This window comes from Palaemon carinicauda, chromosome 35 (genome assembly GCF_036898095.1).
Source record: "Palaemon carinicauda isolate YSFRI2023 chromosome 35, ASM3689809v2, whole genome shotgun sequence".
NCBI lineage: Eukaryota > Metazoa > Arthropoda > Malacostraca > Decapoda > Palaemonidae > Palaemon > Palaemon carinicauda.
In genome coordinates, this window is record NC_090759.1 from 38,483,689 (window position 1) to 38,608,624 (window position 124,936).

Sequence of the window (124,936 nt, forward strand, 5' to 3'; positions counted from 1 at the left end):
ACTCATAGATGTTACAGTACCATGGGACTCTAGAGTGAATGATAAGGAGAGAGGAAAGTACCAAGACATACGAACTGAATCGAGAAGGCTATGAAATATGCAAGTAGAAGAGGTGTCAATAATCATAGGAGCACTTAAAAAGGAATCTTGAGAAGATATGAGCCAATACAGCCCGGGATTGTACAAAAGAGCTTGCTATTTGGAACAGCACATGCAGCGAGGAGAGTGATGGATTCTCAAGGAAGCTGGATGTAACTTGGAACTATAAACCACCAGTCTTTGTAGACTGTGATTTTAAGAAAGGACAGTAATCAATACCACCATTAACTTGTTACTATGAATGCAAAAACTATATGTTAGCAACTGTAGTCTACGCATTTAGTTTTATCATGTGGCTAAGTTGATGTTTGTAACAGTTTTTTTTTATTTAATTTCTTGGATGAGAAAGATGAAATAATATATCAACGTTAAAAGAAGAGAGAGAGAGAGAGAGAGAGAGAGAGAGAGAGAGAGAGATTGATAGATGGATTGTGAGTTATCTGGCATCCTGGAAAAAGAGAGAGAGAGAGAGAGAGAGAGAGAGAGAGAGAGAGAGAGAGAATATATTAGTTACCCTTAAAATATGTTAGTTTTCTTTGAGATTGGGCTTAAGAAAATAAAGACATGCTATTGGGTGACTAAAGTAAGTTTCGATGCCCTCCATTTCTTCTTTGGTATTAGGTAAATTTGTGATGAATTATTCTTTTCGGTGCTAAATTATAAAATTTCTTCTGTAATCTTCGTCAAATGTCTATAAAACTATACTAAGGAACGTATATATTTTCCTGTTGTTTGTTCAGGATTCAAAACGTATTATTTTAAAAACCTCTTCATTCGTCTATTTTTTTTCTTTATATTGTGTTTACTTGCATATATTTCATTACTAAAATGTAGACTAGCCTATTTTTTTAATAAATCCATCTTTTCTTATTTCTAAGTAATTCACTGTATCATTTGCAGTATGATTTTAGTACGAGCGTTGGATTATCGGTTTCATTGTAGTTTATTCCATCTCAATGTAACCTAGGATTCCAAAACATCTAGATGATTATTGGTTGATTAGAAAGTTGATATACGAGTTTTTTTTATCTATAGTTGGGAAAGCATGGTTTGATAATATTAGTAGTTTTTAATGGACTTATATAGTGAAATCAACTGGTTAAAAATGTTATGATAAAGAAGGAGTTTATCTCTTTAGTAATTAATTAACAATACAACTGAATTTAATGTTTAAAAAGAGGTCCATCTTTTAATTATTTAAATATGCAATTGAGGTATTTTTGATGTTCAGATATATATAAAAAGTAAGAATAGAAAATTTTCTTGAAATTCATACTTTTATTTTTTTTAAGTGGTTTATTTGTAAGTCAAGGAAACAATTTATACAAAATGTAGCTAAAGTTCTCCTTAAAAAACTATATTTTGAACAAATATAGCTGAAATACTTATTTAATTCTCAGTGTTTGTGCAAAAGGCCTTACATACATTGGTAGCTTCTTCATTTGACAGAGGAAGATTGAAAAATTGTCCAAATAATAAAGGAATGCTCAGCTTTGCACAATAGATTTGTAAGAGCTGTCATTATTACTTAATCTATAAGTTTACCCTGTTACTGACTCTATTTTCAAAACTATGTTAAAAAACAGGTCTGATCAATTCTATCAGTATAAAGATAAGTGAAATAAAATAATTTTCAGTGATATTTCAAGTAATTTTATATAGTCGTCTCTAAGATACAAATATGTGAGTTATAGAAAATATAACTTGGCCATTCATGGGTCTTTTTAAATCTAATTGCGTTTGAGGACTATCAGTTTGAAGAAGCAAAATGTAAAATGACTCTGTTTTCAAAGCCATGTTGTAAAACAGTGTTGATTAAATCTATCAGTATGAAGAAGAATGAAGTACAATAATTTTCACTGATGTACCAGGTAATTTTATATAGTCGCCTCTAAGATACAAACATCTCAGTTATAGAAAATATAACTTAGCCATTCCTGAGTCTTTTGAAATCGAATTGCGTTTGATGCCTATCAATTTGAAGAAACAAAATGTAAAATTAGTGAATCTTCTCAACTCTCAAGAGGAAAAGAAAGAAGAAGACTAAGACACGCCCCAAGGCTCTTGACACGTTGTCTGCTCTGCATGACGGTTCTGTGTGAAAGCTCGTCTCACGTCTATTTTCTTTAAAAGTAAGTCCTTTTCAGTTGTTTTTATTATATTTAAGGAGAGTTTTAAGTAATTGTGAACAGTAAAAATTGTTTGATTAACCAGGTTTAATGGAAAACTGAATATACGATAGAATCTTAAAATGTCAAAATCATATGGCCTATGGTGTGTCACCAAGGCTAATATTTTCTTTAAAGACACTACCATTGATGTATGAAAATACCTCTTTTGTTAGTTTTCTTGGTATTATGTTTTGTCCTGATGATGTTTACTTCCTTAAAACATTTTTTTTTTTTCATTTTACCATCACCCTACATAACCCCAATAGTAATGGGGTTCCCCAGGTAGGATTGAAGAAACAGGAAATGGAGTTGAAAGGAAAAATATTGATGTCTAAAATATCGGATTCCAACATAATAAGAAAACTAACAAAAAAATGTTAATTTATGTTAAATTAATTTTGTAAAATGAGTGGTGTAGCTAGGAGGGACAAGGGTTGCATTTTTACTGAATGCCCCCCCCCTGCCCCCCTACAAAGTTGGGTAAGAAAATAAAAACAAGTATATATTTTAAACAATAACTCCACAAACTCATTGCCCCATCCCCCAAATCTCTAGCTACGTCCCTATGTGAAACGACACCTGTGGAGTGACTGCGGCAGAGGTAACTTGCTCGATCAGTATTCTCCCGAGCAACATTTCTGCATAATTAACATGCTCCGATCTCAAGCGTCATGATATGTTAGTTCGTTCATTCGTCCACATTACCCGGAATATATATCCAAGAGGGGCTCTTGATGAGGCTCCCAAACATGTGTCTACATTTTAGTAATTTTTTCTCCGCCGTGGCTCGCTTTGCCCGTAAAAAGCATATCACTAATGATTTGCTGTTGCAAGCTATGTCGATGCGCAGTGCATGCCAGCTGCTTGAGTTACTATTTAAGGTATCATGATTACCAAAAATGTTCTAATAAGCTGACCTAGGATGCTACGGTGTCTTGTACCTTTATTAGTCGTAGTCTGTGTTTCTGGTTGACGGGTTGCAGTAGCACTGGAATGACCAGCAGTTAGAGAAGGCACTGTGGAAGTGTTTAGGGTTTAGTCTTACGAACTTGATGGATTAATGCATTTGACACTTTCTCTTGGAAGAACACAGAGATTGCATAAAAAATGGGTTTCTGAATTGTGTGAATTAAGGCTTATTGTGTAGAAACTATCTAATTTAATGTTATGATCTTAAAATATTTTATTTTGATCGTTATTACTTCTCTTGTAATTGATTTAAATGTTTCCTTTCCTCACTGGGCTACCTTGCTTTCACTTATAGCATCATGCTTTTCTAACTATGGTTGTAGCTTGGCTAGTAATGATGATAATTTACAATCCTTACAAGTGTCACTCATGAGACTTATGACTGAAATTATTTATTTGAAATGAGTTGCCAAAGGACACTTCTTTTTATAAATTTCATCACTCCCAAAAAGCTGTTGATGAATATATATCTAGAATCTGTTTGGGTAATATGAAATGTCTCAGTCAAATCGTCAGAGATAGAGATGGTTAAAGTGTTATGATAGTGTAACCAGGTCTTGATACTAAAACACGTACTTTGAAAACTGCCAAAACCACTAGCCAATAGTAATGCATTTATAAGAGGTGCTACGTTCTCATTGGTGCACAGTACTCAGTGGGTGCGAGCTACTGCGTATGTAGGTGAAAACTGTCACGGTGCGCAATGGGGAAGAGTCGTGGTAAGTGGAAACAAATGTGCGAATGTAACGAGTTTCTCATCTGAACAAGGGGAACATTTTGGAAAATATCAAACTTATCATAATCAATTTTATTTTTTTTCCGCACTTATTATGCATTTGCACAGATAATGTTTCATTTTCTTGTGGTTTACCCAAGAAAAATATAAACTAGAACGTTGTAGGTGGGTGAAGATCAATGAAATTTACAGTAATGAAGAAAAGTGTTCACGCTTGTGTACAGTACTTATAGGTACTGTACTCAGAACTGATTTGGGGGGTCTAGTGTATGTAGTTGCTTGGGACAGGCATAAACAATCCTATTACTTGTCAAATCTATTTTCTCTAAGGGAAAAATGTTCACCATTGGGTGAAATTTGATATTTTAAAGCTAGTTTTACGGTTGAAAATATTGTAAATTAGTGTTACCTTGCCATGAGTGAAGTCGGTAAATGTCTAGGAGAAGGCCGCACCCGTTTTTCAATTATTAACGACGAAAAATGGCAAAAAACAACCAGATTATTGTTGCACAGTGCATAGAAACATGAGGAAATGAATAAAAAAGAAACTAAGACTTACCTCTTACACACAAAATGTAAGCATAAACCTACTACTACAATTATGGGGGACCCCAGTGGGAAGCGGGGTTTTTGGGTGGGGGGAGGATGAGAAAAGTGATTTTTCGGGGCACTACCGAACCTAATACAACCAACCAACCTACCCTGGGGGCCTGTACCCCTACCTAGACCTACCGGGGGGTGGGGGGGGGGCTCTGCCCCCCCCTGCGACCCCCCCTTAAGGCCACAGTGATTTTCAGGGCACCACCGAACCTAATACACCCACCTAACCTAGCCTAATAGCCCTGTACCCCTACGGGGGGGGGGGGGTTGCTCTGCCCCCCTGCGACCCCCCCTTAAGGACACTACCTAACACATCCATCAAACCAAATCCAAAGTGATGGTACTGCTGTATACATTGTTATACTATCACCATTATAATATACTCCATAAATTAATGAAGCTTACCTTAACCTGTTGGTTGATAAAGATGTGCTGCTGCTTTGAGGGAAACGTGAAGCCGTTGCAAGGTTCCCTGACATGCAGGACAATTTTTAATTTGTAAAATTAAATTGTCTCTCTGGCACAAATCCACAAGTTTTTTGATTTTCCCCGAATAGGCTAAAACAAATTCACCGTAACTTAAGAAACAGTCGGCACAAGAAACGGGAATTTCAATTTCTTGTGCAATATCAGATGACGTGCTTGCTACGGCCTCCATGTCTAGGAACGAAATAAAATGGCTGGGTAAGAAAATGTATTGTCGCACTGTGATGGGTAAGAAAATGTATTGTCGCACTGTGATTTGCCAAACGTGAAGACGTCATTGGGAAAGAAAATGTATTGTCGCACTGTGATTGGCCAAACGTGAAGACGTCATTGGGAAAGAAAGTGTATTGTCGCACTGTGATTGGCCAAACGTGAAGACGTCATAGTGGACTAGTTTGTCTGCGGATTATAGTGGTTACAGGGCTCATTTGAGCAAAAATAAGACGCAGTCAACAATAACAACAGACTTGGAAAAATCTGGGAGGAAGACAAGAGTAGCGTGAGTTTGATCGTCGATATTTCGACTATTATTGATTTTCACTAAATTATCTCACTGGTATACCATTATATACATACATTCCTACATATTCTAGTAAAAATTAATTGAATATCAGTGATATCTTCATGCGGCCCTCTCCTAGACATTAACCGTGAAGTCTGTTAGGGAGCAACATAAACATAAGGCTGAGACTTAGTCTTAGGGTAACCTAAGGATGTGATGGCCCAAGGGCTCGGGTGCAGGGGTAGGTAGGTAGGAGGCTGAGGATAAAGTTCCTAGGTTAGGTTAGGTGATCGTCTTGTATTTGTGTCATGTTAACCAAGAGGAAAGTAGCCACTAAACAATTAGAGTGCAGTAGTTAACCCTTTGAGCAAAGTAGAATTGTTTGGTAATCTAAGTTTTGTAAGGCATATGTGGAAAGAGGAGAATATGTAAAGAATAGGGCAAACTATGCAGTGCTTGTGTATTCAGAGAAAAAAGTATTAAGATTTGCTTTTGAGTAGGAAATCACAAATTTTTAAAAAAGTAATTTGTATTTTTCCTTACTATGCAAACGAGTTCTTTTGTTTTAAGTTTCTTAGTTTCAGATTTAAGGTCAATGTGAGAGCTTGGTTGTAACAGCCATATCCAGCTTTGCTGAAAGTCCTATTAAAGAAATCAGGTTAGGAAAAATACATAAGTGTATTTAAATTTTTATTCAATGCATGAAGGTACACCATTCTGGCACCTTCGCTCATTAGACAGGAGAAACCCTTTCACATAGAGTAATTATTAGAAGACTAATACATTTCCCTCAAAGGGTGTAAACATAAGGATGAAAAAAGACAGAATCCAGAGGAGTTTAAGCAATAAGAATATGTAGGTTTACAAAATCATGTCAGGCAATTTTCTAATGTTTAAAGTTATCATACAGTACTTACAAGAAGATAGGTGGTAACGTGTATCAATCATCTTACAATGCTGTGTTGTATTTATCATTAACATTTTCTTGTAAACTACTTCATTCCAGTCAGACTGCACATGTAGGCGGGGTTCAGTTCACAAGAGAGCACCAAACCTTTGCTCCCTGGATGCGTATGGAAAAAGACACCCAAGAAGGGAGGACGCAAGAGGAGACGTATTTGATGGATGGACGGAAGAAGCAGGAGAAGATGTCTTGGAGGAATAGATGGTATGTAGATGGGGAATTGGTGTAAAGGTAAAATAAAGGGGACATCTCATAAATGACAGTACTGTAGTTAGGGTCTTGATTTGATGTCCTGAAGAGCTTAGAGATGATGATGTGCTACTGTATTTACTGATGTTGAGGTTTGTATCAGAAGGCTGAGCAGTCTCTGGTAAGCTGTGGTATAGGGATTTCATCTGTATTGTGTGGGAAATTAGATTGTATATTTATCTAAAAAATTGTCTTCAACCATATGTGAAAGTAAGAGGCTGCTATTTTGAGACTCACTCGTTAGAATTAATGGCAAACTTTTCTTTTTAAAAACATACAGCACCTCCCCAAAATTATATTTTTAAACATAAGACTTACCCGGTAGTTATATATATAGCTTACGTCCCCGACGTCAACGGCAGAAAATTCGAAACTCGCGCCAATCACCGATTGGACAGCCAGGTGTACCACCCCTGCGCCCTAGCGAGGTACCTAGGAACCATTCCAGGAACCCTCTTATATTCCCTGCCGTGCTAGCGGCAAGATGTTGGATTTTTCACTCGCTGTAACCTGTATTTGTTCCGTGACCGAAATACAAACCACGCTATTTACAAAGGGTATTACTTTTAGCGCAGCTGAAATGACGAGCCAATAGTTTTTAACGAGGGTTAATTACCCCCGCGCTAGTTAGCGGGGGGTGGGGAAGGGTAGCTTGCTACCCCTCCCCCCTCCACACACCGGTGACTTGCTTCACTTCACTTTTGGCTCGGCGGTGATCAGACGTGTCTGTTCATCGCCTTCGTGACAGCCTTTAATTTTCTTCTTTTTCTTTTCAGCTTGTGTGATTGGTTGGAAGTTGACCTTCAGTTATTTTCTTTTATTTAATATGCGTACATGCCCTGGAGTTGCCGGCCGTCCTTGTGGGACTTTCATGTCGGACGTGATTACGGATCCTCACACACTCTGCCCTCAATGTCGGGGCCGACGGTGCGACCAGGATAACATGTGCCGTGAGTGCAGGGAGTGGTCTGCCTCCCAGTGGGAGAGGTTTGGCCGTCGGCGTAAGAAGAAGTCCAAGAGAGACCGTTCTCCTCCAGGGTTAGCCTTGAAGGAGGAAGGTTCTCGGGACTCTTCTTCCGCCGCCAAAACCTCCTCCGAAGCTCCCCCTCGTCCGCCTCCTAAGGAGAGTCGTCCGAGTGGGAGCGCAGGCCCTTGTTCTGTTTCCCTACCTTCGGTGGGGGGAGAGGGCGTCGCCTCCCATAGCGAGGCGGTTCCCCCTCCTCCTCCGGGGGAGGTTATTGATAATAATGCCTTATCCAGTGATGATCTTTTACAGATTTGGTCGTCCCTGGGGCTTAAGGGCTTGCCCTCCAGGGTCGCTCTTATTGACCTTGTCTCGTTGGGGGCCGCTGTTAAACAGTCGCCGGTGGTAGCGGAGGTAGACCCTCTGTCTATTGTCGACGTCGTGGTGACAGAGGCCTCCGACGTGGCTGGGCCTTCCGACGCAGGTGCTGTTGCTGGTGATGGTGCTCTAGGCTCTCCTCCTCCTTCCGTGCATCCTTCGAAGGGGGAAGTAAGTCCTTCGGTCTCGACTGCTGCCCAGCTTCCTTCTGAGGGAAGTGTTTTGACGGAGACTCCCCTTCGGAGGACCGATGGTCCCGACGATCTCCCCCGAGGCCGCCTCCGCCGTAAGGCTCACCGCCCTCTACGCCACAAGGGCCTCCCTTCCCCTTACAGGGGGACTAAGAGGCGCCTTTTTGGGTCTTCGTCCTCCGGGGGGGACTCTCCTCGTCAGCCTCAACCGACTGCTCCGCCCTCCTTGAACCTCTCTGCAGACCGCTCACCATCTCCTGCCGGATCTTCGCCTTCTGGAGAACTCGTCACCCGATGGGCAACGGTCCCTTCGGGGCTAAGGGATTCTTCCCTTACGCGAGCAGGGCTAGCGCACAAGCGCTCTCCTGCTCGCCAGCGATCTCCTGCTCGCCGGCGATCTCCTGCTCGTCGACGATCTCCTGCTCGCCAAGACTCTCCTGCTCGCCGACGCTTACCTGCTCGTCGGCTCTCTCCTGATGTTCGCCCCCCTCGCCAGCGCTCTCCTGCTCGTCGGCTCTCTTTCGAGCGTCAGCGCTCATTTGAGGACCATCGCCCTGCGGTCTCTGACCACCCTTTAGTTCCTGCTGAACTCCCTGCTCACCATCCACCTGGTCCTGTGGCTACGCAACATCGTGCTGCGCGTGTGTCAGAAACACATGTTCGCCAACGCGCCAGCGATCTTCCCGTTCCTGCTCGTGAACGCGCCGCACCACCTGTCCTCTCACAGGACACGCGTCGACCTTCTGCTCGCCAGCGATCACCTACACATGCTGCTCGCCATCACACGACCCTGCATGATCGCCCGCTTACGCATGCTGCTCCTCATCGCACTACCCTGAACGATCGCCCTCCTGCGGATGCTGATCACCATCGCACCCTTTCACGCGATCATTCACCTGCGCATGCTGCTCGCCATCGCACAACCCTGCACGATCGCCCGCTTACGCATGCTGCTCCTCATCGCACAACCCTGAACGATCGCCCTCCTGCGGATGCTGATCACCATCGCACCCTTTCACGCGATCATTCACCTGCGCATGCTGCTCGCCATCGCACAACCCTGCACGATCGCCCGCTTACGCATGCTGCTCCTCATCGCTCAACCCTGAACGATCGCCCTCCTGCGGATGCTGATCACCATCGCACCCTTTCACGCGATCATTCACCTGCGCATGCTGCTCGCCATCGCACAACCCTGCACGATCGCCCGCTTACGCATGCTGCTCCTCATCGCACAACCCTGAACGACCGCCCTCTTGCGGATGCTGATCACCATCGCACCCTATCACGCGATCATTCACCTACACATGCTGCTCGCCATCGCTTACCATCACGCGGTCATTATCGCCAGCGATCTTCTTCACCTACGCGGCAGCACGATCCCTCGCCGTCGCGCCATCGCTTGCGTTCGTCGCCTCGGACACGTGTTCATTTACCTGCCCACCCTCACGCCCACTCGCCTGCGCGCCCGCGCGATCGCTCGCCTGCGCTCCCGCGCGACCGCTCGCATGCGCTCCCGCGCGACCGCTCGCCTGTGCGCCCGCGCGACCATTCGCCTTTGCGCGACCGTTCGCCCTCGCGCGACCATAGTTCGCTGCGAATTCCACAGCCGGTGGTAGCAGCAGGGACGCGTGCTCCTAGACGGCACTCGGGATCACCTCCATCCAAGCACAGGTTGGTATTGCAGGACGAAGACAGGTCAGTACAGCATTATTCCCCACCTTCTTTTCAGGCAGGTACCGTCGTGTCCACTCCAAAGGATCGCCCGATCCCTTTCACCTTAGCGAGGATTTCGGACTCTGTGTCCTTTGAGCAGCAGACTTGGTTTGGTCCGCTGGCACGGGCGTTAGTGAGGGTTATGAAACCAGCACTCGCCGGCCAGGGTAACAAACCAGCGGCTGTCTCTCCTACGCTGAAGAGAAAGAGAGGAGTGGACTTCGTGGTGACTTCCCCCAGGGCGAAGTTGGTTCCCAAGAGATCGGTCTCGAGGGTCCCCTCTCCTGCACGAGTACTCTCTCCTTCTCCCGTGGACGAGGCCTTTCCGTCCTCAGGTGAGTCCAGTGGGGCGGTAGTCTTCCCCTCGGCACCAGGGGTGGAGACTTCGCTTCAGGCAGGAGAATCGTCTCGTGAGGAAGGGGCCCCTCGAACCTCGTTGTTGGGATCCTGTATCCCTCCCAGGAGGGAACCCAAGGATTCCAAGACCATCCCTAAATCCTCTGCAAGGATTCGTCAGGAACCCACGACTACCCAGGGGAATGTCCACGTATCACCCCAGGAAGAGATTCCTGTGGCAGGAGACTTAGCTGCCAGCCCGCAGGGAGGAGAACAGCAAGAGTCCGAACATGCCTTCTGGCAGGTCCTAAGCCTGATAAGGCAACTTAACAGTCTTACGGATCCAGTCATCCCCCCCCGTGAAGGCAAAGACACGATTCTGGATGAAGTGTTTGACGTTCGGAAGGCCCCTAAGACCAGTGCAGCTCTGCCCTGGTCTCGGGGCTGAAGAGTGCCAGAGCTAGGGCCAATGCTCAGCTCGCACTTCTTGCCTCCTCCAGTCGTTCCACTGCCGGGAACAAACTCATCCCTCCTCCTCGCCTTCAGCAGAGGAGGTATTTCGAGATCCTGGGTGAGCACAACCTCGCTCTTCCTCTCCATCACTCTGTGGAGGAGCTGGCGAAGGGAGTTCCCCTGGAGAAACTCTCTGCCCGGCAGGTGTCGTTCTCGGCGGCAGAGATCCTTAACCACGAGAAGGTCGCTAAGTGTGCCATGCAGGCCACTTCGTGGCTGGACTTCTGGTTAGGATCTCTGGGCATCCTATTGCGATCGGAGGACTTGTCCAAGGAGACCAATAGGAAGGCCCTTGAGACCTTCTTGCTCTCGGGCACCCGCTCCATCGAGTTTTTGGCGCACCAGGTTACCACCCTGTGGGCCAACTCGGTGTTGAAGCGTCGCGATGCTGTGTCCGAGAGATTCCATCCGAAGGTCCCCGCCGTAGATGTGTGTAGGCTCCGACATGCCTCCCTCCTGGGGTAGAGCCTGTTTGAGCCTCAAGACTTGGAGCGAACGGCTGAGAGGTGGAGGAAATCCAGCACGGACTCCCTCCTCCACAGGGCCTTTACAACTCGGCCCTATAAGCCTCCAGCCCCGCCACAACAGCAGCAACAGCCTTGTAAGGCTCCCAAACAGGCACGGGCAGCTAAGAAAGTGGTGTCTAAGCCCCAGCCCTTTCCAGCCAAGGTCAAGAGGGGCGGTAAGTCCTCCAGGGGAGGCAAGACTTCTAGGGGTGGCGGCCGCGGCCGCAAGCCCTAGGGGTGGCAGTCCCCCTGTGTGTCCACCTGTGGGGGGATGCCTTCAGCGTTGCGTCCGCAGGTGGCAACATCACGGGGCCGATGCTTGGACGGTCTCAGTGATCGGCCAAGGTTATCGCGTCCCGTTCACGTCATCTCAACCTCCCCTGACAGCGAATCCAGTGTCGTTGAGCTCCTATGCCATGGGATCGACAAAGGGGCTGGCCCTTCAGGCCGAAGTCGAGACCATGTTCGAGAAGGGTGCTCTCCAGGAGGTCGTGGACGGCTCTCCAGGCTTCTTCAGTCGACTCTTTCTTGTAAAGAAGGCTATTGGAGGCTGGAGACTCGTCATCGATCTCTCGGCTCTGAACAGGTTTGTCAAACAAACCCGGTTCAGCATGGAGACAGCAGACACGGTCAGACTTGCGGTGAGACCACAAGACTTCATGTGTACACTGGATCTAAAGGATGCGTACTTCCAGATCCCAATCCATCCGTCTTCCAGGAAGTACCTGAGATTCTGCCTAGACAACAAGATCTACCAGTTCAAGGTGCTGTGTTTCGGTCTCTCCACAGCTCCTCAGGTGTTCACCAGTGTTCACCCTGATTTCGACTTGGGCGCACAGGAACGGCATTCGTCTCCTTCGTTACCTAGACGATTGGCTGATCCTAGCAGACTCGGAGTCGACCCTTCTTCGACACCGAGACAGGCTTCTAGATCTTTGCCAGGATCTGGGGATCGTGGTAAACCTCGAGAAGTCCTCTCTGCATCCGTCCCAACGACTGGTTTATCTAGGCATGCTAATAGACACCAATCTCCACAAAGCCTTTCCATCAGACGACCGGATAGCAAGGCTGAGGAGGGTGGCGGAACCTTTCCTCAGGCGAAAAGAACTCCCCGCCCAATCGTGGTTGCGTCTCTTAGGCCACCTATCCTCCCTGGCCCGTCTGGTTCCAAACAGCCGCCTCAGGATGAGATCCCTTCAATGGCGGCTCAAGTCCCGGTGGAATCAAGGATCCGATTCCCCGGACATTCTGATCCCAATGGGGTCTCTGGAACAGACGGACTTGCGGTGGTGGCTGGCCGACGAGAACCTGCGAAAGGGAGTGAGTCTTCTCGTCCTCCCCCCGGAATTGACTCTGTTTTCGGACGCGTCAAAAGAAGGGTGGGGGGCGCACGTTCTGAACCAGAGGGCCTCAGGCCTTTGGTCAGAATCAGAAAAGTGCCTACACATCAACCTGCTAGAATTGAAGGCCGTCTTTCTGGCCCTTCAACAGTTCCAACGGTTCCTGGCGGGTCACTCCGTGGTGGTGATGAGCGACAACACCACGGTAGTGGCTTATATCAACAAGCAGGGAGGCACTTTTTCGCAACAGCTATCCCATCTTGCAGTAGAGACTCTGAGGTGGACCGAAACCCACTCGATAACACTATCAGCTCGCTTCATTCCTGGCAAGAGGAATGTGCTCGCCGACAGTCTGAGCAGGGCTTCGCAGATAGTGAGTACCGAGTGGTCTTTGGATCCTCAGATAGCCAACAAAGTCCTGACTTTGTGGGGTTCCGCGACGGTGGACTTGTTTGCGACAGCCTTGAACTTCAAGCTGCCCCTGTACTGCTCACCAGTCCCGGACCCCAAGGCACTCTGGCAAGATGCTTTCCAGCAACGGTGGGACAACATCGACGTGTACGCCTTCCCACCATTCTGTCTGATGAGAAGGGTGCTCAACAGGACCAGACTATCGGTCAACTGTTCCATGACTCTAGTAGCTCCGCTATGGCATCACGCGGAATGGTTTCCGGACCTTCTGCAACTCCTGACGGAACTCCCAAGGGAGCTTCCTCCACGACACGAGCTTCTCAGACAACCCCACTCCGGTGTCCCTCACAGGGCCGTAGCCTCGCTTCGGCTTCACGCCTGGAGACTATCCAGCGTCTCCTCGCGGAGAGAGGCTTTTCGCAACAGGTTGCGGAGAGAATGTCTCGGCACCTGCGAAGGTCCTCTGAGGGAGTCTACCAAGCGAAGTGGAGAGTCTTTTGTGGTTGGTGTCGTGGAAGGGGTATCTCTCCACTCGATGCCACTATTCCAGCAATAGCGGACTTCCTTGTGTATCTGCGAGAAGAAATGCGCCTTTCTGTCTCGGCAGTGAAAGGCTATCGCTCAGCCTTAAGCTTGGCCTTCAGATTGAAGGGCGTGGATATTTCTTCATCGCTAGAACTCTCTTTACTCATACGTAGCTATGAGCTTACCTGCCCCCAGTCGGAAGTGAGACCCCCTCCTTGGAACGTGGTTCGAGTCCTCAGGTCTCTCAAGAGACCTCCCTTCGAGCCATTACGCCAGGCCTCCGATCGCCACCTGTCTTGGAAGACGGCTTTCCTACTCGCCTTGGCCTCGGCCAAGCGAGTTAGTGAACTTCATGGTCTCTCGTACGACATCGCCCATTCAAGGGGATGGGGGGAGGTAACGTTCAGGTTCGTTCCTGAGTTTGTGGCCAAGACTCAGAATCCTGGAGTGCCGGATCCTCGGTTCGACTCTTTCAGGATCGCGAGTCTCCGTTCTGTAACAAACGACCCAGACCAGCTGCTACTATGCCCAGTGAGGTGTCTGAGGTACTACTTGAAGAGAACGGCTGCAATCCGTCCTCATGTGCGAGCTTTGTTTGTGAGCACAGGCAGGACAAAGAGGAGGGTCACCAGGAACACCATCTCTGCTTGGATTCGAAGGGTTATCCATCATGCCCTGAATCCTGACCCTCCTCCGTCACGTCGCCCTCGGGCCCACGATGTCAGGGGTATTGCTACATCCCTGGCCTTCAAGAGAAACTTCTCTGTGACGCAGGTACTTCAAGCTGGGGTCTGGAAGCGTCAAACGACCTTCACAGCCCACTACCTGCAAGACGTGACCCACCAGGAGCCTTGATACGTTCTCTATCGGCCCTGTGGTGGCTGCACAACAGCTGGTCTAACCTCAGGCTCCTTTTGGACAAGTAGCAGTAGGTTGAGGGCGTTGTTACCCGGTCTTAGTCTGTGTGAATGAAAGAGTATGTCTGACCCTTGCTTCTTTCTTCATTCTCCCCTCTCTTGGGGAAGCAGCATCCTGGTCCTCGCATAGCTGACCTCGACCTCTGCAGGTAACCCATGCTTCTTTGTGCTCCTAGTATTAAGCTTAATACTGTTGCGTCTCCCATACCCTGACGAGGTGGTATGGGGAACGTCCTATCCTAGAATTCCTATCTGAAGGTCTCAAGGTCAACTTCATAGGACGAGTCACACTCTCCTCCTCACACTACTTATGTAGGCCACTCGTTCCTAGCGATGCTAGGAACCTGTGAGGTACAGGGGCTCCCTCTCTCTAGTGCTGCTCACTGAGGGATCGAGCCCCCGGGCAAGCCGAAGTCAGTAAGGCTGGGGACTTTCCACCCTTCCTAAGGGGTAAGTCGCCCTTTGTAAATAGCGTGGTTTGTATTTCGGTTACGGAACAAATGACAAATTCGAAGATAATTTGTATTTTTCCTAACCATACAAACCTTAGCTATTTACACATATGTGCCCGCCATCCCTGACCCCCAAGTCAAGTCCTACCTCTAAGTGAAGTGAAGCAAGTCACCGGTGTGTGGAGGGGGGAGGGGTAGCAAGCTACCCTTCCCCACCCCCCGCTAACTAGCGCGGGGGTAATTAACCCTCGTTAAAAACTATTGGCTCGTCATTTCAGCTGCGCTAAAAGTAATACCCTTTGTAAATAGCTAAGGTTTGTATGGTTAGGAAAAATACAAATTATCTTCGAATTTGTCATATTACAGTTATTTTGGTGATGTACAATTTATTTTTAACCTTCGCTGATTGGATTTTGTTTTTACTGAGTGTTAGTGCTTTAACTAAGTTTGTATCTTAACAGAGGTAGGAATGGGAGTTTTTTCCCCCTACTGTAAAACTAACGAACCTACTCTTTAAACATGATGGCGGAGATCGTTCCACCATCTCTATGACGTCACAATCGTGTGATGTAAGCAACATAGTACTACGTTATATGTTGCGTAATCATTTTCTTTGCTTTTTCTTGTAAATAATGAAAAGGAAGTCTAACTTATAATAAGTATTTAACTTTTAATATAAAAGATTATATTAATTTTTAAGAAAATATTTGTCTTTTTAGTATTCGTTATTTAAATCATCGATACTATTTTCAAAGATTAAATAGAACTAGCGTATTGTTAATTTTCGCTGCGTAGTCCTCATGAAAATACGATGCAGTTCCAACAATTCTTGATATCGTTGTTTATTTTCTTTCGATGTTGGGATTCTAGTATTATTCGTATATAGTATTCACATATATGTTCCAATTGTAAAGTGTAGCAATCCACTATTTTGGAAACCCTTAAGATTTAAGGGTTGTTTACATAGATATATATACGTTATTGCGATATCTGTTCATTTTAATAATAACAAATCACTATTTTTGGGAACCTTTAAGAATTAAGGGTTGTTTACATTTATTTATATATGTTATTCCTATATCTGTTCATTTGAATCGTATAACATGTAACTTTCCCGGTAGTTGTATATAACTACCGGGTGAGTATGTATAACATTTATCTTTACCGGTAGTTATATGTAACTACCGGGTAAGTGTGTTCAAACATTTATTTACAATGTAAATATCACGGTAATATTTTATAAAAAATATTTTGTTACAATTTTATATAGCAAGAACTAGAAATGATTTTGCATTCTCATTCAAGCCCTTGGCAGTAGAGAAAGATCTATCACAACGGGCAGGACTAGTTTTGGTCTTTAGTGTAAGAGTTTAAAAGTGCAAGTTTCAGCGCTAAATTAGTGCAGTGAATTTATTCGGCACAGTGGACGTTTTTTCCTAGCCTTAGACCTCTTCCAAGCTCCCCAACCCCTGGGAGAAGGAATGTCGATCGGCCAAAGGAAACGAGAGGCGTTAGCTCACGAGCAGACGTCCTCTCGAGCGTTCCCGTTGACATTTCCAAGAATGCTTGCCCTTGCCATGGGAAAGCAAAGAGCGTTGGATGTTAAGCTACTAATATTGCTGTTAGAGTCTTGCATTGCATCACATTTGCTGATGATAGCAATACTATAATGCTTACGAACCAACATAGACACGGTTTTTATTCCTGAGCGCCAGTCGGCCATGAGAACCCTCTGATGAACCGAACGCGCCGAGTGACGTAATGAAGATCATTTTACGCTCGGCGCTAAGTCTTTCAGGACGCTCGGCGCCACGTCTTTCAGGACAATCGGCGCCTCGTCTTTCAGGACGCTTGGCGCCACGTCTTTCAGGACAATCGGCGCCTCGTCGTTCAGTACGCTCGGCGCCACGTCTTTCAGGACGTTTGGCGCCACGTCTTTCAGGACGATCGTAGTCTATCAGGATGCTCGGCACCTCGTCTTTCAGGACGTTCGGCGCCACGTCTTACAAGATCTTTGTCAGTAGAAGACATTGGTGATCACTTTTCTCCTGTTGAATTTGAGATTCTCAGGAGGAGAAGATCCTTATTCCTTTCGTCCTTCAGTTGATTTAGAAACTCATGAAAGTTTTTATGATTAGTTTCCAAATTATTTTATGCCTGTTGAATCACGTTCGCCACCCTCTGAATTTACACGTGGTCATAAATGAAGCTTTAAGGATGATGGGAGACTGTATATAGAGTCTCGGAAGGACCAAGGAGAGACAGCTTTCTTTTTTCCTCTGAATAGCCTGGCCTCTAGATCTTGTATCTGGGGTACGAGATTATTTTTATTATTATCTCTAGCCAAGCTACAACCCTAGTTGGAAAAGTGAGATGCTTTAAGCCCAAGGGCTCCAATAAGTAAAAATAGCCCAGTGAGGAAAGGAAATAAGGAGTTAAATAAAGGATGAGGATAATTTAACAATAAATCATTCTAAAAAACAGTAACAACGTCTAAAACATATGTCATATAGGGTGGAGGTCTAGCCACGTCAAGGTCGAGGACCTTGTGGCAGCCCCACAGAGACTGTTACAGCCCCCTGGGTGGATTGCTGAGTCTCTCAAGGAATTCAGGTAAATGAGGCATATAAGCCCATGAAGCCAGATTCCTTATCAGGTATTCCGGGATAGCAAAGGTGGAGGTCTAACCATGTTAAGGTCGAGGACCTTGTGGCAGCCCCACAGAGATTTTTTTCAGCCCCCTGGGTGGATCACTGAGTCTCTTAAGGATTCCAGACAATGGGGCAGGATAACATTGAGGTCCGTGCTATTCCTAAAGGATGGATGCGAAATCTTTTTCCTAGTGAAACCTCCTTTGTTAGTATCTCTGATAAGACCTCTCTGCAAAGCAATCTTTGCAACATCAAATGTCTCTCTTTTGGGAGAGGGAGGCTTTTATCCGGTCCTGGATGTAACTGCTCTCAATGCCTTCGTTCAGAAGTCAAAGTTCTCCATGGAGACATTGAAATCATGAACTATTTAAAGTCTCATGTCAGCCTGGTCACAAGGCAAAGCAGAGTATGACTGTTTTCGCCTTCAGACAGTAGAGCCAGACTACATAACTTCTGGCAATCTTGGGAGAAGAGGGGAGCAGACCTTTGGTCAGTACATCTTCTGAAGGAGGATTACAATTTCATTTCATAGGGAAACCTCCTTTAATTTTAGCTCCATTAGATCTCTCTCCCAGTTCTAGAGAGGAGTTTAAGAGGCAGGCTTTGCAATTAAACATTTGCTAATGTAGCAGAATACTGCACTCAAGAGACATCAGAGCCTCCCTGTATCTGGATGATTGACTTATCAGAGCTCTTTCTTACGATCTTCATGAAGGATTTTCAGATAACTTTGAACCTCATTCAGAAGAATTGCGTATTCCTGTCAACAAGACGAGTCTCTTCTGACACCAGGACGCTTAGCACCACGTCTTATAGGACGTTCGGTGTCTTGCTCTGTTAACCTCTCGACGCCACGTCTTACAGGAAGCTTGGCGCCACACCTTCCAGGATGTTCGGTGCCATGTCTCACAGGACGCTCAGCTTCACGTCTTACAGGAAGCTCGGCTTCACGTCTTACAGGATGCTCGGAGCCTCGTCTTACAGGAAGCTCGGCGCCACGTCTTACAGGACGCTTGGCGCCTCGTCTTTCAGGACGCTCTGCACCACGTCTTTCAGGACACTCGGCACCACGTCTTTCAGGACGCTCGGCTCCACGTTTTACAGGAAGCTCGGCGCCACGTCTTACAGGACGCTCGGTGCCCTGTCTTTCAGGACACTCGACGTCGGAGATCTAGAAGGAGGCATGACATTAAACATGAGAATCTCGGACTTCGTGGTGACACATGTCGAATCGAATGTCGAGATCAAGGACGTCTTAGTTCCGATCTCTTGATCACAAAAGTTTTTTGTCGAGCGTCTAGCCTTAGTACAACGCGGCGACATAGGCGGTGATCTGGGTTTCCTTGACGCCAGGAGTCAGGACCTTAATAGATGTATCCTGATAAACACGTCACTAGTTCCGTTAGATCTTCTGACACCATCACAGAAAATACTTTATCTAAGGATGGTGATTCAGAGTCAAGTTTATTCTCTCCATTTCAACCTCAATCATTTTGGGACAAGGAGAAGGTCTTGAGTCGATATGTATCTCTTTTAGGATGCCATAAGAAGTTGCCTTCAGTGGTGGTTCGATCCAGTCAAACTTCCAGAAGGTCACCCCTTTTGAACAGAGGATCTTAGACCTTGTGTAGTGTCTCGTCACCTCGGATTCGGGGTGGGACCAACACTAGACAGTTGGAAGCTTTGGGACTTTGGACAGAGGATCAGAGGAGCTTCCTCATCACCCAAAAGAACTGTTGGCAGTCCAGTTGGCTCTCAAAAAGCTTTGAAGGATCAGTTTGGAACAAAGTGGTGCAGGTCTATGCCGATCACACCACAGACTTGGCTTTCATTGCCAAGCAAGACGGAACCCACTCGAGGTTCCTTTACGGGACTGAGAGGAGTCTTCTCATCTGGGCTTAGGAGAATATTTTCCTTCTAACAAGGTTCTTTCAAAAAGAGAAGAATGTATGGCAGAACACTCTCAGCTGGAGAATGGACACTCCATCGAGAAATCTGCCAGAATCTGTGGCGACTTTGGTGTCGTTCTTGTATAGTCCTTCGTGATTTAACAGACAAAGAGACTAGAAACTTACTGCTCTCCAGTGCCAGATCTCGAAGCAGTCCACATAGACGCTTCCCTGTTAGTCTGGTCCAATCTGGATGTGTACGATTTCCTCGGTCTATTTCCTTTACAAGGTGACACAAAACTTTGTGTCGCACGAAGGGACCAGGTGACCTTAGTGGCCGCCTTTTGGCCATCAAGAGGATGGTTCACAAAGATACTGGAATGGATGGTGGACTCTCCTAGAAGTCTTCCATTAAGAGTAGTTTTACTCAACCTCTCTTGGAAAGTTACCTTTCTAGTCTCCAAGCTCTTCTTCTAGCTACCTTCAACCTTTTGAAACCTCACAGGAATAGAGGTTTTTGAAAGAGGCAGCTAAGTCTTTTACAAGAGCAATAAGAACTTCTACCATCAGGATTTATCAATCCAAATGGGAGGCTTTAGAGAATGGTGCAGAGTCAACTCTGTTTTCTCTTCCAGTATCTCTACAACTCAGATTGCTGACTTCCTGTTTTACCTTAGAAGGAAGCTCATTTGTTCATCCTCTTCCATGAAGGGATACAGGTGTTTGTTAGCGACTGTTGTCAGACACAGTATCTTGGACCTTTCGATTGATGAAGTCCTACAGGAATTTCTCAACTTGTTTGTAACATCAAACAACCAGGATTCACCAGCTTGGATCCTGGACTCAATCCTGAAGTTCCTTATGAGTGACAAACTTGAGCACTTGCTTTCATCTTCATTTTAAGGACCTCTCGATGAAAACTATTTTTCTTGTTAGTCTTGTGACATCTAAAAGAATCTGTCAATTAATACGTTTTAGTAAAACGTTGGCTTTCGAGATAACGAAGCTATCTGCTCATTGCAGTTAGGCTTTCTCGCCAGGAAAGACCGCCTTTCTCAACCTTGACCTAAGGCTTTTGAGTTTCCAAATTTTTCGGATATGGTTGGCGAGGAGTTGGAGAGAGTCCTGTGTCCAGTAAGAACCCTGAAGTTCTACCCAGGCAGTATGAAAGGGTTACGAGGCAAGTCGAAAGCTCTTTGGTGCTAGATTAAGAAGCCCTCGTTTTTCAGATGTCAAGAATGTCCTTTCATTCTTCATCAGACTCTTATAAGAGAGGCTCATACACATTACAGTGAGACTGGCCTAGAGTTTCTAAGGTCAAGACGCATGAGGTTAGTACTATAACAACTTGAATGACCTTCAAGCAGAAGAGATTGTGGTGGAGCATTATGGACACAACCTTTTGGAGGAATAAATCTGTGTTCACTTCACACTATTTTAATCGTGTCCAGACTCTTTATGAGGACTGCTACATTCTGGGACCATTCGTGATAGCGAGTGTAGTAGTGGGTGAAGGATCCACCACTACGTTCCCATAATCCCAATAACCTTTTCTTCTCTTGGAACTTTTATTTGTTTTTATGGTTGTTTGTGGAGACTGTGTCAGTCTTCCAAAATCATTGATTTTAGTCAGGTGGTCAATTTTGTTCCTTGAAGAGCGCCCGGAACTGGTTATTGGAGGAGGTTATGTCATAATGAGGTATATACACCGGTTTGACAGTCCCTAGGGATCTTCAGCCCCCTGGGAGGATCGCTGGATCTCATAAGGCTAGCAGACATAATGAGACAGAATGATTGAAGTCAGCTTCCTTATCAGGTACGAACCCTTAAGTTTGTTTTAATAACTCTTGAGAAAAATTCCAGATACACTAGCTGTCTCTAACCCTCCACCAAAGGTGTTAATCAGCTATATATATATAACTACCGGGTAAGTCTTATGTTTAAAAATGGTATTTTCATTATAAAATAAATTTTTGAACATACTTACCCGGTAGTTATATATAATTAAAGCCCCACCCTCCTAAGAGACTAGAGGCATGGAATATATGAGGGTTCCTGTAATGGTTCCTAGGTACCTCGCTAGGGCGCAGGGGTGGTACACCTGGCTGTCCAATCGGTGATTGGCGCGAGTTTCGAATTTTCTGCCGTTGACGTCGGGGACGTAAGCTATATATATAACTACCGGGTAAGTATGTTCAAAAATTTATTTTATAATGAAAATACCATTTTTTTTCCATCACTAATTGCAAACCATTTCGCTCATCATACGGAATGTACTTTCGGCCAAGCTGGAAACTAGCCATAAGACATTTAGCGAGGCATAACCACCCACTGCTAGTTAGGGGGCTAGGGGTTAGTACTGGCTACCCCATATACACACACACACCCACACACATACACGTATTATATCGGCCCCTTTGCTTTGACTGTTTCGTTCTAGAATTTTGACTTTTCTCATTCTGGAGTTCGTGTGTGTTGGGGTTCCCGTCTTGTGGGCTTGCTCTCCCTTGAAGGTCGTAAATGCGGCAACTTTTTTCGGCTTCTGACATGGTTCCCCATTCCGTTTGTCCAGCATGCACTCTCTCTCTCTTTGTATTGTCTGGAGTGACCATCCTCCCAATGGGTGAGATTGGTAGGCAGCAAAGAGGAATTCTAAAGAGATTCTTCTCCCTTGGGTCCTTCCTCGAAGGTGAAGAAACCCTGACTTCCATCTCCATTGGCACGATCTCTCCACTCTTGACTGCTCTCTCGTTCTCCTCTGGAGGACGGTCGAGTAAGATTTATGGCCGCTCTAAAGCTAGTATCAATAGAGCTCTCACGCCCCGCGAACAACCCGCAGGTGCGGACATAGTCGCTTTCCTTAGCGAAGCGATGGTATCCACCACTGGGGGGGTCTCTCCCATGCAACTCCTTCCATCCTTTGGGCTTTCGGGTCTCCCCACTAAAGAATGGTTCGTCGAGAGTACTACAGTTAAGGGCTCGGCGGGAGTGCATATCTGCCTCCGTAAAGAATACCCACGGTTATCCTTTCTGAGAATCTAGAGGTAATGTATCAACAGTTTTCTCATGCCCTTGTCGGCAGCCCTCTTTGCCTTCGTTCCTCCTAATGCTGGAGTACGAGGGCAACGGTACTTTTCATAGTTAGCAGTCAGGGTTTTTCCCTTGCTCCCCCTAATGCTGGAGTATGAGTGTGACCCAGAAACTCCTTGAATGAAAGCAGTTTCAACTGGTACTTCTCGGAGTTACCAGTTAGGGTTTCTCCCTCGTTCCGTCTTAATACTGGAGTACAAGAGTAGCCTAGAAATTGCTTGAACGGAAGCAGTTTCAACCGGTGCTCCTTGGAGTTACCAGTCAGGGTTTTCTCCCTCGTTCCTCCTAATGCTAGAGTATGAGGGTGACCCCAAAACTGCTTGAACGAATGCAGTTTCAACTGGTGCTCCTCTTGAGTTAATAGTCAGGGTTTTTTTCCTCGTTCCACCTGAAACTGGAGTATGAGAGTAACCTAGGAACTGGCTGCGGCTATGTTTCACAGGCAACTCTTGATACTGATCTTCAACTTATGCACAATTCATAGATGGTAAGCAGTGACTGCTGGCTAGAGGTCTGCCTCCAGGTACTGGACAACTTCCCCTTCCAAGGGATGGTAACCTCCACCAGGTGTTGGGTAATTTTCTCTTCCGATGGAGAGTTATCCTCCACCAGCCACTATCTAGCAGTCTTCCTGCTTGTGGGGAGGAATGCGGACAGGGGCAACAGGGGTTGGTCTCTTTTCCCGCCAGCGGGAGAGACTGCCTTCCCTCCGTACCCTCAGGGTACAAAATAAGTCATTAGTAGCCTGCTGAACACTTGTGGTCGCCGTCTGTCCCGTCGACAAGTCTCGTAGGCTTAAGGGTTATTGCCGATATCGTGCCTTTGGGCTCAACAAAGCTCATGGAACTTCATGAGGCCAAGCCCTTCGGAACCTGTGCCTCAGGGTTTCAACTTTGTACGAGGGAAATATTGCTGTTCTTAATGTGGTGAAAGGGTTTATGTATCGCCACGATCAGCAAAGCTGTACTAGTAGGGTCTCCATACTAGGTTGGTTTGCTGTGAGTCATACTTAAGCTTCTTATTTAAGATAGTTTTTTAACTTTCTGAGTGAGGATACCTTAATGCGGTGAAAGGGTTTACGTATCGCCATGATCAGCAAAGCTGTACTAGTCAGGGCCTCCCATACTAGGTTAGTTTGCTGAGCCATCATACAAAAATCTCCCCCGTCACCAATCCGCAGTGGCCAGCGTGGTGAGGAAAACTGGCCAACGCCAGAGATAAATTGACATGTCTGAGGCCTTGGTCCTTCAATGGACTAGAAACAGCTGCAATTGTTGTTGTTTGCTATATTCTTTTTATCACTTTAAAGTATTGCAGTTGCTGTATCAAAGCAAAATGTTCATGTGAGCTGAAGCTTATAGGGGTTATCACATATCTTGGTGTGTAAGTTGACTTTTTAGCCTCCAAAATCATCCCTAAATCAAAGGTCAACTTCATCTTCATCTTCACTCTCATGGAGCAGATCATCCTCTGTGCTATCCATTGCAATGGAAATACCACTTTTTTTTTTTTCTTTTTTCAATGACTTACTATGCTTTGTTTTCACATTATCGTATGACTTTATCACAAACTCGCACAAAACACGCAATGAAGTAAGAACATACGTTTTGCCTTTTGTAAATGATTTTTAAACATGAAACTTACCTGCTGGTTATATAAGAATGGCTAGTCCCTGACACTCCGGCAGAACTATTCAAAACTCACGGCTATCGCAGATATGCTAGGTGTACACTAGCGCCCTGGTGGACTACAGGTAGAACTAATCCAACTCATTCAGATTTTCTCTGCCGGCCATACTGGCCAGAACGTTGAAAATTCACTCGCTATTTACATTCAATTGGACGGTTTATTTGGTGATGTATTGTCTTTTTGTTGTTGGCTTTCGCTTTAGTGATTTCCTTTTCAAATTTTCTTGAAATCTTTATTATTTTGGGGTTATTTAGTTATTTTGACCTTTGTTATTGTTTAATTTTCTCTTGTCACTTTTCAATATGGCCGACCCCTCCCCTGAATATAGGAAGTGTAGTAAGGGTTGTCAGACTCGCCTTCCTAAAGGTTCTGTTGATCCGCACACAATTTGTTTTAAATGTAGGGGAAAATCGTGTGCTTATGGGGATCAGTGTGAAGAATGTTCTTCGTTAACGGAAAGTCAGTGGGTAGCTTATGAGCGTTATACTCAGAAATTAGAGAGAGATAGGATTAGACGTAGTTCTTCCCGTTCTGTGGATTTATCTGTGTCTGATGTCATCAATCCTATTTCTTCCCCCGTAGTGGTAGATCAAGAGCCTAAAGAACCTACGATGAGGGAGATGTTGTCCGCAATTCAAGCTCTCGGTGTGAGGGTTGAATCTCTAGCGGCGGACAAAAAAAAAATTGTCAGAAATTAATTTACTTAAAGGTGGTCGTACTAGTGATCAATCAAGTGTTAAAAGTTTGACGAATGTGTTAAGTGTTGTGGAGGGCGCGCCTGCGCGATCCTGTCGTTCGCCTAGCCTAAGACCTCTGTCAAGCTCCCGGAAAGGGAGAAGTTATGTCGAAGGGCGAAAGGGAACGTGAGGCTTCATCAATTGCGTAGACGTTCCCTCGGGTGATCCTGCTGCCGTAGCTCAGGTCGCTCACCCTCACCATAGAAAAAGTGAGGTTAGTGCTTTGTCTCCTCCTTCAGATGAAGGGTCACGTGACGATATGTGGCGTAAAGCCTCTTGACCGATTAAGAGGAAAGTTCAGTCAGTGGAACAGCGGCACGTTTCCTCTCCGCAACAGCCAGGCTGTAGTCATTGGGAGACACCTGAACATTTTCAGTCCCTTGACGAGTGTTCGACTGCGAAGCGCTCAAATGTGGGTTCCGATGGAGATAGAGTAATTTATTCGGGTGCGGAGTTGATATCTGGTTCGGGTCTGACGGTTCATGCTCCTCCTCTCCCTTCAGACTGGTATTCTTCTCCCGAAAGGGGTGAACGATTGGAGAGCGATGAAGAGGGCGAATTCGCTGTAGAAAAGGCTGCGCGATTATCGCCTCAAGGTGATGCAAAGTGGTCTATGTTGTTGGACATGAAACAGCAGCTCTCGTCGATGATGCAGTCTTATCGACCGGTTGTTGGCAGTGCGGCTGGGCGTCAGTCTTCCGTGGTAGACCCGTTGTTGCACAGGCGGCCTGTAGTCTCTGGGGCTGACATGATACCGCACAGGCGGTCTCCCAGTTTCACTACTCAGCGGCAGGTTGAAGTAGATTTGTCTCGGCAGAGCCCTGTTTCACAACATCTATTAAAAGCGCATACAGCCGATCGTCAGTCCAAGCGTGATGACGTTCACCAAATAGCGGAGCGAACCGCGAAGAGGCAGGATGGGAGCAGGCGCGAGGCGGAGCGTCAGCGGCAGCAGCAAGCGGAACCTGAGCGGCAGCAGCAAGCGGAACCTGAGCGGCAGCGTGTCGAAGCTCAGAAGTTAATTGATGAAGGCACGGAGCATCAGCGACAGCGCCAGGCAGGCGCCAAGCGTCAGCGTGATGACGCACGCCAGTCGAGTCATGAATGGGCGGACTGTCAGGGCAAGTATCATGTTAGCGCGGCGCAGCAGGACGCGGGGGAGCAGCAGCGCCAGCTAGATTCTTCCTATAGTAAAACCAATCGTGACAGCAAACGCAAGGAGAGTGGCTGTCAATTGGATGTGGATATGGAACAACGCAAGCGCGCCCATGTTGCCACTGATGCGCCTCTACAGGAAGGTCAACGTTTTGATCAAAGCACAGCTCCAGTCACTGATTTGTTGGAGGAAGATCTGGATGAGGTTCTCTCTCAGGAGGAACAATTGGATATCATCTCTGAGGGAGAAGAGGAGAGACCACCTCAACATTCGGTGGACTTCAAAAAGCTAATGCTAGTCTTCTCAGAATTATTTCCAGACAGTTTTACACCAGTTGCTCCGCGATCTCCCCCTTCTGAATTTACCTTAGGTAAAGCAGCAAAGACATCCTTTTATACAAAAATAGTACTTTCCCGCTCTTCTAGGAGAGCATTGAAATTAATGGGAGCATGGATGGATTCAAGGAAAGTTCTGGGCAAGACTTGCTTTGCTTTTCCACCAGCCAAGTTAGCTTCTAAGTCGAACGTTTGGTATGAGACGGGGGAGGTCTTGGGTTTGAGAGTTCCGGCGTCTGTGCAGGGAGACTTCTCAAACCTGGTGGACTCTTCCCGTCGCCTGGCCATGAGGAAGACTAAAGTGTGGTGGTCAATGTCGGAGTTTGAACATCTCTTGAAAGGATTGTTCAGGGCTTTTGAGGTATTTAATTTGCTTGACTGGTCACTGGGAGCCTTAAGCAGAAAAGTAATCGAAATGAAGGACACACACACAAGTAATCTTATCCAGCTTATGTCTTATATGGACAGGGCAGTTAGGGATGGTTCTAACGAGCTGGCTGCCCTGTTTACTGCAGGGGTTATAAAGAGGAGAGCAACTTTGTGTTCCTTCCTCTCTGTGGGGGTCACTCCATGTCAGAGATCGGAGTTGCTTTTTGCGCCCATGTCTTTGGCTCTTTTTCCGCAGGACTTAGTGAAGGAAGTGGCTGCAAATTTGACTCGGAAGGCTACTCAGGATTTGGTTACTAAAACAGCCAGTAAGGTTTTGCTTATGTCCTTCTCTTCTCGTAGAACTAAGGAGGGGACATCATATTCTCATTCTGCTCAGCCCTTTCGAGGCAAACCTGCAGGGAGAAGTAATTTCAAACCGTAAGCAAGGAAGTCAAAGAAAAGAGGAGCCAAGCCCAGTCGAGGCAGGGTCTGACTGCTCTCCCCTTCAAGCAGCAGTGGGAGCCAGGCTAAACTACTTCTGGCAGGCCTGGGAGAAGAAGGGAGCGGACCCTTGGTCCGTACGTCTTCTAAAGGAAGGATACAAGATTCCTTTCTTATCAAAACCACCTTTAGCCGCAGATCCTGTGGATCTTTCGCCCAAGTACAAGAGAGAACCAAAGAGGCAAGCCATGCAGCTTTAGGTATCGCTTCTGCTGGAAAAGAGAGCGATAGAGAGGGTGCGGGACTTGGAGTCTCCAGGGTTTTACAACTGCTTGTTGCTAGTTCCCAAGAGTTCAGGGGAATGGAGACCAGTTCTGGATGTAAGCACCCTCAACTGCTACATCCAGAACTCGAAATTCACCATGGAGACTCAGAAGACTGTGCTGGCAGCAGTGAGGAAAGGCGACTGGATGATGGTATCATTGGACCTCCAGGACGCTTATTTCCATGTTCTGATACATCCAAGCTGCAGACGTTACCTGAAGTTCGTATACGGGAAGGACGTCTTCCAGTTTCGAGCCCTATGTTTCGGCCTCTGCACAGCTCCTCTGATTTTCACGAAACTAATGATGAATGTGGCGAGCATGCTGCACTCGAGAGGCATCAGTGCCTCCCTGTACTTGGACGATTGGCTGATAAGAGCTCCCTTGGTCGATCGTTGTTTGAAGGACCTTCAGTTGACTCTGGATTTGACAAAAGAATTGGGACTCCTAGTGAGCGCAAAGAAGTCACTGCGGACTCCATCCCAGAAGATCCTTTATTTGGGGATGGAGATTCGGAGTCAGGATTTTCAGGCTTTTCCATCGCCTGCAAGAGTTCAATCAGCACTTCTAAGGCTGGAGGCCTTTATGGAGAAGAAAGTCACTTCAGTAAGAGAATGGATGAGTCTTCTGGGAACCCTCTCGTCTCTAGAGAAGTTTGTATCTCTGGGGAGACTGCACCTACTCCCCCTTCAATTTCACCTCAATGCTCATTGGAAGAGGGGAGACAGTCTCGACAAGGAGAGTATTCCCGTTACGAGTACGATCAGAGCACATCTTCGATGGTGGAACTACGCTCATAGACTCAGCGAGGGCCTCTCGTTGGAGCAGAGGAACCCAGACCTCGTGTTGGTTTCAGACGCCTCAAATTCGGGGTGGGGAGCAACATTGGGAAAAAGGGAAATCTCAGGGCGTTGGTCAAAGGAACAGAGGGCTCTTCATATCAATCAAAGGGAGCTCTTAGCAGTGCACTTAGCCCTCAAAGGATTCAAGGATCTGGTCCTAGACAAGGTGGTTCAAGTTAATGCGGACAGCACCACGGCCCTAGCGTACATAGCGAAGCAGGGGGGACCCACTCGAAGTGTCTGTACGAGTTAGCGAGATCTCTTCTCCTTTGGGCAAAGGAAAGGAGGATTCTTTTATTGACTTGATTCATTCAAGGAGTCAAGAATGTGAGTGCGGACAGGCTCAGCAGGAGGGATCAAGTTCTGTCTGCATTTGGACGTTTGCAAGAAGCTGTGGCGATTATGGGGTCGTCCCCTCATAGATCTGTTTGCAACCTCTAGAACAAAGAGACTGGGAACGTATTGCTCTCCAGTTCCGTATCTCGAGGCAGCTCACATAGACGCGTTCCTGTTAGATTAGACACACATGGATGTGTACGCGTTTCCACCCTTCAAGATCCTATACAAAATGGTGCAAAAGTTCGTATCTCACAAGGGGACCAGGATGACCCTAATTGCTCCTTTCTGGCCGTCAAGGGTCTGGTTCACGGAGGTACTGGAGTGGGTAGTGGACGTGCCGAGAAGCCTTCTGTTAAGAGCAGATCTTCTCAGACAGCCCCATTTGGCAAGAAATCACCAAAACCTCCGAGCTCTACGTCTGACTGCCTTCAGACTATCGAAAAACTCGCAAGATCTAGAGGTTTTTCGAAGGAGGCAGCCAAGGCTATTGCAAGAGCAAGGAGAGCCTCTACCATCTGTGTGCATCAGTCCAAAATGGGAGGTATTCAGAGAATGGTATAGGGCTAACTCGGTTTCTTCATCCAATACATCTATAACACAGATTGCCGATTTCTTTTTAGATCTTAGAAATAAGCGTAACTTCTCTGTCCCGACGATTAAAGGATACAGAAGTATGCTGGCAACTGTTTTCAGACATAGGAATCTGGATCTCTCCAACAATAAAGATTTACAAGACCTACTTAGGTCTTTTGAAACATCTAAGAGATGTCATCAGGTATCACCTGCTTGGAATTTGGATGTGGTACTTAGATTCCTTATGAGTGACAGGTTCGAACCACTGCACTCGGCCACTTTTAAAGATATGACTTTGAAGACCCTTTTGTTAGTGAGCTTGGCGACGGCTAAAAGAGTTGTTGAGCTCCATGCTTTCAGCAAGAACATTGTATTCAGAAACAGAAAGCGATATGTTCCTTGCTGCAGGGTTTTCTGGCCAAGAATGAACTCCCTTTTGGTCCATGGCCCAAGTCTTGAAATTACTAATCTCTATGACATAGTGGGCGATGAGATAGAAAAAGTACTGTCCTGTTAGAGCTTTAAGGATATATTTGGACAGAACAAAGAGCTTGAGAGGCAGCTCGGAGGCGCTCTGGTGTGCAGTCAAGAAGCCTTCGCAGCCTATGTTGAAGAAGGCTCTATCTTTTTTATAAGGCTTTTAATTAGAGAAGCTCATTCACAGTGTGATGAGGCAGATCTTAGACTGCTCAAGGTGAAGGCACATGAAGTAATAGCAGTGGCTACTTCAGTAGCTTTTAAACAAACTCGTTCTCTGCAAAGCATAATGGATGCGACTTTTTGGAGAAGTCTGTACAGTATTTGCATCCCATTACTTAAAACATGTTCAGACTCTTTATGAGGACTGCTACACTTTGAGTCCATTCGTTGCTGCGAATGCAGTAGTAGGTGAAGGATCTACCACTACGTTCCCCTAATTCCTAGTACCCTTTTCTTTCTCTTGGAACTTTGTTGTTTTATGGTTGTATGTGGAGATTAGTCGACAGTCTTCCGCAATCTGTTGATTTGGTCAGGTGGTCATGTTGTTCCTTGAGAGCGCCCGGAACAAGGGTATTAGTTGAGGTCCTGTCATGTTATAGGTTATGGCACCGTTTGACAGCTCCTAGAGATTATCAGATCCCTGGGTGGACTGCTGGATCTTCTAAGGATACCAGACAGAATGAGGCAGAGAACCATTGCAGTCTGCTTCCTTATCAGGTACGAACCTCTTATATTAGTTATGTGTAACTATTAAGTGAATTTCCAATCAAATTGCTGTCTCTTACCCGCCGCCAAGGGTGTCAATCAGCCATTCTTATATAACCAGCTGGTAAGTTTTGTTTAAAAATTATATTTCCATAAAATAAATTTTTAACATACTTACCTGCTGGTTATATAAGTTATAATCCCACCCTCCCCTCCAGAGAACAAGGGGCAAGGAAAATCTGAATAAGTTGGATTAGTTCTACCTGTATTCCACCAGGGCGCTAGTGTACACCTGGCATATCTGCGATAGCCGCGAGTTTTGAATTGTTCTGCCGGAGCGTCAGGGACTTTAGCCATTCTTATATAACCAGCGGGTAAGTATGTTCAAAAATTTATTTTATTATGAAAATATAATTTTTCTCCATACAGCATCCATTCCTCTTTCATACTATCTTTAAAAGATTTACAATATCTAGACCCTTCTAATGGCTGCAGTAAAGAGATCAAACCACAATAATCCTCATTAATGGCTATACCCAAAGAAATATTGTCGAATCTTTTGGTATTGTCCGTACCCAAGGACTCAATTTAAACCTAAGAACTGGTCTGTTTTCCATTAACTCCATCGTTGTCACTATTAAGACGAAAGTACTAGCTCCAGTTGTGTCTTTTCACTCTTTCTTTAGTGGCTATACTACATATTTTTATGATCATCAAGTGTCCGTTTTTGTATTTTCTACCTACACACACACTAATACACAGGCTTCCAAATTTGTATAAAAGAGTGGGATTAGTGTTAGCAATGTTCTATGGCAGGATTTATAAGAACTAACATCCCCAATGTTATGAGTAATCTCAGTAATAATTATTTGTTGCTCTGAGATGATGGATATTCTATGCGATTTTGGGTTATGACCCCTTAGATAAATGCTCAATCATGAAAATGGGCGTTCTTATAACGAGACTTTTTGCAAAGAGCAAGTAATTGTTCAAAGGCTGTTAGTTACTATAATGAGCTCATCGGCTGTTTTAGTATGGGAGTTTATCCATACGCACACGCCATCGTTTGCGTTCACATTACAATCAACATTGTGCAGAAAAAGGAATCTATTTCGTCATTTTTATACAGATATATGTTAACACTACCATATACAGTGATACCTCGGTACTCGACCATAATCCGTTCGAGATCCGTGCTCGACCTCCGATTTGTTCGAGTACCGAATTTTTTTTCCCCATAAGAAATAATGGTATATATTCTATTCCGTTCCCAAGCACTCGAACAGGCCCAAAATATTAATAAAACGTGTACCTAAACAACAATAATTATCTAAATGTGTATGAAATTGGTCAGAAAATCCTATAAAACAATTTTAAACCATTTACTGTACTAAAATAAAACAATTTTAAACCATTTTCTGTACTGTAGTGAACATACCTTTGAGCAGCGGTTCGATGGCATACAGGGATGGATGTGGAGAGGATGGAAGGGGGAGGTTACTGCTTGGAAGGAGAGTCCCCTTCCATGATGTGGCGGGGTAGTTCTCCTTCAGGAGTTGTTTCTCTCTCCAATGAAAGGGTGGGCAGATCTATTTCAGGGGTTTCTTCTCTTCTTTGTCTCTTCTTTGGAGGAGAAACAGGCTTTGATGTAGCAGCTTTCTTTTCTTTTGTGAAAAACTGGTCTATTGTTAATTGTTTCTTCCTCCTCTGCAGTATTCTTCGAAAATGATACATGACACTATCATTAAACATATGCACTGCCCGGTTTGCTACTGCAATTTCTGGGTGGTATTTTTCAGCAAAAGCCTGCACATCTGCCCACTTGGAACAAATTTCATTGATGAGAGAACTTGGAACATCCTCCCTTACCTCATCCTCTTCTGAAGATTCCTGCTCCACAATCAGATCCTGCTGCTGTTGTTGTTGCAGGTGCAACAATTCCTCCACAGTCAACTCGGTAGAATGGCTTTCTACAAGCTCATCAATATCATCCTTGTCGACCTCAAGCCCCAAACTCCTGCCCATGACAACAATTTCCTCAACGACATCAGTGTCATCAGAAATTACAGGGGTAGCAGTGCTTGGACCCGCCTCTGGTTGGAAACCTTCAAACTCCCTCTCTGTGACACATGATGGCCACAGCTTACGCCAGGCAGAGTTCAATGTCCTATAGGTCACACCTCGCCAAGCTTGGTCAATCATGTTAACAGAGTTGAGGATGCTGAAGTGTTCCTTCCAGAATTCCTTTAGGGTCAACTTCGTGTCACTGGTCACTTCAAAACACTTTCTGAAAAGGGCCTTGGTATAGAGTTTTTTGAAGTTTGAAATGACCTGTTGGTCCATGGGCTGGAGTATGGGAGTAGTATTGGGGGGCAAGAATTTGATTTTGATAAAGCTGTATTCTTCTTTCAAGTCATCCTCGAGACCTGGAGGATGTGCAGGAGCATTGTCCATAACCAGAAGACATTTCATTGGCAAGCTCTTTTCAATGAGGTAAGCCTTAACCTGGGGGGCAAACACTTCGTTTATCCACTCAGTAAAGAATTGTCTTGTGACCCAAGATTTAGTGTTCGAGCGCCACATAACTGGTAGTGCACTTTTACAAATATTATTTCGTTTGAACACCCGGGGGTTGTCCGAGTGGTACACTAACAAGGGTTTGATCTTGCAATCGCCACTTGCATTTGCACACAGCAACAATGTTAGCCTATCTTTCATTGGCTTGTGACCTGGCATCTTCGTCTCGTCCTTGGTAATGTACGTATTGGCTGGCATTTTCTTCCAAAATAACCCAGTCTCATCACAATTAAAGACTTGTTGTGCGATCAAATTTTGTTCATTTATGTACCGATCGAATTCCCCCACGTATTTATCGGCTGCAATTTGATCCGAACTAGCTGCCTCCCCATGCCTAGTAACACGATGAATACCTGTTCTATTACGAAACTTTTCAAACCAACCCCTGCTCGCTTTAAATGTAAATGAATCACTTTCACTGGTACTCGGACTTTTCTTCACTAATTCTTCATAGATATGCAACGCTTTTTCACAAATGAACGCTTCACTAACACTTTCCCCGGCCAACTGTTTTTCTTTAATAAATATTAAAAGCAACTTTTCCATCTCCTCAATCACTTGTGGCCTTTGCTTAGTTACCGCCGTAACTCCCGTTGCAACATTCGCCTTCTTAATCATTTCTTTATGCTTTAAAAACGTAGAAATGGTCGACTTCGCCATTCCGTATTCTACCGCTAAATCGGACACTCGTACACCATTCTCATATTTCGCTATAATTTCCTTCTTCAACTCGATCGTTGTTCGCACTGTTTTCCTCTTCTCCTTCCCCTTAACACTCATTACTTTCTTGGGACTCATTATGAAAGCTAAAAAAGCAATTAAAAGCACTGAAAATCACTAAATCACAACGAATGCTGATCGCGCGTTGTCTGAGTGACGCTCTCGAGAGAACTGATGCTTCCCGAACAAGCGAGAGTGGCCGAGATGGCGCGATCATCACAAAGCCCATGCGGTCGTCACGTGTTCGGCTGGTCGAGTGCCGAATTTTTGGTCGAGCACCGCAGCAAAAATTTCTCGAAAATTTTGGTCGAACTCCGAATTGTTCGAGTATAGAGTCGTTCGACTACCGAGGTATCACTGTATATTATTTCATATGGTAAGTAGAACATTTGTAATAACATGCCGATAGTTTTTAGCCTATGTTCAGTATATTATATGGCAACTTTTACACTACTGCGTAGGCAAGTTTTGTATTTCAATTCTTATACTATTGCTAAAGCTAGCTGATAACTTGGGTGTGTTGCATGTTTTGAATATTAACTTGTACCTCAGATATTAGCTAAAATCATAAAAATTTACTCAGATTTTGGTGGTCGACTTATCTAGGGGTCGCCTCATACTGTATACCGAGATATATGGTGCATAGTTTATTTGCTATTCCCTTATTTTCTTTCCTCATTGGGCTATCTTTCTTGTTGGAGCCATTATCATCATCATCTCCTACGCATATTGACGCAAAGGGCGTCGGTTAGATTTCACTATCGACTTATACCTCGGATATTAGCTAAAATCATAAAAATTTACTCAGATTTTGGTGGTCGACTTATCTAGGGGTCGCCTCATACTGTATACCGAGATATATGGTGCATAGTTTATTTGCTTATTCCCTTATTTTCTTTCCTCATTGGGCTATCTTTCTTGTTGGAGCCATTATCATCATCATCTCCTACGCATATTGACGCAAAGGGCCTCGGTCAGATTTCACCAATTGTTTCATTGACTGGCTAAATCCATAGAGGATTCATTGGCTAGATTTATCAAAGGATAGCCACTTCCTTGTGGTTGTAGCATTCTGTTTTTCCAACCAGTGTTGTAGTTTGGCTTGTAAAATTAGCTTACGTGTAAAGTACAGCACTTCATTGTTATTGTGCGATAAAAACCAACTTAAGGTTGGAAGTGGAATTTGTATTTTGTATGTACTGTAATACTTAAGGAAAACTATGTAAAAGTTGAAACTTTTATTTTGAACTGATGTAAAGGGCTAATACTGTACAGTACTTCATTTATGATCCTGTAAGATGTTATTGCTCTAATCTTGCACGGTACCTTTCTTTTGTCTTCCTGTCAGCCCTCTTTTAACTTGTCAATTCTGTGTAGCCTCCCTAGTTGTAGTTTATGATACAGTGTGTACGTGTCATTTTTTCCAAGGATGTTTTTCAATGATGTCTGATCGTATTTGCCTCGCCTTTACACTGACAATGGTCTCTGAAACATATAGTCTGCCAAATTTTTCACTTATCCAAATCAATAGCAGTTTCTCAACTTCGTTGATGGTCTTCCTTGTTTGGGTAGAAATTATATTCCATTTGCCACATTAGTTTCTCTATTTTTAGAATTTAGGCAGACAGCCAATATTGGTATACCGTACTCCCAGAAAGTGTCAATCATGCTGAGAACCCTTTCTGCATTTTCAGTTATCTCCTTTCTTAATGCTGCAGTAGTTTTCAAAACAGTGCTACTACTAAACTTAGGAGTCACTGTTTATGCCTGAACTGGGCGAGAGAAGTGCATAATCTTAGTCACCTTTATTTTATACAGGTACACCCTTTCTCCATGAAGGGAAGACCAAAAAGATGCTAGAATTCCTGTAACCATTTTTCCTCGTTAGTAGGGTGCATTGGCAACAGATAGCGTTGATCAATTCGGTCTTGTGTTTACATCGGGAATCTAGAAACGAAAAAAAAGTGCTTAGTAGGAATTACGTTTGTCACTACTGAACTGTTGAGTAATGATAAAATACAAAAATGGTGAAAGGAAGTGCATATTTTGTAGAAAAGCAATACCTACAGTAGTGTGTTGAATTGAAAGAGAATTAGTTGATTGGTATATCTCTTCAGAGGATTTTAGTTAGGTGCATTGTCAATAGATGTCTGTCTCTTCATGGCTTAATGTGTTGATCCCTTCAGGTTCTTTCGAGTTGAGCCTCCAAGTATCTGTTAGATCTCTGGTACGAAAAGTATGAAAATTCTGTTTCTGGGGGGCCTGTGACGGCCGGTGAGAAAGGTCCTTCCTTATACCTTTCCTAATATAAATCTTCCAAATATACTAGAGAAAGATAAAAGCATGGAATGCAGAGGTTACAACCCTCGCGCGAACACCTTGTAGGTGTCGTGTATTAAACAAAGGCGTGTGTAAACCACTATTCACAGGTTGTCTTCCATTTAGATAATCCCTTCATCAATGGGGAGGGCCGTGACAGGCCCTAGATAACATGGTTGAACTCCCCAACGACACCTACCACGCGCGCCCTCTAGGACATCCTTCTTTAATTGGACTTCAAGCAAGCATAGTTTTTTTGGGCACAGTGTTTTTTCGAAGAATTTCTCGTTATTTCAACATGACTGACGTTGTTACTTCACCCTTACCAATGTTAAGTACCATAGTTTGTTTTGACAGCTTTTGGCAGTACCGGGCATTTGTTCTATTTCCATTATGGTGGTTTTTAGTTTTGGAAGCGATTGTCCTGCCGAGATATCGGCAGCCATTTTGGGTATGTTCGCTTCGGTAAATTTTCTAGTTAATTTTGCCCATCTGGTACTCTGTCAGATAGGTTATATCACTTACGTTTTATGGCCTTTTATGTTATCATTAATTATTATTAATTTTTACTATGGTATTTATTTGCTTGCAAGTCCAATTTGGACCTACGAAGAATAGCGATTTAAGATAGCGTTTTAAAGCATAGTAACGATTTAAAGCTTAGCGATTTAGTCTGTTAATTTGTACCCTCCTGGAGGGTTCGTTTTAGACTATATCCTTGTTTTTTTGTTACGTTGTCGTTATTCTTCGTTATTACTATTACTAAGAAAAGCAATCAATTTTATTAATTTTCTTATTTATTGTGTGATGTTAATTTTTAATATGTAACCTTGAGAGCGAAAGCATAGAGTGCTCGTTTCCTGTTCTACAGGTATGAGTTATCCTTTCTCTCGTTTTCTTTGAGTAAGAGAGGTGAATTTCCCGTTCTCCGTTTTTATACGATCACGGGTTATTCAGGCCTCTTCTCAGTATCAGAATTGATGATAGTACGTTTAATATTATAAACGATTTATTGATGTGGTTACTGTTAATATAGCTAACACTATTAATAGGTACGTTAGTGTATGAGTCATTAATTGGGGTCGTTTTATACCGACACCCTTAGCTCCGCCTTGAGTTATGCTTGGCTCCGCCTGAGTTATGCTCCGCTATAATGGATACTCATTGGGTGAGAACTAGTTATCGTTCCGGAGCAGATTTTTGGAGTGCAACGGTGAAATCCGGCACTCGGACTCCGGCTGAAGCCTTTTACACACGAACCTTTGTCATGTTTGATCACAATTACACAGTTAAGGCCCCCGTTTTCATCGTATCTCCGGCTTCACTGGAGATAACTCATTCATTGAGGATAATGTTATCGTACCGGAGACGGTCACGATATCACGATGACGGGCCTTTGCTACCGGACCTCCGGTAAAAACAGAGATCAAGCAGGAGTCCAGAACCGGAGTTAACAGTGTGATATCGATGAAGTTTAGAGATTCATGCTATGTGGTTACTGGTTTTCTATTATAATTTCTTATTTTATTAAGGTGTTAGCTACTACCATACTCACACATTAATTAAGATTTAAGTGTTTCTGATTCATAAGTCAATGACAAGAATCTCAAGGAACATCCAGACTTATGTCTTCTTTCTTTTTACAGAAAGTCCGCTGCACTGCCAGGGGCTGCTCCGCTGCCTTTACTGATCCCATGGGCCATGATCTATGCCGGGCCCATGCCCATTGCGCCATATCCTTCTCTCGGGAACCGGGACAAGCCCCCTATACGATATGGTTTCCGGAGGCATGCATGCTCTGCTATGGGCTGTCAGCCCTACTCCTGAGCGAGGAGGTAAGTTGGTTCTAGTGTCCCTGTTAATATTCTTTGCGAAGAATTAATTGCTCTTTGTATATTGACTTCAGTTTTGACTTCATCATTAATTCCCTCTCCTCTTTCAGGCTGATGATGAATCTCTCAGGGAGGCGAGAGCTACTCTCCGGCCTTGGGTGTCAGGGTTTGGGAGGAATGCGCCTGCTGGCGCACCCTATCTTCTTGATGGAGACATGGCTTCTCGCCTATTCCCAGGCTCTACTACTGCAGCAGTTCCACCGGAGACAGCGGCCCCATTAATTGAAGTGATTAGAGAAACCATTCTAACTGAGGAAGAGGTTTTAGTGACGGAGGCCGAGCCCTACCTAGGTCTGGACGAGGAACCCATGGATGAGCAGGTAGGTGGTGTTGAGTTGGTGGACCCCCTTTCACCCCACACTCCTTCCTCTTCTACTTCCTTTCACGGCTTTGATAAACCTACGGCTTCTCCTCTAGGTTCCTCCATTCCTATACGACCCAAGGTGAAGCCACTACGTACCTTTAAGCCTTCAGCTTTGCCATTATCAGTGTCACCGGTTCCGGGACCCTCAAAGGATCCTGATGTTCATATTGCTATACCTAAAACCGTGACTCCTAAGAAGTCAAAGTCTACTAAGTCCAGGGCTTCGTTAGAGGATCAAGCTCGGGAGCCCCCTTTATCCGCCGCCATGGTCAGGGATATTGTGAAAGAGCAGATACAACAATATCTTCAACAGTCTAGGGCAGACCGAGGAGCTATGACGGAGCTCAAAGATATGGTGGCAAGTCTCATCCGTTCTGGAACTCAGATGCCCCCTCCTTCAGCCCCGGACGCATCGAAGTTACCTCCCTTCGAGAAAAACAACCCTTGGAGGTTTGCCTTACATGCTCCATATATTGATGGTGCCATAACTCTAGAGGGCATAGGCACCCGTCCTCTAGAGGACTTAGAATTTTACCCTCCGGGACTAGAATTCCCATTCAACGGCTTCGTCCGATTGAAAGAACATGCCTTGGTTAGGTTAGACAAGGTACCGAAGGAAACGGTAATATTCCCTAAAGAGCAGGCCCAATCTTTCTGGGCCAGGACGTTGTCAGACTGGGGTTGCACTAATTCCAAGCTCACCCCACACAAAGGAGCCTACACCATATTTACAGCTTCTCCAGGTATTACCTTGCCTATTACAGATAAAGTGGCAGCTCTTACTTTTCAGGCTATCAAAGAAGGTTCTGCCATGCCAGCTCTTAAAGAGACCGATCCCACCTCCATGCTCATTCCGAGTACCGTTACTATCTGGGATGATGCCCCCGCTACTTTCACAGTAGGGAAGTTAGACCCAGACTGTGCCTCTAATCTGTTCTCCGAGAAGCTTCCTAAATTACCAGTTATTCTTCTCAAGACTGAGTTTGAGGCACGGAATAGGTTGGCTAGGTCTCTCCACTCCATTACCTCCGTGGAGTCCCTAACCTCACTTTACCCGACCGAGACCATGTTCCGGGTATTCACAAAGAACCTGTCTCTGTCCTTCCAAATCGACTTACACGAGTTTTGTTCGGCTCGGGTTAGTTGCAGGAAGCACGTTCTTTCTGAGGCCACGATCAGGCATGAACCGAATAGGCTGATAGCTTCCCCCTGCTGGGGTAAGAACCTTTTTCCTCAGGAGGAGGTGAACAAGGTACTACAAGACGCTGCGAGAGCAAATCAAAATTTGCAAGTGAGGTGGGGCCTCACTGCCAAAAAGAGGGTTGAAGGGCAAAAACAAAACTTCTTCAGGAAGAAACAGAGGTTTGCCCCTTACAAGACGAGCCGAGGTCACTACCAACAATCGTCGATTGCCCACTCGTCTTCACAGTCTCCCACTGCTTCGTCTCCTCTACAGCCGAAACACCCTCAACAGGTGGTCTACCTCACTGCTCCCCCAGGTACCCAACCCAACCCCGTTTGGATGCCCTCACCCGCATACATCCCTAGCTACGGACCCTCAGGTCCCTTTCGTGGACACCAGAGAGGTAGCTACAGGGCTAGAGGACAGTTCCGTCAACGAGGCGGACCTAGGACAAGGGGTTCTCGAGGAGGGAAAGAACCTAGATTCACTCCCTCGCAATGATATAGTTCCGGTAGGGGGGAGACTTTACCACTTTCGAGACCGTTGGACCTTCAGTCCGTGGGCTCACAGCATAGTCTCCAAAGGCTTGGGGTGGAAATGGTCACAAGGTTCCCCTCCTCCACCAGTGACCTTCTTCCAGAGACCCACATCCATTCTGAGAGAGTACACCACCGAGTTACTACAGAAAAAAGCAATCAAACGGGTTCGATCGCTGAAGTTCCAAGGCCGCCTGTTCACAGTTCCGAAGAAAGGCTCGTCGGCATTGAGAGTGGTCCTGGACTTGTCAAAGCTAAATTCTTACATCCTCTGCGACAAGTTCCGGATGTTGACCATCTCTCAGGTACGTACCCTGCTTCCCCGTGGGGCCGTCACCACCTCTATCGATCTTACCGACGCCTATTATCACGTACCAATAGCTCGAAACTTCTCTCCTTACCTAGGTTTCCGTCTAGGCAGGAAAGCCTTTGCATTCAAAGTCATGCCCTTCGGCCTCAACATTGCACCCAGGATATTCACGAAACTGGGAGAGACGGTGCTAGAACAACTCAGGAACCAAGGGATTCAGATCGTTGCTTATCTGGACGATTGGCTTATTTGGGCTCGGTCAGCCCTGGAGTGCAACAGAGCTACGAAGAAAGTACTTCGTTTTCTCGCCAACCTGGGATTTCGGGTCAATCTCCAAAAATCCCGCCTACTTCCATCAGACCGCTTCGAATGGTTAGGCATACAGTGGGACCTTGCACGGCACAAGCTGGTTCTACCTCCCAAAAAGGTAAGAGAAATAGCTTCCAAGGTCAAGAATTTTCTAAAACACAGGCAGGTGTCCAGAAGAGCCTTAGAAAGAATCCTCGGCCTACTGCAATTCGCCTCGGTAACAGATCGCCTATTGAAAGCCAAACTCAAAGACATCAATCGAGTTTGGAGAAAGAGAGCCACAGTACCTTTAAGAGACAAGGTCTCGAAAATCCCCTCTGTCTTGAAAATGAGATTACAGCCATGGTCCGAATCGAAGAACCTTTCCAAATCGGTTCCTCTTCAATTCCCACCCCCACAAGTGACAATTCATACAGACGCGTCTCTGAGTGGATGGGGGGGTTACTACGAACGTCAGATGTTTCAGGGCTCTTGGTCACCCGCCATGAAACACTTCCACATCAATGTTCTCGAAGCCATGGCAGTGTTCTTGACCCTGAAGAGGCTCTCTCCTCCGAGGTCGACCCACATCAGAGTAGTGTCAGACAGCACAGCCGTAGTACACAGCCGTAGTACACTGCATCAACAGAGGAGGATCCAAGTCGCCCAACCTGAATCAGATCCTGGTCACTATCTTCACCTTGGCAGCAGAAAAGAACTGGTTCCTGTCAGCAACCCACCTAGCGGGAGTCCAGAATGTGATAGCGGACTCACTATCCAGGATGAAACCACTGGAATCAGAATGGTCTCTGGACATAATTTCATTCCAGTGGATACTCAGGCTGGTTCCGGGCCTTCAGGTAGATCTATTCGCAACTCAGATGAATCACAAACTTCCTTGTTATGTGACACCAAACATGGACCCTCAGGCTTATGCCATAGATGCATTAACCCTGGATTGGAACCATTGGAGGAAGATTTACCTATTTCCACCAGTGAATCTTCTAATGAAAGTATTGCACAAACTACGCTCCTTCCGGGGGACAGTGGCCTTAGTAGCACCTCACTGGCCAAAGAGCAGTTGGTTTCCTCTCCTCCTCGAGCTGAAACTCCGACCCTTCCGGATTCCATTCCCCAAACTAACCCAAGTAATTCAAACACAGACTGTGTCAGATTCCTCAAGGATAGCCAAAACCCTAACTTTGTGGACTTCATGAAGTTTGCAGCTCATAAAGACGCAAACATTGACCCGGAAAACGTTCTCTTCATCGAAGCGGACAAAAGGGACTCGACAATTCGTCAATATGATTCGGCTGTTAAGAAATTAGCAGGTTTCTTAAAGAATTCAGACCACACTCGTATGACTCCGAATTTAGCCATCTCGTTCTTTAGGTTCTTATTTGACAAGGGCTTGGCAGCTAGCACTATAACTACCATCAAGTCAGCTTTGAAGAAGATATTCCTGGTTGGGTTTAACATTAATCTAGCTGATTCCTATTTCTCATCTATTCCAAAAGCATGTGCTAGGCTTCGGCCGTTGGATCGGCCACAAAAAGTCTCTTGGTCTCTGAACAATGTCCTCAAACTCGCGTCGGACACTGACAACGAGTCCTGCTCTTATATCACTCTGCTTAGGAAGACGTTATTTCTATCAGCTATGGCCTCAGGTGCTAGAATCTCAGAACTAGCAGCGCTCTCACGTAACCCGGAAAACATAGATTTCCTCCCTACAGGCGAAGTACTGCTTACACCAGACAGAGCTTTCCTAGCAAAAAATGAGGACCCGCAAAATAGGTGGTCCCCTTGGAAGATCATCTCTCTTCCCCAGGATCCTTCGCTGTGTCCAGTCACTACTCTCAGGACCTTTTTAGCTAGATCTGCCACCCGCTCGTCTGGCCCCTTATTTATCAGGGAACAAGGTGGTACTTTGACCATTCAAGGTATCAGACAACAAATCCTCTACTTCATTAAACATGCTAACCCGGAATCATTTCCCCATGCTCATGATATACGGTCAATAGCTACCTCTATCAATTACTTCCAGAACATGGACTTTGATGACCTTAAAAAAATACACGGGTTGGAAATCTCCTATGGTTTTCAAACGCCACTATCTAAAGAACTTACAGGCCCTTAAATACCCTACGGTTGCAGCGGGGAGTCTTATCTCCCCCCATTAATCTCTGATTATTTCTTTATTCCATCTCTTCTCTCCTCCCTCCTGACCACCTCTCACACCACGTCGCCACTCTCCTGGGTGGTTCGTTAGCCCTAAGTTATTTTGCCATGTTTAATTGCTATGATTTAACTGTTATTGTAATTACCATTCCTGTAAAGTTTAGATATGCTTAGACATGTAAGGTTGATCCCTTTCACGACGGGACACTCAGGTGATCCCTGGTCCTCATATTATTTTAGCATTACATCCCCTATGCCTATGGCTAGTTTATGATTTATGTTTACTTACAGTATTATATTATTGCCTTACATGGTGTTTGTTTTCTCCTTTTTATGTTATTAATTTATTGGGCTTGGAAGGCATTCTCTGGTACATTCTCACCGGCCGTCACAGGCCCCCCAGAAAAGGGATTTTGACGAAGGAAAAATCTATTTCTGGGAAGAGGCCTGTGACGCCCGGTGAAACCCTTCCCGGTTATTTGATACGGACCCCACCCCTCTTTTTCCTTGCCAAGCCATATGTTCTTGCAGAAGGATGTCCTAGAGGGCGCGCGTGGTAGGTGTCGTTGGGGAGTTCAACCATGTTATCTAGGGCCTGTCACGGCCCTCCCCATTGATGAAGGGATTATCTAAATGGAAGACAACCTGTGAATAGTGGTTTACACACGCCTTTGTTTAATACACGACACCTACAAGGTGTTCGCGCGAGGGTTGTAACCTCTGCATTCCATGCTTTTATCTTTCTCTAGTATATTTGGAAGATTTATATTAGGAAAGGTATAAGGAAGGACCTTTCTCACCGGGCGTCACAGGCCTCTTCCCAGAAATAGATTTTTCCTTCGTCAAAATCCCTTTTGTTCGCTGAACTGTTCGTTATGGATGATTTGATATCAGAGTTATTACTGTAGTGGTTGTGTGGATTACTGAGTGGCGCCTCAGTCCCAACACTACCATGTGTCTTGGATAATACAAACCAATCTAATCTTGCTACTTAGCATCAGATATTCTGTTAAGTCTATTCTTAAGAACTATGGAAATCATTTTGGTATCGGAACTTTGTATTCTTGTTTAGCTTTACTGCTTTTGCCTAGAGGTTTGGTCCTTAACCCAAATGATTTATGTTCATTATTAGCTGTCAAAAAACATCAATATTGACAATTAGGATACAGTATCAAGATAGATTAGATAATATGGTTGAGTGAAGTTACATGCCTTTTGAATTTCAAGGGAGAGAGAGAAAGGTTTGCTACAAGTTTTCATGCACAATACAAGCTCATCACAAATTTAACATTCAAACAGATTCACTTGAAATATGTGACGTACATATTTGTACTCTATTTTGAGAATAACTCTGGGGATGTATGGAAAAAGCTTTGAAAGATGCAAACTTTTTTTAAATCTTCAAAAGCATAGGCATAGTGGGCCAGATTCTATGAATTAACCTTTCTGGTTTACAGCAGTTATATAAGATGAAATTGCCAACCCCTCACCATATATTTGTATTCCTGATTTTCTCATATATCTTTCAGGTGGAAATAAAAACCAAAGCTCCGTTGATATTGCAGCTCATATGCCATCACCCACATGGTTGTTCGCCCATACCTCAAGGGCATCCAGTACAGAGCTAAGATTCAGGTACAGTAGATACGTTTTATTTTGTTGTCCCTCCTATCCTTAGTTATACCCCATTTTACAACGGTTGGATGTTCGTTGTCCTTCCTATCTTTAGCTGTACCCTATTTGCAATGGAAAGAATTTTCACTGGGGTCTATTGTGGGGAAAGTTGACAATCTTTTACAATTTAGTTTGGAGTCTTATCAAAAGAAGTTGATGATTGAAATATATTTGAGATTATGTATAAAACTATAGCAGTTTATTAGATAAGCTGTTCACGCTTTCAATTTATTAAGTGATATGCATTTGTGAATCAAGGAATACTATGAGATACATATAGTATCTCCTAGAATATCTAATTGTTTGTTGAGAAGGGTTCACTGTTGCTAATATTTAAAGAAAACTTTTAAAAGACAACTTTATAGGTTTGAATGATAAGTACGCCCCCATTCTAATAAGTCTTGTTGAAAGCTAAAATTAATGCCAAATTGTCAAACTAACTATATAACATGATTTTTCTGTCTTATCATATCTTCTTTTAGTAATTTGGATAAATTACCATTTGATATTTTGTAGTTATTTATTCAATCAAAGATCATTTCAAAACTTTGGGTGAAAACAATTTTATATGAAACGGTCTCGTTGGTCATACGTTGTTTGTACTCTTCAATCTGTGTAACTTATTGGACGATATCCAGTAATTGTACACGTTGGTATGACTTGAATTCTATGCTAATATGTTGATGGTTTTTTTAGGGAAGAGAGGGGAGCTAAACTTTGTGGTCTATTTACTAATTTAAATTGTTCTTTCCACTTTATCATTCTGCTAATGAATGCAGTTTTTCTATTTAATATGAAAAGTCAAAACTAAACTCTGATAGTTAGGGAATCAAAGGTACAGTAGTAACAGTTTTTATAACTTTTTTTTTTTTTTTATTGCAGGTAATCCTTTAGTATTTTGCAAGGCATAACCCTCAAACAAACGATCCATCGCCTGAAAGTAGACGATGAGCTAGCTTCAATCAAGATTTAACATCAAGCGAGTCTTCTCAAGATTACCTGCCTTATATTATAATTGTACCATTACGTTCTTTGTTTTTTTTGCTAGTTGACCAACTTTTAATTTTAGAAATCTTTTAGTTTCTCTGATGTTCGTTTCCTAATCCACAGAAAAGGTCATATTATTAGTTTGAATTTGCACATGTTCAGAAAGGTCTGTGATAAAGAATTATTACAAATTTTAGTCTAAATTTAACACAATTAGAACCAACTGACTGTTTGTCATTTTTCATTTGCCATTTAGTTTACTCATAATCATGTAATTATATGCAAAAAAAATTGACACTAGCTACTACCTTTGGTTTTATGCCAAATATGTTTTGTATAGGTCAACTTAGTTGAAGTTACATTTCTAAAATTTGTCCAAACTAATGATTTATTTCTATGACCCTCTCCTGATGTTCAAATTACTTCTCTCAGGAAGTGGATTTATCTACATTTACCTCTAAAACTTAAAAAAAAAATTCCCATATTCTTTCTTTTCAATAGACTTGACGCCACTAGTAAAGTAACGAGACAGTGTAGCGGTTGGTGTCAATAAGAGAAGTTTAGTGCTAGCCACATAGTCCTTGTCTTTCAGTCGCCTTTGGCTGGACAACCCGTAGCTCTAGATTTTTCAGCTGTAGGATTATGTGGTGTTCATAGATGTCTTCTCGGTTTGAGAACCACTAGCTCCTGATTTCTCAGGTTTAGGTTTTTAGTGTGTTTACAGATTTCTTTCTCGTTGTTTGTTGATAACTGCTCCATAGATTTTTCAAGGGAATTGTTTCTGGACAATCATGATTCGCATTCTCTTTCCCTCGTGTTAAGGACAGTATTGTGATATAAATAACTGTTTTGACAAGTGTGAAGGCCTTACTGTTTCTCTTATGAAAAACTATGCTTCTATAGTTTAGAACCAAATTAAAAGTTCACAGGGCAAAGGGAAACTTGCGATTTTGGGTTATGACCCCTTAGATAAATGCTCAATCATGAAAATGGGCGTTCTTATAACGAGACTTTTTGCAAAGAGCAAGTAATTGTTCAAAGGCTGTTAGTTACTATAATGAGCTCATCGGCTGTTTTAGTATGGGAGTTTATCCATACGCACACGCCATCGTTTGCGTTCACATTACAATCAACATTGTGCAGAAAAAGGAATCTATTTTGTCATTTTTATACAGATATATGTTAACACTACCATATATATTATTTCATATGGTAAGTAGAACATTTGTAATAACATGCCGATAGTTTTTAGCCTATGTTCAGTATATTATATGGCAACTTTTACACTACTGCGTAGGCAAGTTTTGTATTTCAATTCTTATACTATTGCTAAAGCTAGCTGATAACTTGGGTGTATTGCATGTTTTGAATATTAACTTGTACCTCAGATATTAGCTAAAATCATAAAAATTTACTCAGATTTTGGTGGTCGACTTATCTAGGGGTCGCCTCATACTGTATACCGAGATATATGGTGCATAGTTTATTTGCTATTCCCTTATTTTCAATATTAATCTTACCCGATGATCATGTAGCTGTCAACTCCGTTGCCCGACAGAAATCTACGGTCGGGATACGCCAGCGATCGCTATCCAGGTGGGGGTGTACTCAACAGCGCCATCTGTGAGCAGGTACTCAAGTACTTCTTGTCAACAAGAACTCAATTTTTCCTCTGTCGGCCGCCGGCAAGACCTACTTGGATACGCTGTTGATTTTGGAGTCTTTGTTCACGATTTGGTGATGTATTTGCTCTAAAGTTATAGCCTTCGCTATTCATGAAGCTTTATCCTTAGCTTAGCAAGCTTTTGGAATTAATTTGATTTATTGGTTAACGAACTTTGCTTAATTTTGGAATTCCCCCTTGACTACTTCTAAATTCAAGATGTCTGACCAGTCCCAAGTTCCTAAATACAGGCAGTGTAGTGTTAGGACTTGTACTAGGCGTCTTCCTAAGGCCTCTATAGATCCTAACACCGTATGTTCCAATTGTAGGGGTAAATCCTGTCAATTGGAAGATCGATGTGGGGAATGTGCTGGGCTTTCGGAATTCGATTTTAACGAATTCCTTAGATATGCACGTAGGTTAGAGAAGGAGAGAGATAGGAGGAGTTCTTCTCGCTCTGTGGATTTTTCCTCTCCCCATGCCCCTCAACCTTTTCCTTCCCCTGTGGTGGTGACTCCCGAACCTGCTACGAGTGCTCAGCCTGCAATGGCTGATATGTTGCGTGCCATTCAGGCTCTCGGTGATAAGGTGGAGTCGTTGGTTAGTGACCGCAATCAGCTCTTGGCAGATGTCAGAGAGCTGAAAGCGAAGAGTGCAGTGGGAAGTGTTAGTGCTAGTGATGTGCATAGTGTCAGTGTCAGTGTTTCGCATGAGGGTACATCTGTGCGTGCCAGTCGTCCTCCCAGTCCGGGACCTCTTGCAAGCTCCCAAGCCCAGGGGAGAAGCAATGTCGAAGGACCAAAGGGTTCGGCAGGCCTTGATCGGCGCACGGATGTATCCTCAGTGGTTGCGGACGTATCTGTTAAGGATCGTCCCATCCACATACAGACGAATGAGCCCTTACATTCCTCGTCTGTGGAAGAAGTTTCCAGGAGGAAACGGTGGACCAAGGTCTCACGACCGCTCAAACGTAAGGTCCCTTCCGAGCTAGTCCAACGGCCCAGGTGTAGCCACTGGGTCAGTTCGGACTCGCCGCAGTCATCTGATGACTGCACACCTCCCAAGAGAGGTAGAGTGGTCCCTCAACAGGCTACTGCTCCGTCTGTTGTTGCTCCAACCACAGTAGACCCTAAGTGGTCCATGCTGCAGACTATGCAGTCTCAGCTTGCGGCATTCATGCAGGAGTATCATGCCGAGAAAGTTAACACCTCTCCTGTTAACCTACAACCCGCAGAGGTTGTGCGCTCAGCAGATACTGCGGCTGCCTGCTCCCACACTCCACCTGTGAGAGCTCCTCCACCGATGCGCAGTCCTCCCTGCCAGACGCATGTTCTTGCTGCACCATCTGCTAACATGCGTGAGCTGCCGCATCAGGAGTTGCCGGGTTCCAGCACTATGCGGCATTCTCCTCAGCCCATGCAGCATGCTCTGCATACCTTACAACATGCTCCGCATACCATGCAGCATGAGCCGCATACCTTACAGCATGCTCTGCATACCATACCGCATGCTCCTCAGCCCACCGCAGCCCCTCCCACACACCAGCCCTCTGCTTTTGTTGTTGCCAGCTCGCAGACCGACCAGCAGAGGCATGATGTTGGATCCGCAGGTACGCTGCACCCGTTCTGCCGGATTCAGCCGTTCAGCTTGCTGCTCTGCCTTTGCCACTCACAACTCAACTGTCGGATGATGATGTATCGGATGATGAAGCTGCACATCTGGATGAACCTCACTCTGATATTGAAGGGCACAAGTCTTCGCCACCCTCCTTAGACTTTCGCAAAGTCCTTGCCTTGTTCAGGGACTTGTATCCTGAGCATTTTGTGTCTGCAACCCCTCGTTCTCCTCCCTCCGAGTTTGCTCTGGGCATGCAGTCTGCTGCGCCTGCCTTCACCAAGCTTGTTCTCGCCAGATCATCTAGGAGAGCTTTGAGGGTTATGGAGGACTGGTTGCATTCCAAGAAGCAACTGGGAAGGACCTCTTTTGTCTTTCCTCCTCCCAAGCTTGCTTCTAAGTCGAGCGTCTGGTATACCACGGGAGAGGAACCCGGCTTGGGGGTTCCTGCCTCTGCCCAGGCCGACTTCTCAAGTCTGGTTGACTCTCCCCGCAGGTTGGCTATGAGACGTTCGAAGATCTGCTGGTCCTTTTCCGATTTAGATCATCTGTTGAAAGGAGTCTTTCGTGCCTTCGAGATATTCAACTTCCTCGATTGGTGTTTGGGAGCCTTAAGCAGGAAGACTTCCCCTTCAGATAAGGACTCGGCCATGCTGATCATGTCTAGCATGGACAAGGCAATTCGGGATGGGTCTGGTGAACTTGCGGCTTCATATGTATCAGGAGTCCTTAAGAAGAGAGAACATCTTTGCTCCTTCTTATCTGCTGGTATCACTCCTTGCCAGAAGTCAGAGTTGTTGTTTGCTCCTCTCTCCAAGTGTCTGTTTCCGGAGGAGTTGATTAAGGGGATGGCTGCCTCACTTATCCAGAAGGATACTCATGATCTGATGGCTTCTTCTGCACGTAAGGCTAAAACCTTACCTTCCGTGCCTAGACCCTTCCGCCCTGCAGCAGTTGACACACCTGCTTCTAGGTTCATCCCGCCCTTTCGTGGCAGAACCTCCAGCAGAGGAGGTACCCGTGCAGACAGTCACCGTGGCAAGTCCAAGAAGGGTTCCAAGTCCGCAAAAGGCAAGTTTTGACTGCCTTCCTCTCCAGACAGCAGTAGGAGCCAGACTCAAGACCTTCTGGCAAGCTTGGGAGAGCAGAGGTGCAGACGCTCAGTCAGTGAAGTGGCTAAGGGAGGGATACAGAATTCCGTTCTGCCGCAATCCCCCTCTAGCTACATCTCCCATCAACCTCTCTCCCAACTACAAGGAGAAGGACAAGAGGCTAGCGTTGCAACAAGAGGTGTCGCTCTTGCTACAAAAGGAAGCGGTGGTCATAGTCCGGGATCATCAATCCCCGGGCTTTTACAACCGTCTCTTCCTGGTAGCCAAGAAGACAGGAGGTTGGAGACCGGTGCTGGACGTCAGTGCTCTCAATGCTTTTGTCACCAAGCAGACGTTCACGATGGAGACGACGAAGTCGGTCCTAGCAGCGGTCAGGCAGGAGGACTGGATGGTCTCGTTAGACCTGAAAGACGCATACTTTCACGTCCCCATCCATCCAGACTCCCAACCTTTCCTAAGATTCGTCTTTGGAAAGGTTGTGTACCAGTTCCAAGCCCTGTGCTTTGGCCTAAGCACGGCACCTCTTGTGTTTACCAGACTGATGAGGAATATTGCGAAATTCCTTCACTTGGCAGACATCAGAGCCTCCCTCTATTTAGACGACTGGCTTTTAAGAGCTCCCACAAGTCGTCGCTGTCTGGAGAATCTCAGATGGACTATGGATCTGACCAAGGAACTGGGCCTCCTGGTCAATTTAGAGAAGTCCCAGCTCGTCCCATCCCAGACCATTGTCTACCTGGGTATGGAGATTCAGAGTCGAGCTTTTCGGGCTTTTCCGTCGGCCCCAAGGATCAACCAAGCCTTAGAATGCATCCAGAGCATGCTGAGAAGGAACCGATGCTCAGTCAGGCAGTGGATGAGTCTAACAGGGACACTTTCATCGCTGGCCCTGTTCATCGAGTTAGGGAGACTCCACCTCCGCCCCCTTCAGTATCATCTAGCTGCTCACTGGATAAAGGACATGACGCTAGAGACGGTCTCAGTTCCTGTTTCCGAAGAGATGAGGTCTACTCTAACGTGGTGGAAGAACAGCATTCTTCTCAAGGAAGGTCTACCATTGGCTGTTCAGACCCCCGACCACCGTCTCTTCTCGGACGCATCAGACTCGGGCTGGGGTGCGACACTGGACGGACAGGAATGCTCGGGAACATGGAATCAGGAGCAAAGGACACTTCACATCAATTGCAAGGAGTTGTTGGCGGTTCATCTGGCCTTGATAAACTTCAAGTCCCTCCAGCTAAACAAGGTGGTGGAGGTGAACTCCGACAACACCACAGCCTTGGCTTACATCTCCAAGCAGGGAGGGACTCATTCGAGGAAGTTGTTCGAGATCGCAAGGGACCTCCTCATTTGGTCAAAAGATCGAAAGCTCACGCTGGTAACGAGGTTCATTCAGGGCGATATGAATGTCATGGCAGATCGCCTCAGCCGGAAGGGTCAGGTCATCCCCACAGAGTGGACCCTTCACAAGAATGTTTGCAGCAGACTTTGGGCCCTGTGGGGTCAGCCAACCATAGATCTGTTCGCTACCTCGATGACCAAGAGGCTCCCGTTGTATTGTTCTCCGATTCCAGACCCAGCAGCAGTTCACGTGGATGCCTTTCTGCTGGATTGGTCCCATCTCGACCTGTATGCATTCCCGCCGTTCAAGATTGTCAACAGGGTACTTCAGAAGTTTGCCTCTCACAAAGGGACACGGCTGACGTTGGTTGCTCCCCTCTGGCCCGCGAGAGAATGGTTCACAGAGGTACTGCAATGGCTGGTCGACGTTCCCAGGACTCTTCCTCTAAGAGTGGACCTTCTGCGTCAACCTCACGTAAAGAAGGTACACCCAAACCTCCACGCTCTTCGTCTGACTGCCTTCAGACTATCGAAAGACTCTCAAGAGCTAGAGGCTTTTCGAAGGAGGCAGCCAGAGCGATTGCCAGAGCAAGGAGGACATCCACTCTCAGAGTCTATCAGTCTAAATGGGAAGTCTTCCGAAGCTGGTGCAAGGCCAATGCAGTTTCCTCAACCAGTACCACTGTAACCCAGATTGCTGACTTCCTGTTACATCTAAGGAACGTAAGATCCCTGTCAGCTCCTACGATCAAGGGTTACAGAAGTATGTTGGCAGCGGTTTTCCGCCACAGAGGCTTGGATCTTTCCACCAACAAAGATCTACAGGACCTCCTTAGGTCTTTTGAGACCTCAAAGGAACGTCGGTTGTCCACTCCAGGCTGGAATCTAGACGTGGTCCTAAGGTTCCTTATGTCATCAAGATTTGAACCGCTCCAATCAGCCTCTTTTAAGGACCTCACATTAAAAACTCTTTTCCTCGTGTGCTTAGCAACAGCTAAAAGAGTAAGTGAGATCCACGCCTTCAGCAGGAACATAGGTTTCACATCTGAAACGGCTACATGTTCCTTGCAGCTCGGTTTTTTGGCTAAAAACGAGCTTCCTTCCCGTCCTTGGCCTAAGTCGTTCGAGATCCCAAGCCTGTCCAACTTGGTGGGGAACGAACTGGAGAGAGTACTTTGCCCAGTTAGAGCTCTTAGGTACTATCTAAGAAGGTCAAAACCATTACGAGGACAATCAGAAGCCTTATGGTGTGCTATCAAGAAGCCTTCTCTACCAATGTCTAAGAACGCAGTTTCTTACTACATCAGGCTTCTGATTAGAGAAGCACATTCTCATCTGAAGGAAGAAGACCTTGCTTTGCTGAAGGTAAGGACACATGAAGTGAGAGCTGTGGCTACTTCAGTGGCCTTCAAACAGAACCGTTCTCTGCAGAGTGTTATGGATGCAACCTATTGGAGAAGCAAGTCAGTGTTCACATCATTCTATCTCAAAGATGTCCAGTCTCTTTACGAGAACTGCTACACCCTGGGACCATTCGTAGCAGCGAGTGCAGTAGTAGGTGAGGGCTCAGCCACTACATTCCCATAATCCCATAACCTTTTTAACCTTTCTCTTGAATACTTTTTATTGTTGTTCTTTGGGTTGTACGGTCGGCTAAGAAGCCTTCCGCATCCTGGTTGATTTGGCGGGTGGTCAATTCTTTCTTGAGAAGCGCCTAGGTTAGAGGTTATGATGAGGTCCTTTAGTATGGGTTGCAGCCCTTTATACTTCAGCACCTAGGAGTCGTTCAGCATCCTAAGAGGACCGCTAGGCTCAGTAAGGAAGACGTACTTAATAAAGGCAGAGTAATGGTTCAAGTAGACTTCCTTACCAGGTACTTATTTATTTTATGTTTGTTATTTTGAATAACTGCTAAAATGAAATACGGGATACTTAGCTTCTTTGTTAACATGTATGCTGGTCTCCACCCACCACCCTGGGTGTGAATCAGCTACATGATCATCGGGTAAGATTAATATTGAAAAATGTTATTTTCATTAGTAAAATAAATTTTTGAATATACTTACCCGATGATCATGAATTAAAGAACCCGCCCTTCCTCCCCATAGAGAACCAGTGGACCGAGGAGAAAATTGAGTTCTTGTTGACAAGAAGTACTTGAGTACCTGCACACAGATGGCGCTGTTGAGTACACCCCCACCTGGATAGCGATCGCTGGCGTATCCCGACCGTAGATTTCTGTCGGGCAACGGAGTTGACAGCTACATGATCATCGGGTAAGTATATTCAAAAATTTATTTTACTAATGAAAATAACATTTTTCTTTCCTCATTGGGCTATCTTTCTTGTTGGAGCCATTATCATCATCATCTCCTACGCATATTGACGCAAAGGGCCTCGGTTAGATTTCACTATCGACTTATACCTCGGATATTAGCTAAAATCATAAAAATTTACTCAGATTTTGGTGGTCGACTTATCAAGGGGTCGCCTCATACTGTATACCGAGATATATGGTGCATAGTTTATTTGCTATTCCCTTATTTTCTTTCCTCATTGGGCTATCTTTCTTGTCGGAGCCATTATCATCATCATCTCCTACGCATATTGACGCAAAGGGCCTCGGTTAGATTTCACTATCGACTTATACCTCGGATATTAGCTAAAATCATAAAAATTTACTCAGATTTTGGTGGTCGACTTATCAAGGGGTCGCCTCATACTGTATACCGAGATATATGGTGCATAGTTTATTTGCTATTCCCTTATTTTCTTTCCTCATTGGGCTATCTTTCTTGTCGGAGCCATTATCATCATCATCTCCTACGCATATTGACGCAAAGGGCCTCGGTTAGATTTCACTATCGACTTATACCTCGGATATTAGCTAAAATCATAAAAATTTACTCAGATTTTGGTGGTCGACTTATCAAGGGGTCGCCTCATACTGTATACCGAGATATATGGTGCATAGTTTATTTGCTATTCCCTTATTTTCTTTCCTCATTGGGCTATCTTTCTTGTTGGAGCCATTATCATCATCATCTCCTACGCATATTGACGTAAAGGGCCTCTGTCAGATTTCACCAATTGTTTCATTGACTGGCTAAATCCATAGAGGATTCATTGGCTAGATTTATCAAAGGATAGCCACTTCCTTGTGGTTGTAGCATTCTGTTTTTCCAACCAGTGTTGTAGTTTGGCTTGTAAAATTAGCTTACGTGTAAAGTACAGCACTTCATTGTTATTGTGCGATAAAAACCAACTTAAGGTTGGAAGTGGAATTTGTATTTTGTATGTACTGTAATACTTAAGGAAAACTATGTAAAAGTTGAAACTTTTATTTTGAACTGATGTAAAGGGCTAATACTGTACTTCATTTATGATCCTGTAAGATGTTATTGCTCTAATCTTGCACGGTACCTTTCTTTTGTCTTCCTGTCAGCCCTCTTTTAACTTGTCAATTCTGTGTAGCCTCCCTAGTTGTAGTTTATGATACAGTGTGTACGTGTCATTTTTTCCAAGGATGTTTTTCAATGATGTCTGATCGTATTTGCCTCGCCTTTACACTGACAATGGTCTCTGAAACATATAGTCTGCCAAATTTTTCACTTATCCAAATCAATAGCAGTTTCTCAACTTCGTTGATGGTCTTCCTTGTTTGGGTAGAAATTATATTCCATTTGCCACATTAGTTTCTCTATTTTTAGAAATTAGGCAGACAGCCAATATTGGTATACCGTACTCCCAGAAAGTGTCAATCATGCTGAGAACCCTTTCTGCATTTTCAGTTATCTCCTTTCTTATTGCTGCAGTAGTTTTCAAAACTGTGCTACTACTAAACTTAGGCGTCATTGTTTATGTCTGAACTGGGCGAGAGATATGCATAAACTTAGTCACCTTTATTTTATACAGGTACACCCTTTCTTTATGAAGGGAAGACCAAAAAGATACTAGAATTCCTGTAACCATTTTTCCTCGTTAGTAGGATGCGTTGGCAACAGATAGCGTTGATCAATTCGGTCTTGTGTTTACATCGGGAATCTAGAAACGAAAAAAAAGTGCTTAGTAGGAATTACGTTTGTCACTACTGAACTGTTGAGTAATGATAAAATACAAAAATGGTGAAAGGAAGTGCATATTTTGTAGAAAAGCAATACCTACAGTAGTGTGTTGAATTGAAAGAGAATTAGTTGATTGGTATATCTCTTCAGAGGATTTTAGTTAGGTGCATTGTCAATAGATGTCTGTCTCTTCATGGCTTAATGTGTTGATCCCTTCAGGTTCTTTCGAGTTGAGCCTCCAAGTATCTGTTAGATCTCTGGTACGAAAAGTATGAAAATTCTGTTTGTTCGCTGAACTGTTCGTTATGGATGATTTGATATCAGAGTTATTACTGTAGTGGTTGTGTGGATTACTGAGTGGCGCCTCAGTCCCAACACTACCATGTGTCTTGGATAATACAAACCAATCTAATCTTGCTACTTAGCATCAGATATTCTGTTAAGTCTATTCTTAAGAACTATGGAAATCATTTAGGTATCGGAACTTTGTATTCTTGTTTAGCTTTACTGCTTTTGCCTAGAGGTTTGGTCCTTAACCCAAATGATTTATGTTCATTATTAGCTGTCAAAAAACATCAATATTGACAATTAGGATACAGTATCAAGATAGATTAGATAATATGGTTGAGTGAAGTTACATGCCTTTTGAATTTCAAGGGAGAGAGAGAAAGGTTTGCTACAAGTTTTCATGCACAATACAAGCTCATCACAAATTTAACATTCAAACAGATTCACTTGAAATATGTGACGTACATATTTGTACTCTATTTTGAGAATAACTCTGGGGATGTATGGAAAAAGCTTTGAAAGATGCAAACTTTTTTTAAATCTTCAAAAGCATAGGCATAGTGGGCCAGATTCTATGAATTAACCTTTCTGGTTTACAGCAGTTATATAAGATGAAATTGCCAACCCCTCACCATATATTTGTATTCCTGATTTTCTCATATATCTTTCAGGTGGAAATAAAAACCAAAGCTCCGTTGATATTGCAGCTCATATGCCATCACCCACATGGTTGTTCGCCCATACCTCAAGGGCATCCAGTACAGAGCTAAGATTCAGGTACAGTAGATACGTTTTATTTTGTTGTCCCTCCTATCCTTAGTTATACCCCATTTTACAACGGTTGGATGTTCGTTGTCCTTCCTATCTTTAGCTGTACCCTATTTGCAATGGAAAGAATTTTCACTGGGGTCTATTGTGGGGAAAGTTGACAATCTTTTACAATTTAGTTTGGAGTCTTATCAAAAGAAGTTGATGATTGAAATATATTTGAGATTATGTATAAAACTATAGCAGTTTATTAGATAAGCTGTTCACGCTTTCAATTTATTAAGTGATATGCATTTGTGAATCAAGGAATACTATGAGATACATATAGTATCTCCTAGAATATCTAATTGTTTGTTGAGAAGGGTTCACTGTTGCTAATATTTAAAGAAAACTTTTAAAAGACAACTTTATAGGTTTGAATGATAAGAACGCCCCCATTCTAATAAGTCTTGTTGAAAGCTAAAATTAATGCCAAATTGTCAAACTAACTATATAACATGATTTTTCTGTCTTATCATATCTTCTTTTAGTAATTTGGATAAATTACCATTTGATATTTTGTAGTTATTTATTCAATCAATGATCATTTCAAAACTTTGGGTGAAAACAATTTTATATGAAACGGTCTCGTTGGTCATACGTTGTTTGTACTCTTCAATCTGTGTAACTTATTGGACGATATCCAGTAATTGTACACGTTGGTATGACTTGAATTCTATGCTAATATGTTGATGGTTTTTTTAGGGAAGAGAGGGGAGCTAAACTTTGTGGTCTATTTACTAATTTAAATTGTTCTTTCCACTTTATCATGCTGCTAATGAATGCAGTTTTTCTATTTAATATGAAAAGTCAAAACTAAACTCTGCTAGTTGGGGAATCAAAGGTACAGTAGTAACAGTTTTTATAACTTTTTTTTTTTATTGCAGGTAATCCTTTAGTATTTTGCAAGGCATAACCCTCAAACAAACGATCCATCGCCTGAAAGTAGACGATGAGCTAGCTTCAATCAAGATTTAACATCAAGCGAGTCTTCTCAAGATTACCTGCCTTATATTATAATTGTACCATTACGTTCTTTGTTTTTTTTGCTAGTTGACCAACTTTTAATTTTAGAAATCTTTTAGTTTCTCTGATGTTCGTTTCCTAATCCACAGAAAAGGTCATATTATTAGTTTGAATTTGCACATGTTCAGAAAGGTCTGTGATAAAGAATTATTACAAATTTTAGTCTAAATTTAACACAATTAGAACCAACTGACTGTTTGTCATTTTTCATTTGCCATTTAGTTTACTCATAATCATGTAATTATATGCAAAAAAAATTGACACTAGCTACTACCTTTGGTTTTATGCCAAATATGTTTTGTATAGGTCAACTTAGTTGAAGTTACATTTCTAAAATTTGTCCAAACTAATGATTTATTTCTATGACCCTCTCCTGATGTTCAAATTACTTCTCTCAGGAAGTGGTTTTATCTACATTTACCTCTAAAACTTAAAAAAAAAATTCCCATATTCTTTCTTTTCAATAGACTTGACGCCACTAGTAAAGTAACGAGACAGTGTAGCGGTTGGTGTCAATAAGAGAAGTTTAGTGCTAGCCACATAGTCCTTGTCTTTCAGTCGCCTTTGGCTGGACAACCCGTAGCTCTAGATTTTTCAGCTGTAGGATTATGTGGTGTTCATAGATGTCTTCTCGGTTTGAGAACCACTAGCTCCTGATTTCTCAGGTTTAGGTTTTTAGTGTGTTTACAGATTTCTTTCTCGTTGTTTGTTGATAACTGCTCCATAGATTTTTCAAGGGAATTGTTTCTGGACAATCATGATTCGCATTCTCTTTCCCTCGTGTTAAGGACAGTATTGTGATATAAATAACTGTTTTGACAAGTGTGAAGGCCTTACTGTTTCTCTTATGAAAAACTATGCTTCTATAGTTTAGAACCAAATTAAAAGTTCACAGGGCAAAGGGAAACTTGCGATTTTGGGTTATGACCCCTTAGATAAATGCTCAATCATGAAAATGGGCGTTCTTATAACGAGACTTTTTGCAAAGAGCAAGTAATTGTTCAAAGGCTGTTAGTTACTATAATGAGCTCATCGGCTGTTTTAGTATGGGAGTTTATCCATACGCACACGCCATCGTTTGCGTTCACATTACAATCAACATTGTGCAGAAAAAGGAATCTATTTTGTCATTTTTATACAGATATATGTTAACACTACCATATATATTATTTCATATGGTAAGTAGAACATTTGTAATAACATGCCGATAGTTTTTAGCCTATGTTCAGTATATTATATGGCAACTTTTACACTACTGCGTAGGCAAGTTTTGTATTTCAATTCTTATACTATTGCTAAAGCTAGCTGATAACTTGGGTGTATTGCATGTTTTGAATATTAACTTGTACCTCAGATATTAGCTAAAATCATAAAAATTTACTCAGATTTTGGTGGTCGACTTATCTAGGGGTCGCCTCATACTGTATACCGAGATATATGGTGCATAGTTTATTTGCTATTCCCTTATTTTCAATATTAATCTTACCCGATGATCATGTAGCTGTCAACTCCGTTGCCCGACAGAAATCTACGGTCGGGATACGCCAGCGATCGCTATCCAGGTGGGGGTGTACTCAACAGCGCCATCTGTGAGCAGGTACTCAAGTACTTCTTGTCAACAAGAACTCAATTTTTCCTCTGTCGGCCGCCGGCAAGACCTACTTGGATACGCTGTTGATTTTGGAGTCTTTGTTCACGATTTGGTGATGTATTTGCTCTAAAGTTATAGCCTTCGCTATTCAGGAAGCTTTATCCTTAGCTTAGCAAGCTTTTGGAATTAATTTGATTTATTGGTTAACGAACTTTGCTTAATTTTGGAATTCCCCCTTGACTACTTCTAAATTCAAGATGTCTGACCAGTCCCAAGTTCCTAAATACAGGCAGTGTAGTGTTAGGACTTGTACTAGGCGTCTTCCTAAGGCCTCTATAGATCCTAACACCGTATGTTCCAATTGTAGGGGTAAATCCTGTCAATTGGAAGATCGATGTGGGGAATGTGCTGGGCTTTCGGAATTCGATTTTAACGAATTCCTTAGATATGCACGTAGGTTAGAGAAGGAGAGAGATAGGAGGAGTTCTTCTCGCTCTGTGGATTTTTCCTCTCCCCATGCCCCTCAACCTTTTCCTTCCCCTGTAGTGGTGACTCCCGAACCTGCTACGAGTGCTCAGCCTGCAATGGCTGATATGTTGCGTGCCATTCAGGCTCTCGGTGATAAGGTGGAGTCGTTGGTTAGTGACCGCAATCAGCTCTTGGCAGATGTCAGAGAGCTGAAAGCGAAGAGTGCAGTGGGAAGTGTTAGTGCTAGTGATGTGCATAGTGTCAGTGTCAGTGTTGCGCATGAGGGTACATCTGTGCGTGCCAGTCGTCCTCCCAGTCCGGGACCTCTTGCAAGCTCCCAAGCCCAGGGGAGAAGCAATGTCGAAGGACCAAAGGGTTCGGCAGGCCTTGATCGGCGCACGGATGTATCCTCAGTGGTTGCGGACGTATCTGTTAAGGATCGTCCCATCCACATACAGACGAATGAGCCCTTACATTCCTCGTCTGTGGAAGAAGTTTCCAGGAGGAAACGGTGGACCAAGGTCTCACGACCGCTCAAACGTAAGGTCCCTTCCGAGCTAGTCCAACGGCCCAGGTGTAGCCACTGGGTCAGTTCGGACTCGCCGCAGTCATCTGATGACTGCACACCTCCCAAGAGAGGTAGAGTGGTCCCTCAACAGGCTACTGCTCCGTCTGTTGTTGCTCCAACCACAGTAGACCCTAAGTGGTCCATGCTGCAGACTATGCAGTCTCAGCTTGCGGCATTCATGCAGGAGTATCATGCCGAGAAAGTTAACACCTCTCCTGTTAACCTACAACCCGCAGAGGTTGTGCGCTCAGCAGATACTGCGGCTGCCTGCTCCCACACTCCACCTGTGAGAGCTCCTCCACCGATGCGCAGTCCTCCCTGCCAGACGCATGTTCTTGCTGCACCATCTGCTAACATGCGTGAGCTGCCGCATCAGGAGTTGCCGGGTTCCAGCACTATGCGGCATTCTCCTCAGCCCATGCAGCATGCTCTGCATACCTTACAACATGCTCCGCATACCATGCAGCATGAGCCGCATACCTTACAGCATGCTCTGCATACCATACCGCATGCTCCTCAGCCCACCGCAGCCCCTCCCACACACCAGCCCTCTGCTTTTGTTGTTGCCAGCTCGCAGACCGACCAGCAGAGGCATGATGTTGGATCCGCAGGTACGCTGCACCCGTTCTGCCGGATTCAGCCGTTCAGCTTGCTGCTCTGCCTTTGCCACTCACAACTCAACTGTCGGATGATGATGTATCGGATGATGAAGCTGCACATCTGGATGAACCTCACTCTGATATTGAAGGGCACAAGTCTTCGCCACCCTCCTTAGACTTTCGCAAAGTCCTTGCCTTGTTCAGGGACTTGTATCCTGAGCATTTTGTGTCTGCAACCCCTCGTTCTCCTCCCTCCGAGTTTGCTCTGGGCATGCAGTCTGCTGCGCCTGCCTTCACCAAGCTTGTTCTCGCCAGATCATCTAGGAGAGCTTTGAGGGTTATGGGGGACTGGTTGCATTCCAAGAAGCAACTGGGAAGGACCTCTTTTGTCTTTCCTCCTCCCAAGCTTGCTTCTAAGTCGAGCGTCTGGTATACCACGGGAGAGGAACCCGGCTTGGGGGTTCCTGCCTCTGCCCAGGCCGACTTCTCAAGTCTGGTTGACTCTCCCCGCAGGTTGGCTATGAGACGTTCGAAGATCTGCTGGTCCTTTTCCGATTTAGATCATCTGTTGAAAGGAGTCTTTCGTGCCTTCGAGATATTCAACTTCCTCGATTGGTGTTTGGGAGCCTTAAGCAGGAAGACTTCCCCTTCAGATAAGGACTCGGCCATGCTGATCATGTCTAGCATGGACAAGGCAATTCGGGATGGGTCTGGTGAACTTGCGGCTTCATATGTATCAGGAGTCCTTAAGAAGAGAGAACATCTTTGCTCCTTCTTATCTGCTGGTATCACTCCTTGCCAGAAGTCAGAGTTGTTGTTTGCTCCTCTCTCCAAGTGTCTGTTTCCGGAGGAGTTGATTAAGGGGATGGCTGCCTCACTTATCCAGAAGGATACTCATGATCTGATGGCTTCTTCTGCACGTAAGGCTAAAACCTTACCTTCCGTGCCTAGACCCTTCCGCCCTGCAGCAGTTGACACACCTGCTTCTAGGTTCATCCCGCCCTTTCGTGGCAGAACCTCCAGCAGAGGAGGTACCCGTGCAGACAGTCACCGTGGCAAGTCCAAGAAGGGTTCCAAGTCCGCAAAAGGCAAGTTTTGACTGCCTTCCTCTCCAGACAGCAGTAGGAGCCAGACTCAAGACCTTCTGGCAAGCTTGGGAGAGCAGAGGTGCAGACGCTCAGTCAGTGAAGTGGCTAAGGGAGGGATACAGAATTCCGTTCTGCCGCAATCCCCCTCTAGCTACATCTCCCATCAACCTCTCTCCCAACTACAAGGAGAAGGACAAGAGGCTAGCGTTGCAACAAGAGGTGTCGCTCTTGCTACAAAAGGAAGCGGTGGTCATAGTCCGGGATCATCAATCCCCGGGCTTTTACAACCGTCTCTTCCTGGTAGCCAAGAAGACAGGAGGTTGGAGACCGGTGCTGGACGTCAGTGCTCTCAATGCTTTTGTCACCAAGCAGACGTTCACGATGGAGACGACGAAGTCGGTCCTAGCAGCGGTCAGGCAGGAGGACTGGATGGTCTCGTTAGACCTGAAAGACGCATACTTTCACGTCCCCATCCATCCAGACTCCCAACCTTTCCTAAGATTCGTCTTTGGAAAGGTTGTGTACCAGTTCCAAGCCCTGTGCTTTGGCCTAAGCACGGCACCTCTTGTGTTTACCAGACTGATGAGGAATATTGCGAAATTCCTTCACTTGGCAGACATCAGAGCCTCCCTCTATTTAGACGACTGGCTTTTAAGAGCTCCCACAAGTCGTCGCTGTCTGGAGAATCTCAGATGGACTATGGATCTGACCAAGGAACTGGGCCTCCTGGTCAATTTAGAGAAGTCCCAGCTCGTCCCATCCCAGACCATTGTCTACCTGGGTATGGAGATTCAGAGTCGAGCTTTTCGGGCTTTTCCGTCGGCCCCAAGGATCAACCAAGCCTTAGAATGCATCCAGAGCATGCTGAGAAGGAACCGATGCTCAGTCAGGCAGTGGATGAGTCTAACAGGGACACTTTCATCGCTGGCCCTGTTCATCGAGTTAGGGAGACTCCACCTCCGCCCCCTTCAGTATCATCTAGCTGCTCACTGGATAAAGGACATGACGCTAGAGACGGTCTCAGTTCCTGTTTCCGAAGAGATGAGGTCTACTCTAACGTGGTGGAAGAACAGCATTCTTCTCAAGGAAGGTCTACCATTGGCTGTTCAGACCCCCGACCACCGTCTCTTCTCGGACGCATCAGACTCGGGCTGGGGTGCGACACTGGACGGACAGGAATGCTCGGGAACATGGAATCAGGAGCAAAGGACACTTCACATCAATTGCAAGGAGTTGTTGGCGGTTCATCTGGCCTTGATAAACTTCAAGTCCCTCCAGCTAAACAAGGTGGTGGAGGTGAACTCCGACAACACCACAGCCTTGGCTTACATCTCCAAGCAGGGAGGGACTCATTCGAGGAAGTTGTTCGAGATCGCAAGGGACCTCCTCATTTGGTCAAAAGATCGAAAGCTCACGCTGGTAACGAGGTTCATTCAGGGCGATATGAATGTCATGGCAGATCGCCTCAGCCGGAAGGGTCAGGTCATCCCCACAGAGTGGACCCTTCACAAGAATGTTTGCAGCAGACTTTGGGCCCTGTGGGGTCAGCCAACCATAGATCTGTTCGCTACCTCGATGACCAAGAGGCTCCCGTTGTATTGTTCTCCGATTCCAGACCCAGCAGCAGTTCACGTGGATGCCTTTCTGCTGGATTGGTCCCATCTCGACCTGTATGCATTCCCGCCGTTCAAGATTGTCAACAGGGTACTTCAGAAGTTTGCCTCTCACAAAGGGACACGGCTGACGTTGGTTGCTCCCCTCTGGCCCGCGAGAGAATGGTTCACAGAGGTACTGCAATGGCTGGTCGACGTTCCCAGGACTCTTCCTCTAAGAGTGGACCTTCTGCGTCAACCTCACGTAAAGAAGGTACACCCAAACCTCCACGCTCTTCGTCTGACTGCCTTCAGACTATCGAAAGACTCTCAAGAGCTAGAGGCTTTTCGAAGGAGGCAGCCAGAGCGATTGCCAGAGCAAGGAGGACATCCACTCTCAGAGTCTATCAGTCTAAATGGGAAGTCTTCCGAAGCTGGTGCAAGGCCAATGCAGTTTCCTCAACCAGTACCACTGTAACCCAGATTGCTGACTTCCTGTTACATCTAAGGAACGTAAGATCCCTGTCAGCTCCTACGATCAAGGGTTACAGAAGTATGTTGGCAGCGGTTTTCCGCCACAGAGGCTTGGATCTTTCCACCAACAAAGATCTACAGGACCTCCTTAGGTCTTTTGAGACCTCAAAGGAACGTCGGTTGTCCACTCCAGGCTGGAATCTAGACGTGGTCCTAAGGTTCCTTATGTCATCAAGATTTGAACCGCTCCAATCAGCCTCTTTTAAGGACCTCACATTAAAAACTCTTTTCCTCGTGTGCTTAGCAACAGCTAAAAGAGTAAGTGAGATCCACGCCTTCAGCAGGAACATAGGTTTCACATCTGAAACGGCTACATGTTCCTTGCAGCTCGGTTTTTTGGCTAAAAACGAGCTTCCTTCCCGTCCTTGGCCTAAGTCGTTCGAGATCCCAAGCCTGTCCAACTTGGTGGGGAACGAACTGGAGAGAGTACTTTGCCCAGTTAGAGCTCTTAGGTACTATCTAAGAAGGTCAAAACCATTACGAGGACAATCAGAAGCCTTATGGTGTGCTATCAAGAAGCCTTCTCTACCAATGTCTAAGAACGCAGTTTCTTACTACATCAGGCTTCTGATTAGAGAAGCACATTCTCATCTGAAGGAAGAAGACCTTGCTTTGCTGAAGGTAAGGACACATGAAGTGAGAGCTGTGGCTACTTCAGTGGCCTTCAAACAGAACCGTTCTCTGCAGAGTGTTATGGATGCAACCTATTGGAGAAGCAAGTCAGTGTTCACATCATTCTATCTCAAAGATGTCCAGTCTCTTTACGAGAACTGCTACACCCTGGGACCATTCGTAGCAGCGAGTGCAGTAGTAGGTGAGGGCTCAGCCACTACATTCCCATAATCCCATAACCTTTTTAACCTTTCTCTTGAATACTTTTTATTGTTGTTCTTTGGGTTGTACGGTCGGCTAAGAAGCCTTCCGCATCCTGGTTGATTTGGCGGGTGGTCAATTCTTTCTTGAGAAGCGCCTAGGTTAGAGGTTGTGATGAGGTCCTTTAGTATGGGTTGCAGCCCTTTATACTTCAGCACCTAGGAGTCGTTCAGCATCCTAAGAGGACCGCTAGGCTCAGTAAGGAAGACGTACTTAATAAAGGCAGAGTAATGGTTCAAGTAGACTTCCTTACCAGGTACTTATTTATTTTATGTTTGTTATTTTGAATAACTGCTAAAATGAAATACGGGATACTTAGCTTCTTTGTTAACATGTATGCTGGTCTCCACCCACCACCCTGGGTGTGAATCAGCTACATGATCATCGGGTAAGATTAATATTGAAAAATGTTATTTTCATTAGTAAAATAAATTTTTGAATATACTTACCCGATGATCATGAATTAAAGAACCCGCCCTTCCTCCCCATAGAGAACCAGTGGACCGAGGAGAAAATTGAGTTCTTGTTGACAAGAAGTACTTGAGTACCTGCACACAGATGGCGCTGTTGAGTACACCCCCACCTGGATAGCGATCGCTGGCGTATCCCGACCGTAGATTTCTGTCGGGCAACGGAGTTGACAGCTACATGATCATCGGGTAAGTATATTCAAAAATTTATTTTACTAATGAAAATAACATTTTTCTTTCCTCATTGGGCTATCTTTCTTGTTGGAGCCATTATCATCATCATCTCCTACGCATATTGACGCAAAGGGCCTCGGTTAGATTTCACTATCGACTTATACCTCGGATATTAGCTAAAATCATAAAAATTTACTCAGATTTTGGTGGTCGACTTATCAAGGGGTCGCCTCATACTGTATACCGAGATATATGGTGCATAGTTTATTTGCTATTCCCTTATTTTCTTTCCTCATTGGGCTATCTTTCTTGTCGGAGCCATTATCATCATCATCTCCTACGCATATTGACGCAAAGGGCCTCGGTTAGATTTCACTATCGACTTATACCTCGGATATTAGCTAAAATCATAAAAATTTACTCAGATTTTGGTGGTCGACTTATCAAGGGGTCGCCTCATACTGTATACCGAGATATATGGTGCATAGTTTATTTGCTATTCCCTTATTTTCTTTCCTCATTGGGCTATCTTTCTTGTCGGAGCCATTATCATCATCATCTCCTACGCATATTGACGCAAAGGGCCTCGGTTAGATTTCACTATCGACTTATACCTCGGATATTAGCTAAAATCATAAAAATTTACTCAGATTTTGGTGGTCGACTTATCAAGGGGTCGCCTCATACTGTATACCGAGATATATGGTGCATAGTTTATTTGCTATTCCCTTATTTTCTTTCCTCATTGGGCTATCTTTCTTGTTGGAGCCATTATCATCATCATCTCCTACGCATATTGACGTAAAGGGCCTCTGTCAGATTTCACCAATTGTTTCATTGACTGGCTAAATCCATAGAGGATTCATTGGCTAGATTTATCAAAGGATAGCCACTTCCTTGTGGTTGTAGCATTCTGTTTTTCCAACCAGTGTTGTAGTTTGGCTTGTAAAATTAGCTTACGTGTAAAGTACAGCACTTCATTGTTATTGTGCGATAAAAACCAACTTAAGGTTGGAAGTGGAATTTGTATTTTGTATGTACTGTAATACTTAAGGAAAACTATGTAAAAGTTGAAACTTTTATTTTGAACTGATGTAAAGGGCTAATACTGTACTTCATTTATGATCCTGTAAGATGTTATTGCTCTAATCTTGCACGGTACCTTTCTTTTGTCTTCCTGTCAGCCCTCTTTTAACTTGTCAATTCTGTGTAGCCTCCCTAGTTGTAGTTTATGATACAGTGTGTACGTGTCATTTTTTCCAAGGATGTTTTTCAATGATGTCTGATCGCATTTGCCTCGCCTTTACACTGACAATGGTCTCTGAAACATAGTCTGCCAAATTTTTCACTTATCCAAATCAATAGCAGTTTCTCAACTTCGTTGATGGTCTTCCTTGTTTGGGTAGAAATTATATTCCATTTGCCACATTAGTTTCTCTATTTTTAGAAATTAGGCAGACAGCCAATATTGGTATACCGTACTCCCAGAAAGTGTCAATCATGCTGAGAACCCTTTCTGCATTTTCAGTTATCTCCTTTCTTATTGCTGCAGTAGTTTTCAAAACTGTGCTACTACTAAACTTAGGCGTCATTGTTTATGTCTGAACTGGGCGAGAGATATGCATAAACTTAGTCACCTTTATTTTATACAGGTACACCCTTTCTTTATGAAGGGAAGACCAAAAAGATACTAGAATTCCTGTAACCATTTTTCCTCGTTAGTAGGATGCGTTGGCAACAGATAGCGTTGATCAATTCGGTCTTGTGTTTACATCGGGAATCTAGAAACGAAAAAAAAGTGCTTAGTAGGAATTACGTTTGTCACTACTGAACTGTTGAGTAATGATAAAATACAAAAATGGTGAAAGGAAGTGCATATTTTGTAGAAAAGCAATACCTACAGTAGTGTGTTGAATTGAAAGAGAATTAGTTGATTGGTATATCTCTTCAGAGGATTTTAGTTAGGTGCATTGTCAATAGATGTCTGTCTCTTCATGGCTTAATGTGTTGATCCCTTCAGGTTCTTTCGAGTTGAGCCTCCAAGTATCTGTTAGATCTCTGGTACGAAAAGTATGAAAATTCTGTTTGTTCGCTGAACTGTTCGTTATGGATGATTTGATATCAGAGTTATTACTGTAGTGGTTGTGTGGATTACTGAGTGGCGCCTCAGTCCCAACACTACCATGTGTCTTGGATAATACAAACCAATCTAATCTTGCTACTTAGCATCAGATATTCTGTTAAGTCTATTCTTAAGAACTATGGAAATCATTTAGGTATCGGAACTTTGTATTCTTGTTTAGCTTTACTGCTTTTGCCTAGAGGTTTGGTCCTTAACCCAAATGATTTATGTTCATTATTAGCTGTCAAAAAACATCAATATTGACAATTAGGATACAGTATCAAGATAGATTAGATAATATGGTTGAGTGAAGTTACATGCCTTTTGAATTTCAAGGGAGAGAGAGAAAGGTTTGCTACAAGTTTTCATGCACAATACAAGCTCATCACAAATTTAACATTCAAACAGATTCACTTGAAATATGTGACGTACATATTTGTACTCTATTTTGAGAATAACTCTGGGGATGTATGGAAAAAGCTTTGAAAGATGCAAACTTTTTTTAAATCTTCAAAAGCATAGGCATAGTGGGCCAGATTCTATGAATTAACCTTTCTGGTTTACAGCAGTTATATAAGATGAAATTGCCAACCCCTCACCATATATTTGTATTCCTGATTTTCTCATATATCTTTCAGGTGGAAATAAAAACCAAAGCTCCGTTGATATTGCAGCTCATATGCCATCACCCACATGGTTGTTCGCCCATACCTCAAGGGCATCCAGTACAGAGCTAAGATTCAGGTACAGTAGATACGTTTTATTTTGTTGTCCCTCCTATCCTTAGTTATACCCCATTTTACAACGGTTGGATGTTCGTTGTCCTTCCTATCTTTAGCTGTACCCTATTTGCAATGGAAAGAATTTTCACTGGGGTCTATTGTGGGGAAAGTTGACAATCTTTTACAATTTAGTTTGGAGTCTTATCAAAAGAAGTTGATGATTGAAATATATTTGAGATTATGTATAAAACTATAGCAGTTTATTAGATAAGCTGTTCACGCTTTCAATTTATTAAGTGATATGCATTTGTGAATCAAGGAATACTATGAGATACATATAGTATCTCCTAGAATATCTAATTGTTTGTTGAGAAGGGTTCACTGTTGCTAATATTTAAAGAAAACTTTTAAAAGACAACTTTATAGGTTTGAATGATAAGAACGCCCCCATTCTAATAAGTCTTGTTGAAAGCTAAAATTAATGCCAAATTGTCAAACTAACTATATAACATGATTTTTCTGTCTTATCATATCTTCTTTTAGTAATTTGGATAAATTACCATTTGATATTTTGTAGTTATTTATTCAATCAATGATCATTTCAAAACTTTGGGTGAAAACAATTTTATATGAAACGGTCTCGTTGGTCATACGTTGTTTGTACTCTTCAATCTGTGTAACTTATTGGACGATATCCAGTAATTGTACACGTTGGTATGACTTGAATTCTATGCTAATATGTTGATGGTTTTTTTAGGGAAGAGAGGGGAGCTAAACTTTGTGGTCTATTTACTAATTTAAATTGTTCTTTCCACTTTATCATGCTGCTAATGAATGCAGTTTTTCTATTTAATATGAAAAGTCAAAACTAAACTCTGCTAGTTGGGGAATCAAAGGTACAGTAGTAACAGTTTTTATAACTTTTTTTTTTTATTGCAGGTAATCCTTTAGTATTTTGCAAGGCATAACCCTCAAACAAACGATCCATCGCCTGAAAGTAGACGATGAGCTAGCTTCAATCAAGATTTAACATCAAGCGAGTCTTCTCAAGATTACCTGCCTTATATTATAATTGTACCATTACGTTCTTTGTTTTTTTTGCTAGTTGACCAACTTTTAATTTTAGAAATCTTTTAGTTTCTCTGATGTTCGTTTCCTAATCCACAGAAAAGGTCATATTATTAGTTTGAATTTGCACATGTTCAGAAAGGTCTGTGATAAAGAATTATTACAAATTTTAGTCTAAATTTAACACAATTAGAACCAACTGACTGTTTGTCATTTTTCATTTGCCATTTAGTTTACTCATAATCATGTAATTATATGCAAAAAAAATTGACACTAGCTACTACCTTTGGTTTTATGCCAAATATGTTTTGTATAGGTCAACTTAGTTGAAGTTACATTTCTAAAATTTGTCCAAACTAATGATTTATTTCTATGACCCTCTCCTGATGTTCAAATTACTTCTCTCAGGAAGTGGTTTTATCTACATTTACCTCTAAAACTTAAAAAAAAAATTCCCATATTCTTTCTTTTCAATAGACTTGACGCCACTAGTAAAGTAACGAGACAGTGTAGCGGTTGGTGTCAATAAGAGAAGTTTAGTGCTAGCCACATAGTCCTTGTCTTTCAGTCGCCTTTGGCTGGACAACCCGTAGCTCTAGATTTTTCAGCTGTAGGATTATGTGGTGTTCATAGATGTCTTCTCGGTTTGAGAACCACTAGCTCCTGATTTCTCAGGTTTAGGTTTTTAGTGTGTTTACAGATTTCTTTCTCGTTGTTTGTTGATAACTGCTCCATAGATTTTTCAAGGGAATTGTTTCTGGACAATCATGATTCGCATTCTCTTTCCCTCGTGTTAAGGACAGTATTGTGATATAAATAACTGTTTTGACAAGTGTGAAGGCCTTACTGTTTCTCTTATGAAAAACTATGCTTCTATAGTTTAGAACCAAATTAAAAGTTCACAGGGCAAAGGGAAACTTGCGATTTTGGGTTATGACCCCTTAGATAAATGCTCAATCATGAAAATGGGCGTTCTTATAACGAGACTTTTTGCAAAGAGCAAGTAATTGTTCAAAGGCTGTTAGTTACTATAATGAGCTCATCGGCTGTTTTAGTATGGGAGTTTATCCATACGCACACGCCATCGTTTGCGTTCACATTACAATCAACATTGTGCAGAAAAAGGAATCTATTTTGTCATTTTTATACAGATATATGTTAACACTACCATATATATTATTTCATATGGTAAGTAGAACATTTGTAATAACATGCCGATAGTTTTTAGCCTATGTTCAGTATATTATATGGCAACTTTTACACTACTGCGTAGGCAAGTTTTGTATTTCAATTCTTATACTATTGCTAAAGCTAGCTGATAACTTGGGTGTATTGCATGTTTTGAATATTAACTTGTACCTCAGATATTAGCTAAAATCATAAAAATTTACTCAGATTTTGGTGGTCGACTTATCTAGGGGTCGCCTCATACTGTATACCGAGATATATGGTGCATAGTTTATTTGCTATTCCCTTATTTTCAATATTAATCTTACCCGATGATCATGTAGCTGTCAACTCCGTTGCCCGACAGAAATCTACGGTCGGGATACGCCAGCGATCGCTATCCAGGTGGGGGTGTACTCAACAGCGCCATCTGTGAGCAGGTACTCAAGTACTTCTTGTCAACAAGAACTCAATTTTTCCTCTGTCGGCCGCCGGCAAGACCTACTTGGATACGCTGTTGATTTTGGAGTCTTTGTTCACGATTTGGTGATGTATTTGCTCTAAAGTTATAGCCTTCGCTATTCAGGAAGCTTTATCCTTAGCTTAGCAAGCTTTTGGAATTAATTTGATTTATTGGTTAACGAACTTTGCTTAATTTTGGAATTCCCCCTTGACTACTTCTAAATTCAAGATGTCTGACCAGTCCCAAGTTCCTAAATACAGGCAGTGTAGTGTTAGGACTTGTACTAGGCGTCTTCCTAAGGCCTCTATAGATCCTCACACCGTATGTTCCAATTGTAGGGGTAAATCCTGTCAATTGGAAGATCGATGTGGGGAATGTGCTGGGCTTTCGGAATTCGATTTTAACGAATTCCTTAGATATGCACGTAGGTTAGAGAAGGAGAGAGATAGGAGGAGTTCTTCTCGCTCTGTGGATTTTTCCTCTCCCCATGCCCCTCAACCTTTTCCTTCCCCTGTAGTGGTGACTCCCGAACCTGCTACGAGTGCTCAGCCTGCAATGGCTGATATGTTGCGTGCCATTCAGGCTCTCGGTGATAAGGTGGAGTCGTTGGTTAGTGACCGCAATCAGCTCTTGGCAGATGTCAGAGAGCTGAAAGCGAAGAGTGCAGTGGGAAGTGTTAGTGCTAGTGATGTGCATAGTGTCAGTGTCAGTGTTGCGCATGAGGGTACATCTGTGCGTGCCAGTCGTCCTCCCAGTCCGGGACCTCTTGCAAGCTCCCAAGCCCAGGGGAGAAGCAATGTCGAAGGACCAAAGGGTTCGGCAGGCCTTGATCGGCGCACGGATGTATCCTCAGTGGTTGCGGACGTATCTGTTAAGGATCGTCCCATCCACATACAGACGAATGAGCCCTTACATTCCTCGTCTGTGGAAGAAGTTTCCAGGAGGAAACGGTGGACCAAGGTCTCACGACCGCTCAAACGTAAGGTCCCTTCCGAGCTAGTCCAACGGCCCAGGTGTAGCCACTGGGTCAGTTCGGACTCGCCGCAGTCATCTGATGACTGCACACCTCCCAAGAGAGGTAGAGTGGTCCCTCAACAGGCTACTGCTCCATCTGTTGTTGCTCCAACCACAGTAGACCCTAAGTGGTCCATGCTGCAGACTATGCAGTCTCAGCTTGCGGCATTCATGCAGGAGTATCATGCCGAGAAAGTTAACACCTCTCCTGTTAACCTACAACCCGCAGAGGTTGTGCGCTCAGCAGATACTGCGGCTGCCTGCTCCCACACTCCACCTGTGAGAGCTCCTCCACCGATGCGCAGTCCTCCCTGCCAGACGCATGTTCTTGCTGCACCATCTGCTAACATGCGTGAGCTGCCGCATCAGGAGTTGCCGGGTTCCAGCACTATGCGGCATTCTCCTCAGCCCATGCAGCATGCTCTGCATACCTTACAACATGCTCCGCATACCATGCAGCATGAGCCGCATACCTTACAGCATGCTCTGCATACCATACCGCATGCTCCTCAGCCCACCGCAGCCCCTCCCACACACCAGCCCTCTGCTTTTGTTGTTGCCAGCTCGCAGACCGACCAGCAGAGGCATGATGTTGGATCCGCAGGTACGCTGCACCCGTTCTGCCGGATTCAGCCGTTCAGCTTGCTGCTCTGCCTTTGCCACTCACAACTCAACTTTCGGATGATGATGTATCGGATGATGAAGCTGCACATCTGGATGAACCTCACTCTGATATTGAAGGGCACAAGTCTTCGCCACCCTCCTTAGACTTTCGCAAAGTCCTTGCCTTGTTCAGGGACTTGTATCCTGAGCATTTTGTGTCTGCAACCCCTCGTTCTCCTCCCTCCGAGTTTGCTCTGGGCATGCAGTCTGCTGCGCCTGCCTTCACCAAGCTTGTTCTCGCCAGATCATCTAGGAGAGCTTTGAGGGTTATGGGGGACTGGTTGCATTCCAAGAAGCAACTGGGAAGGACCTCTTTTGTCTTTCCTCCTCCCAAGCTTGCTTCTAAGTCGAGCGTCTGGTATGCCACGGGAGAGGAACCCGGCTTGGGGGTTCCTGCCTCTGCCCGGGCCGACTTCTCAAGTCTGGTTGACTCTCCCCGCAGGTTGGCTATGAGACGTTCGAAGATCTGCTGGTCCTTTTCCGATTTAGATCATCTGTTGAAAGGAGCCTTTCGTGCCTTCGAGATATTCAACTTCCTCGATTGGTGTTTGGGAGCCTTAAGCAGGAAGACTTCCTCTTCAGATAAGGACTCGGCCATGCTGATCATGTCTAGCATGGACAAGGCAATTCGGGATGGGTCTGGTGAACTTGCGGCTTCATATGTATCAGGAGTCCTTAAGAAGAGAGAACATCTTTGCTCCTTCTTATCTGCTGGTATCACTCCTTGCCAGAAGTCAGAGTTGTTGTTTGCTCCTCTCTCCAAGTGTCTGTTTCCGGAGGAGTTGATTAAGGGGATGGCTGCCTCACTTATCCAGAAGGATACTCATGATCTGATGGCTTCTTCTGCACGTAAGGCTAAAACCTTACCTTCCGTGCCTAGACCCTTCCGCCCTGCAGCAGTTGACACACCTGCTTCTAGGTTCATCCCGCCCTTTCGTGGCAGAACCTCCAGCAGAGGAGGTACCCGTGCAGACAGTCACCGTGGCAAGTCCAAGAAGGGTTCCAAGTCTGCAAAAGGCAAGTTTTGACTGCCTTCCTCTCCAGACAGCAGTAGGAGCCAGACTCAAGACCTTCTGGCAAGCTTGGGAGAGCAGAGGTGCAGACGCTCAGTCTGTGAAGTGGCTAAGGGAGGGATACAGAATTCCGTTCTGCCGCAATCCCCCTCTAGCTACATCTCCCATCAACCTCTCTCCCAACTACAAGGAGAAGGACAAGAGGCTAGCGTTGCAACAAGAGGTGTCGCTCTTGCTACAAAAGGAAGCGGTGGTCATAGTCCGGGATCATCAATCCCCGGGCTTTTACAACCGTCTCTTCCTGGTAGCCAAGAAGACAGGAGGTTGGAGACCGGTGCTGGACGTCAGTGCTCTCAATGCTTTTGTCACCAAGCAGACGTTCACGATGGAGACGACGAAGTCGGTCCTAGCAGCGGTCAGGCAGGAGGACTGGATGGTCTCGTTAGACCTGAAAGACGCATACTTTCACGTCCCCATCCATCCAGACTCCCAACCTTTCCTAAGATTCGTCTTTGGAAAGGTTGTGTACCAGTTCCAAGCCCTGTGCTTTGGCCTAAGCACGGCACCTCTTGTGTTTACCAGACTGATGAGGAATATTGCGAAATTCCTTCACTTGGCAGACATCAGAGCCTCCCTCTATTTAGACGACTGGCTTTTAAGAGCTCCCACAAGTCGTCGCTGTCTGGAGAATCTCAGATGAACTATGGATCTGACCAAGGAACTGGGCCTCCTGGTCAATTTAGAGAAGTCCCAGCTCGTCCCATCCCAGACCATTGTCTACCTGGGTATGGAGATTCAGAGTCGAGCTTTTCGGCTTTTCCGTCGGCCCCAAGGATCAACCAAGCCCTAGAATGCATCCAGAGCATGCTGAGAAGGAACCGATGCTCAGTCAGGCAGTGGATGAGTCTAACAGGGACACTTTCATCGCTGGCCCTGTTCATCGAGTTAGGGAGACTCCACCTCCGCCCCCTTCAGTATCATCTAGCTGCTCACTGGATAAAGGACATGACGCTAGAGACGGTCTCAGTTCCTGTTTCCGAAGAGATGAGGTCTACTCTAACGTGGTGGAAGAACAGCATTCTTCTCAAGGAAGGTCTACCATTGGCTGTTCAGACCCTCGACCACCGTCTCTTCTCGGACGCATCAGACTCGGGCTGGGGTGCGACACTGGACGGACAGGAATGCTCGGGAACATGGAATCAGGAGCAAAGGACACTTCACATCAATTGCAAGGAGTTGTTGGCGGTTCATCTGGCCTTGATAAACTTCAAGTCCCTCCAGCTAAACAAGGTGGTGGAGGTGAACTCCGACAACACCACAGCCTTGGCTTACATCTCCAAGCAGGGAGGGACTCATTCGAGGAAGTTGTTCGAGATCGCAAGGGACCTCCTCATTTGGTCAAAAGATCGAAAGCTCACGCTGGTAACGAGGTTCATTCAGGGCGATATGAATGTCATGGCAGATCGCCTCAGCCGGAAGGGTCAGGTCATCCCCACAGAGTGGACCCTTCACAAGAATGTTTGCAGCAGACTTTGGGCCCTGTGGGGTCAGCCAACCATAGATCTGTTCGCTACCTCGATGACCAAGAGGCTCCCGTTGTATTGTTCTCCGATTCCAGACCCAGCAGCAGTTCACGTGGATGCCTTTCTGCTGGATTGGTCCCATTTCAACCTGTATGCATTCCCGCCGTTCAAGATTGTCAACAGGGTACTTCAGAAGTTCGCCTCTCACAAAGGGACACGGCTGACGTTGGTTGCTCCCCTCTGGCCCGCGAGAGAATGGTTCACAGAGGTACTGCAATGGCTGGTCGACGTTCCCAGGACTCTTCCTCTAAGAGTGGACCTTCTGCGTCAACCTCACGTAAAGAAGGTACACCCAAACCTCCACGCTCTTCGTCTGACTGCCTTCAGACTATCGAAAGACTCTCAAGAGCTAGAGGCTTTTCGAAGGAGGCAGCCAGAGTGATTGCCAGAGCAAGGAGGACATCCACTCTCAGAGTCTATCAGTCTAAATGGGAAGTCTTCCAAAGCTGGTGCAAGGCCAATGCAGTTTCCTCAACCAGTACCACTGTAACCCAGATTGCTGACTTCCTGTTACATCTAAGGAACGTAAGATCCCTGTCAGCTCCTACGATCAAGGGTTACAGAAGTATGTTGGCAGCGGTTTTCCGCCACAGAGGCTTGGATCTTTCCACCAACAAAGATCTACAGGACCTCCTTAGGTCTTTTGAGACCTCAAAGGAACGTCTGTTGTCCACTCCAGGCTGGAATCTAGACGTGGTCCTAAGGTTCCTTATGTCATCAAGATTTGAACCGCTCCAATCAGCCTCTTTTAAGGACCTCACATTAAAAACTCTTTTCCTCGTGTGCTTAGCAACAGCTAAAAGAGTAAGTGAGATCCACGCCTTCAGCAGGAACATAGGTTTCACATCTGAAACGGCTACATGTTCCTTGCAGCTCGGTTTTTTGGCTAAAAACGAGCTTCCTTCCCGTCCTTGGCCTAAGTCGTTCGAGATCCCAAGCCTGTCCAACTTGGTGGGGAACGAACTGGAGAGAGTACTTTGCCCAGTTAGAGCTCTTAGGTACTATCTAAGAAGGTCAAAACCATTACGAGGACAATCAGAAGCCTTATGGTGTGCTATCAAGAAGCCTTCTCTACCAATGTCTAAGAACGCAGTTTCTTACTACATCAGGCTTCTGATTAGAGAAGCACATTCTCATCTGAAGGAAGAAGACCTTGCTTTGCTGAAGGTAAGGACACATGAAGTGAGAGCTGTGGCTACTTCAGTGGCCTTCAAACAGAACCGTTCTCTGCAGAGTGTTATGGATGCAACCTATTGGAGAAGCAAGTCAGTGTTCGCATCATTCTATCTCAAAGATGTCCAGTCTCTTTACGAGAACTGCTACACCCTGGGACCATTCGTAGCAGCGAGTGCAGTAGTAGGTGAGGGCTCAGCCACTACATTCCCATAATCCCATAACCTTTTTAACCTTTCTCTTGAATACTTTTTATTGTTGTTCTTTGGGTTGTACGGTCGGCTAAGAAGCCTTCCGCATCCTGGTTGATTTGGCGGGTGGTCAATTCTTTCTTGAGAAGCGCCTAGGTTAGAGGTTGTGATGAGGTCCTTTAGTATGGGTTGCAGCCCTTTATACTTCAGCACCTAGGAGTCGTTCAGCATCCTAAGAGGACCGCTAGGCTCAGTAAGGAAGACGTACTTAATAAAGGCAGAGTAATGGTTCAAGTCGACTTCCTTACCAGGTACTTATTTATTTTATGTTTGTTATTTTGAATAACTAATAAAATGAAATACGGGATACTTAGCTTCTTTGTTAACATGTATGCTGGTCTCCACCCACCACCCTGGGTGTGAATCAGCTACATGATCATCGGGTAAGATTAATATTGAAAAATGTTATTTTCATTAGTAAAATAAATTTTTGAATATACTTACCCGATGATCATGAATTAAAGAACCCGCCCTTCCTCCCCATAGAGAACCAGTGGACCGAGGAGAAAATTGAGTTCTTGTTGACAAGAAGTACTTGAGTACCTGCTCACAGATGGCGCTGTTGAGTACACCCCCACCTGGATAGCGATCGCTGGCGTATCCCGACCGTAGATTTCTGTCGGGCAACGGAGTTGACAGCTACATGATCATCGGGTAAGTATATTCAAAAATTTATTTTACTAATGAAAATAACATTTTTCTTTCCTCATTGGGCTATCTTTCTTGTTGGAGCCATTATCATCATCATCTCCTACGCATATTGACGCAAAGGGCCTCGGTTAGATTTCACTATCGACTTATACCTCGGATATTAGCTAAAATCATAAAAATTTACTCAGATTTTGGTGGTCGACTTATCTAGGGGTCGCCTCATACTGTATACCGAGATATATGGTGCATAGTTTATTTGCTATTCCCTTATTTTCTTTCCTCATTGGGCTATCTTTCTTGTTGGAGCCATTATCATCATCATCTCCTACGCATATTGACGCAAAGGGCCTCTGTCAGATTTCACCAATTGTTTCATTGACTGGCTAAATCCATAGAGGATTCATTGGCTAGATTTATCAAAGGATAGCCACTTCCTTGTGGTTGTAGCATTCTGTTTTTCCAACCAGTGTTGTAGTTTGGCTTGTAAAATTAGCTTACGTGTAAAGTACAGCACTTCATTGTTATTGTGCGATAAAAACCAACTTAAGGTTGGAAGTGGAATTTGTATTTTGTATGTACTGTAATACTTAAGGAAAACTATGTAAAAGTTGAAACTTTTATTTTGAACTGATGTAAAGGGCTAATACTGTACAGTACTTCATTTATGATCCTGTAAGATGTTATTGCTCTAATCTTGCACGGTACCTTTCTTTTGTCTTCCTGTCAGCCCTCTTTTAACTTGTCAATTCTGTGTAGCCTCCCTAGTTGTAGTTTATGATACAGTGTGTACGTGTCATTTTTTCCAAGGATGTTTTTCAATGATGTCTGATCGTATTTGCCTCGCCTTTACACTGACAATGGTCTCTGAAACATATAGTCTGCCAAATTTTTCACTTATCCAAATCAATAGCAGTTTCTCAACTTCGTTGATGGTCTTCCTTGTTTGGGTAGAAATTATATTCCATTTGCCACATTAGTTTCTCTATTTTTAGAATTTAGGCAGACAGCCAATATTGGTATACCGTACTCCCAGAAAGTGTCAATCATGCTGAGAACCCTTTCTGCATTTTCAGTTATCTCCTTTCTTAATGCTGCAGTAGTTTTCAAAACAGTGCTACTACTAAACTTAGGAGTCACTGTTTATGCCTGAACTGGGCGAGAGAAGTGCATAATCTTAGTCACCTTTATTTTATACAGGTACACCCTTTCTCCATGAAGGGAAGACCAAAAAGATGCTAGAATTCCTGTAACCATTTTTCCTCGTTAGTAGGGTGCATTGGCAACAGATAGCGTTGATCAATTCGGTCTTGTGTTTACATCGGGAATCTAGAAACGAAAAAAAAGTGCTTAGTAGGAATTACGTTTGTCACTACTGAACTGTTGAGTAATGATAAAATACAAAAATGGTGAAAGGAAGTGCATATTTTGTAGAAAAGCAATACCTACAGTAGTGTGTTGAATTGAAAGAGAATTAGTTGATTGGTATATCTCTTCAGAGGATTTTAGTTAGGTGCATTGTCAATAGATGTCTGTCTCTTCATGGCTTAATGTGTTGATCCCTTCAGGTTCTTTCGAGTTGAGCCTCCAAGTATCTGTTAGATCTCTGGTACGAAAAGTATGAAAATTCTGTTTGTTCGCTGAACTGTTCGTTATGGATGATTTGATATCAGAGTTATTACTGTAGTGGTTGTGTGGATTACTGAGTGGCGCCTCAGTCCCAACACTACCATGTGTCTTGGATAATACAAACCAATCTAACCTTGCTACTTAGCATCAGATATTCTGTTAAGTCTATTCTTAAGAACTATGGAAATCATTTTGGTATCGGAACTTTGTATTCTTGTTTAGCTTTACTGCTTTTGCCTAGAGGTTTGGTCCTTAACCCTAATGATTTATGTTCATTATTAGCTGTCAAAAAACATCAATATTGACAATTAGGATACAGTATCAAGATAGATTAGATATATATGGTTGAGTGAAGTTACATGCCTTTTTAATTTCAAGGGAGAGAGAGAAAGGTTTGCTACAAGTTTTCATGCACAATATAAGCTCATCACAAATTTAACATTCAAACAGATTCACTTGAAATATGTGACGTACATATTTGTACTCTATTTTGAGAATAACTCTGGGGATGTATGGAAAAAGCTTTGAAAGTTGCAAACTTTTTACTTAACCCTTTTACCCCCAGGCTATTTGGAAATTTCCAACCCTTAACCTCCAAGGGGTTATTTTTTTCCCAGCACATTTTACAGTATATTTTTTTTAAATTGCTCTAACAGCCTTAATTTTTGTCATAGAGAGGTCAGGTTGGTCTCATTCTCTTGGAATATGCCTGAATTTTCTCAAAAGATTATCAAAAATATGAAAAAAAAAAAATTTTATAGCATTTTTTTGCAAGGACGTACCGGTACGTCCATGGGGGTAAAGGGATGGCTTTTGGAAAACGTACCAGTATGTCCTTTGGGGGTAAAATGGTTAATAAATTTTAAATCTTCAAAAGTATGGCCATAGAGGGCCAGATTCTATGAATTAACCTTTCTGGTTTATAGCAGCTTTATAAGATTAGGTTGCTAACCCTTCACCATATATTTGTACTGTATTCCTGATTTTCTCATATATCTTTCAGGTGGAAATAAAAACCAAAGCTCCGTTGATATTGCAGTACATATGCCATCACCTACATAGTTGTTCGGGCATACCTCAAGGGCATCCAGTACAGAGCTAAGATCCAGGTACAGTAGATACGTTTTATTTTGTCCCTCCTATCCTTAGTTGTACCCCATTTTACAACGGTTGGATGTTCGTTGTCCTTCCTATCGTTAGCTGTACCCTATTTGCAATGGAAAGAATTTTCACAGGGGTCTATTGTGGGGAAAGTTGACAAAATCTTTTACAATTTAGTTTGGAGTCTTATCAAAAGAAGTTGATTATTGAAATATATTTGAGATTATGTATAAAACTATAGCAGTTTATTAGATAAGCTGTTCACGCTTTCAATTTATTAAGTGATATGCATTTGTGAATCAAGGAATACTAGGTTAGTTTTTTTTCTATGAGGTACATATACAGTAGTATCTCCTAGAATATCTAATTGTTTGTTGAGAAGGGTTCACTGTTGCTAATATTTAAAGAAAACTTTTAAAAGACAACTTTATAGGTTTGAATGATAAGAACGCCCCCATTCTAATAAGTCTTGTTGAAAGCTAAAATTAATGCCAAATTGTCAAACTAACTATATAACATGATTTTTCTGTCTTATCATATCTTTTAGTAATTTGGATAAATTACCCTTTGATATTTTGTAGTTATTTATTCAATCAATGATAATTTCAAAACTTTGGGTAAAAGCAATTTTATATGAAACGGTCTCGTTGGTCATACGTTGTTTGTACTCTTCAATCTGTGTAACTTATTGGACGATATCCAGTAATTGTACACGTTGGTATGACTTGAATTCTATACTAACATGTTCATGGTTTTTTTAGGGAAGAGAGGGGAGCTAAACTTTGTGGTCTATTTACTAATTTAAATTGTTCTTTCCACTTTATCATTCTGCTAATGAATGCAGTTTTTCTATTTAATATGAAAAGTTTAAACTAAGCTCTGATAGTTGGGGAATCAAAGGTACAGTTTTTATAACTTTTTTTCTTTTATTTGCAGGTAATCCTTTAGTATTTTGCAAGGCATAACCCTCAAACAAACGATCCATCGCCTGAAAGTAGACGATGAGCTAGCTTCAATCAAGATTTAACATCAAGCGAGTCTTCTCAAGATTACCTGCCTTATATTATAATTGTACCATTACGTTCTTTGTTTTTTTTTTTTGTTAGTTGACCAACTTTTAATTTTAGAAATCTTTTAGTTTCTCTGATGTTCGTTTCCTAATCCACAGAAAAGGTCATATTATTAGTTTGAATTTGCACATGTTCAGAAAGGTCTGTGATAAAGAATTATTACAAATTTTAGTCTAAATTTAACACAATTAGAACCAACTGACTGTATGTCATTTTTCATTTGCCATTTAGTTTACTCATAATCATGTAATTATATGCAAAAAAATTGACACTAGCTACTACCTTTGGTTTTATGCCAAATATGTTTTGTATAGGTCAACTTAGTTGAAGTTACATTTCTAAGATTTGTCCAAACTAATGATTTATTTCTATGACCCTCTCCTGATGTTCAAATTACTTCTCTCAGGAAGTGGTTTTATCTGCATTTACCTCAACTTAAAAAAAAAATTCCCATATTCTTTCTTTTCAATAGACTTGACGCCACTAGTAAAGTAACAAGACAGTGTAGCGGTTGGTGTCAATAAGAGAAGTTTAGTGCTAGCCACATAGTCCTTGTCTTTCAGTCGCCTTTGGCTGGACAACACGTAGCTCTAGATTTTTCAGCTGTAGGATTATGTGGTGTTCATAGATGTCTTCTCGGTTTGAGAACCACTAGCTCCTGATTTCTCAGTTTTAGGTTTTTAGTGTGTTTACAGATTTCTTTCTCATTGTTTGTTGATAACTGCTCCATAGATTTTTCAAGGGAATTGTTTCTGGACAATCATGATTTACATTCTCTTTCCCTCGTGTTAAGGACAGTATTGTGATATGAATAACTGTTTTGACAAGTGTGAAGGCCTTACTGTTTCTCTTATAAAAAAATATGCTTCTATAGTTTAGAACCAAATTAAAAGTTCACAGGGCAAAGGGAAACTTGCATTTAGTTCAGAAAGAAATCCAGAAAAGACTGGACTAGTTGATTTGGTGGGGTTGGTGACGATAATGACACACCAGTACTTAATCAAGTTATGATACTGATGATCTTCACAGCTCAAGTATTCACCAGTATGATGCCCCTTATTTCAAAATAGTTGAAGAATCTGGGGTTAGTTCTTATTTACTGGTACAATTGGCTATTTTTTGACCGGTTTTGTGGAGAAGATTCTGGTTTAGCAAGTGTGGCTGCTGTTTCCTAGAACAGTTGGGAATCCCGGTCAATTTGAAAATCTCTCTTGGTTTCAAGTCAGAAGATTCTATATTTGGGAATAATAATCGGTTCCTTTTCCATTTTTTCCATCGGGGAAAAGGATTTGCTCTTTACTTACATTGCAATATTTCAGAAAGACTGGGTAGAAGGAATTATGTAGTTGTCATGGGTGACTTAAATGTTAGAGTGGGCGCTGGAGAGGTAGAAGGTGTCATTGAAAAGTATGGCGTACCAGGTGAAAATGAAAGTGGTGAGAGACTGGTAGATATCTGTGTTGAACAAGAGATGGTAATAAGTGCTAGCTTTTTTAAAAAGAAAGATAAAAATGAGTATACATGGGTAAGAGTGGCAAATGGGAGAGTAGTAGAAAGGGCATTAATGGATTATGTGTTGATAACTAAAAGAATGTTTGGAAGATTGAAAGACGTGCACGTGTTTAGGGGTATGGCTAACGGTATGTCTGATCATTTTTTGGTGGAAGGAAAATTAGTTGTAGCAAAAGAGTGGGGGAATAGAGTAGGTGGATGTAAAAGGGAGCTAGTGAGGGTTGAAGAGCTAATAAAACCGGGGGTAAAAAGTAAATATCAGGAAAGGTTGAAAATGGCATATGACGAGGTGAGAGTAAGAGAAACCGGTAATTTAGAGGAGGAGTGGAAGTTAGCAAAAGAAAATTTTGTTGGGATTGCAAGTGATGTATGTGGCAAGAAGGTTGTTGGAGGCAGCATGAGGAAGGGCAGTGAATGGTGGAATGAAGGAGTGAAGGTAAAAGTGGAAGAGAAAAAGAGGGCTTTTGAAGAATGGCTGCAGAGTAATAGTATAGAGAAGTATGAAAAATATAGAGAGAAAAAGGTGGAAGTAAAGCGCAACGTACGTGAGGCAAAGAGGGCAGCTGACCTGAGGTGGGGTCAGGGACTGAGTCAGTCATATGAAGAGAATAAGTAGTAGTTTTGGAAAGAAGTGAAGAGAGTAAGGAAGGCCGGCGCAAGAATTGAAGAGACAGTGAAAGATGGAAATGGAAGGTTGTTAAATGGAGAGGAGGCAAGGAAAAGGTGGGCGGAATATTTTGAAAGTTTGCTGAATGTTGAGGATAATAGGGAGGCAGATATAATTGCTGTTCCAGGTGTTGAGGTGCCAGTGATGGGAGATGAGAATGAGAGAGAGATTACAATAGAGGAAGTGAGGAGAGCACTAGATGAAACGAGAGTAGGAAAAGCATCTGGCATGGATGGTGTGAAAGCTGAGATGTTGAAGGAAGGGGGTGTGACTGTACTTGAATGGTTGGTGAGATTGTTTAATATGTGTTTTGTGTTGTCAATGGTACCAGTAGATTGGGTCTGTGCATGTATTGTACCACTATATAAGGGTAAGGGAGATGTGCATGAGTGTTGTAATTCAAGAGGTATTAGTTTGTTGAGTGTAGTTGGAAAAGAGTATAGTAGAGTACTGATTAATAGGATTAAGGATAAAACAGAGAATGCAATCTTAGAAATACAGGGGGGTTTTAGAAGAGGTAGGGGTTGTATGAATCAGATTTTTACAGTTAGGCAGATATGCGAGAAATATTTAGCAAAAGGTAAGGAGGTGTATGTTGCGTTTATGGATCTGGAGAAAGCATATGATAGAGTTGATAGGGAAGCAATGTGGAATGTGATGAGGTTATATGGAGTTGGTGGAAGGTTGTTGCAAGCAGTGAAAAGTTTCTACAAAGGTAGTAAAGCATGTGTTAGAATAGGAAATGAAGTGAGCGATTGGTTTCCGGTGAGAGTGGGGCTGAGACAGGGATGTGTGATGTCGCCGTGGTTACTTAACTTGTATGTTGATGGAGTGGTGAGAGAGGTGAATGCTCGAGTGCTTGGACGAGGATTAAAACTGGTTGGCGAGAATGACCATGAATGGGAGGTTAATCAGTTGTTGTTTGCGGATGATACTGTACTGGTAACAGACACAGAAGAGAAGCTTGACCGACTAGCGACAGAATTTGGAAGGGTGTGTGAGAGAAGGAAGTTGAGAGTTAATGTGGGTAAGAGTAAGGTTATGAGATGTACGAGGAGGGAAGGTGGTGCAAGGTTGAATGTCATGTTGAATGGAGAGTTACTTGAGGAGGTGGATCAGTTTAAGTACTTGGGGTCTGTTGTTGCAGCAAATGGTGGAGTGGAAGCAGATGTACGTCAGTGAGTGAATGAAGGTTGCAAAGTGTTGGGGGCAGTTAAGGGAGTAGTAAAAAATAGAGGGTTGGGCATGAATGTAAAGAGAGTTCTATATGAGAAAGTGATTGTACCAACTGTGATGTATGGATCGGAGTTGTGGGGAATGAAAGTGATGGAGAGACAGAAATTGAATGTGTTTCAGATGAAGTGTCTGAGGAGTATGGGTGGTGTATCTCGAGTAGATAGGGTTAGGAACGAAGTGGTGAGGGTGAGAACAGGTGTAAGAAATGAGTTAGCGGCTAGTGTGGATATGAATGTGTTAAGGTGGTTTGGCCATGTTGAGAGAATGGAAAATGGCTGTCTGCTAAAGGTGATGAATGCAAGAGTTGATGGGAGAAGTACGAGAGGAAGGCCAAGGTTTGGGTGGATGGATGGTGTGAAGAAAGCTCTGGGTGATAGGAGGATAGATGTGAGAGAGGCAAGAGAGCGTGCTAGAAATAGGAATGAATGGCGAGCGATTGTGACGCAGTTCCGGTAGGCCCTGCTGCTTCCTCCGGTGCCTTAGATGACCGCGGAGGTAGCAGCAGTAGGGGATTCAGCAGTATGAAGCTTCATCTGTGGTGGAAAATGTGGGAGGTTGGGCTGTGGCACCCTAGCAGTACCAGCTGAACTCGGCTGAGTCCCTGGTTAGGCTGGAGGAACGTAGAGAGTAGAGGTCCCCTTTTTTGTTTTGTTTCTTTGTTGATGTCGGCTACCCCCCAAAATTGGGGGAAGTGCCTTTGGTATATGGATGGATGGATTTCAGAAAGTTGAAGTTTGCCAATTCAGATGTGCCCGAGACTTCTAGGGACCATGACTTCCCTAGAAAAATTTGTTCAGATGAAGATTTTATGATTTCATCTTGATAAACTATGGAACGGAATAGGCAATCTAGACCATCAATTTTAGTGATAACCAATTGCAACTGCTTAGTTGATTGGACAATCGCAGGGGATTATTCCAAGGAGTTTCCATGGAAATGAAAATTCCAAACCTTTCCCTGTTTGCAGATGCTTCACATGGAGGGAGAGTAATTCAAGATCTTTTACACCCATCCTTCTTGTTGGTGTTAGCTTGACCTAATTGCTCAAGTGAACTACAAGCAATGTCTTCTAGATAGGGTTTGAGGAACATAAGATGGTGATAAATTCTTTGCCCAATTTCAGAGCTAAAAATGATTTAGGAACAGTTTGCTACAATTCTTGAAAATTGTTAGCTTTACTGTTTATCAAAAAATAGATTTATCCGGTAAGAGCTGTTCAGTATTATTTGGGCAAAACTATGAACAATACAGTACTGTATTTGTTTTTCTGGTATTAGAATTCCAAATTGCCTTGTCCAAAAATATAATGTCATTACATGTTAAGAGTTTGTATCGAAACTTGCAAAGAATTGGATCAAAATCTAATGAACGTCTGAAGGTTAAGGTTGCTGATACAGTGATACCTCGGTAGTCGAACGACTCTATACTCGAACAATTCGGAGTTCGACCAAAATTTTCGAGAAATTTTTGCTGCGGTGCTCGACCAAAAATTCGGTACTCGACCAGCCGAACACGTGACGACCGCATGGGCTTTGTGATGATCGCGCCATCTCGGCCACTCTCGCTTGTTCGGGAAGCATCAGTTCTCTCGAGAGCGTCACTCAGACAACGCGCGATCAGCATTCGTTGTGATTTAGTGATTTTCAGTGCTTTTAATTGCTTTTTTAGCTTTCATAATGAGTCCCAAGAAAGTAATGAGTGTTAAGGGGAAGGAGAAGAGGAAAACAGTGCGAACAACGATCGAGTTGAAGAAGGAAATTATAGCGAAATATGAGAATGGTGTACGAGTGTCCGATTTAGCGGTAGAATACGGAATGGCGAAGTCGACCATTTCTACGTTTTTAAAGCATAAAGAAATGATTAAGAAGGCGAATGTTGCAACGGGAGTTACGGCGGTAACTAAGCAAAGGCCACAAGTGATTGAGGAGATGGAAAAGTTGCTTTTAATATTTATTAAAGAAAAACAGTTGGCCGGGGAAAGTGTTAGTGAAGCGTTCATTTGTGAAAAAGCGTTGCATATCTATGAAGAATTAGTGAAGAAAAGTCCGAGTACCAGTGAAAGTGATTCATTTACATTTAAAGCGAGCAGGGGTTGGTTTGAAAAGTTTCGTAATAGAACAGGTATTCATCGTGTTACTAGGCATGGGGAGGCAGCTAGTTCGGATCAAATTGCAGCCGATAAATACGTGGGGGAATTCGATCGGTACATAAATGAACAAAATTTGATCGCACAACAAGTCTTTAATTGTGATGAGACTGGGTTATTTTGGAAGAAAATGCCAGCCAATACGTACATTACCAAGGACGAGACGAAGATGCCAGGTCACAAGCCAATGAAAGATAGGCTAACATTGTTGCTGTGTGCAAATGCAAGTGGCGATTGCAAGATCAAACCCTTGTTAGTGTACCACTCGGACAACCCCCGGGTGTTCAAACGAAATAATATTTGTAAAAGTGCACTACCAGTTATGTGGCGCTCGAACACTAAATCTTGGGTCACAAGACAATTCTTTACTGAGTGGATAAACGAAGTGTTTGCCCCCCAGGTTAAGGCTTACCTCATTGAAAAGAGCTTGCCAATGAAATGTCTTCTGGTTATGGACAATGCTCCTGCACATCCTCCAGGTCTCGAGGATGACTTGAAAGAAGAATACAGCTTTATCAAAATCAAATTCTTGCCCCCCAATACTACTCCCATACTCCAGCCCATGGACCAACAGGTCATTTCAAACTTCAAAAAACTCTATACCAAGGCCCTTTTCAGAAAGTGTTTTGAAGTGACCAGTGACACGAAGTTGACCCTAAAGGAATTCTGGAAGGAACACTTCAGCATCCTCAACTCTGTTAACATGATTGACCAAGCTTGGCGAGGTGTGACCTATAGGACATTGAACTCTGCCTGGCGTAAGCTGTGGCCATCATGTGTCACAGAGAGGGAGTTTGAAGGTTTCCAACCAGAGGCGGGTCCAAGCACTGCTACCCCTGTAATTTCTGATGACACTGATGTCGTTGAGGAAATTGTTGTCATGGGCAGGAGTTTGGGGCTTGAGGTCGACAAGGATGATATTGATGAGCTTGTAGAAAGCCATTCTACCGAGTTGACTGTGGAGGAATTGTTGCACCTGCAACAACAACAGCAGCAGGATCTGATTGTGGAGCAGGAATCTTCAGAAGAGGATGAGGTAAGGGAGGATGTTCCAAGTTCTCTCATCAATGAAATTTGTTCCAAGTGGGCAGATGTGCAGGCTTTTGCTGAAAAATACCACCCAGAAATTGCAGTAGCAAACCGGGCAGTGCATATGTTTAATGATAGTGTCATGTATCATTTTCGAAGAATACTGCAGAGGAGGAAGAAACAATTAACAATAGACCAGTTTTTCACAAAAGAAAAGAAAGCTGCTACATCAAAGCCTGTTTCTCCTCCAAAGAAGAGACAAAGAAGAGAAGAAACCCCTGAAATAGATCTGCCCACCCTTTCATTGGAGAGAGAAACAACTCCTGAAGGAGAACTACCCCGCCACATCATGGAAGGGGACTCTCCTTCCAAGCAGTAACCTCCCCCTTCCATCCTCTCCACATCCATCCCTGTATGCCATCGAACCGCTACTCAAAGGTATGTTCACTACAGTACAGAAAATGGTTTAAAATTGTTTTATTTTAGTACAGTAAATGGTTTAAAATTGTTTTATAGGATTTTCTGACCAATTTCATACACATTTAGATAATTATTGTTGTTTAGGTACACGTTTTATTAATATTTTGGGCCTGTTCGAGTGCTTGGGAACGGAATAGAATATATACCATTATTTCTTATGGGGAAAAAAAATTCGGTACTCGAACAAATCGGAGGTCGAACACGGATCTCGAACGGATTATGGTCGAGTACCGAGGTATCACTGTATTGTAAGGCAGTGATAATTCTTAATTATTGCAGAACTTTTCTCTTTGGAAAGGTTTTTGGCAACAGCTTAATTTCATACTAAGTTGGTTTTTGTTATGCTTTACCTTGAAGAATCCTGGTTTGCTTATCATGATTGTCGGGCTTAAGGTCCTATATTTCAACGCTCGCCTTAGGGAGCACTAAACTCTGTTTCTCCTATTGATTGCCATGGCTTAACAGCCTTCAACTTTGCCTCTGAATCAGGCTAAGCAGATCATATGTGAAGATGCTCAGAGGTCTGGTAACTACTTGGATCTACAGTAGTATACACCAACTCTCCTAGTGTTCTGGAAAGTGAGGTTGGTTCACCAGTTATGACTTCTGATAATGCCATAATTTCTGTAGTAATTAAGACTGAGGAGCCTGTCTCTGATGGGTCATATTTCTGAAAGATATACTAAAGATCTCAAGCCGACTGGAATGGTCTTTTGAGTGATATTTTGCATTTTAATTGGTCACAGTTGTATTAGGGTTAAGCCTGTTGTTCTTTTGAATGAGAACCTGGACAATGTACAGTAATTGATAGGCGTATCCCTTCTCGTGTGCTAAGTACCGAGTGAAAGATAAACCCTGCTTCAGTGGCGATTGTAGACTTGCTTATTTGGAGGCGGCGGCGGCCTATCATCTCTGGAAGGGTAACTGATCAGATTTGACTTGGAATAACAATACTCGGCTGAAATTGCTCAGAGTGTATGCTTCAACTGGAAAGGAATACAATTTAATTACAAAAGAAACCCTTTAGGGTACAACCCAGGAACAAAATTGGTGGACTACCCTCAAATCTGCACTCTTTGCTGTAGATGCAACAGTTCCAGCTTTAATTATGCCAGATGACTGTCATTCACAGTCCAAATTAAAAGACAACTCTTTTGGCTGATGTGTTTGACAGTAAGTGGATTAATGAGAAAGTCATTAATGTTTTCCTGAGGCTAAGCAAACTAGTGTATGTTTTTGGTCCCTTGAAATTTAAACGCTCTTAATGAACTTTGATGCCTATGGAAGTGTAGACCCAAATGGTATTGTGCCTTTGTTCTTTTATAAAGACTGTTGATTTCATAGCTCTTAACTTATTATCTGCAAGAGGAGGTTCTTTTTGCATTTTGATAGTCTTTGAAAAACGTCTTAATAGGTATGCTGAAAGTAATCTTCTGTTCCCTAGTTTGCAATTTGCCTTTTGTAAAGACCTTGGAGCATGTGATCTCCTTATTGTCTCCAATCCTGTACAGAAATCCCTTGATTGTGGGCAGGAAGTTTGTATGATTTACCTTGATTTTAGTCCTGCCTTTGATCATGTTAATTATGAGGCTCTTGTTCTCAAACTCAAATAGTTGGAAGTAAGTGGTCTTTTCTTAGCATTGAAATTATTTCTTTAACTCTGTCTTAAAATTGTAGGTGTGATTCTTGGTTGCAAATTCACTTCGCCGAGACACATTTGGACTGTTTGTTTCAATTACTTAGAAAAATCGGATTGATGGGGTTTTGAGTATTGTTCTATCAGGTCGTCGGCTGCTGAATCTCGAATCTTAATTTGTAAGACAAAACTTGCAGTTGATTAAATTTCATATTCCTAATTTAGATATTACTCTCTGGCATTGTTTTTCAGTTACCATAGTTCTTTGTATGTTGCATAAGACTTTTCTTATTTTTTTACAAAATTTAGCTTTCATATCTTCCCCGACTGTGCCATCCTAACAGTTGTGCCTTCATTATAAGGCTATGTTGAACAGGCTGACAAAGTGTATCCAGAGTTTATATATGACATCTGTTTTAACAATGTCACTGATCTTAAGATATTTTATATTCTTTATTCATTATTTTTCATAGTTTATTTCCTTATTTCCATTCCTCACAGGGCTACTTTCCCTGTTAGAGCCCTTGGGCTCATAGCATCCTGCTTTTCCAACTAGAGTTGTAGCTTGGCTAGTAATCACCTTCATCTCCTATATAGGTAGTAGTGATGATGATATTTTTGATCTCGTTGATTTATATTTAGAATTTTGGTCCTGGTTAAATGATGTTCAGGTCTATAGATATGTAATTAGGTAAATTTTAATTGTTTATATTATTTCAAAACTAAATGACATGTGTTTCCTTTTGTGGAAGTCGGCAATAAATGGAATTTCTGGGCTCCGACCTGTGCCGCGCAGTGAAATACTCCTAGAGCACTTATTTCTAAGGAATATAACTGCTATATATTACCAGAGAAAAAAAGCATAGGAATGCCAGGTTGAACCCAGCTCGCTCACCTATATAAGGTGTCGGTATAAAATACTGGGGCGTGATAATTCACAACCAGAGGTCTCGCACTATTTAGATATCTCCTCTTCAAAATCCCCGCCACAGCGAGGTGCCGTTCAACACTACTACCACTAACCCAACCCACGCCAGTGACGTCACTCCTTTATAGCACTTGTTGTTATTAAGTCCAACATGTTTATTTTCTCGTGTTTATCCTTGGATTTATCATTATTTTATAATCGATGGCCGATTCCCATGATACCCCATCGAAGTTAAGTACTTTATCCATGTATGTTAGCGAGATTGGGCAGTGTAACCTTTGTTTTTATTAATGGAGAAGTGTTTATATATGAACGGCGTTCCCGTTCTTACCGTTCATGGTTCGGCTCTGCCCTTTTTTCTCGTTAGTTCGTCAGTCATTAATATTTGTTCGAACTTTTAGGAGTTTTTTCCTTACATTTATATAGTACACCGTCTTTATGCTTTCATCTAGCATTAATTTTATGTTATCCTATGATATCAGTGTTAGCGTTTCATCAAGGAGTAGGTTATGTTGGTATGCCTGCATTCGTGCATATTGGTGGATTGCGTCACTTTTGAGATTGTTTCGCTAGTTCTAGGAAGACGACCATCTCACTTATTATTAAACATTTTAGTTTTATTTCGTACGCTCCACCTAGTTTTACATTTGGTTCGAGTGGGACTCGCGTATTTTGTTGTTTTTACTGTTCGATCTACCGCTTCAGTAACTAGGTTGGTACCCCTGCTTTCCATCTGCTGATGGCGTCATGCTTCCTCCGTTACCACTCGCCCGAGTCCCTCTCTCGCCATATTATTTCTGCATGCCTAACCTTACTTACGTGATTTCGCTTTTAATTCATTAATTATTTTTATGTATTTGTGCATTGATATTATATTTATTGCTTTACTCCGTTATGATCATATTTTTGGGATTTTCATGTCATGTTGAGGGGATCTCCAGTTGGTAGCCCTGTCTACCACTACGCACTGGTGATTCCCCGGTACCATACCCCCCCCCCCCACAGGTTGGGGAGGCTATTCCATCCCCCCCTCCTCCAGTGTACACCCTTCCTCTCACTCGATGGTTGTTGGTTATGACATACGGGTCAAGTATGCTTGTTCCTCAGTCTTCCCTCAACGTTCCGACATATTGAGGACTGAGTGTACCCACGGGGTGTGACTTAGTCTCATTCATTCATACCGGGCTGTTTCGTCTCCTCCCCTCCCATCGCCCCGATTGGCCATCGGTCGGGGGAGGGGGAGGGCCGGGACCACCGGGGACTATCAGTAAGAATGAGCACTTAAATTAGGAGTGTCCCCACCTACGGTACCTCCTGCTATTATCGTCCGCATAGGACTTATTAATATCATTATATTATATTCTACATGAATCATTACCTTCGTCCCGGTACCTCTGGTTGGGTAGTGGGGGTTCCATTGGCTCCCCCGCGCTCTCCCGTGGTACCCTCCCGTCATCAGACATCGGAGCCTCCGAGCTCTTAAATACAAGATCTGTTGACAATGACAGTTTTGATTAATATCCTCCCTCCGGGAGCCCTATTCAATTACAGACATTAGTTTTAGATCATAACTGGAGTTTTCTATTTATGTATTTTAAGGATGTATCTTAGGTTACTTTAAGTTTACTTTAAGTTACTTTTAAGTTTACTTTAAGTTACTTTAAGTTTACTTTACCAACCCTGTTCCCTTTTTATTTTATACCTCCCTGGTAATGACGGGATGGTATATTCCTCGCTATGACAATATTATTTCATTGATAATCTTATCTTATTACGGAATTGTTTCAACATTTCCCCGGTTACTATACCGGTTCGAATTTTGTTCATAGCCTTTTGTCCCGATTTCATATCGGTCTATTTTAAGAATCCGGAACACCCGGATCTTTTTAGGTTATTAACCTATTATGGGATACTCACGTATCTGTATTTTATTCTATACTTCCCAAGTAGCGACGGGATAGTGTATTTCAAGCTATGACAATATTATTTCATTGATAACCTTAACTTATTACGGGATTGTTTTAACAATGTCAGTTTATTTATAAGTTATTCCCCGGTTACTAAACCGGTCCTAGAGTTGTTCATAGCCTTTTGTCCTGGTTTCATATCGGTCTACTTTAAGAACCCGGAACACCCGGATCCTTTTAGGTTACTAACCTATTATGGGACACTCACGTATCTTTCTTTTATTCTATACTTTCCAAGTAGCATCGGGATAGTATATTTCTCGCTATGACAATATTTTTTCATTGATAACCTTAACTTATTATGGAATTGTTTTAACAAAGTCAGTTAATTTATGATAAGTTTTTCCCCGGTTACTGTACCGGTCTGAACTTTGTTCATAGTCTTTTGTCCCGATTTCATATTGGTCTAATTCAAGAATTCGGAGCATCCGGATCTCTTTAGGTTACTGACCTGCTATGGGATACTTATGTATCTTTATGATATTCTATACTTTCCCAGTACCGACGGGATAGTATATTTCGCGCTCTGACAATATTATTTCATTGATAATCTTCACCTTTTATGGAATTATTTTGACAATGTCAGTTAATTTATGAAAGTTTTCTCCCCGGTTATTATACCGGTCCGAAATTTTGTTCATAGCCTTTTGTCCCGGTTTCATACCGGTCTATTTTAAGAATTCGGAACACCCGGATCTTTTTGGGTTACTACCCTACTATGGGACACTGTAGGTGCCCCTGTCGTTACTATCTATAATTATAACTTCGGATATATTATTTTGGGATTTTCATTTTATTTCCTTTGTGATTGATCGATTTAAACATTTATTCTTGATCTATTTATTTTACATTCCCAACGGAGTTACCTTGTTCATTAGTAACGATATACCCTCTTTCGGAGCTCGCAGTCTTCCATGACTTCTACCTTGGCGACTCTTTAGATCTGGGTTGGCGGGTTTGCCTGGAGTGTCAGGGCAAAGAGATCCTGTGTCTCTTCCTTTTAGGGTTTTCAAGGAAGCACGTGGCTGATGTCGGGCCACGTCCCGTTGTCCCTAATGTTAAAGCTACCTGCCAGCCCTAGCAAAGACTCACAGGTCTTCCAAATCACCAAACCAGTTAAGACTTCTCTTGGGCCGAGAGCGAAGCCCGGCCTGAAACCTACGACCCCGGAGGCTCCCTTCGATCCGGCAGCCCTTTCAAGATTGATGCATGGCCTCTCGTGGCATGGTTAGTTTCAACCTGACCTTTCATTAGAAGAGGCCAGCGACCGATCCCAGGGATGAGGTAGAAATTTATTTCTATTTGAACACGATGTTGTGCTGATATTTATCCATATATATACATATATATATAATTTACGGACCTCTGTAGCTCACTGGCTCAAACCTCGTGTCGCATACCGAGTCACCACGATTATAGGATGGAAGATTCCTGGTGCCTCTGTGAACTTGACAATTGAATGGAATTATTGCCCATTAGGGGGAAGTGAGTGCTAAACCAGATAGCCTCATACAGGGTCTCATTTGTTATGGGCTACCTCAACAGCACAATATATCATCCCGGATGCCTCTAGGCTCCTGGAATTCGTCGAAAGCAATCCGTGGAAGGGGGCCTTGCGCTCTCCCTTCAAAGATGGTATGTTAACCATCGAATGGTTTGGCACCCGGACTGTAGAAGATTTTGAATTCTACCCGCCGGGTCTACAGTTCCCTCTCTCTAGTTTCGCATGCCTTACCGAGGAGACACTCGTAAGGTTTGACAAGGTCCCCAAAGAAACCAAAATGTACCCAAAGGGGCAGGCTCAGTCCACCTGGGTCCGGCCCTTAAACGAGTGGGAGTGTGTTAACACCTCACAAGAGCCCGTACACGATGTTTCTAGTGGAGGAGTAAACCCCTACTCCGTGTGTCACTAAGATATCGGACCTTGCTCGGCAGGCAATAAACGAGGACAAGCCGTTACCGCAGCTGAAGGAAACGCATCCGACCTCCCTCCTGTCCCTGGGGGATCACGATTGCTGGGCTGACGCCCCGGCGACCTTCACATTGGGTAAATTAAGCGCTGACTGTGCTCCCATTCAGTTCAGTGAGTGGCTTCCCAGGCTTCCGGAATCTCTGATATGCCTCGAGCTCGAAGCCTGTATGCGCCTGAGTGGACCTATCAACTCGGCTACAATGGCAGAAAAGACCTCTTTAATGTATGAAGAAGAACCACCTTTTAAGGTCTTGACAAAGTCATTACTTCAAACCTTACTGTCTGATTCCTACGACTTCTTTGCGGCCAGACTTCGTTGCTGTAGGCATGTCTTGTCTGAGGCCACTATCAGACATGAGCCTAACAAGCTCATTAAAGCCCCAGTCTGGAGCTGCTAGGGTCAATCAGAGCCTCAAGGTTCGATGGGCTTAGTCCCCAAGCACAAGTTCGAACCGGCCAGCAACCAATCTCGAGGTAGAAAGAGTCTGAGATCTTTCCATTCCTTCCAAACCGGCAGTCCCAACAGGTGGTTCAAACCATCCCGGTGGCACAAGGGAGTCAACCTTTCACTTCGAAGGGTCAACCCCAACAGCAATACGTGCTGGTTCCTCAGTCCCAAGTAGCAACTACCTCCTATGCTACTTCCCCAGCCCTTAGGCCCACCTTTGAAACTCAGGGTGCTTTCCAGGGTTACCAGCGCCCCAGAGGCGCTAGCTCGAGAGGAACTTTTCGCAACAGCTACTCTCAAGGCCGGGGAGGTAAATCCGCAGCAAATCATTGGGGGTTCTCAGGTAGGGGTAGGACTTAACATCTTCCGGAACCGTTGAACGTTCAACATTTGGGCTTTCAGTATAATTTCCAAAGGTCTGGGGTGGAGTTGGATAGAATGGCCCCCTCCACCAACCAGTTTTCATCAACATCCAACGGAAGAGCTAGTCTTATATGAAAACGATTTATTGCAAAAATGGGCTCTCGTGACATGGTTGGTTTCGACCTGGCCTTTCATTAGAAGGGGCTAGCGTTCGATCCCAGGTATGAGGTAGAAATTTATTTCTATTTGAACACAATGTTGTGTTGATATTAATCCATATTGACTCATTAGGGGTAATTTGAATGAATTACTACCAATTGTGTCACGTGGTGGCCCGGGAAATTGGGTAAAACTCGCTGGTAAGAGACTGATGTCTCGCCAGGTAAATCCTCGGACAGCTGGTAGCGGTCAGGTTCCAATTTCTTTAAAAAAAAAAAAAAAAAAAAAAAGGAAGCAATAAAGAAAGTAAATCGTTTGTAATTTCAGGATCACTTGTTCAGCGGGCCAAAGAAAGACTCAGAATAGCGAAGAGTAATCCTAGACCTGTCGCTTCTGAATTCTTACATTTAATGCGACAAGTTTCACATGCTGACCATCTCTCAGGTGCGGACCTTGCTTCTCTGTGGGGCCGTCACCTCCCCTATGGATCTTGCAGACGTTTGCTATCATGTTCCGAAAGCAAGGCATTTTCGTCCGTTTCTAGGCTTCTACTAGGCAAACTGCCTCACAGCAACTACAGAGTGATAATCTCTTACAACAGTTTTGGTTCCAAATCAACTTCGAGAAATCTCGTTTAGTCCCGAGGACAAGTTTCAATGGTTAGGATTCAATGGGTTCTATGCTCCCACACTCTGTCTCCCAACAGCCAAGAGGAACGGTATAGCAAAACACAATAAGTTTTCTCAAAGACAAATTGTCTTCCAGAAGAAATCAAGAGAGAATCCTGGGTGCCCTCCAGTTTGCCTCAGTAACAGATATACTACTGAAGGCCAGACTGAAAGATATAAGCCGAGTATGGTGCTCCAGGAAAACGAGTAATATCGAGACAATGGGCTCGACTCCAACCAATTCTGAAGAAAAGACTTCAACCATGGACAAAGGTCAAAATCTGGCAAATCAGTTTCCTTACAATATCCACCCCCAAGCTCGTCATTTACACAGACGCCTCCCTAACAGGCGGGGGGATACTCTCAGTACACGAAAGTCCTGGGACTATGATCGACAATATTCCGCCAACTTCATATCAATGTTTTAGAAGCCATGGCGGTATTTTTGACCTTAAGCAACCGGCTCCAGCCAAAAACCAACATATCAGGTTTCTTTTAGATAGATAGTGGCGGACGCTCTTTCGAGGACAACTCCGCTGGAGTCGGAGTGGTCACTAGACCCAATGTCCTTCAGTTGGATTCTTTCTCAGGTTCCGGATCTCCAGATAGATCTGTTTGCAACAAAGTCCAACTACAACTAGAGTGCTACGTAGCTCCCAGCCCGGATCCTCGGGCTTACGCCACAGGCGCACTATCATTAGTCTGGAACACTTGGGAGAGAATTTACCTATTCCCACCAATAAATCTGTCGATGAAAGTGTTAGACAAGCTCAGGACTTTCAAAGGCCAAGTTGCTCTAGTAGTCCCCATCTGGCCCAAGCACAACGGGTTTCCCCTTCTGGTGGAACTGGTTCTCCACCTCGACAGATCCCCAATCCAATACAAACACAAGCAGTACAACTCGCTGTGTGTTAGCTTCCTCAAATTCAGAATGCCCTACCTTTCTGGACTTTATGAAATTTGCAGCTCAAGAGGTGCAGATATTGATCCTCAAATACGTTATTTTTAGAATCAGATAAGAGGGGATCCACCCTTCGACAGTATGATTCGGCTGTTATGAAACTTGCCAGTTTTTAAGGGACTCAAAGGTTGAGACAATGACTATGAATCTGACAGTAACCTTCTTCAGAATTTTATTTGAATCAGACTTAGAGACTTGTACTATTACCACAAATTAAGTCACCCTTGAAGGTTTTACAATTGGCTTTAATATTGCCCTTACAGATTCATACTTCTCATCCATCCCGAGAACCTGCGCCAGATTGAAACCATCAACTCACCATAGCTCAGTTTCCTGGTTTCTGAATGAAGTAATTAAATTGGCTTCAGACACTCTTAACGAGACTTGCCATTATATTCCATTGGTTAGGAAATCCTTGTTCTTAATGAACCTGACTTCTGGCGCCAGAATATCAGAACTTTCAGCCTTGTCTAGAGATCCAGGTCATATTGAATTTTCTCTCGTCAGGGGAAGTACTCCTTTCCCCTGACAAAAGATTTTTAGCGGAAATGAGGACCCCCAGGACAGACGGTTCCCCTGGAAGATTGTCCCACTTCTGCAGGACCCATCTTTATGTCCAGTAAACACTCTGGAAGCCTACTTAAACATATCTCCCGTTCAGTCCTCGGGGCCCTTACCCATTAGAGAAGGTGAAGAACCATCATCCTGAAAGGACTCAGACAGAAGATTCTGCATTTCATTAACGGGCTACCTAGAATCATTCCCACATCACTCCCTTACGTCCATGATATATGAGCTGTAGCTACCTCAGTTAATTACTATGAACTTCACTGGACTTACTAAATATACAGGCCGGAAGTCTCCAACAGTATTTAAACGCCACTGCTTAAAACCTCTGGAAGCCTTATATTTGCTACAGTGGCAGCAGGGAATGTGATTCCTCCTGAACATAGTGAACCTTAATCAACTATGTCTTGCTATCCTCTTACCTGTTATTTTGGATTTTGTTACTTCCTCAGGTATTGTTCCAAGTTTTGGGACCATTTCTCTGGTACTATTTCACTGCGCGGCACAGGTCGGAGCCCAGAAAAGGGATTTTGACGAAGGAAAAATCTATTTCTGGGCGAGAGACCTGTGCCGCCCAGTGAACCCTCCCTTGACTTCCCTCCCAACATGGGCCCCAAACCTTGGGTGCTATGAGGAGTGACGTCACTGGCGTGGGTTGGGTTAGTGGTAGTAGTGTTGAACGGCACCTCGCTGTGGCGGGGATTTTGAAGAGGAGATATCTAAATAGTGCGAGACCTCTGGTTGTGAATTATCACGCCCCAGTATTTTATACCGACACCTTATATAGGTGAGCGAGCTGGGTTCAACCTGGCATTCCTATGCTTTTTTTCTCTGGTAATATATAGCAGTTATATTCCTTAGAAATAAGTGCTCTAGGAGTATTTCACTGGGCGGCACAGGTCTCTCGCCCAGAAATAGATTTTTCCTTCGTCAAAATCCCTTTTTTTGGACATGTTCAAACACATTTCCACCCTCCTCCCCACTGACTTATGTCATTAGGAACAAGATAAAATGACAGTGGAGGTTCTGTAGAGAGTAGGGTTCCCCTGCTGTATGGGACTGGAAAAGTAGCCATCAAAGTAAAGTAAAAAGAATATGGAATAGTTGTGACTTCTTGACTGAAAGACAAAGACAGAGCATGCTCAAGCCATTGGTTATTACTATTAATAGCTAGCTAGGTCCTATTATTTTACTAATGGCCTAAGTCTATTGAAAGGGAAGAAATCAGGAATTTTTAAAATTTTATTATTAATTGTCAATGAAATTAAGCTAATTTGATCATCAGGTGAATATAGAAATAAATTTTATTTAAACCTTTTTTTTTAAGAAACCAATTTACCATCAATATAGATCATACAGGAATTTAAAAGGTAAAATGAAAATGTGAATTTACCTTACAATTAAGTACTATTTTGGATGAGCAGTTTGTATAGTCATTGAAAATCGGTCATCATTAAGGGATTATGTATAAAAATGTAATTTTGATTTTGAACAAAGACATTTTTATTTAAACTTTGATGTTAGTATATTGTAGTCTTTTGCCAAGATGTATTTTGATAGTCGAGTGTTTGAAACATTTTGTGATTGAAATATAGTAACTTTTGCTTTCTAAAATTATCAAGTTTAAGGAATATAAATAATCAAATAATGTGAATAAGTGGCATATTATGGACTGGAGAGATTTATAGTTTGGAACTCAAACTTGTGGTATTTGTTTATTAACATATTCATAGGAAGTAATTTTGTATTTAAATTACAACTACCGTATAAGTTATATACAGTATGTATTTTTTTTTAAATACCAAGCTATTGATATTTCATAACATTGTTCTGGTATTGTGCTTAATGAACAATGCATATGAAATTGTATATGAAATTATTTTACGGGAATGTACAATGCAAGAAAACCTTCTACAAACTAAAGAGATTTTAGAAGAAAATAAAGAACGGAACTTAACAACTAACTTTTATTCTCCATAAAATTACAAAGGTAAAAAATATTTCAGTTGAAAAAACTAAATTTTTTTCTTTTTTTTATTCCAAATACATAAGTGTCCCCCCCCAAATAAGGGGCTGACCTCAGAGCTGCATTTTGGGGGCTCTAGAGAACTCTGCCTACTACCCTGCTCACCAGAAGCCTATGTGGAAGTTGAACAGTCTTTGATTCCCTCCTGTGAAGAGAGTGGTGCCATTGCCCCTCTTGGAACATTGAGTTGAAATGTTTAGTGACAACCGTTTGCTTACTGTAAGCAGCCTGTCACTGGGACACCTCCCAGTTGGTTAATGTCAGCTTAAATATGTATCTTGAAAAAGCCTGATAGTGAAAGTTGGAATATCATAACTTTAAACAATGCTTTTGACATTTTAAAACTTACTGATAGAGTAAATATTTAGCTATAATTCAAAAGGTGTTAAAATATACCACAGAACCGGAAAAGTCTTTTGACACCCAAATTAAGAAAATTCCGGAGTTGTAACTAAACAAATAGTTGGCTTTTTAAAGTTCCATTTCACTGACAAAATTTCTTCTGTAAAATCATGACTTTATAGCAACAAATGGAATTAAGATTTTTAAATTCTTTCATTGACCAAAGAACATATTTGACTAGAGTTTCATAAACCCTTTGAAGAATGTTACCAATTAGATTGAGTCCTGCTTAACATTGTAACTGATATGAATAGTAATACCTTTTAAGTACTTGGGTAATGTTACTATGGACTTGAAATATACATCCTTTTCATAAGACATTTTAAAATGGCAATTTAGTTTTGTTGTGTATCCTAACCTAATGATACTGTGCATAGCCTAGAATCTAAGTCCAGTTTAGGAAAATAGAATGTACAGAGCGTGGAAGAACTAGCCGTAACTCTGCCACACTTTCTCGAAAGCAAAAACACTTCAATAAGCAAAATATGTTCAACTATATAAATGCATAATTGTCAAAGTAGGAATGCATCTTCATACAACTTTTAATTTCAAGCAAATGTTTCCCTGGATTCGAAGATTATTTTGATTATAAGGAAAATATTTCTCTATTTTCAAGCATATACATCTTTAATTTGACTTGAATAGGAACAGTTTTAGCTCAATTAGACTTATGAAATTGTTTAAGCAGTATTGATTAAAATGATTAATTCAGTATTAACCTGAAGAATATAACATTGCATAAGTTTAGAACATCATAAAGCCACTTTATTTAAGCCAAAAACAAGCTAAACTGAAAACGTAAACTAATGTCTCGCGTTAACTTGGTTACAACTGGCATTAAAGTAGAAACTTATCAATGCCATCCCTTATTAAATGCAAAAGTCAGAAACAAGGAGCAATAAAAGTATGAAAATTACCCTTATTTAACCCTGAATGTAAATGACTTATCATTAATATTCAGACATTTGTAGTTTACTTTAGTGTCCCAAGTCACCACTGAGGACAGGAGTCCTCATTTCAAGTACAGTCCATTATACCTGAATGATAGAAGCTCCCTAGAAAGCAGTAAGACCAAATACATGCCCAAGGTAAATTCGTGCGATGATTCTCAAATGGGCAAAAGACTTCGGAAAAGGGGATGGCATCAAATGCAGGGTACTGCCCCGACACCCCGGCTTCACCCCAGCCAGTTATGTGCCAGGTTGGACTGACGTCGCATTCCCCTACACCGACGAGTTAGCACAGGCAGCACACCCTTCAAGGGGGCACTGAAAGACGTGGTATCGGTACCAAGGTAATCTTTAATACCAAAATGCACCTGTCAGTACCACCATTGGAAGGTAACTACCTGACCTTTACATTAAATTAGAATGTCTGTATATGGTAAAGTTATTTCCTGCATATTCTGTATACCAAAAGATGAAAAGACGATTGAAATGCGGGCTTTCATATTGTGGTCTTTTGAGCAAATGGCCGTTTTCATTGCCAGGTTATTCTTGATTTACAATATAGTACTAATTGCCATTTTCATTCTAAGGTACTGTAATTCAACAAACTAAATTCTGTCTCAAATGACTTCTGATGCACCAACAGATTCAAAAGAAGAATCTGATGCAAAATTAAACAAAGCACTTCTCAAAACCGTCATACTGCGATAAACTTATTGACAAAATATTGCCACCAAAAAGAAAACAACATAAACCTGGTTCAGAAATATTTAAAAAAGACTAATCAATATGAAATAATTTTGCCAAAGTAACCGGGGTTGGATTCCTATTTAACCTATACAACAAAAGGAAGTGTTCACAGTAACTTCCTTTTCAGAAAAATAAGAGAAAACATATCTATTCTCAATTCCCCTCAAGAGGCTGCCAATGGAGGTTGAACGTACCTGGATAATCCAATCTAATTCCATGGCAACAAAACCTATGCAACGATAATAAAACTCTTATTCCTAAAAGAATATCGTACTTGTGTGATTCCTCACAAAATGTAAAAGTTCAACTACCTTGGAATTACTGCAAGATTATAAAGGAACACAACAAACAGATCCAAGCTATGAGGAAAGCCTCGAACAAATAACTGACAAACAACACATCGAGTTTACCACTTGGCACTTAGCTTGAGACCAGTGGCAATCAACTTGAAGACTTAAAAGCTTCCAAAACTTGTGCAAACAATTTTCTAACCCAGAGAGGTTAAACTGAAATGCATTACAGTCAACCAACTGGAATCTAATGCACTATATGAAATTCTGTGACCACAAAAACAGCTCCAGATAGCAAAGAAATATACATTACTCCCAAGAAATAAGAGTTTTCCCCTCAAAGAAGTAAAAGCAATGCAGGGAATTTATCAATAGGCAATTAGCAACCAACACCTATCAAAGGTTCCTGAAATACCCTCTACATTCATGTTTGTTTTTCTTTGTTCCTTACAGGCAAGAGACCTACAGTTTCTTAAATCAAAAGAGAGATAAAAGCCATTGCCAGGATAATGGTTATCCATTTGTCTACCCTCAGGATGATTAAATAGTCCCTTCTCCAGCCAAATGGAGCAATTCAAAATATCTTAGAAATCCAGCTAAAGACCACAAAAGGACAGGTATTCTGCATTCAGACAACACTAAAGCTGAACAATAAAATCATGCTGTACTTTCGACACGAAAGGAATTCCGAGTAGCAACTGGCAATAAAGTCAACCCACACTAGAGATTACACCATCGGAGCTCTAATCCAGTAATAAGACAACAGACAATTCTAAAGACATACAGAAGCCAAAATCCTTTAATACCATCCCATTATTAGGGACATTCCCAGCAGGTTGTTAGTAATAGCTTACATGTTTGCAACAAAGCATTTGGAACCCAGATACAATGAACTGCTAAAGGTGTGCAAAGCATTACTTCTAACAGAGACCTCTTAACAATGTTGTGATCCATCTTACACTCCTCATCACCTAACCAGTATCCGAGACAAGTATTTGCTTCATATATATTTGATGATTAGCAAAACATATTCATTCTCATTTGATCTTTCTAAAATGGAAAACTTGAACTGGAACTTAGTGCTATAAACTCTGGTCATTAGATTGCATGACAGGGATGGTGATTTCAATGAATTTTGCCCAATAATAGCAAAAATTAACAAACTGCTCAAGGAGAAATTACCTCAGCTGATAAAATGCCAGCTGTTAAAAGATATCGAAATCCATCAAAAGTTCTATCACAACACACTTACAAAGTAAATGTAGAAATTAAAGTCCCAAAGACATTCATAAAGATGGCAGTAGAAATTTCTATGTAAATTTCTTGGTCAAATACTGTATGGGTCAAAACACAAATTATATTGACTCTGAAGATGGCTAACGGCACCAACAAACACAAGAAAAGTTGATGGCGCTACAGTGATTTCTTTAGACAAAAGGAGGGATAATCTAATGATATCCGCAATCAGCAACATGAAGAAGTACAGTGGATACGAGACAGCGAGGCAAAAAATCTACAGCCTGCTTGAGAACAGAATTAAGAAAAGACCAAAGCTACAAAACTCAAAAGAAATATGCACTGAGTTTTACAAGAGTTGGGATTTTAATTAACTTCCCTCCAAAATGACAAAAATAGCAAGTAGAAACTACTCAAATGGGAATTGTCTTCCATGAAGAAATGCCAGTTATTGAAAGAAAGCAAAATCTATCTCTAATACTATAGCAAAACTACTTTTACTTTCAAAGCAAATACAGAATTGAAAATCCAAAACGGAGGCAAAAGACATTCGTATAAGTACAGTAGGAATGTCTATGAAAATTTCTTGATCAAATGCTGTACTAATCAAAGCACAAGTACCAATAATCTCAATTCTGAAAATGGCTAATATCACCAACAAACACAAGAAAAGTTGATAGCTACAGAAATTCCATTAGACAACAGGAGGGTAAACATAATGATAACCACAGTAAGCAACATGAAGTATAGTGGATACGAAACAGTACGACAAATTATCAGCAGCTTCTTTGTGCATGAAAATCAGCTAAGACCATAGCTACAGAATCCAAAAGAAATTTGGATCAAGACTCATTGTATCAACAGCTGTTCCTCAACATATTGATACAGGTATTACAGTTTAATTTTGTAAAGGCATAATGGAATTAAGTTCTCCTTGTATGAGCAAGGGAAATTAGATACAATGATCACATAAGGAAAAATTTGCATAGTCAATAATGATGTGATAGGTTTCTTACTCATAGCCATAGATAAAAGCCCACGTGTCTCAGGGTCAAGCTGATAAGAATTTGATTTATGAAATCATAAATCAAATAAAAGGAAGATTATTGGTTATATATTCTCCAGTAAAAATGTTGAAATTATAGTAATCAAATGCCTTTGAGCTATGGTTACACGAGTTGCACTGAAAGTCATTTTCTTACATCAGGAAATAGAACAAAACATATTATGTCTTTACTCCCTTCAATGGCAAAACTGCCTCCTAAACAAGGAAAGATAAAGAGCAAAAGACTATAATAAAGAAACTGAGCAAAGCCGTAGACTCTTCAAAGCCTCTTAAAGGGTATTGCCTATAACTGATATGGCAAAGTACTCAGGTATGCAACCAATGAAAGTAGAACTCAAAACAAATATTTAGAAAAAGAAGCTGTTGAGAGAAGCACCTAAACAAATATTCCTATACAAATCAACTGCTCAAAGTAAAGTCCAAACAAAAATCCGCTGAGAACATTTGACGTAAACCTTTTGAAATTAAGGTTTACAGAGGAGCTTTCAAATATGAGGACACACACATTACAGGCATCTTCACAAGATGTTCTTAGAAAAGGCAAACAGGATGGTTATACTTCATCTTCTACCAGGTAGGCTTTAGATCCTTAGGAAAGACACTCAAGTCAGGTATAACAATGCAAGGAATATACATATTCTTTACATATCATAGAATTGAATCTATCCGAGATATACCAAAAAGCACAAAAAATCATTGTAACAGACAGCAAGAAATCTACAAAACCTTTGCACAAATTAAGACAAATAAAGACTATTTTGGGTCATGGTCACAATATCTTGATATCAAGAGTTATCAAAACCTTTGCTAAATACTTCCTGGACAAATACTATAGAGGAATGAAGTTAACATGTTAAATCCTTCAAGAGGCAAAAAGTAATCCTAACTGACTCAGAAAATGCAAGCTTGCAACACCCTCAGACTGGAAAGAAATCCAGAATGAATTCAAGTGCTTGAGTAATAGCACTGGACAAGGATTAGGGATGACAAGTAATCTTCAAATCCTTTATCCAAAAAGAAAAATAGAAAATATTTTGGGATCAAAGGACACTTCTAAAGTGAAAACCAAAATTGCTTACCAAGATTCTCAATAACATACCTCAGATGCAATAAGAAAATCTAAACAATATTTAACATTCCAGTTTTCTGAAAAGTAACTCTGACTGCCTCTTGGACACTTCCCTGGCCGGCAATCTGTTAAACAGGGATTTGAAACCCATTTAATAGTCCTTTGTAGTGTCTGAAACCTCACCGTCATTGTATAGGGATGGTTACTGAGTTATCAGTAACCATTGCCTGGCCCTCTCTGATCCTAGCTTGACGGAGAGGAGCTTAGGCACTGATCATATGTATATAAGGTTAGTCTCTAGGGCATTGGTACTGTCCCTTGAGTCTGCCATTAATGAGTAACCTTTAAACCATAATGCCTTACGAAACATAATTCAAAACAGCTTCTCAACAGAGGAATAAACTAAGCATTATACAGTCTGAGACTTCCAGCCAATAAGGTAGCTCCAAAAATTCTACAAAAACTTCATCAACATCATTTAGTCCTCTGAGTTTTCAATGTCTTTGTTTTCAACTGAAACAATGGAAGCATTTTGGAACCTTTTGCTAATGGGAAAAGCTTCTCATGGAAAAGTTCTAAAAAATAAAACTGAACAATTTTTTTTACATTTATAAAAGAAAATTATCTAAGGATCTGATAATTACTCAAATGTAAACTTCATTATTCATCTATACTGCAAACTATCTCCAAATGAATATTACAGTTCATGTACCATGTAACATAAATGTAATCTATCTAATAGATAAAGTAGAAATCTTAAATTTCCGAATAAAAGTCTTTTGAACAGTCTAGGATTGACTGTGCAAGTCAGGTCAAGCTATTGCAGCAGGTTTTGTAACAAGGATGACAAAAGACACGAACAATTGTGGTACAGTACAGACGATAATAAATCTTTATCTGCTTGCTAATATTTCTACTGAACTTCTATTTGCAATAAAATTAAATCATAAAAATTACTGCAAAATTATGCTCTGTACAAAGTTAGCAGTTTTTAAAAATTTTCTGCACATCCTATTTTCATAAAATCTGAAGCAGATTCTGAAAATAATCTTTGTTTGACACATTTGGCAGTTATGAAATCTGTTTAACCATCAACTTTTTAGGCTTAGAATCAGACTGAAATGTGTCAAAGGACTCTAAAAATTGACACTACAACACTGTATGGAATAGTAAAATTATCTAACTCATTTCATGACCATAATGTAAACAGTTTTCAGTTTAAAATCCTAACACTTCAGGATTCCAAAAATCTGTTCACTCTTTTCCTAACCTTTGGCACAACCAACTAACAGTAGATTCTGCCAAAACACATGTGTTAAACACCTGCCAATCTGAATAGACTGGGTGTAACAAAATCTACGTAAAAAGGATAGATATGGAAATCTAGACTCCAAATAAACACTGTGGTTCAAAATCGATACTACAATTAACTTTAGCTAAACTTAAGCAGCACCTGATAAAACCAGACCACCTACAACCAAGAAATATGGCAGACTAAAGTAAAACAGAAGCTATATCTTCTTCCTTGACCAAAATTGGTTGAAACCAAAGCATCATGAAATTTAAGAATTACACCTAAGCTTCAGCTTTAGAAAAGTTCCTCCATGCAAATCAGAGACATTAAAGTCATGTCCTGTTTACAATAAACCCCAATACCTATTAACGACAAGAGCATAACAAATACATTAAACACAGTTGGCAATCTACAGTATTAGGACAATACAGTTCCACTTATACTCAATGGTACCTTTTTTCACTAGAATCTAACCTGGCATTGCCAAATGTATTTGCTTCACTTTTTGGTACAGAATGCAGGGAATAATTTTACAATTACAGAATACATATCTAAGAAAATGAAAAGTTACTGCATCAAATCTATGCGAAATGACACAGCCGTGTGCATGTTGCACTTTTCTTTGGTCGATCACGCATTTGAGAAACATAACACAACTGGACTTTGACATGTATAGGGCGATACTGGACTCCTTTCTAAACAGTTTCTACCATCCACAATACAAAAAGAAATGTTCCGAAACTCTTCCATGTCCTTCGTGGGACAAGCTACAGTCAAAAACTAAAAAGGCCCTACTATTAACGACTTTTTTTCCAGTCACATTCTGTGGCTTTCAATGTCTCTTAAGATTCAACGTTATAATACAAACAAGTTACTACTAATATCACAAAAAGCAATAAAGACCAACATCATAAGTCTAGTTACGCTTACACTAAATTGTTCCGCTTCACATCAAATTAATACATACATTGCAAGATATAGAAAATTTCTTCTGGGTAATTAATTCTTTAAATCCTAAATACAGGGACAGACAGTTACCGGAAAAAGTTATTATCAAATTACATTTGTATTTTGGGAAATTATGTATCTTACAGCAAAATGTATTTTGTTTATTAAAGCATTAAAGTTTTAAAGCCAGTGTTAGATCTATGGCCAATTATTTCGCTTTCTGGCGATTCTATTTAAAATAGCTGAACTTATCATCAAGTTTATGCAATCACTCTAAGAGTCAGACTACAGAAATAAAACTGAATATCTTAAAAAACATATGATGAAAAGGAAATATTTTCCATTCCATGGTAAAATTATCCAACTTCGGTACAACTTTACATCAGTTACGGTGAAATCAGGAAGGACCCATTGTGATTGGAAACCTTTCTTCAAATGGAATTTTAAACTAGTCAAAGGTCTCCTTAGGTCATTTCAAAAATGTAACAACCCTAAATGCATTTGCTTCCTCGTCAGTCATAATTCTAAAAGGAAACTTGGTCTGGTGTCAGATAAGTGGAACTTCAAAAATCCAACTCTTCGTTCAGATACAACCGTGATTTAGGATTTTTCATAAGACTTTCAATGCCAAATAATTATCTTTGATTTTGTGATATTTTTAAACACCTTTGAGAATTTAAGATAAGCTAATATTGTAACTATCAATAAGAAAAAAACTGACATCAGCAGTTTAAGTTATAAATATTTCTCGGCTTAAGTATCGAGCTGTTTACATATTTAAGACAAAATTAAGCAACTGAAAGAAGACCCACTGAGAAACTGCTTCCAATAAATAAAAAGTTTTCATACCATTTCAATACAACACTCCATTAAAAGAAAGCCAACGTCACCACACCATCACAGGAGGGAACCAGGGACCGTCCAGGGCTTCTACACATGGGACTTCTGGTGGCAAGGCAGCAGGGGAGACTCTTAGTTGTGCCACTGCAGCTCTGAGATCAGCCCCATTGCTTTTGGCACAGGTGCCTTTATTCAATCTTTCGGAAATACATTCTACAGTACATCTGGAAGAGAACTTCAACTTTAGACTTAAGAATACAATAAGGTCACAATGTTACAGAATACACTTATGTATCATGGTTACAAAATTAAATTCTTTTAGATATAAGTCTGGAACTATGAGGATCCCTTAATAGTACAAGAAATATGCTCTTAACTCAGCAGATAAATAACAGGAAAAAACAAGCCTAATATAACGTTGCCTACAGTTCACTTTCTAGATAATCTACAAGTCAATGATTATTATGTTTTAATTTAAAAGGCAAAAGTACCACCCTTAATAACTTCCTCTCTTACCTACATTCCATAAAAGTTCAAAACATTATACAGTATATCCAAGATTAAACATTACCACAACACCTTCTTGAATACCTACTTCTGCTTATATACATAACATGGTTTGCACTTCTATTTTAAACTTTTTGACTAAATGCTATCACTTTATCTAAGCTTCTACTCAACCAGTCTTAACAAATATTAATTGTGTTCTTTTAACTTCATTGCCTGTGCAGTATAGTACTATTATTCACAAAAATTACCTATAACTTATAAACCTAACTCATTTCAATCACCTAAATATCACCAATTTAGAAGTAATTTGTATTTTTCCTAACTATACAAACTTGTAGTTCTTTACAATAGGGAAAGAAATCAGCGCTAGCTGATGTACGGTTGTAAATACTTTTAACGAGGTGTAAGTAACCTACCGGCTGTTAACAAGTGGTAGCGGGGAGAACCACCATTCCCCTGCTCACTCATACCTTTCTCACTTTGATCAGAGTCAGGACTTTCCTCTGGGGTTATGTGATGGTGGATTTGTTTAGTTAGGAAAAATACAAATTACTTCCAAATTTGTGATTTGTTCCTACACTGTATATAAACCCTTATATTCTTTACAAAAGGAGACTCACACTACAGTGGGTGGAAGTCCCTTCAACTGGCTGAAAACTTTCCCAGGATTGCAACATCCAAGCAAGGAATGTACTGTATATCCACACCTCATCAAAAAGTGGCCTGAAACCAAAGGGTTCACGGCCCAAGCGAAGATACTATGAGTGTTAGAATAGAATTGTAACCGTCACAGCTATGTATAACAACAAGTTTGCGTTTATGTATACTAGGAGCTGACGTCCCAACTCCCTCTCGTCCAGGAGATTAGGGACCTAAGTGACTTGAATACATGCAATATATTCTAGTTGCAAATCAAAGAGAGCTTACCTGCAGTCGTGGGAGTTCTAGGCGACAGTCTAAGGATGTTATGCCCCAAGAGAGGGGAAATAAAAAAAAAGAATGGTCAGTCATTTCGTTTACATTCATCCTCGACTACCACCGTGACTACTATTCTAAAACGACTGCTGATGGTCCTATAAAGGAGCCAAGGCTGCTCCCACAGAGCCTATCGAGAAGATATCTAGAGATCTGTTGGTCACGTCTTGCAGGTAATGGGCAGAGAAGGTACAGTACTTTGTATTTTCTAAACCCCTGCTTAGAGAACCTGTGTCACAAAAGGGTTCTTTTTAAATGCCAGTGATGTACTGATGCCCCAATGTCATCAGCTCTAGGACAAGATCCTTGAGGCGAAGGGGAAGGATTAACGGCTCAGTCAATGACTTGCCTAATCCAAGAGGAAACAGTTCTCCTCGTCACCATTCTCTTGACCCTGCCCAAACTAACGAACAGGTGTCTGACCTGCAGACGAGCTCCTCGAGTCCATTTGAGGTAAAACTAAGATTAAAGCCTTTACAGGACACAACAACAATTGTTCCGGGTCATTAGTTACTTTTCGAAGACTCAAAATCTGGAAGGAATTGAACCTACATTTGAAAACTACTGGATTTTGAGCCTTCGCCCTGAACTCAGAGACGAAACTGAATGTCACCTGTCCCCATCCCCTTGGATGGATGACGTTGTACAAGAGACCATGCAACTTGCTTACCCTCTTGGCCGAGGCTAAGGAGAGACAGATGACCATTTTCGAGGTGAAGTCACAGTCTGAAGCCTGATGTAAAGTCTTGTATGGTGCTCCTTTCAGGGAACCAAGGACATTCACCACTTTCCAGGGAGGAGATCTCACTTCCAACTTAGGCCAAGCTTGTTCAAAACCTCGTATGAGCATAGAGAGCGCCAACTAAGAGAAAATCTCTAGCCTCTTCAGTCTAAAGACCTGACTCACGGCTGAGCGGTAGTTTTCCACCACTGAGACGGAGCATAGTTTTCCTCCCAAAGGTATAGTAAACCTCGGCTATTAGAGTTAGTGTGGCATTGAGTAACACTATCATTATTATTATTATTATTATCATTATTATTATTATTATTATTATTATCATTATTATTATTATCATTATTATAATTATATGCTGAGCTATAACCCTAGTTGGAAAAGCAATATGCTATAAGCTCAAGGAATCCAATAAGGAAAAATATACCAGTGAGGAAAGGAAACAAGAAAATAAATAAACTACAAGAGCAGTAATAAACAATCAAAATAAAATACGTTAAGAACAGTTTGTGGCGATGAACGAGCTAAAAATTTACATGCCATATATACCAGACACTGCGTGGGCTCTAAGGAGAACTTTTCTAAATTCACCACAATCCTCAAATCACTGCAAAACTCAAGAAGATGGCTCAGTGGTGGAGAAGGATCTCCATTGAGTGCCAAAACTAGCCAATCGTCCAGGTAGTGGAGAAGACAAATGCCGCTGGCATGAGCCCATGCCGAGACCAGAGTGAACACTGTGGTGAAAACCTGTGGAATTGGGGACAGACCAAAACACAGCATTCGGAAGTGGTATACATTTCCGTAAGACAAGAATCTTAGGTACTTCCTGGAGGATGGATGAATCGGGATCTGGAAGTACGCATCTTTGAGATTCAACGTGATAATGAAGTCCCCAGTCTGACTACCTGTCTGACCGTGACTGGTTTCCAGCTTGAAGGGAGTTTGGTGAACCAACTCGTTAAAGGCCGAGAGCTTTATGACTGGTCTCCAGCCTACAAACGCCTTCTCTATGAGAAAAAGTCAACTGAAGAAGCCTAAGGACCTGTCGAGGACCTCCAGGAGAGTGCCCTTCTCTATCATGCTCTGGACTTTTACCTGTAAGTCAGAAAAGAACATCATCAGCCATTAGGCTGATCTCTCTCATGACAGACCTTGAGGCAATGCTGACACTGCCAGGTCTAATGGCCAGGGAAATTGATGATCATTCAAGATTTCATAATACTTACTGTCTCACAAACGGAGGAGGAAGTAACTTGGAAGAACTGCTAGCCTCAAGGGAATCCTTCCTCGTAGAAAACTGTGATTTGACCTTAGCAATGAACCCAGCTGCCAATTTAGACCATGGTAACTCCTCTTCTGTTGTGCATCCATTGCCAGCACCTCTAGTAGCTTGTCCTTGGAGGACAGACCTAAGAATCTTAAGGACAGCCACAGAAAATGCAAGGCATCTCGAGACAAGGTCTCAAGGGGAGAGGGGAGAAGCATCCTGACCTGCAGGTTGACCGAGAGTCTACAGGCCATCACTCACACTCGATTGTTCCTCGGAGGAGACCGACCGAGAGGAGTTAGAGAGCAAGGTTCTAGGGGAGAGGGAGAGAAGTCAAGACTTCTTTAATTTCAAGGAAGACCCTGAATATGAATCCCTTTTCAACTTCTTCCTCCACCTGCCATACCACTTCCACTGGGAGGATGGCCACTCCCTACACTCTGAGCAAGAAGAAGCCTGCATGCAGGACAAAGATGATGGGGGTCTGTGTCCTCCTGGGACATGAATGTGAAACAAGAGAGGCCGCCCTGCCTAGGCTATTGTGCATGCTGCACCATCGCGCACAGTCACGCCTGAAAAGACAAAAGGAAAAGTTTTTAATGTTTAGCCAGTCAGTTTACGTGGAAGGCGATGTCTGTCTTCGACCATGGCCGAGATCAAAGTGGGAAAGGTATGAGCAACCAGGTGGTTGATTACTCTTCGTTAGGAGTTTTCACAACCGTACATCAACTAGAGCTGTTGGAAAGATAATAAAGTTTTGTATGCAGAGTAGGAACAAATCACCTCTTGCAAATATTAACTCAGAAACTTCTAACATAGATGCAACCAAGATACTTGTAGAAGTCAAATAATTGACCTAATGCTACATAATAAAACCTTTAAATTCAAGATAAAAAACTTATCCCATATGCAACAACATCCTTAAGAGGTCTACCTTTGAAACAATGAAATACCAGACTTATATCAAAAGAAGTTTTACAAAGTTACTTAAATGCCAAAAAAGTTCTCTTCAACAGTAATTACATCATGGTCAGCATGAAATTATACATGGTTCTTAACATAAACAAAATATAAATTGAATTAACTAAGTTGTACTATACTGCAGGAGTGGCTGAGGTCATAAATTTATCAAAATATTTGCTAATCAAATTTACATTGTTATAGCAATATCTACAATATCGAATTCAAGTGCATGTGAACATTGCAATTATAAAAAAGTAAAGTTCTTGTACTAAATCTTAAAATGTTAATAAACATTCATATACATAGTTTTTGGATAACTTGGAGATTAAAGTTGTGTAGTACAGCAATCTACTTACACCAAACTTCGCCTATAACGGAAAGAGTGCCATCTAAAATAATGAAAGAATTTGCTTCATCATTTTTCTCATTGAATAAACACCATTTTAAACCATAGAAAGAGAGAACTCAAAGCAAGGGTAACATGTAACATTCAGTCATCAAGATTACTGTAAATCATTTTCAAACAAACCTTTTTCTTCCTATATTTCTAATAAACTTAATGACCCCTATATTTTTTTTCATTATTTTGCATATCATTCATTCTTAACCCAAGATAGAGAAATGAATGAGGAACTTTCATATAGAGTAGCAGGATTTAAACTGACACATTGAACTGCTTCGTAAGAGCCAAATTTGCCCGGCTCATCCAAAGTAGGGACCACTAACATACTGCTATGTGGTACTTCTAAGATGGTTTAAATCTTGGATCATCTACTAAATAAGTTAGTCCATAAGTAAATAACTTATAGAACAGGCTTAAACAATGAGGTTCCATACAGCACGACAGAAACCCCCAAATATCCTGTTGTTCCCAATTTGTTAAACAACTAATCTTCCTATTATTGCAGAACCAATCAAAAGTTATAAGTTATCATAATATATAGCATAAGTATTATATATACCTCCAAGACAGTATGCGATGAGTGTTGACCAATATCTCCCTATATCTTGCTTTTACAATTTAACAACATGCTTGAATACAAGTTGTAAGCCCATAACTGATGTAAAAAATCTTTATAAAAGACAGAGTAATTTAAATAAACAAAAATACTTTAAATGCTTAGTTCTAATAATGTCAAAAACTAACTTCAAGAAATGAAAATCTTATTGAAGGAAAGTCCCGCTCTGATGCCGACAACTCAGAATCTCAACTGATTACTTGCAACAAATTCACAAGAGACTCCTAGACAAAACCAAAGTATAACTAAGAGTTACATGGAACCGTTTCCTTTTCAACAGCCAAAGTTGAATAGGGTCAGGATATTAACTAAGGGGATTAGTGATCTTCCCCCTACTAAATAGGTGTTGCATTCTTGCCACATATTTCGAAGTACCTGTACACCAGAGGCTCCCGATTCTCTTACAAGAATTTTCATTGAAGTTAATTCACTCTTTTGGGATGAACAAACTAAAATGATAGACATTTTTAGTGGAAAACTCTTCAATGGGTCATTGGTTCCCATTTTAGAAGTTTAGTAGCTCCTCTCGGATAACTTCTGTAAAACTGATTGAAGTTCCACATTAAATGTGTGAATTATAATATAAGTGCTATCAGGCTTTAAAGTACAAATTCTAATCCCTCTGTATACAACAATATGTTATCAGACAGGCTGGTGAACTGATCGGAGAAAATAACGATGTAGTTCATATGTGATACAAAAAAATGTCTGTTGTTCAACACGTCACTTCTGAGAGGGGAAGACAGCATCTTTATTTTACAAATAATATAAAGTTTTCTTGGATTCTACTATACATCTACCAGCAATTAAAATTAAAATCGTCCTGAAGGAATAATCTTGTACTTTCTACTTCGGGCAGTCGGCAAGAATATACAGTACTGTTTTTTGGGAAATACTTCTCCTTTGCCTACACATACATAGAATAGTCTGGCATATTCTTCACACATTCTCCTCTTTCTTCATACACCTGTACTGTACTGTAATTGCTCAGTGACTAGTTTCCACTTGGTAAGGGTGGAAGAGACTCTTTAGCTATGGTATGTTGGTACACTCAAGCCTGCTATTCTATCTGTTTCCTTATTTCCTTTCCTTACTGGGCTATTTTCCCTGTTGTAGCAGTTGGGCTTATAGCCTTTGGCTTTTCCAACTAGGGTTGTAGCTGAGCTAGTAATAATAATACAGTAATATTCCAGCCTTTCTGACTAACTGTACACCAGCAAGAAAGGTACTGTACTGGAAAAGTTTACAGTACTGTACTCTGATTTTAAGGAATTGTGTGGCATTGGTAATTTGTGAGGTCAGATTAAAAACCAGAGAAAAAAACATTGTAACATCAATGTAAAAAAAAAAACTCTGGAAAACTGTACTCACAAATTGCAAATGCCTCACAATTCATTAAATGTATCTCAAGTTTTATGGGCTGCCAGCGCAAGAGCCCGTCTCCCACACAAGGTGAGGCAATAGTAAACGAACCATCCAAAGTTATTACTGAATACAAATACTGTCAAGTGTAATGCAGCATATAGAAACAGTATATTGTTCACATTTCTGTTCAATGAATGGCCTTTAAAGATAATTCATTCTCTGGAAATAAAATACCACAATAAAAGGACAGAAAATTTCAAGCAAGAGATCCTTCTATGATGCACTTTTTGAGCTTAGGGTCTTCAAAAATTTCTAAAGATGAGACTAAGGTCTCATTATGGAGGACAACTCTCAGGTTTAAAGATATGCAAATTCTATAACTCTATTAATTGTGTATATCAATATTTCATTAGGCTGACTAAAAAAATAACATACTTCACAATCATGTGTTGTTCAACACACTAATTCAGATGTAGGAAACATTACTGTATATATTTAGCTTAAAAATCTAATAATGGTCTTCTTTAGATTCTATATATCGCTGCAATCAGACAGATATAGAAACTAATCTGTAATAAAGAATCCTCTCCTTTCTACTAAGGGAAATAAGAACGTGTTTTCCTTCCAGGATGACGTATGAAACTTAAGCACTCGTGGTTACAAGCCGCTTCTAAATTTGCAAGCCGTCAATGAGGGAGCTCTAAAGAGAAAAGTGACTACATTTATTAGTCAGTGGAGATCTTAAAGTCTCTTCAGGAAAGACACTGGACAACTTCTGTACTGTGAATTATCCTGATACTGGCAATCTGTAAGGCCAGATTAAAAACAGAAGAAAAAGCAATTATCACCGCTATGTAACTACTGTACTTACAAATTGTCACACAACATACAATTCAGAATGACTTCCAAGCTATTACCAAATAAAATTTCTATTGTGTAATAAAATATATATAAATTTGCTAAACAAGATTTATATACAAAGAAAGTCTGGAGTCTGATAACACACTGACACCTTATTGTCTTTGAGAAAAACTACACTAACACATTTTATAATGATTACGTAGTTAGTGTAAAAGTGTTTAGAACAGAATTTACAATTGCAAGTCTCTGATAGACTGGGTGTTACTCTGACACCACCTGCGCTGAAACTAATCAAGATATTTTGAATGCAATGTGCTTTAGCTGCTGCATTACCACCTTGAGTGCAACTCAAAGAAAACTTGATGATAATCATTTCAAAATCTTATCAACAATACCTACCCCATCTGGCATTACAGGCTTGGTGTAACATGACAAATTCGAAGATAATTTGTATTTTTCCTAACCATACAAACCTTAGCTATTTACAAAGGGTATTACTTTTTGCGCAGCTGAAATGACGAGCCAATAGTTTTTAACGAGGGTTAATTACCCCCGCGCTAGTTAGCGGGGGGTGGGGAAGGGTAGCTTGCTACCCCTCCCCCCTCCACACACCGGTGACTTGCTTCACTTCACTTAGAGGTAGGACTTGACTTGGGGGTCAGGGATGGCGGGCACATATGTGTAAATAGCTAAGGTTTGTATGGTTAGGAAAAATACAAATTATCTTCGAATTTGTCATTTGTTCCGTAACCGAAATACAAACCACGCTATTTACAAAGGGTGACTTACCCCTTAGGAAGGGTGGAAAGTCCCCAGCCTTACTGACTTCGGCTTGCCCGGGGGCTCGATCCCTCAGTGAGCAGCACTAGAGAAAGGGAGCCCCTGTACCTCACAGGTTCCTAGCATCGCTAGGAACGAGTGGCCTACATAAGTAGTGTGAGGAGGAGAGTGTGACTCGTCCTATGAAGTTGACCTTGAGACCTTCAGATAGGAATTCTAGGATAGGACGTTCCCCATACCACCTCGTCAGGGTATGGGAGACGCAACAGTATTAAGCTTAATACTAGGAGCACAAAGAAGCATGGGTTACCTGCAGAGGTCGAGGTCAGCTATGCGAGGACCAGGATGCTGCTTCCCCAAGAGAGGGGAGAATGAAGAAAGAAGTAAGGGTCAGACATACTCTTTCATTCACACAGACTAAGACCGGGTAACAACGCCCTCAACCTACTGCTACTTGTCCAAAAAGGAGCCTGAGGTTAGACCAGCTGTTGTGCAGCCACCACAGGGCCGATAGAGAACGTATCGAGGCTCCTGTGGGTCACGTCTTGCAGGTAGTGGGCTGTGAAGGTCGTTTGACGCTTCCAGACCCCAGCTTGAAGTACCTGCGTCACAGAGAAGTTTCTCTTGAAGGCCAGGGATGTAGCAATACCCCTGACATCGTGGGCCCGAGGGCGACGTGACGGAGGAGGGTCAGGATTCAGGGCATGGTGGATAACCCTTCGAATCCAAGCAGAGATGGTGTTCCTGGTGACCCTCCTCTTTGTCCTGCCTGTGCTCACAAACAAAGCTCGCACATGAGGACGGACTGCAGCCGTTCTCTTCAAGTAGTACCTCAGACACCTCACTGGGCATAGTAGCAGCTGGTCTGGGTCGTTTGTTACAGATCGGAGACTCGCGATCCTGAAAGAGTCGAACCGAGGATCCGGCACTCCAGGATTCTGAGTCTTGGCCACAAACTCAGGGACGAACCTGAACGTTACCTCCCCCCATCCCCTTGAATGGGCGATGTCGTACGAGAGACCATGAAGTTCACTAACTCGCTTGGCCGAGGCCAAGGCGAGTAGGAAAGCCAACTTCCAAGACAGGTGGCGATCGGAGGCCTGGCGTAATGGCTCGAAGGGAGGTCTCTTGAGAGACCTGAGGACTCGAACCACGTTCCAAGGAGGGGGTCTCACTTCCGACTGGGGGCAGGTAAGCTCATAGCTACGTATGAGTAAAGAGAGTTCTAGCGATGAAGAAATATCCACGCCCTTCAATCTGAAGGCCAAGCTTAAGGCTGAGCGATAGCCTTTCACTGCCGAGACAGAAAGGCGCATTTCTTCTCGCAGATACACAAGGAAGTCCGCTATTGCTGGAATAGTGGCATCGAGTGGAGAGATACCCCTTCCACGACACCAACCACTAAAGACTCTCCACTTCGCTTGGTAGACTCCCTCAGAGGACCTTCGCAGGTGCCGAGACATTCTCTCCGCAACCTGTTGCGAAAAGCCTCTCTCCGCGAGGAGATGCTGGATAGTCTCCAGGCGTGAAGCCGAAGCGAGGCTACGGCCCTGTGAGGGACACCGAAGTGGGGTTGTCTGAGAAGCTCGTGTCGTGGAGGAAGCTCCCTTGGGAGTTCCGTCAGGAGTTGCAGAAGGTCCGGAAACCATTCCGCGTGATGCCATAGCGGAGCTACTAGAGTCATGGAACAGTTGACCGATAGTCTGGTCCTGTTGAGCACCCTTCTCATCAGACAGAATGGTGGGAAGCGTACACGTCGATGTTGTCCCACCGTTGCTGGAAAGCATCTTGCCAGAGTGCCTTGGGGTCCGGGACTGGTGAGCAGTACAGGGGCAGCTTGAAGTTCAAGGCTGTCGCGAACAAGTCCACCGTCGGGGAACCCCACAAAGTCAGGACTTTGTTGGCTATCTGAAGATCCAAAGACCACTCGGTACTCACTATCTGCGAAGCCCTGCTCAGACTGTCGGCGAGCACATTCCTCTTGCCAGGAATGAAGCGAGCTGATAGTATTATCGAGTGGGTTTCGGTCCACCTCAGAGTCTCTACTGCAAGATGGGATAGCTGTTGCGAAAAAGTGCCTCCCTGCTTGTTGATATAAGCCACTACCGTGGTGTTGTCGCTCATCACCACCACGGAGTGACCCGCCAGGAACCGTTGGAACTGTTGAAGGGCCAGAAAGACGGCCTTCAATTCTAGCAGGTTGATGTGTAGGCACTTTTCTGATTCTGACCAAAGGCCTGAGGCCCTCTGGTTCAGAACGTGCGCCCCCCACCCTTCTTTTGACGCGTCCGAAAACAGAGTCAATTCCGGGGGGAGGACGAGAAGACTCACTCCCTTCCGCAGGTTCTCGTCGGCCAGCCACCACCGCAAGTCCGTCTGTTCCAGAGACCCCATTGGGATCAGAATGTCCGGGGAATCGGATCCTTGATTCCACCGGGACTTGAGCCGCCATTGAAGGGATCTCATCCTGAGGCGGCTGTTTGGAACCAGACGGGCCAGGGAGGATAGGTGGCCTAAGAGACGCAACCACGATTGGGCGGGGAGTTCTTTTCGCCTGAGGAAAGGTTCCGCCACCCTCCTCAGCCTTGCTATCCGGTCGTCTGATGGAAAGGCTTTGTGGAGATTGGTGTCTATTAGCATGCCTAGATAAACCAGTCGTTGGGACGACTGCAAAGAGGACTTCTCGAGGTTTACCACGATCCCCAGATCCTGGCAAAGATCTAGAAGCCTGTCTCGGTGCCGAAGAAGGGTCGACTCCGAGTCTGCTAGGATCAGCCAATCGTCTAGGTAACGAAGGAGACGAATGCCGTTCCTGTGCGCCCAAGTCGAAATCAGGGTGAACACTCTGGTGAACACCTGAGGAGCTGTGGAGAGACCGAAACACAGCACCTTGAACTGGTAGATCTTGTTGTCTAGGCAGAATCTCAGGTACTTCCTGGAAGACGGATGGATTGGGATCTGGAAGTACGCATCCTTTAGATCCAGTGTACACATGAAGTCTAGTGGTCTCACCGCAAGTCTGACCGTGTCTGCTGTCTCCAAGCTGAACCGGGTTTGTTTGACAAACCTGTTCAGAGCCGAGAGATCGATGACGGGTCTCCAGCCTCCAGTAGCCTTCTTTACAAGAAAGAGTCGACTGAAGAAGCCTGGGGAGCCGTCCACGACCTCCTGGAGAGCACCCTTCTCGAACATGGTCTCGACTTCGGCCTGAAGGGCCAGCCCCTTTGCCGATCCCATGGCATAGGAGCTCAACGACACTGGATTTGCTGTCAGGGGAGGTTGAGATGACGTGAACGGGACGCGATAACCTTGGCCGATCACTGAGACCGTCCAAGCATCGGCCCCGTGATGTTGCCACCTGCGGACGCAACGCTGAAGGCATCCCCCCACAGGTGGACACGCAGGGGGACTGCCACCCCTAGGGCTTGCGGCCGCGGCCGCCACCCCTAGAAGTCTTGCCTCCCCTGGAGGACTTACTGCCCCTCTTGACCTTGGCTGGAAAGGGCTGGGGCTTAGACACCACTTTCTTAGCTGCCGGTGCCTGTTTGGGAGCCTTACGAGGCTGTTGCTGCTGTAGTGGCGGGGCTGGAGGCTTATAGGGCCGAGTTGTAAGGGCCCTGTGGAGGAGGGAGTCCGTGCTGGATTTCCTCCACCTCTCAGCCATTCGCTCCAAGTCTTGAGGCTCAAACAGGCTCTCCCCCAGGAGGGAGGCATGTCGGAGCCTACACACATCTACGGCGGGGACCTTCGGATGGAATCTCTCGGACACAGCATCGCGACGCTTCAACACCGAGTTGGCCCACAGGGTGGTAACCTGGTGCGCAAAAAACTCGATGGAGCGGGTGCCCGAGAGCAAGAAGGTCTCAAGGGCCTTCCTATTGGTCTCCTTGGACAAGTCCTCCGATCGCAATAGGATGCCCAGAGATCCTAACCAGAAGTCCAGCCACGAAGTGGCCTGCATGGCACACTTAGCGACCTTCTCGTGGTTAAGGATCTCTGCCGCCGAGAACGACACCTGCCGGGCAGAGAGTTTCTCCATGGGAACTCCCTTCGCCAGCTCCTCCACAGAGTGATGGAGAGGAAGAGCGAGGTTGTGCTCACCCAGGATCTCGAAATACCTCCTCTGCTGAAGGCGAGGAGGAGGGATGAGTTTGTTCCCGGCAGTGGAACGACTGGAGGAGGCAAGAAGTGCGAGCTGAGCATTGGCCCTAGCTCTGGCACTCTTCAGCCCCCGAGACCAGGGCAGAGCTGCACTGGTCTTAGGGGCCTTCCGAACGTCAAACACTTCATCCAGAATCGTGTCTTTGCCTTCACGGGGGGGGGGGGGGGGATGACTGGATCCGTAAGACTGTTAAGTTGCCTTATCAGGCTTAGGACCTGCCAGAAGGCATGTTCGGACTCTTGCTGTTCTCCTCCCTGCGGGCTGGCAGCTAAGTCTCCTGCCCCAGGAATCTCTTCCTGGGGTGATACGAGGACATTCCCCTGGGTAGTCGTGGGTTCCTGACGAATCCTTGCAGAGGATTTAGGGATGGTCTTGGAATCCTTGGGTTCCCTCCTGGGAGGGATACAGGATCCCAACAACGAGGTTCGAGGGGCCCCTTCCTCACGAGACGATTCTCCTGCCTGAAGCGAAGTCTCCCCCCCTGGTGCCGAGGGGAAGACTACCGCCCCACTGGACTCACCTGAGGACGGAAAGGCCTCGTCCACGGGAGAAGGAGAGAGTACTCGTGCAGGAGAGGGGACCCTCGAGACCGACCTCTTGGGAACCAACTTCGCCCTGGGGGAAGTCACCACGAAGTCCACTCCTCTCTTTCTCTTCAGCGTAGGAGAGACAGCCGCTGGTTTGTTACCCTGGCCGGCGAGTGCTGGTTTCATAACCCTCACTAACGCCCGTGCCAGCGGACCAAACCAAGTCTGCTGCTCCAAGGACACAGAGTCTGAAATCCTCGCTAAGGTGAAAGGGATCGGGCGATCCTTTGGAGTGGACACGACGGTACCTGCCTGAAAAGAAGGTGGGGAAGAATGCTGTACTGACCTGTCTTCGTCCTGCACTACCAACCTGTGCTTGGATGGAGGTGATCCCGAGTGCCGTCTAGGAGCATGCGTCCCTGCTGCTACCACCGGCTGTGGAATTCGCCGCGAACTATGGTCGCGCGAGGGCGAACGGTCGCGCAAAGGCGAATGGTCGCGCGGGTGATCGCGCGGGCGCACAGGCGAGCGGTCGCGCGGGCGCGCAGGCGAGCGGTCGCGCAGGCGCGCAGGCGAGCGATCGCGCGGGCGCGCAGGCGAGTGGGCGTTAGGGTGGGCAGGTAAATGAACACGTGTCCGAGGCGACGAACGCAAGCGATGGCGCGACGGCGAGGGATCGTGCTGCCGCGTAGGTGAAGAAGATCGCTGGCGATGTAGATCCACAGGCGATCGATGACGAGCTGTGGTATGTCGACGCACTGATGTGCGATGGTGAGCAGCATGCACAGGTGAATAATCGCGTGATAGGGTGCGATGGTGATCAGCATCCGCAAGAGGGCGATCGTTCAGGGTTGTGCGATGAGGAGCAGCATGTGTAAGCGGGCGATCGTGCAGGGTTGTGCGATGGCGAGCAGCATGCGCAGGTGAATGATCGCATGAAAGGGTGCGATGGTGATCAGCATCCGCAGGAGGGCGATCGTTCAGGGTTGTGCGATGAGGAGCAGCATGCGTAAGCGGGCGATCGTGCAGGGTTGTGCGATGGCGAGCAGCATGCGCAGGTGAATGATCGGGTGAAAGGGTGCGATGGTGATCAGCATCCGCAGGAGGGCGATCGTTCAGGGTTGTGCGATGAGGAGCAGCATGCGTAAGCGGGCGATCGTGCAGGGTTGTGCGATGGCGAGCAGCATGCGCAGGTGAATGATCGCGTGAAAGGGTGCGATGGTGATCAGCATCCGCAGGAGGGCGATCGTTCAGGGTTGTGCGATGAGGAGCAGCATGCGTAAGCGGGCGATCATGCAGGGTCGTGCGATGGCGAGCAGCATGTGTAGGTAGGTGATGCTGGCGAGCTGGTGATCGCTGGCGAGCAGAAGGTCGACGCGTGTCCTGTGAGAGGACAGGTGGTGCGGCGCGTTCACGAGCAGGAACGGGAAGATCGCTGGCGCGTTGGCGAACATGTGTTTCTGACACACGCGCAGCACGATGTTGCGTAGCCACAGGACCAGGTGGATGGTGAGCAGGGAGTTCAGCAGGAACTAAAGGGTGGTCAGAGACCGCAGGGCGATGGTCCTCAAATGAGCGCTGACGCTCGGAAGAGAGCTGACGAGCAGGAGAGCGCTGGCGAGGGGGCGAACATCAGGAGAGAGCCGACGAGCAGGTGAGCGTCGGCGAGCAGGAGATCGCTGGCGAGCAGGTGAGCGCTGGCGAGCAGGAGAGCGCTGGCGAGCAGGAGAGCGCTGGCGAGCAGGAGAGTGCTGGCGAGCAGGAGAGCGCTGGCGAGCAGGAGAGCGCTTGTGCGCTAGCCCTGCTCGCGTAAGGGAAGAATCCCTTAGCCCCGAAGGTACCGTTGCCCGTCGGGTGACGAGTTCTCCAGAAGGCGAAGATCCGGCAGGAGATGGTGAGCGGTCTGCAGAGAGGTTCAAGGAGGGCGGAGCAGTCGGTTGAGGCTGACGAGGAGAGTCCCCCCTGGAGGACGAGGACCCAAAAAGGCGCCTCTTAGTCCCCCTGTAAGGGGAAGGGAGGCCCTTGTGGCGTAGAGGGCGGTGAGCCTTACGGCGGAGGCGGCCTCGGGGGAGATCGTCGGGACCATCGGTCCTCCGAAGGGGAGTCTACGTCAAAACACTTCCCTCAGAAGGAAGCTGGGCAGCAGTCGAGACCGAAGGACTCACTTCCCCCTTCGAAGGATGCATGGAAGGAGGAGGAGAGCCTTGAGCACCATCACCAGCAACAGCACCTGCGTCGGAAGGCCCAGTCACGTCGGAGGCCTCTGTCACCACGACGTCGACAATAGACAGAGGGTCTACCTCCGCTACCACCGGCGACTGTTTAACAGCGGCCCCCAACGAGACAAGGTCAATAAGAGCGACCCTGGAGGGCAAGCCCTTAAGCCCCAGGGACAACCAAATCTGTAAAAGATCATCACTGGATAAGGCATTATTATCAATAACCTCCCCCGGAGGAGGAGGGGGAACCGCCTCGCTATGGGAGGCGACGCCCTCTCCCCCCACCGGAGGTAGGGAAACAGAACAAGGGCCTACGCTCCCACTCGGACGACTCTCCTTAGGAGGCAGACGAGGGGGAGCTTCGGAGGAGGTTTGGGCGGCGGAAGAAGAGTCCCGAGAACCTTCCTCCTTCAAGGCTAACCCCGGAGGAGAACGGTCTCTCTTGGACTTCTTCTTACGCCGACGGCCAAACCTCTCCCACTGGGAGGCAGACCACTCCCTGCACTCACGGCACATGTTATCCTGGTCGCACCGTCGGCCCCGACATTGAGGGCAGAGGGTGTGAGGATCCGTAATAACGTCCGACATGAAAGTCCCACAAGGACGGCCGGCAACTCCAGGGCATGTACGCATAGTAAATAAAAGAAAATAACTGAAGGTCAACTTCCAACCAATCACACAAGCTGAAAAGAAAAAGCAGAAAATTAAAGGCTG

General features: G+C 43.4%; 1 long non-coding RNA gene across 1 annotated transcript; it reads left to right on the plus strand.

Annotated features, from left to right (window-relative positions):
* The first annotated feature begins 2,153 nt into the window (after positions 1–2,153).
* Positions 2,154–70,358, plus strand: LOC137627418 (uncharacterized). The gene is made up of 8 exons (XR_011041159.1): positions 2,154–2,231; positions 6,570–6,731; positions 44,541–44,646; positions 45,568–45,702; positions 56,426–56,531; positions 57,449–57,583; positions 68,305–68,410; positions 69,328–70,358. It is a non-coding gene; the product is annotated as an uncharacterized lncRNA (long non-coding RNA).
* The last annotated feature ends 54,578 nt before the right edge of the window (positions 70,359–124,936 follow it).